A 144,179-nucleotide genomic window follows, 5' to 3' on the forward strand; every position below is an offset into this window, starting at 1 on the left:
CCTGCCATCTCAAGATCAAGTTAGTTTTTCTCATGGGTCCTAATGGTCAACTCATGACATGTGCATTGGTTCACACGAGCGGGTTGATGGCTTCAACTTAGGGTAGGCAGGTGGGTTGATGAAGGTAGATTGATGCGAGTGGGTGGATGGTGGGTGGGTTGATGTGGGTGGGTTGATGCAGGTGGGTTGATGGTGGGTGGGTTGGTGTGGGTGGGTTGATGGTGGGTGGGTTGGTGTGGGTGGGTTGATGTGGGTGGGTTGATGGTGGGTGGGTTGGTATGGGTTGATATGGGTGGGTTGATGCAGGTGGGTTCGTGTGGGTTGATGTGGGTGGGTTGGTGTGGGTGGGTTGATGGTGGGTGGGTTGGACTGGGTGGGTTGATGTGGGTGGGTTGGTGTGAGCCAGTTGATGGGTCAATTCATCACCGTCTGAAGCCTACCGACATGTCTCAGTTTGAAAAACAGAAGAAGTACATGAACATCTTGACTCTTCTGTGGGTCAAGTAATTGGGACAGTCTTGGGGCATCTTGGGTACTCATAAGTGACCAGAAGAGATTTTGATGTGTGCCCTCCAGTCCTTACAGCAGTCCCGCCCATGAGTTAGGCCCTTTATGCAGAAATGCTAGTTTAGGGAAATGACACTGGGACTTGAGCCTTCCTTTGGAAATTCTGCGGTTGTGCTTGGGAAGGCACTCAAGTGTACAAGCAGAAGAAGCCAAAGTCTGTCAGAATAGTTCTCTGGATGACACTGGCCAGAACATAGAAAAAGCCCATTTGCTGTGAAAAATAATGTCAGCCAAATTTTCATCCCAGGGTTTTCAAGGAAATCATTTTTTAACAAAGTCTCATGGTCTGTTAAAAATTTCAAACAAAACTATAATCACTGTAACTCAAATTATTTCTCACAAAGCCGAGAAAGCTCACACAGTGCAAAGACAAAGTCTCCCTGGGCACACCACACGTGTTACCCTGCATGCATAGAGTCCGCAAAAACAGCAATTTCCCCAGGCTCCCAGTGATGGGCATCTTCCTTGTTCACTTCTAGCTGCGTACATACTAACACAGCTAGTCTTGTGTGGTGGGATTTGATATCCAGCCTTTCAGATATTTGGTTTGCTAGAGGAGTCGAGCATTGCTGATGAAAGAGATATATTAGGATGTAGGCTCAGGAAATCAAGTCTGTTTGTTATTCTTGTCTTTGTGATAGGAAAACATTTGGGTAAATGGTTAAAAAATCACTTTATAAAGTAGATTGTGTTTCACAAGACTTGGTATTTTCAGACTTCAGTGCGCATGGGCAGTGCACCTGTTGTAAGAGCCATGCTCTTTCTCTCTCTGGTCACACCCTTGCTGACCAGCATCCAGTTACAGGAATACACACTTCCACAAACAAACTCATCTTTACTGTGTGTTGCTTTTTGTGACTGGCCCTCCTGGTTTCCTGCTAACCCACTACATCTGCGTTTCTTCCTGGAAATGGCTCTCCTCTCTGCTCTGTCCATAGAAGGAAGGCTCTGCTGTGGGACAATGGTCTGTATCCTGTCACTTGTATTTTAAATAAATGCTCATTGGCCAGTAGCCAGGCAGGAAGCATAGGTGGGGTGACCAGTCAGGAAGTAGAGGGGAGGCAATAAGAATTCTGGGAAGAGGGAAGTTTCAGTCTGCAGTCGTCACCCAGACACAGAGGAAGCCAGACGTGACTGCCTCACTGAAAAAGGTACCAAGTCACATGGCTAACACAGACAAGAATTATGGGCTAATATAACTTATAAGAGTTAATAAGAAGCATGAGCTAATAGGCCAATCATAATTAATGTAGACCTCTGTGTGATTTCTTTGGGACTAAATGATGGCAAGAACCAGGCAGGACAAAAACCTCAGTCAACAAGGCTATTCCTTTCCTGGTGACAATTTCTGTTGTTTTTAGACTGCTCTGCCTGCATCTTTTATCAGCAGAACCATGAACAATTGCCGGTGTTTCAGTATACCTAGATTTACAAAGGCAGAAACTGAGCTGAGAAAAAGACACTCTCCAACTCAACAAGAATACAGCTATCTCCTGTTGTAATGGTGCATGTATGTGTGCATATATACATGTGTGTATGTGTGTATAGGGTGTGTGTATGTGTGGTGTGGTGTATGGTGTGTGTGTGTGATGTCATATGTTACAAAATTGCTCCTCAGTGTGGTAATATTAAAACCTGAGTCCTAGTGGGAGGTCAGTAGGTTATTGGAGTTCTGCTTTTGGGCGGAGTTAATATGGTTCTCCTAGAACCATTTTTAATTCTCTTGAGTATTCTTATGGAAGTGCAAGACTGGCTACTTGTTCCCTGGCTTCTTGTGCTCCATGTGATTGCTTCCATCTGTGCTAACTCCTGCAGTAACATCATCTTAATGTAACACCACTGAGGATCCCCTCACCAGAGTAGAGATGATGTCTGCACTATGACCTTGACCCTTCCAAACTGTGATCGAGATACACCTCTTGTCTTTGTTTTCAGCCTCAGTTTATTATATTATAGCAGCATAAAATGGACCAACTGTTTTATCACTAATGCGTCAGGATGACCAAGGGATCTAAGACACCAGACTCAAGCTCAACTTCCTTGTAGTGTGACTATGTTGTCGCCTAACTTAGTGTAACCATTTTGTCACCCAATTATTCCTCAGCGTGATCATTACCTCTTTTAACTGACAGCTACTGCCTGTGATCACCTTTACCACCTGTTTTTAGAATCTCCTAGTCTTCCCACACTCCACTGGGGTTCAGTCAAATTATTAATACAAATATGTCCAGTGTCATTTCTGTGCTCAATACTGTCTGTGGTGTTCATTATCTTTAGGAAGAGTTCCAAGTTTTCCTAGCTTAGTGTCTTAATTACTCTGTGACTTGATATCTGTGTCTGCTAGGTCGTCTCTGTCCTTTTTCACGTCACTGTATGCCCTTTTAAAGTATGGACCCATGTTCCCGTCCCATTGTACATCTGTGTGACCAAACTGTGCCCCTTACCTGTGAGGCTTTGCTTATGTTATTTCTTCCACAGGTGACACAAGCCTGGGGAACCAGACCCTGTTTCCTGGGGTAGAAAGTAATCATATGAAATGATGTTGGCTGTGTACAGAACTGCCAGAAAGGCTGAAGAATTTGAAAAGAGGCTGGGTTCTGAACACAAACCACTTTCAAAACAGGTGGGTTGCAGCCACATTGCAGAGGTTCTTGTCCATTGCAGCCTGCTTTGTCCATTGCAGTCTGCCTTGTCCAGTCTTGGCTCAGGGTCCCAGGCTGCTTTGAAACTAGACTTTTGATGGCTGCGTAAAATGCCAGCGGTGATGTGGTTTCTGCTCCTTGGTGTTCCTGATTGATGATAAAGTATCTGGATGCCCAATCCTAAATCATACACATGCTTGTCAACTTCAGGAGGGATAGAACTCCAGAATCTTCTTCAGTGAGAACCTAACCAAGCTTTAAAAGCTGGAAGATCTCCAAAGGCAGACTAAGAAGCTTAAAGCGTGACAGCTGTCCCTTGTAACCCAGCCCGCTGAGGAGTCTGTGGCTGTCTGACACCCTCTCTGCCTTATTCACAGTCTCCCACCTCACTGTGGTCCACCTACTTAGCAGATGCTCACACACAGGTTGTTTTTTCCTTAAGGAAATCTTTCTTGGCTCCCAGGGACTTGTCTTGATTAATTGGGTATATTTATACCTATTATTTGTAACATTTTGTTGTGCGCCTGTTAGGAACTGGTATCTGCCCTCATTGGTATACTCCCCAGGGTAGGCACAGCATCCCAGGTATCTTTGGCATTCCAGTGTGTGACAGTGTGAGACTTTTCGAATATGCTTGGTCAGTTGATTTATCTTCTCAGCATTAAAGTGAACTGAATCACACAGGATTACATAGGAGTCAGTGAGATGGAGAAACAGCAACTCTTTTTATCTTATGTCTTACAAATAACAGAGGCAGGGACAGCCCTCCTCCTCCTTCTACCTTAACTCTTATTTAGTTCTCCTCAAAGTTCAGTTTCTGCTAGCTGTCACTATTCCCATTCTTTGCCCAACCACCACCGTGACACATGGTCTACAGAACCCTATGGTTTGTAAACTCTGGCCCTGCCAGGCCAAAGGAAAGCACAGGGACACTTGATATCGCATAGACAAATGCAGAGAACTTTTGGAAAATATGCACAGCTGTAATTAAGTTCTATTTCACCACCAATCCAGTTTGGTGTCTTTGGAGCAGAAGGCCTAAGGGATCAATGCTCTGGCCCTTGAGCTCTCTGGCTAAGAAGTGCACACATTTTTAAGATGAGCATAAACACAGCCCACATTGGTCATGCTGCAGTCTGACTGGATGGATTTGTGTTTCCCTGGGTAGAAATGTGGGCCAAGAGCCAGGAGACCCCAGTTTAATTTCCAGTTAAGTCATCTCTGTTTATTTCTTACAAAATACATATTTAAAAAAACTGAAATTAAAACGTCATGCTTAAAACACTCTACAGTAAGCAGAGGCCCGAGAAGAGGGACTACTGCCAGCATCGCTTTCTGAGAAAGCTGCATTCAATTTAAAGTTTATTTTATTCCTGGGTACAGAATGGTGCTCAGAGAGCTGTAGAAGTCACTGCACATCTGGGCAGGACTGATCAGATGTTTCTCAGCCTTCTCCCTGGGCAGGGAATGCTGCAGTGTGGGGAGAGATAGCTTGAGGCCTTGATGGCTGAGGCGCTGGAAGCACAGCCAGGTATCTACAACCCCTCTCCTTCTGCCACGCTTAGCCAGTCCCATGGATTTGTTTGCCTTTGAAGTACCTCTCGGGGCTCTCTCATCTTCTGGTTGCTTTTTCCATTTTCTGCTCGGTAATCTTTGCATCTTCTCTTGATGTTTTTGCAAGTACCCGACAGTGTCCCACCCTCTCCTGGGTTCAGCTCCATGGGTAGCTTCTTTTTACTCTGAGAAAGAAGGTAGAAGCCTAGCACAGCCTTAGCCCCTGTGATGTGATCCCATAGAGTTCTCCACCCTGGGCAGGCAGCCACCTTATGCTGCACTCTGGGTGGGGGTGGGACAGCCACTCTGGACTGTCGGTTACTTTGTCTGCACCATGTGACTTCTAAGGACTCGCTCTGCTTTTCCCTCTGATTGGGAAGCTATTTATAAGATCTCCTTCTGAATAAATTCCATCCCATCCCAGGAGTCTCAGTGCAGAGATCAGGCCCTTTGAGAACTGTTGTATTAAAAGTGGCGGGCTAAGTTTTTAGCATCCGGCCGTCCGTATGGTTTATGTCCCAAAATAATTACACGGAAATTGTATTTTTTTAATCATTGTCTGGCCCATTAGTTTTAGCCTCTTATTGACTAGTTTTTATATATTGATTCAACCCATTTTTAATATTTTGTGTAGTACCATGAGCTGGCTTACCAGGAAAGATCTTAACCTGTGTCTGTCTGGAGTGGGAGAATCATGGCGACTCTTTTACTCGGCTTTTTTTTTTTTTTAGCATTTTGTTTTGTTTATTCCACCCATCTAAGGGCTGGCCTATAAATGGGCCAAGGCAGTTTCTTTATTAAATGAAAGTAACTCCTCCATCAGAGAACTCTTTGTCACCTCAGCCCAGTGAATCTGCTGTTTCGTGTGCTCACAACCCTGCCAGAATGTGCTTCTCCTGCCTTCACATCTATCATCCCTTAACCTCACACATTTATTCTGTGATTATTAGAATAATTTGCTCCCACTAATGACAGTGGGAAACCTGCAGTGAGAACTTATGGCAGACGGGCAATTTCTGAGTTGTGTTACTATATTAACTCTTTCTCTTCTCACAAAGATGAAGGAAGTCCACTTTCTTATTATCCCACAGCCACATACGGCTGAGAGATGAGCTAGGAAGACTGACTTCAGTGTGTATGATGTCATTGTACAGTCTGCTGTTGGGTACAGTTTTTGTTCCCAGTCAAAGCCTCATGTTATTGAAGGCGTGGTCCTTAGGTTAGGATTATTGGGGGACATGGTGGTGTGGAGCTTTAGGAAGTGGTCCCTTGTACTGGGTTCTTAGGTCCCTGAGTGTGAGTCCTCACGATGTTGGGATTCTAGTCAACCCCTAGCCTCCCTCCCTCAGCCCATTGCTCCTGCCTCAAGAAGGAAACATTTGTCGCCAGAGAGCCCTGTCCTTGTCATTTGCCATAAAAGCTTCCCTACCAGCCATACCCATGAAGCTAGCTAGATCTGGACTCTGAAACTCCAAAGTTGTGTTGCAAATTACCTCATGGTTTTCTTAAATATCTCTGCAGGTGTTTCCCTGTAGCAATGAAAAGCTAATATATCCCCCTCCAAGGTCAATGCTTCATCTTTCTCTCTCCGTGTCTCTGTCTCTCTCTCTCTTTGTGATATTTTGCTACTCACTCTTTGAAATTTTACTATCATATATACTGTTGTGATGGGCAGAGTACTGGTTGCCCCAAACACCCTGAAACACACACCCCTGGCAGCCTTGGATACATTATAGTGTAGAAGAGTTGGGGAGAGGTAAGAACATTCTTCTGTCTTAGCATTTATTGCCACTTAATCTCCCTGTAAGCAGGCAGGAAAAGTGAGACAGGCTCCTGCAGAAGGTGGCTTCTAGTCCCAGAAGACTTGGAGTGGACTAATGGCGAGAAGGCCAGGGACAGGTGTCTAAACAGGACCAACACGGGAAAGGAAAGGGCATAGGGACACTCAACCTGTTCCTCTAGTGGCTTAGGGTCTCTCTCATCCTGAAAAGAGCTGTTTCTCTCTCTCTCTCTCTCTCTCTCTCTCTCTCTCTCTCTCTCTCCTCCAGCGTGCTCTTCTGTGTGGCTTAGTCATTCAGTTCTCTTTCCGTCCCACAGAACAGGCTTGGCAATTTCCTGGATGACCACCAGCACCTGTATTATAATATTGCATGGCAAATGGTGAAAGCCATGTGTGGAATTAAGGTTGCTAAAGCACTGACTTAAGGTGAGGAATGGCCCTGGATTACCTGGGTGGGACGGATCCAGTGTACTGGGGTCTCACAACCAATTCGATTCTAAGCCTATGTGTTTGTGTATATACTGTATGCATTTTCATGTCTTATTTATATAAAAAGACTAAAGGTTTCACCATACAAGAACCAAACGCCTCTCCCCTATAGGGAAGCATTGCCTTGTGGGGAATACATGTGCCAGATTCCATGAACAATTCGTTCCTGTACTGGAGGACAGCACTGCCTCTGTCCTATACTATATCACTATACTGCCTTCCGTTTCTGGCATAATGCCTAGCCTATAGAGGGCGCCCAATAAGTAGCTGTTGAATGAATGGCAATGAATTTGAATTAAGGACTATAATCCTATGTACAGAAAATAGAGGGCCTGGAGGATGCCATGTGAGAAAGTGAGTGACTCAACATTTTGGGCAACAGAGACCCCAGCTCTGGAGATGGTGAGGGGCAAATCACCATAGATTCACCGCTTCCAACAGCGACACTTCATCAAACAGATTGGGGTGCATGGAGAAGGGGCATTGGCTGTGCTGGCTCCAGGGTGTTGTAAGTGGTGTTGGTCTCAGGGCTCTAGGCTATGTGGGGTGTAGGTAGTAGCTAGACAAAGGAGCCTCACATTCTATCTGTGTTGTCGGAAGTATCTCGGCTAATCAGCAGTCACACTCGCCATGCTCGTTATCTTTGCAAAACACACGCTGAGCTAATAATACTTCCGTTCCTATTCATGCCAGTGAGAAGCCTCAGACAGGTCAAGCGTCTTGCTCAAAAATCTGTCTTTTTCCTAGGATTTGGAGAGAGATCTCAGATGGCAAAGTGTTTACTACACAAGCATGAGGACTGGAGGTCAACTCGCCAGAGCCTGCATGAGAAGCTGGATGCGGGATTACACACCGTAAACCCAGTCCCGGAAGGCAGAAGCAGGCCACCCTCAGGCTTGCAGACCAGTGAGGTGAGCTCTGTCTCAAAATATGACGTGTAGAATGAGTGAAGAAAACACGGCATCAACCCGTGCTTTCCGCAGTGCTCACACGTGTGCACACGAATATGTACATAGACACTTGCATTTTTTCTGCGTGTTTGAAACCCATAGATGGAACGGCTTTCTATCTATGACTGTTATTCTTTTGGATCTTTGCAAACCTTCAGGATTTGCATTTAACCAAATCATTTTCAAGACTTAGGTAGAGCCAAGCTGTTTCAAAGACAAGCATCTTTTCTTTCATTCTCCAAATGTCTGCTTAGTTTTTCAAGATCCAGGTGCCAGTTGCCCAGTGTTTGCAGGAGAACCTATAACACACGTGCTTTTCTGGCAATCTCCCCAGCTCTTAGGAAGGTGCAGACTCTTCCTGGGGGTCTGCTCTGTGTCTGAGTCATGGTGATGATGGGAGACCTAAGCCCTGTCAGATGACGGACATGCTGGCTTTGTCCTGCCCCAGCACTGGCTAGGAAGCACATTCCTTTCTGACCCTCCTGGAGATCTGGGGCAGTCAGACAGAAGCACCCTGTTGGAGTAAAGGCAGAAAGACAGAGGGTGGAATGTACCAAGCATTCTGTTTCTATGCCAACAGGGATTAGGCGACATGGAGGCTAGGGAAGTAGGGCAAGGGCATTTAGGGATGCGGCCAAGATGGAGGCCAGGGCACAGCATGGTACAGAAGACCTTTGGGGGGGTAAGTTCTCAGGCTCATGTGAGGGATGGTGTCAGAGCCATGCTTGGCAGCGTCCACCCCCTCACTCGATCTTACCACATAGCAGTGCTGATCTCCAGGGCCTATGCATAGCTAACAGGGAACACTTGTCTGGCATTCGTGTTTCCTAATAACTTTCCTGTGTAAGATCTCAGGATGGTGAGTCTTAAGGGGGGGTCTGGCCCAGCATCTCCGTGGTTGCTTTATTTCCATATTTTAGCAGTCGTTCATTCTGGTGCCCACTCCATGCAATGATAACAGCGCATGCAAACATTTGGATTATATTTTCCGTCTGACATATTTGTTTTATTTCTATTATCTAATTTTATCCTCATACCCAAACTCTGAGATGCGCTCCTATGCACTTATTTTTAGAAAGAATTAAGATGCAGTGGTTCATTAAGTGGTCTGAGCCACCATGGTATGCCACTGTCCCGAGTGCTTTTTCTCATTTGATACTCACTCCGTGCATGGAAGGTGGGCACTATTATTACTCTTGTTTTGCTGACGTAGAAACTTAAAACCAAAGCGTCTGCCAATGTTCAGGGAACGTGTAAGAAAAGCTGAAAATTTGAAAACAGGCCGCTCACACTGTATCAACCATCGCTCTATAGTATTGCTCAATACTACTCATTTCTTTCCTTCTCACAGTGTTACAGTTTATGCCACATGATCTTAGAGACACATAGGAAAATAACACTGCTACTGCTCCTAGTCTAGAAGGGGAGGCTCACGGAGTGGTTCCCAGGGTAGAAGGTGAAAGAGGGCAGGAGTCAGGAAGAGCCCCCGAGCACCTCTGAGAAAGGCCTGTGTGGCTTAGCGTCCACGGTAGTCTCCACGCTCAGTCTTGTTCATCTGGCCTATACTGGCCTGTCTAGTCCCACTTTCCCTCAAATGGAGATGCTCTTACAGGTTTCTGGCTTGGCTATTTTTGACCTTATATTTGGGGCTTGAGACCATTATAAACAAAACAAACAAGCAAGCTAACAAGGGTCACAGGCAAGCAAGAGTCCTTGCACAGGATGCTATACTACCGATAGTTAGAGACTCTTTCAGCCTTGGATTTTCCTAGCTCATTTCTCATCCACTTGAAGAGTGCTCCAGTGGATGGCTCCCTACACCCTTGCATGAATGAGAGGTACTAATTGAACATGAAGTTGGGAAGGGGGTGTATGTGTGTGTGTAGCGATGTCCAAGAAGAGTTGGAGTGGTAATCTGTGTGTGGATATGATCCAAACATGTTGTGTTTATGTATGCAATTACAAAGTAAAAATAAAAAAAAATGCAATTCACAATTGGTTTAAAAAGTATTTGTCATTTGAAATGTTTCTTGGACATCTCATTACCATCACTGGCATACGTTTTTCAGAATCTCAGCAGTTTGGCTGGTATTTATCTGGTATATATATCTTTCTTCCTGTGAGTCCCGAAGAACCACTGACTTCCCGCATGTGGATTCTGTCTCCTCTCTTTCCTTGCCACCCAAGTCCACATCTTTCCCATTATGGAGTGAAACTCCTAGATGCCTGGCCAATCAGGACCTAGTGTAGGTATTTAGAGAATAATCATTTATGTAGTATAGGCATTACACTCAGCAAAGAAGTCTTCAAAAATTGTTGGAAAATTGCTTGGCTCTTTGATATGTGCGTGTTTTATTTTCTGTTCTATTGTGCAAAAGGCACCATGGCCAAGGAAACTTATCAAATACAGTATTTAATTGTGAGCATGCTTATTGTTTCCGAGGGTTAGCCCATGGCTGTCATGGTGCATGGCAGGAGGAAGGCAGGTAAGATGGCGCAGCACCTGAGAGCTCACATCCAATCCTCAAGCACGAGGCAGAGAACAAGAGACAATGCTTGGTGTGGGCTTTTGAAATCTCAAAGCTCACCCTAGTGGCACACCTCCTCCAACAAGGCCACACCCCCTAATCTTTCCTAAATAGTCTACCAACTAGGAATCAAACATTCAAATCGATGAGCCTATGGGGGGCATTCTCATTCAAACCACAACACATAATCAATCACATCAGTGATGGTGTCTCGCTGGTGACGATCCTGCAGAGCCTTGTTTGGGGTCTTCCAGCGAGAAGGCAATTATCTGGTGCATGGCTACAGACAGCAATATCTTCCAATGCTTGACCTCTCACCCCACCCTTCTCATCTTCATGGAGCACCTCTGACGCTTGCTTCCTTTCATGCTGTTGCTTCCGTAGGAAACATTTTTTCTCAGGGCCAGGAACCCACATCATTCTGTTACACTGCCTCAGTTATAGTGCCTAGAAAGTTCTGTAGGCCAAGTGAACGCTATGGTATAGAAGAGGCAACTCGGTGTTTCTGATCTCTGTGAAAAAGGACTGGTAATTCCCACCCGTGGAGCCATTACTATGTATTTGTGTTTCCAAGCGTTAAATATTTAGCTTGGCTCCTTTAGTCAAAACTGTAGTTTGTATTTTCTTCTTCTCTGTGGAAATCCCACATTCCTCCCCTCCTCCAAGCACTGGAGAGGGAAACCATGCAGCATGTCCAATGTTCTCTTCTCTTCACCAAACACACACATCACTTGCTGTGTATCAGGCGCTGTCAGAAGACAGTGCCCAGTTCACCGCAGCAGCTCCGTGCACTTTTCTGTTTGCAAAGACCTGGCCTTTCCGAGGCAGAGGGCTGGAGTTTAAACCTGGGGGAAGGAGCCAAAGGCCAGGTGCTCAGAAACCATGTGCTGTGTCCTCATGAAGAACTGTTTGCTGTGTCTTCTGGGAATGACACTTTTACCCCTCAGAAGGAGAGAAGGGTCAGCTTTAGCCTTCAGCTGAGGAATCAGAAGTTCAAGTTTATAGGCTACTTCAAGGTCATGCCACTAGTAAAGTCCCGAGTTTAGAGCAAATGTTCTTTCACCATCTAAACTGGCTGGATGCAAATCAGGTAACTCCAAGCCTTTTAAAAATGCTGACTCCTGGGGGCTGTCTTGGGTTAATGTTCTCCTTGTAGGCCTAAGTCTTGAGAGCGAGGGCTCTGCCGTCCTGTGCACTGCACTTTCTTATGACAACACTGAGTTCTGTGTATTTAAATCAGAAGCCATGATGCAGAAGGAAAGCCTGGCCCAGCTCTGGATGCCTTAGCTTCCCTTCACTGTTGTTAGATGGATGCACATGTGCCAGTATCAAGAAAGCTTAGAGCTCACAGCGCTACTTGCTTATCCTAATTCTACATTTCTGCTTCCTGTGTGCTCTAGAGCACCATCCCATCTCTACCTCAGATGACAGTTCAATGGGTTTGAACGTTGCGGTGTGACTTTTCCTAGGCAGATGTGAACAGATGTACTCATCCAGACAGGGCAGTGAAAACTGACCATGGAAACCTTCTTCCCTAAGTCCATCTTGGTGAACCAATTAGTTTATTGGGGTGACCACGGAAGTTGCACTGCTGGGAGTCCTTGATCAGGTTGTAGGGCATCTTTCCCCCAACCCCTGTTTACTGTTTATATAACGTCCAGAAGTGACCTCTCCTGTCTTGTAATGCTTGTACGAGTTCTTACAACCTTTTCATGAGTTTTGTGAGGTCAGCCTCTTCTCTCCACTGGGGAGAGATTCAGCCTAGAGGTAATAGCCACATAACAAATGCTTCTCTCTCTCCCTTTCTCTCCTTTTCTCTCCCTTTCTCTCCCTTTCTCTCCCTTTCTCTCCCTTTCTCTCCCTTTCTCTCCCTTTCTCTCCCTTTCTCTCCCTTTCTCTCCCTTTCTCTCCCTTTCTCTCCCTTTCTCTCCCTTTCTCTCCCTTTCTCTCCCTCTCTCTCTCTCTCTCTCTCTCTCTCTCTCTCTCTCTCTCTCTCTCTCTCTCTTCCTCCTCCTTCTCCTCCTTCCCCTTTTCCTCTTCTTCTGCAGAAAAACTAGGTTTTACTGAAGCTTTCTTACTTGATTCCAAAGACACGGGGGTATTTATTATAGAGCTAAGTAGTTGTGAACACAGTGTAGTTGCATGCCAGTCATCAGTCAAACCCTACCCAGCTTTTAGAGCAATACACTATTATTGGAAGTGTACATAAATTAATTAAAGGAAACAATAAAAAGAAGGAACACATAGTTCTCTGCCACCAACAAGCCAAATTGGCCCTGTGTAATGACCTTTAAACAATGCTGGCCACGGTTCTTGTCATCAGAGAACTTCAAATGCTTCAAACGCTCATTTGCAGCTCTTACAAGGCACAGGTGGAATAAGGCCAGCCAGAAGTAGAACTGGCTTTTTTTTTCAGGGCCAGAGAACTCGCGGACTGGAAGCTTAACCAGGGCTTTCAGCTTCTGCTTGATCATATCCATCTGCTTACCTGGGCTTGGGCATCTCAGGATTCCATTCCCTTTCTGCTGGTTTTTCTTTTGAAAAATTACATTGTTCTCTCCCAAAGTTAAGGGATAAAACTTGTCTCTGTTTTGGATATATTATGAAACCAGCACTCAATTATTCATCTGGTTTAATTTAAAATGCAAAAATCTTTGAAAAATCAGTATTTTCGGACTAAGTGCTCCGGTCTGATCCTCTGGTTCTCATTAGCTTGGCAGCAGCCCTTGACGGTATGTTGGAGCTGCTGAAACCCCGGCGCACATGCCTGCTCTCAGGTGTTTGTAAACCCGCTGCCGTCCCAGAGGGTCCAGCTGGTGCGGCATCCCAACAGCCCCGCGCTGAAACCTGGTGTTCCCCACACTCAGCCTGTGACTTTCCTGAAAGGAATTTAGTTGTTTAATGGGATGTTTTGGTGACCTCTGCCCACTGTGCTGAAGCGCGGGATAAAGGAATGACAGCCCCTCAACTCCCTCCCCACCCCCAATCAATTCCTCTTCCAGTGTTTCTCTTCAGATACAGGCGAGCCTCCCGTAGATATCAGCCAGTCATGGTTTGTCAAATTGCAGAGAGACTAGGCACCTTCTCTGTATTATTATTAAGGCTGAATGAGGTAATCTGGCATGAAGAATGGTTCTCCCCAAAACAGGCATCAGAGTCTCACAGGAAGACCAAGTTACTGTAACATATGTGCAGAGTGCCTAGGTCAGTCCTATTTGGGCTCCCTGGTTGTTGGTTCAATCTCTGTGAGTCCCTCTGAGCCGAGGTTAGACGGTTCTGTGATGTCCTCGATTCCTCTGGTGCCTACAATCCTTCCTCCTTGAGCTCCACCTAAAGGTTGGCTGTGGGTCTCTGCATCTGTTTCCATCAGTTGCTGGATGAAGCTTCTTTGGTGACAAATGGACGAGGCAGCAAACTATGAGAATAGCAGAATGGCATTAGGAATCATTTCCTTGACTTTTTATTTTCTTTGCCAGTTATGTTTGGTTCTATCTATCCTGGGTCTTTTGAGTCCATTCTGCCTCTGGGTTTTGGCCCCCAGGGTGAGCTCCCTCCCAGGGTGTGGTCTCAGGCTCAGCCAGTCATCATTGGCCACTCCCACAATTTTGGTACCACGTTTATCCCAGTACATTTTGCAGGCAGGACAATTTGTAGGTTGAGGGGGTTTGTGGCTGGATTGGTGTCCTGATTCCTTCACTTAGAGGTCTTGCTGGCTACAGGAAATAGCTGGATCTTGAGGTAATTGATTCCCAGTTTTCTGAGGAACCATCATATTGATTTCCAAAGTGGCTGTACAAAGTTTGCACTCCCATCAGCAATGGAGGAGTGTTATCCTTGCTCTACATCCTTGTCAGCATAAGCTGTCACTTGTGTTTTTTTTTATCTTAACCATCCTGACAGGTGTAAGATCTCAGAGTAATTTTGATTTGCATTTCCCTGATGGCGAAGGACGCTGAACATTACTGTAACTGGTTCTTGGCCACTTGCAATTCCTCTGTTGGTAACTCTCTGTTTAGATACTACATTTAAAAATTGAATTATTTGGTTTGTTGATCTCTAGTTCCTTCTGTACATTGTTTCTGGTAAAGATATCTTACCACAGTAATGAAAGCTAACTAATACATGTAGGATGTCAATTTTCACAACATTAATCCTACTAAGCCATGAGCCTGAGAGGTCTTTCCCTCTTCTGATAAAATTTTCAGCTTCTTTCTTCAGTACCTTTAGGTTTCCATTGTGTAAGTTTTTTAATTCCCTGGTTAGACTGATTTTTGATTTTTTGAGTGGATCATGAATGGGATTCTCTTCTCTCTTGTTGTATTTGTCATGGGCATGTAAGAAGGCTACTACATTTTATGTGTTAATTTTGCATCCTCTTTCTCTGCTGAATGTGTTTATTAGCATGAGGATTCTATGGTGGAGTCTTTGGGGGTCTTTTATACATGGAATCACATCATCTGCAAATAAGGGTACCTTTACTTCTTCTTTTACTGTGTGAATTTCCTTTATCTCCCCTTCTTGTCTTCCTGTTCTAGCTCAGACCTCAAGCTCAGACTTGAACAGAAGTGGAAGAAATGGACATTCTTGTCTTGCTCCTGATTTTGGTGGAAATGCTTTAAGTTTTTCTTTCAATGATGATCTTGGCTGTGGGCTTACTGTATATTGCTTTGGTTATATTGATATATGTTCTAGGTCTTCTTAAATTCCCCAGGATCTTTATAATGGAAAGATATTTTATTTGTCAAAAGGCCTGTCTGCATCTCATGAGATGATCCTGTGGTTTCTCTCCTTGAGGCTATTTCTGTGGTAGATTACATTTATTGATTTATATCTGTTGAACCATCTCTACGTTTGTGGGATAAAGTCTATTTGATCATGATGGGTGATCTTTTTGATGTGCTCTTGAATTTGGTTTGAAAGTATTTTATTAGGAATAGTTACCTCTGTGTTCATCAGGGAGGCTGGCCTAAAATTCTCTTTGTTGTTGGGTCTTTGTCTAATTTTGGTATCAGGATAGATAAATAAATAATGAGGCTTCATAAGCAGAATTTGGAGGTGTTTATTTCTTTTCTTTTTGTGTAATAATTTGAGAAGTATCCTTGTTAGGTCTTCTTTGAAGGCCAACATTCTGTGGCTCTGGGTTCTTATAGTTGGGAGATTTTAAATTACTGCTCCTATTTCATTGGTCGTTGGTATGTTTAAATTATCTCTTCAATCTCGATTTAACTTTGGCAGATCATATACATCTAGAAATTGGTCTCTTTTTTTCTAGAAATTGGTCCTTTTTTCTTTTAGATTTTTCAGTTTAGTGGAATGTAAGTTTTTAAAGTTATGTTCCTACAAGTCTCTGAATTTTCTCAGTATGTTTATGATTTTCCCTCATTCCATCACATGTTTTAACAGTTTGAGTCCTCTTTCCACTTCCTGCTGACTAACCTGGCTAATGGTTTATCCTTCTTGTTAATCTTTTCAAAGAACCAATTCTTCATTTAATTTATTCTTTGAAATCATTTAAAATTTCATTGGCTTTAGCCCTGATTTTGCTGAACCCCGGATATTCTTTTTGGATGTTATTTGTTTTTTGGTTTTCTAAGCTTTTCAGGTATATTAATTGAATTATGGATGAGATGGTCCTGATTTTTTGATGTAGGCATTTCATGCTATGAACTCTTAAGATTCCTTTCATTGTTTTCTGTAAATTTTGTAAATTTTGTCGTGTTTTGTTTCATTTTTATTCATTCATAGGATTTTTAAACTTTCCTTTTTGGGTTCTCCCTTGACCCAGCTGTCATTCGGTAGTGTGTTGTTGGGTTTAAATGGGTTTGTGTGATTTACACGTTGTTGGAAGGGGGAAGTGGAGGTGAATACAGATGGTGAAAAGGCAAGTCTACAGGAACTCAGGATGCCATGCTGGGTGCACTCTTGGAGAAAAGTTCTTGGGTGGTAGCCCTGGTGCAGAAGGCAGTGGCTGGCATCTGGGGACTGGTTCCTGGGTATCGTGTGTGAGCCTACACAGGGGGCTAGAGTTTTCTCCTGGCTCCCGACCACTGTAGGTGAGGCCTAAACAGGAGGCCCTGTATGCTGGGCTCTTGGAGCAAAATCCCAGTTTTTCCCATTAAAAAAAAAAAAAACTTTTCCAAATTTCTCTGCAGGGTGATGGCGTGTTATGACCTCCCAAAGCTCGGTAGCATTTCTGTCTCCAATTAAATGTATCTCTTTAACCTGACCCTGGATATGTTTGAACATGTCTGCCAAAGTTCCTTGGGAGCTTGACCTCTGGTGTAGGTGTTGAGAGATAGTAATCCTTAAAAGGGCCTAGACCATGAGGGCTCTGTCCTCTTAAAACGATGTCTGAATTGTCAGTTATACTCTGGCTGGTGAGGGCTTTGGCAAGGTGGAATATAGTTGATTACCCAAGTCCATCCTGAGATTCCTTTTCTCTTGAGTTTACTGTTCTTTATTTGTACCTCAAGTATTTTTACTTATAGATTTTTATTTTAAGAAATATATATTATCCATGTACACACTGTTTCAGAACCCTTGGACATTTTTACATATGAAGAATAACCATTTATTATCTTATCCAAGGCAGATAGCTAAGCTGTATCAAAGGCAAGATCTGGAGTCAGTATTTTCCCCTGTAATTCTAGTGCATTTAAGAGCTGTTTGTTATGGAAATTTAGAGCAAAGCTCACTACCTAGATTATAACTCTGGCTAGTTTGCTTCCCCTCTCCCTCTGGCCACCACTCTTCCACTTCATGCCAGAGATTTTGAAGCGAATACATCAGTTTGTACTTAGTGAAAGTACATTTTAAAAGGCACAATAAAAGGATCATCACCCCTAAAACAATGACATTTCTGACTGTCATTACAATATTCATTTTATGGAATAATTTTCTTAACTATCTTACAAGTTTTCTTGTAAACTGTTCATTTCCTTGGATCAGAGTACAAACGAGGTTTATATATTATGTAATTTGTTGATTTGATTTCAAGTTTCTTTTAATATAATTACCCCTCCCCTGAAGGCCTGGGGAGAAAAATCTTTGTCTATTATTCTTTGCCTTATTCCCTTAAGACAAGCTCCCTCATTGCACCTGGGGCTCACATTTCCTTGGCTAAGCTGGAAGTTAAAGCCTCATACAATTCTCCAGCCTGCATCCCACATCACTGGAGTTACAGGTGTGGGTGGCCATGCCTGCCCTTTGTCTGGGTGTTAGGATTTGGACTCGTCTCCTCATGCTCAGGGGAAAGTGCTGTACACACTGAGCTATCACCTCAGTCATTCCTCCTTTCAAAAAAAAATTTATTGATTTTATTGCTGTATTATTCAAATTTGAGGTCCCTTTTCCCACGCAGGTTGGGTGACATGTCCCTGGATCCATTGAGCACAACCTTCTAGTGCTGTGTCTGATGTAACTTGTTGATTTGATTGAATCTGGCTGCCATTTCTGTCCTTTAGAAGCAGCGACAATGAGGAAGCTCTTGTCTGTGGGAACATGGCTGTGCCCGCCATCTAAATTCACACAGCCATTAAAGCCTTGCTGCTGGAGCCAGCGTCCCAGACTCTCTTCCTGGCTTGTGGAACAAAATCTTCTTTTCAAACAAGACCATGAGGCAATTTAAAGTTTCCAACGCTCTAGAGTGGGGATCAGGAAATACCAATTTCAAGTCTTTTCTTCCCAGTGTATCAGCTCCAGTACTTCCAGGAAGAGACATGGACCGATTTCCTCACGACAGGGTTCATAGAGCAGAGAAAGCTGGTTATCTGCCACTTCTTTTTCTTCACGCCAGTTTCTAAGGCAACAAGTTCACTTTCTATCACCCTCAAGGAATGCTTGCTTTTTAAAAGAATAATTAAGGTTTTATGAACTTAAACATACCCGAGACATTTTAATTCACTTTTTTTTTTTTTTTTTTTTTTTTTATTTTCGAGACGGTTTCTCCGTAGCTTTTGGTTCCTGTCCTGGAACTAGCTCTTGTAGATCAGGCTGGCCTCGAACTCACAGAGATCCGCCTGCCTCTGCCTCCCGAGTGCTGGGATTAAAGGCGTGCGCCACCACCACCCGGTTTTAATTCACTATTTTTTTATTATTTATTTATTTATTTATTTATTTATTTATTTATTTATTTAGTATGCAATATTCTGTAGGCCAGAAGAGGGCACCAGACCCCATTACAGATGGTTGTGAGCCACCATGTGGTTGCTGGGAATTGAACTCAGGACCTTTGGTAGAACAGGGAATGCTCTTAACCTCTGAGCCATCTCTCCAGCCCCTAATTCACTATTTTTATTACTATTCAAATCACCACATCTTGGGCTGGTAGAAACTGTCCTGCATTTTCAAGCCCATTCACACGACACTGTTTTTAAAATGATGTAAAGTAGTTTTAATAACACACAATGGGTTCAGAAAATATTAAATAAGATGCAGAGTAAAATCTTCAAAGGAAAAAAAAAGAGAAATGTACATTTACTCAGAGCTGGTCGATGGGCTGGTGGTAGGAATGTCCAGGTAAGAGGGTACACCTAACTGCTGAAGACAAGAAGGCACTAACAAGACCATGCTAACTGCTCTGCATACCCCGCCCCTGTACACTCTTGCCGCCTCACTACCTGAGGGACCTCACAGGTCTCCAACTCAGGGACTCCAGCAATCCTTGGCGACTTCCATTGCTTTTTCACCTGGTAAGATATTCCAGGATCTTTAGTTTGTTTGTTTGTTTACTAACCCAGACCTAGAATTACCATGTTTCAAGTACCTGTAAACACTTCTAGCAAAAATTATATATACCAGAGACACAAATTTCTGGAGTTTGTTAGCATTTCTAACACGAAGTTGAGGACATGTGCTGTTTTTGTTTTTGCCTTTTTTTCCAGGGTAAAAAACTACATTATGAGTCCTGCAGATACTTCCAATTCAAATTCAGGGGTCCTAGGTTGTCAGTCAATTTCATTATTATTATATGCGTCTCCATGCTGGAAATTCTGATTCTTAGTTATAACTACATTCTTGTTCTATGGCTTTATCTCGTGGTAGACAACACTGTCGTGAGAAAACCACAGCCATCCCCATGTCATTGTCACCCAGCTCAGTGGTAACGGCCTTACTTTTTATTGATTCTTTAGAGTTTCACATCATGCACCCCAATCCTGCTCATCTCCAAGTCCTTCCATGCCTGCCCTCACTCTTGTAGTGCTCTCCAAAGGAAAACTAAAAATAAATAAAAATAGGATAAAAAACACAATACTTTAAAAAAGAGAAAAAAAAAACCCACTTTGCTCATCTGTCTTGCCTGTTGTTTGCAGCCCTCACCTCTTTTTCAGATCTGTTTCTCTCTCTAGGACATAAGCCTCTTTTTCTATCTCTCTCTCCAGTATCCCACCATTTATTTGCTGCTCTGAGCAGGTGTGTGTGACTTCATCTCTGGCCACTTAGTTTTAAAGGTGCCAGACAGGCCTATGGATTCTCTGTGCAGACTGCTCAGAGCAGACTTCACTGATAATGATAGCACTGTTAGTTGTTGGACATATCCCCTTGGGAATGTGTAGTCAAGCATTCTAGTTTAAAGTAACACACAACAATTTCTCTGTGAGGTTACTGACGAGTCAGGCATATTAGATTCCTTTATTTGTTTCTGATTTTTAAAATTTTCCCTATAAATCTTTCAGTTTTGCTTTTTAAAATTTACACACAGTATGTTCAATTGTAATACTTAAAGAAATAAGATTTCTATCCTGTCATCTTCAATCTACTCCAAGACCAAAGTAATTCATGTATCAACAAATAGAATTTCAAAATTCCTTTAATAAGTAAAGCATTTAGGTATTTCTTTTGGCCCAGGAATGTCAGGAGACAATTATTAGGACACTAAGGGCATGAGGAAGTTTGGAAGTCTGTGTGGAGTGAAGAAAGGTCCTACATTTCCTTTTACAACTATATAGTACCCCTTGGGCAGACACAGTATAACCAATCCCACCAGGTCTATGTTGACAGGCTTTTGGGTTCTTTCCAGTTTTTTACTATTTCAGACTGTGCCGAAGTGAACAGCCTGGTACATATGCCTTTTTGTCTCATTGCCAGTATTTCTGTGGAAGATTCCAGGAAGTGTGATGGCCAGGGCAAAGGGTAAATACCTGTGGCATTTTGCTTGAACCTGCCAAGTTCCCCTTCACAGGAGTTGAAGCATTTTGCATTCCCATCATTCAAATTAGGAGTGTGTCTGTCACTGAGAGTCTTCCTTGCTGAGCATGATGTCAGAGCTTTGGCCCTTTGCCAGCATGATAGGTAAGAAAATGACATTTCCCTGTAGTCTTAATTTGCATTTCTCTTATTACAAAAAAAGTTGAGCACAGTTTGCCTTTTCTTTCTGTGAGTTATCCCTTTGTCTAAAGAAACTTGAAATTTGCAGACAAATGGATGCAACTAGAAAAAAGTTATCCTATAAGGTAACCCAGATGCAGAAAGGCAATTCTGGCATGTAGATATTAACAAGTAGATATTAACTGTTGAGGAAAGGATAACCAAGCTACAATCCACAGACCCAGAGAAGTTAGATAAAGAGGAGGGCTACGGGGGAAGCATGGGTTTCCCTTGGGAAGGGGAAATAGAACAGATTTTGCAGGTGGACTGGGGGTGTTTGGGGATGGAAGCTGGATCAGGTGTGTGTGGGGGAAGGGATGGAGGGAAAGATTGCGGGGAGAGACTGCTGGAATTAGGGTGTGGTATTTCAGGTGTGGTGTGGAAACCTAGTGCAGTGGAAACTTTCTGGAATCTTAGGGTGACCCTAGTGAGGACTCCTAGTAACAGAAGATGTGGAGTCTGAACTGGCTATCTCTTGTAGCCAGGCACGGCTTCCACTCATGAGACTGGGAGGTAGTTGGCTGAGTTGTTGCCTAAGGGGGTTCTGTGGAGATCTCTAAACAACTCAGGTTGGCGTTAGGACAGAGGGTCACTCTTGAAAAGCTGACACTGCAGGTCCTATTGCCAAGGACAACATCCACACAGCTCACTGAACATCAAGAGGTTGCACTGGTGCCTGCCTGGAACCTTCATGCCTGCGTTCTAGTCTTTTTGGCACTGGGTGGTATTCTGCAGGCTACAGAAAGAGAAACCTGGACACCAATCAAGGCAGAAAACCCTCCACCTACATTTTTTCCTGCCTGTAAGATGTATTGGGGCAGTGGTGGCACAGAGCTTGTGGGAGTGGCCAACCAAGGTCTGATTTAACTTGAGACACATACCATGGGAGGGAGCCCATGTCTTATACTGCCTGGATGACCAGAAAACAGAGACTGGATAGCCTGGAGATCTAGAGTAGAACAAACAATGACTGAAAAAAAAATCAATGAAATGATTCTTAATGGTATTCTGCTATACTCATAGATCTAATAATCTATGAGTGGAGATTAGTACCTTGTCCAGCCATCATCAGAGAGGCTTCCTCTGGCCACAGATGGGGGCAGATACAGAGACCCACAGTCAAATGTTATAGGAAGAGAGAGTATAAATTGGAGGTCTCCATCAGGCCTCTCATAGATCAGGGTACCCTGCCGAAGAGGGGGAGGAAAGTCGGAAGGAGTCAGAGAAGATGGAGGACATGAGGAGAACTTGACCCACAGAATCAACTAAGCGGGGCTCACACGGGCTCCCGGAGACTGAAGCAGCAAGCACGGGTCCGCATCAGGCCCTCTACATATACGTTATGATTGTTAGCCTGGTGTTCTTGTGGGACTCCGCACAGTGACAATAGGAGTGCTTCCGACTCTTTTGCCTGCTCTTGGGACTCTCTTCCTCCTATTGGGTTGCCTGCTGCAGCTTTGCTAAGAGGGCTTTCACCTGTTTCCGTGTGTCTCGTCTTGTCCTGTTTGGTTGTTGTCTCTTGGAGTCCCAGTCTTTCCTGAAGAGAAATGGAGGGGGTGGGCCTGGGGAGAGGGGGGTGGGGGAGCTGAGAGGAGCAGAGGGAATGGAACCTGGCTGGGATGTGTTGTATGAGAGAAGAACCTAGTTCTAACTGAAAGAAAAAAGGATGGTTCTGCTGAAATTTGGACCACTTTGGAGTCTGGATCTAGGGCAGAAAAAGGCACCTCCAGGGAAGTAAAATCTCCCCTGAGACTTGAAGCCTGAGTGGACAGGCCAGAGACAACGTCCTGGGGGAGGGCCAATGAGCCAAGTCAGTGGAGACTCGAGTTTCTGAGGAGCTCGGGGCTTCTAGATCAGACAGAGTAAGGTGAGAAATACAGGGGGCAGAGAAGACTGGGAGTGAGGCCAGCAGATGCTGAAGGACTCTAAGATACCTTAGAATTCGAATTTGTTCCCCAGCAATGAGAAACTATTAATTGTGTATTTTAATATGATTGTTTATACTTACATCATTATTTGATACCAACATATAAATGTGGTTTATATATGCGTGTTTATATTGCATACATGGTTTTGAAAGTATGGTCTCTCCTCCTCTCCCCCCCCTCCCCTCAGGTCCCCTCTCCTTCCTTCTTCTCTGCCTTGTCCCTCCTTCTCCCCTCTCTCTCTTACTCACTTGGTTTTTCATATATTGCTCTCTAGGTCTCCCCAAGGAACCCATGAGTTATGAACTAAATTATATCCTCCTCTCCCAATTATAAGTTGTAAATCTGACCCAAAGTATCTTAGAACATATCTGGAGTAGGGTCTGTGGAAAGGTGGTCACAGGAACATGAAGCCAGTAGGTGGAAGCCATAGTCTACTGTCGGCACTGGGGGTGCCGCTGGTAAAGGTCATGTGACCATACAGTGAGATACCAAGATGATGGCATGCTATTCAGATATCTTTTTTGTAGCTATTAGAAAGAATGTTGCAGTCATTATCCTTGTGCATATATTTTTAAATATTGATACCTTTATGCCTGAGGACTGGAGTTACCAAATCAAACCAAATCATTAATAATTAATAATAAAATATCAATAACTAATACTTAATGGATGATTTCCTATTGCTTTCTGAAAATACTAGAAGACCCCCTCTTCCCACTGGCAGTGTATAGGATTCTGCTACCTGTAATCTGCCTGTTAGCTTTGGGGAAGCTGGCGTAGTCTATCCATCCAACAGAGTTGTGATCTTCTTTGTCTTGCCCAATGTTCCTAGTTTTGTTCACCTAATTCTTTAAAATTTTCTGTTCTTGAGTATGCCCTAATTTATTTGTTTTAAATTATTTCTCCCCCTTTTACTAGTTGTTTGTTCCATAATATAATTAGATTATTGATTTAATTTTTTAGATCATATCCATTCTCTTTACAGCTATGTTTTTAATCTGTTTAGAAGTATTTATCCTTTCATTAGCATTAAGAAAAATCACTTCTTTGCATCACCCAAAGGCTGACAGACTCTTTCACTACCCATGCTTGCTTTCTCTTGAAGGAAAATATGTGACCTTTGACTGCTCATTTAAATTTTCCCCTTGTGGAATATTTTAAATTTTCTCCCTTTTTCTCCTCTTGACAGTACATTTTGTCTTCCTTTTCACTACATTTTTCATATCTGTCTGCTGCACTTTGTTGTTCGTTGGTCCCTTTTTTAAAATTTCTATCTGTTCCACCTGAACCAACAGTCCTTACAACAAATCATACCCTACACAAAGAGCCAATGCATATTCATGAGGACTCACATATACGCATATATGCACACATGGTAAAAATCTTTGGCAGTGATGATTTTTATTTTTATGGTCTCTCATGTTGAGATCTCTGTTCTTGTTATCAGTGTGCTAATTGTTCTTCACGAGTTTTCTTCAGCTGCATCATTAGAGTAATATACATTTTAAAATCTTAGGCTATGTTATAGTATATAGTATTTTCCATTCATCTAACAAGGGAATATTTTCCTATCTGGGTGTAGAAGTCTTGGTTCACAGTCTTTCTGTTCAGTTGGCTTTCTTTTCCTACCTTCCTAGGTTGTGGAGGGTAAGGCGTACGTCTCTCTTTCTCTCTTGCTTCTTGCGGTCTCTGTTTCTCTCTCTCTCTCTTTCAGAAAGGGTTACATGATGTGTTCTTGGCTGGCCTGGAGCTCACTATATAGACAAGGCTAGCCTACAACTCACGGAGATCCACCTGCCTCTGTCTTTTGGGTGCTGAGATCAAAGGACTGTTCCACTAGACCAGGCAAGTCAATTTTTACTTATCATGTTAAGTAGTTGCTTGTAAGACTTTTCCCTTAAGAACTTTAACTGCTGTAAGTTCAGTTAATAATTAATATAAGTCCTTATGATCCGATAATTAAAATTTTCTTTTGGATTTTTTTTTTTACTTTGTCTTACATGATTTCTTAGTCTGGTCCTTTATCTCATTTAGGAACACATACCATTTTTATATTAATTCTTCTACTGCTTTCTCTAGTTTCTCGTGTTCCTCTGACATTTTTAATTTATCCTTGTGATCAGTCCTCTGACGTGTTCTCACAGGTGCTCCTGTAGTGCACTAACTAGAATTTTAATGTTGTCTTCTCTTCTCACTGATTAAATTTTTGTCATAGGGACATTTATTTTTATGCAGCTAGAGCTTCCTTAAGCTACTGCCAATTTCTCTGTAAACTTCCTTCTTCCATTGTAAAACTATATCATGAGAACTGGTGGCTGAGACCTCTTAGATTGGATGTTAGTTTTTCCTGCCTGCTACTTATGATAATGTCTGTTTTAGGACATACAATTTATAACAATTGACAAAAGGGATCTCAGGAAATCAAAATGCTTCTGGGCAAAAAGAGAAATTGTTAAATGGGTGAAGAACAGCCTACAGAATTGGATAAAATCCTTGCTAGCCAGCTATCCAACATAAGATTAATATCTAGAATACATATGGAACTCAATAAATGAAATGTTAAGAAGACAATCCACCCAAACAAGAAGTGATCTATGAAATGGAATAGCTGATTCTCCAGAGAAAAAATGTAAATAGCCGATAAATCTTAGTAGCCATTAGGGAGATGAAAATAAAAAAATTAAGATTCCATCTCACCCGAGTCAGAATCTCTATAATTAAGAAAATAAATGACCGCAATTCAGGTTAGGATGCGGGGGAAGGAGAATCCTTATCCACTGTTGGTGGGAATTAAACTAGTGCAGTCTGGATGAAATCAACGTGGATGTGTCTGGAAAAGCTGAAAACAAATGTGCCATCTGACCCAGGTGAGCTGCTCGTGGGCAGGCACCCAAAGGGCTCTGTCTTCCTGCACAGATGCTTGCAGATTCCTGTCCATTGCTATTCTAGTCACAGTAGCCCAGATGTCTACCAACCGATGGATGGACAACGAAACGTGGTAAAGATACACAGCGAAATTTTATTCATCCTTAAAGAAAAATAAATTTAGGACGATGGATGGAACTTGGAAAACACTGCTGAGTGAAGTGGCCCGCATTCAGAAAGATGACTGCCACGTGTCCTTTCTTACGTGACCATTCTCGCATCGCACTTCTAGATTTGCCTTTTCCATCTGGGATGTCTATAGAGGTCGAGAAGCTGGAAAGGGCCGTGAGAAGGGGAGTAAGTCCTTACAGTGAGGCAAGGATAATAGAGCACATATGTTATAAAATTTGGGAGGGTCCTCTGGGGGGTTAAAGGTTTAAACAGAGATGGACCGGGTTAACTAAACTCAGGCTGTATGATAGAGTCTAATGTAAATGTACCGCTTTGCAAATTCATGCATGTTTAAAAATTAGTTTTAGTAGCGGTCCCTGCATAAGGGCAGTGTTTCTCCCAGAAGACACGGGTTATTAAATGAAAATCTCCATGCCATGTTGTTTGGAGAGGCCACAGAGGCCACCAAAGAATACAGGCTCTTACCAGTGTTTATTTTGCCATAACTAGGTGGTAAGACCCTATTGCTGAACACATAGCACAGCTGGTTGTAGAATGTAGAAAAATCAAGCTTGAACCAATCGGGGAACTTCCTCCTGGCTGGACTATATTACTTTCAAGGTAACAGAAGGTGCTAGCACTGAGGGAGAAAAATCATCTATGAACTCAGTTATAGGTCCTGTAAACTGCAAGCAAGATGTAGCTATGGTGTAATAGTGGCATGACTTTTATAGGGCTATTAACAGCTTTCTGGTTGAAACTGTGTCTTGCTTCCATTGGAAAGAACTCATCTTGTATTGTTAACTTGATTGAAAATCCTTGGCTGGGGAGGTCTTCTAGAGGAACCTGCTACGATTGCTTGACTAAATGGATATGCTGTCAACCTGCCTTATAGATATTTATGTTTATTTTCATAGATTAGGGATGCTCTCAGCCTTGGCCAGAGAAGCTTTGCTGTTGGGTAGCAATCAAGGCAGGGTCCCATAACTTCCAGATTGCTGAAAATAAATGACAGTTGAGCAATAAGGTCTACACGGGACATTTACATCATCCCCCACCCCTGCACTGAACTCAGGTATTATGGAAGAGGAGGTGGAAAGAAAGGAAGAGCTGGAGCAGTTCTTTGTAATGTTTCCTTCTTGTCACGGCACAGCTGTGCACTCAGGAATGTGTACCAGCTGTAGTTCCCTGCATAAGATCCGCACAAGATCAGGACAATCAATATTCTGGCACCGATGGGAGAGACTAACCAAGCTCCACCCCTGAGGAGCTATTGGATGAGAGACTAACCAAGCTCCACCCCTGAGGAGCTATTGGATGGGAAACTAACCAAGCTCCACCCCTGAGGAGCTATTGGTGATTGATACCTTGGCCGGGAGGCTGGGGTGTTAGAATCTTTTTTCTTCCCAGGGGTGTGACCACTGTCACTGTTAGGTTGCTCAGGTTCCAGTGGAGGACTCTACGCCTATACAAATGCACACAGAACTAAGCGGATTTATCAGGCTACTTTACAAACAGGCCAAAAAGCCTTTCAGGAGAGAGGGGAAGTGTTAGGTAGAGGTCGGGAGTATGGGTAATGAACTAGGGTTAAATGTTATCCACTATACGTTGTATACATGTATGGAATTGTCAAAGGTAGAGATATTCTAAAAGGTAAAGCAGTTCTTATTGCAGGTTCTTTTAGTTTCCTGCCCAGCTGCTGTGATAAAACACCCTGACAATCAGCCTAAGACTGAGGATAAGGGAGCTTAGGAACATGTCCAGTTTTCCAAAATAATCAGTGAAGTTACTTTTTTGTTTTATATGTTTATTTGATACAATATTATTTTAATTGATCATCTGATTTTAATTGATATATTCTGATTTTAATTGATATATTCTGATTTGGGTTTTCTGATGTGGGATAATCTTTTAGGACACTGTAAAGATTTGTCACTGATTAGTTTACTAGAGAGCTGAATGACCAATAGCTGGGCAGGAGAGAATGGGCAGGACTTCTGGGGAGAGAGAGAAATTTTGGGTTAGAATCGAGCTGTGGGGGAATTGCCAGCTAGACACAGGAAAGTCAGACATGCAGAATGGAGGAGAGGTGAAGAGCTATGTGACAAAATGTAGATTAATAGAAATGGGTTAGTTTAAGTTCTAAGAGATGGCTGCGAACAAGCCTAAGCTAAGGCCAAGCATTCATAATAAATAATAAGTCTCCATGTTGTTACTCAGGGGCTGGAGGTTCAAAGAAAGTTAAACAAGAAAGATCGTCTATAATTTTCCTTCCCCATAGCCCTCCTAGATTCTTCACACTTCCCTATCCACTCAGATCCACACTCTTTCTTCTTTCTCTCATTAGAGCTACAATCGGGCATTAATACTACTACATTACCACCAATAATAAAAACAAGGACAAATCAAAAAAGCAGAAGGAAAAAAAAACAAAGGAAAATCTCAAGAAACACATATAGACACAAAGACAAATATTTCCACACAAAGAAATCCCATAATAACACAAAACTCGAGGCCATAATATATATACAGAGGACCTATAGTGCTTAAAACACCACCAGTAAAGCTTTATGAGACAAAGACCTTTCAAAAATGCCATTGAGTTTGTCTTCTGTTGGCCTCCTACTTCTGGGCATGGGATCTGGGCTTAAGAGTGTTTTATGTACCCAGTGAGACTTTGTTGTAGAAAGTAATTTTTCATTTGTGAATGGTTGTCAGTTGGAGATAGTTTCTGAATTAGAAGTGGGGCCAGTGTCCACTTCTCCTCTCAGTCCTGGGAGCCCATTTGACCCAAACACTTGCTGGTTCTGTGCATGCTGCCACAGTTTCTGTGAGTTCTATGTACATCAATCATGTTATGTTTACAAGGCCTTGTTTCCTTGGTGTCCTCCATCCCTTCTGGCTACAATGTAATTTATAAGGTAATGATAGATATTATGAAGGTGTGGTGTAACTTTTTTGTATTTGTATCTTCTTAACACGGACTTACTTTCTACAGGATAGATGGCTCTGTCTTAGATCTGCAAGAACAAGAGTAGGAGACTCTCCACAGGCTTTCAAATGCAAGCTTACTCTCCAGCCTAGCATACAGAGAAGTAGGCTCTGTGGTATTCCATACTTGCCTTTATGTCCTAAAGCACTGTTATTTCTCATCTGTAACACTGGTCTTTCAGTATGTAGAAGACCTCTCTGGATGCCCAGGACTTCAAATATGCAGATGCATGATTGATTCTTCTTTTTTCTTACTCAACAATGTGTCATCAACCTTCTAAGCATTCTATATTAATGAATCATTTAATTTTCAACAGCCGTCTGATAAAACAGACATTGGCTCTTTACCTCTGTGTTACAGATAAGGGAAGTGGCATAAAGAACAAGCAGGGGAGGAGTTGGGACAGGCAGCACATAGACCAATGCCACCCACGGCAACTGTAGTTCTGATGCTACTACCAGTTTGAGAAAACATTAGTCTCGGGCCAGTGTTGGTGACTGAGCTCAGATGAGGCCAGGATCACTATCTCAAGTGCTGAAGGAGTGATTAGCCTCCTTGTAGGAGGAATCCTCCTTCCCAGACTTCAGGAACTGCATGGTAAGTCCTCTTCTACGGTATTGACATTGTAGAGGAAACCCAGATCAATATTCTACAATTGTCTAAATGTTTTCAAATGTCGTTCTAGAACACTCCATTCCTGAAAGTTGCTAGTAGATAACAGGAAGGCTTGTGACTAGGCGAGCTTTGGGCAGTTCACTTCGTGTGGTTGAAATAGCTCATGGCTACACAAGCTTGGGGAACTTCACTTTGTGTGGTTGAACTGTTTCTTTGTGTTCATGACTTCTCAGAGTTTTTGACATGCTGTTTGTTGTGTAAATTCTCTGAGAAACAGGAGAACATACATCTTAACCTTGAAACCCATCTCTTCCCTGGTCCTGCACACACACACACACACACACACACACACACACACACCTCTTCTATTTGCTTAGCATATCCATGATGGCCAGCCTTGAGTACTCATTTGATTGGACTGAGAGATGTCTAGGAAATTGGTAAAGGACGCTTTTGTGAGTGTCTCTGAAGATGCTAAGACCCATACTGATGGTGGGTGCATACCCCATAGGCAGGGTGTCTGGATGGAATAAAGAAGTCAGCTAGTCCAGGAGTCTGTGTTCCCTCCTCCTGTGTCTCCACAATGTGTGGTGCTCAGACTGAAATCTCTGAAAGAACACACCAAGATACATCAATTTCTCTAGTTGATTCTCTTTAGTGTTTTCACAACAGAAGAAAAGTTTGGCTAACAGGAAAAATGGTTGCTTCTAGATTTAGAACTGAATCCCGAAGAAGGGGGCAAATTCCTGAATACCAGGGACATTTTTTTCTGCCCTGCAAACCTGCCTACTCGACCTCTAAACACGAAGGGCCACTAATACTGTTGTCCAAAACCATTTCACAGGTACCACCCCCTGGAGGGTCCTCATCAGCCGGAGGAGCATGCAGACTTTCTCCGTCCCTTGCAAGATGCTCCTACGTGTTCATGGGGCTAGTTCTTGTCTTACTGCAGTTCCTGCTCAAATCGTTATAGCAACATTACTTCATTTTAACCTATTAGGTAATTTATTTTTGGCCTCAACTCCAATTACTACAAAGGTGTTGAGGCATCTGACCCAAATACTTGTATCTTTAACATTCTGAGAGGAGAAAGTATTGAGTTTTCCTTTTCCTGTGCATAATTGCCGTTCCATAACCACATCTGATTAGAAAGGAGGGGGCGTAAAACGCAGTGACGGAGCTCTGCCGCTATAGAGGTCACGAGATATTTTAGGGAAGACTAAAAGTTGGAGAGATAAAGATAACAATAAAAAATGTGTTTCTAATTTAATGTGTCCACAATCATTTGCACATGGGGTCAGAACATGGCCATGTTGGAAACAGAGTAAGTGGAATAAAAGCCTGAAAAACAATCTCGGTTTGCGGATTTGAAACATTTTAAGGCAACTATTTGCTTTAAATTAATTCCAAGGCCCCACAACGAAATGTGGTTCTCTGCTCCATGTCTAAAGAGTGGAGGGTCTGAGGACAGAGGGAAAATAGATATCAAAAGAACCTGTGATTCAGAGCAGCCCTCTGTGGGAAGGCGGGGTGAGAAGAGTGTGAAAAGTTTCACCACTTGGCAGATTCTCAAAAGCCCTTTTCTTTCATCTCCTCTCCTTTCTTTTTCTCTCCAGGTTCTTAATTCCGAGATAGGAGTGATAAAGGGTCCCGGCAGAGCCTGTTCTTGGAACCAGTTTCTACTAGGGAATTGTTTGAGTCTTTTAGAGAAATCTGATGAGGTAGATAATATTTTAGTGGGTCAGACAGTGAGGAGGGGCCTGGACTGCCATCAGAGAGCAGGGCAGGTGTCCTTTGCACAGGGGGAAGGGCGTGGTCAAGAAGATCGGCTATGGAGGTTTGAGCAGGCTCCAGGGGGCCATCTGAGCCATCTGCTTTCTCCTTGCCCCATACTTGCATGCCCTCCACTCCCTGTTTTCACACAGTGCTTCCCTCTGCCTCCTTTCTCTCTTCCTTCCTCATCTTCCTCTCTCTTGCTGTTGTTCATTTCCTTTTCTCACTGGAAGGGAAGCAACACGTAGTTCTTCATTGAAAATGCCAGAGAGCTCCCTTTTGGAATTCAGAATATTTGAATTTGATAGGGAAACTCAGTAATAGTTTTAATTATTCAGTAATAATATATGGCTATTTTACATTCATTGCTATAAATTATACTGCAGCAACAGAAGAAACAAGCCCTCCACTTACTGGGCCTGTGGACATCGTCACATTGCTAGGACAAAGACAGACAGACTATCTTATTAGCTAGGTTGGGTTTTCTACTTATATAAATCTCTAATTTTCAGAGATTTTGAATTTTGGGATTTTGGTGAAGATGTCAAAATGATATGCAGACTTTTAAAATTCATTTTTGTTTAGTCATATATTTATCCTAATCTCTATGGAGATTTCAAATGCAACACACATATCTGAAGATCTGAAGCTGACATCACAAACAAGAAAAAGCATGTGACATTTGTCTTTTGGATCTGGGTACCTCACTCAGGACGATCACTTCCAGTTCCATCCATTTACAAATTCTAATCATGTTTTGATAGCAGAGCTGTAATATTTGTTGAAAAATTAGTTATGAAACATTAGTCTAAGATTCAGCTATCAATCCAAGGCTTTCGGTCAGATTGGGTGAGCCGAGATATTACCCTCCTTCTTGAGATGGAAAGGGTTATTTACAGTGATGGGAGGCTTCGTGTCAGCGTGCTAGGTGTGGGGATTGCCTTAGACGTTCCCATGGGTTTCTGAACAGATACTCAGGCTGTGTTTGGGGCTAAGCTGGGTTGTAGCATCAGGGATATGGATGCTCCTTTGGGGATGTAGCTGGGTGCAATTATGCAGGGCTAGATGTGGTTAGAAGAGAGAAGAGGAGAGAAGACAAGGAACCGAGTCTAGGATACTACTGCTTCTAGATGTCTGAGGAATAAAGAACTGGCAAGACACCCAGAAATGTATGTGGGAAATTCCAAGTGAGTGGCCGGACAGCCGGTTATGAGTGTCAGGAGGAGCTGCACAGGGGAGGCAGGCAAGGGATGTGTGCAGTGTTTGGGACTCAGCAGATCACATGGAATACTCTCCAGGTAAGAAATACAAGCTAAGTGCCTGGTTTTATCCAAGGATCTTGATTTAGGAATCTTATTAACTTGGGCAATATTTCCTAAAACTCCAAAATCTCTGGCTCTAGCTAGTAAACTTAAAAGCCTGCTTCAGTTCCTGCAATTTGTAATGGGAAAGCCATAATTTTTTCAATCTAAAATTAAATTGTGATATCGAATAACATATGAATCCTGTATGTCTTCAAACTTCCTACATTGGAGTTTCTGTTATACCTCCCAGGGAGGCTTGCCCTGCTCTTGAAGTAGAGACATAGAGGCCTCTAGGCATTCCAGGACACACACACACATACACATACACATATATATGTATATATATATATATTTATATGTATATATGTGTGTGTACATTTATATTTATATATATATACACATATTTAGATCAATGCTTTCCATCAAGATGAGGGAAGGCCATGGCACGTGGGTATTTAAGAGGTTTTAGTAATAGCAAACTGTCTTAATATGTGATCTGAATTTACAAAGAACTTGAGTATGGTTCATGATCTTTTTGGCAAGTTTAAAGCACAGGGAAAGCTCTGAAGGGAAAAATATTGAGAATGTGGTCTTTAGCTGAAAACTGAAGAGTGAGGTCTGGTGAGATGGACCAGTGTATAAAGGATATTGCTGTGCAATCAAACTTGACAGTGTGAGCTCACCTCCCGTTAGCCACGATGGAAGGAGATAAATGACTCCATAAATCTTCCTCTGACCTCCGCTGCATGCTGTCTGTGCATGCACACACATTATACAGACACACATAATAATACATACATTTAAAACAATTTGAAAAATAGTCAGATCACAAACAACAGATCACTAAGTTAGATAAAGGCAAAAATCCTGAGTGGGTAACAGCATGGCCTGATTCCCTGATTTTGAGGTATGGTGCCTGCCTTTTGCAGGCATGCACCACTGCGTTCATTAGGGAGTCTACGGAGAGTGTACGATACTTTAAAAGGTCCATGACTTGTGGTTGTAGGACCTGGATCCTAGTTTTGCACCTGATACATGAGGTCTAGGAAAATGCACTTGATTGGAGAAATTTAGTTTTTGATGATGAAAACAGTAAGAATAATACCCTTATTTTATGTTTCTGTCAAGGTCAAATGATATACAAGGACGAAAGCAATTTGTGTGGCATACAGTACTAAATAAACATGTTACTAGTCCACGTTAGTGAAACGGTGCTCAGGTGATGGCAATCACCAAAAATGCTGATGAGACCTGAGGAGAATCAAGGAAACAAAACAACTCAGAGCAAGAGAGGCAAGAGCCACTGGCCCCTGTCTTTCCGAGAGACTGACACTGGATTCTGTGCTCAGGCCTATACAGTATCAGAAGGGCCTAGGCAAATGGGATCATTCCTAGGCAGTCTCGTCAGAACATTGAGAAGACAGAGTTCCACTTCGACAAAGAATGCTGGAGGCACTGAAAAGACTTGGAGGAAGTGATAGTGGTGATGGTAGAGTGAGGAAAACATCTTCAGAGAGTTGAGGGATGCCAGGTGATGGGGGATTTAGTTTCATCTGTTAGGTCTTAAGGAGTAGTGTGGCAGGGCAGGGCAGACTGTAATTTTGAGGCCTATTGTCCCGGAAAAAGAAAGGATTTCGGGGAGAACCGTATCACGGACATAACAGGAGCAAAGTTGCTTAGGAAATTCCCTGTCAGTCAGAAGAATATTCATGAATGGTATGGGTCACTGGACACAATGGCTTCTTAGTGCTTTCCAGTCTCAAAAGTAGACTGTTCGTGACATTTCCAATCGATTTTTTAATGTCTCCTGATACAATGTGATATTCCTGCATACACTGTTACTTGGTATCGGAAGATCTGGTCGGACTGCATCTCCCTATAATTTAATCCCTTCAGCAGGTCAGTATGCTGTGACGCGATCTTTGCTTGTTTTGTGGCCGCTCTGTGTGACGTTTGTCCTGCCCATTCCCATGAAACACCAGACCGCAGAGAGACTTCCCATTATGTGAAGGAATTTTCCAAGGCTAAGTTAACTGCATTCCATCTTATCCCATAGGAAGGGACTTTGATCTGTCGACTGTGAGAAGTAAACTGGGTGGAACCATCACTCGTCACCCGTCATCTCTCCTAATGACATCTGCGAGCTCTGTTCGATATGAGGTCATGGTCCTTCTTTGTTCTGCAAGGATCTCTTTCACGCGAACGCTGTTTCTATTGATAATGTAAGGAGGGCAAGAAGCCGGGCATATTGGAAGTGAAGTGATCTCAGCAAGTCTCAGATTTTGATGGTAGTTTGTTGTATTTTGTGTTTGTTCATGAGGGGAAAATGCAGAGAGACTAAGTTTAAAGTCAAATACGCATCTAAGGCAGCCAAGTCCCCCTTTGTTGCCCTGGAGACCTCCGCGTTTCTCTGGATCTGTGATGCTGCATTCCGGCTCCTTCATTGCTCTTTTGGGTTTTTCATCCAGAAGGCTCTCAAAAGATGATTATTGCTTCTTAGGACACAGCCCCAGAGAAACTGTCACAGCAAATCAAGCAGCGCCTGCCTTGAAGGAACCCTCTGGGATCCGAAATGTCGCAAGTGCTTTATGCCGTTGGACCTGTTACTTGTTGTGACACTCTCAAACAGCAAAACCAGCTCACAGAGGATAGGCTAATCCAGTTTTTCTCCATAAATATCCTGGAATAAGCCCAACAGAATTGACTTTCTAGCACCAAGAATCCTCAAGCTTTGCAACAGTTTAAACCCTTTCTTTTAAATTCTTATTTAAAGTTTATAACCCAAATTAGTAGTTTATATAGTAGTTACATATAGATAAAAAACGGTAAACAGATTTAAAAAATTTCACATACAGAGACAAAAAAATCACGCATACAGAGGAAAACAAAGTTAACTGGTACTGAAGATATTTGATCAAACTAGTTTGTCAGGTAAGAAAATGTTGCCTATTATAAAGCTAGTATTGGTTCCCTGCTTATCTGCTAGCTCTTGTCCTTGAGCTGTGAGCCGTGCCATCTCCCCGCCCCATCTCACACTGCAAGGCTAAAGGAGGGTGCACATAAGTTCCGTGCTCCCTTCTACTCCTGCATAGACTTATTTAAATGGATAACACACATAGAAGAGAGATTATTACATTTATTTTGAAAATTGGTTTACAGTTTTATTGCTTCATATATATATATATATATATATATATAGACATATATATATAGGTCTGGGCTTATTTTTATGGCTACATTCCTATATACTGAATTAATTAAACTATCAAAGAATTCTACAAAATAAAATTCAGAGTTCTAATCAATTTAATTTCAGCTAGCCATACAATTAAAAATAGATATTTCTATGAAATTGCTTTTGGTATAGTCCTTAAGAGTAAATGATATCTCTTTGAATAAATGTGAATTAAAATATTTCAGATGTATCATTATCATAATTAATACTCTGGAAATAATAATTTTCATGATTGGGGTTAATAACTAGTGGAAGCAACTGGATTTGATACCCTCTTGATTCTTCCCTGCGCGTCCTTGAGAATGACAGCCCTTTTAGGCATTTTGACTTGAAATTAGGCTTGAAAATTGCTACTCTCTTGGGGTGAATTAACATTTAATGTTGGGCAAGTAGAAATGACTGTTGATTTTCATTCTTTATGTTAATTCCACAGGGAAGGTGAGCTAGTAAAACATTTGTGTGAGCTGGTCATTATTTGAAATTTATTTACCAAAGTGGCTTACGTAATAATCACCCCTGTGCTAAACCAGTCAGTCAACAAGTTTTTATTAAGTCCCCCTTGGGTTGGAGTAATGTATAGTAACGATGCATTCAGTGGTGTTGGGTGTATGCACGAAAATTAGCCTTGCGCTCGACCCCCAAGGCCGCACAAGTCATTAGAGGAGACACATGCGCACGTATCATCAGCCACAGTGTAACCAGATGACTTAACTCCTGCGGCATGAAGACATGACGGCTGAGCAGAATTGTTCTGCTGTGCAACACGCTGGGCTATGGGTGGGAAATTTCCATGCTGGCAGTGCCTTGGTTGGACTGAGGAAAGCAAGTGGCTTGGTAGATGAGAAAAGCAGATTGATTTAGGGACTCCAGGATGACTTGGACCAGGATGAAACTGAGGATATTCTGTAGGTATCCAGAGGTTTAGTAAGATGGACAAACTTATAGGGGAGATAGATGGTGGGTGGAGTTACATGAAACCATGAGATGACACTGAGCAAAAATGAGTAGCTTATCCCAGTGATCAGCTCCACCTTTCGTTTGGTCGAGGTGTGACGGCAGTTAGGAACCAGTGGGTCTGTCACAGCAGGGGGCACTGGTCTAAACACGCACACGTTCAATATGTGCATCTTGATGGGCTTGGGCATATGGCTATCAGACTGTTGTACATTCACTATTACTAAAATACTAAACCTAGCTGTCATGTCCGAAGTTTCCTTGTGTCCTTTTTGACACTTCCTTCTTGTTCATGTTTTTGTGGGATAAGAGGACACATCATGCAATCAATCACTCCTCTTAACACGCGTGAAGTTGCACAACACCATAGAGTTAACTATAGGTGCTATCTTGTATAGCAGGTCCCTAGAAGTTTTCATCTCATAACAGGTGTGCTGTTGGAGAACGATTCTCTCTACCCCACCATGTCTTCCACCAGCTTCTTCTAAACCAGTGCTCTCTCCTGAAACAAACTCACTGGGTGCCAACCAGCCTTCTGCATCATATGACAATGAAAATGATGTTTCTTCTTTTTGTTTTGATTGTTACAAACTGTAAATATTCTTACCATATAGGCCTGTGAGGTTAGGTTCTACATTCTCTGATGTTTAAACTTGTATACGTAAATGACACAGAGAGCCTTAGTTAAGATTTTCTAATTTGTTTGATAAGGCAATGAATGAACATGGCTACTCCTCTGAAGAGTCAGACTTCCCAGAACACTTAACGGTAGACTCCGTCCTTTTCTTTAGGCGGAACAACTGTTTCCACGTAAAGCCCTTCAATGGGCTCAGCTGTTCTTGTGGAGTTAGAGGCTTCACTTGTGAGGCAGGTGTTTCATTCCCTCTGCTCTCCTCCATCTCCTTCTGTTTCTGTACTTTGGAGAAACACAGCCCAACAACTATTAGGTGCCAACTGTGTAGAACACAGACACTGCTAGTACTAGATGGAGGCCTGGTCACCATCTGTGGCTCTGCATGGGAGAGCCGTGGACTCACGTGGAGGAAAGCCTTCGAGTTTGTGTGTGAACAGCTCCTTTGGTGCTGACCAGGAACAGAATTCAAACTTGACATTCAGTCTTCCTTTAACCTCAAAGCCCTTCCCTGACCTTATGTCTGCCGGTTAGGTTCCATTTCTGAACGGTTCCACAAGCTCCCTGAAACAGCGCCACCATCTGGAGATCAACTAAGTGTCCAGACACAGGAATGTGTGGAGAATCCCTTGCATTCAAACTACAGTATCCCACTGCTTGGCCTTAGAGGCTCATTGTGGTTATCTCATCTTTCAGTGCATCCTAGTCCACCTTCAAACATCCAAAGTCTCTTCTGATACTCTAGGTAATCTCTTAGCTCTTACCCCAAGATCTCAGACACATCTCATACTTCAAATACAGTGGCATAGAGTAAATATTCCTATTCCAAAAGGAACAAGAGGATAAAAAGGACATATTGAATCAAAGAAAGACTAAAACCAAATAGGAAAGACACACCAAACCCTGTAGCCCCATTTCTAGGATGTGAGACCCACATGATCATAAAATGGTGGTCTGCATGTACCCTTCTTGGGCCAGTTCCACATAGCATCTCCAGATTTCTCCAGAGACCATCCTATATATCTGGCATCTCTTCCCGGACAGTCCACTCCGGGATAGCACACACTCACCCCTCTGGATGGAACTCCTCAGCACTGAAACAGGGATACCTGGTAGTCCAAGGACACCGCAGACAAAAGGGTTTATTTTGGCTCACAGTTTGATGCAGAAGGAGGTGCTCATTTGTTTTCCCACCACCCAGAGCCGAATAATCACACAAAACTATATTAATTACATCACTGCTTGACTAAGGACTCAGGCATATTTCTAGCTATCTCTTACATCTTGAATTAACTCATTGCTATTATTCTGTGTATCATCATGAAGCTGTGGCTTACTGGATTAGGCTCTGGTGATTATCTCCTTCAGCAGCAACATGACATCTCCTTGACTCCACCTATGCTCTCTCTCTCTTTCTCTGTTCTGATTTCCCAACTGGCTTTAATTTGCTGAGTCATTGGTCAAAACAGCTTTATTCATCAACCAATACAAGCACCACATAGCACTGCATATACAGAAGGCTAGTCCACATCATTTTGAGGGTCCATCATGGTGGCTCAAGTATGGTAATAGCTGTGGTGGCGAGAGTATGAGTCACGTAGTCACCTGGTTGCATTGTGTCCTATGGGGCGGAGAGGGGATGTAGGGGGTGCTGTTAAGTTGCTTTGTCCTTATTTTCCTTCTTATTCAGTCCCATGGGGTGAACTGTCTACATTCAGGGTAAGTTTTCCCTTCTCAGGTAAATATCTTTGGAAATATTCCCAAAGGCACACATAAAAGTATATTTCCTAGGTGATTCCACATTACATTAAGTTGACAATTAATATAAAACATCAGGTATCCAAGGAATGCTGATTCCCCAAGCAGTAAGCACTCAAGAGAAGAAACCAAGACAATGTTGTCTGTGGCAAGATAATGAGGGCAGCGGAAGTTCTTTCAAGGGAGAGCCCTTTGCTCTCAGTGTATTTGAAAGTTGTCCTGGATCTTGAAAAATGTAGTGGATGGGAAGGAGTGAAGAAGGGCAGAGCCATCACTGGAGAGAAGGAGAATGCCATTCTTCCCACCCGAGCCCCGAATGCCTCTGTGTGCAGCTGCTATTTGCTACTAGTTATTAACTTTAGGCTAGAGGAAGCCAGCCATATCTCATCCTTTTCCCAGGATGCTTAGAGTTTTCTTTGCATTTCTGTTTCAGAGTGGGGCTCTTCAGTACTCCACCTGACACCCATATCCTTCTTATGCTGCTCCTGTATGCATAACCATACTGATGGGTCGCACAGCGATTGGGACTTCCACCTCTATTCCTCAGATGGAGGCTTGTATAAACACACACATGACTTACTGACCGTAGTGTCAGTGACAACCACTGGTGGTTTCCATATGTGGAACCTTGTCACTCTTTCAATACTCATTTTCTCTCCTTTAGCATTTAACAAGTATCTATTATTTACATGTGCTAGGTGCTAGGAATGTAAGATCTCATAGAATGCTGGCACAAATGTAAGCACTTTTGTTTGTCTCTGCTTAATGTTTTGTATTAGATCAGGTCTCTCACTATTTCCCCCTGTCTTTCTCTATGCATATATTTAAAATTCTAAATACATATATGCAGATAGAGTGTATATTAGATATAAAAACCATGCATATATATATTTATGCATTTGTGAAATTTCCTGTTTCTATACTGATGAGGTTGATTATGGTATGGTGAAAATATTTCATCATGAAAATAAAGTATAGATTATAGTATCAGCACTTGTAGATTCTAGGTAAGAGAAAACTCTCTGTATGTGTGTGTTGGTGAGTGCATAAAGGTTTATGTGGGGCTGGGCAGAAGCCCAAGATCGGTTTGAGGCTTTGGAGTCAACCTGAGACACATTAAAGATAAATGAAGAATACGTAAAGTTATATTAGCAGAAAACTGATTTCTGAGGAAGGAAAAATGGCATGCAATGATGCTAAAATCTATTATAATAATTTAAAGACCCATCTCCAGTACAGTTCAATTGAAATTTGACATGAAATTTTGGGGATTCAGACCATACTGAGTACTATTTTTATTTTACCGTTTTAAAAGCGAAAGATGTTTTGTGATAATCCTTACTGGGAAAGGATTCAATTTGAAAGAGCAAACAGTCACATTAACAGTAAAAACATCTTAAGTCTCTAACATGACTTCTTTGTGCACATTTTGCTCGCCACAATTCAAAGCAGAGTGTGAATTTTGCGTAACAGCTAAGCTAATTAAACAACTTTACTTAACTTGAAGATTATACTCTGTTAATTAAAATGATTTAATTTATTCTTGTGTGCCAATTTGAAGTGCTTTTAAAGCTAGTGTTGGAAACAGTAATTACTGGAGACTAATCGCCTGTCTCATCTTTGACTCAGGTGGTTCCAGTATTTGTCTAATTCTCTTTCAGAGGAAGCCAGGGGAATCTACCATTGATGTAAGTTAAGGATAGTGCCAAGCTTGATTTTGAAGGTACTAGGGATATTATTTATAATTTATTAATAAATTCCAGTGGCCTTTTTGATAATTAGGGAATAAGCAAAGCCCTCAGAAGCATGCCAGTGTGGTGGAGTAATGGCCATTAAAGACGTGAGCTTTGGGACTCTTTGGAAACAAATGGTCATCTCACCAGCAAAGTAAAACAAACCGAGCGGTTTCACTCAGCTCTCATGCTTCGGCTCAGTGCCATATTTATAGGTCAGCTCCAGCCAGTCAGCCCTGGTGAGTTTGTACTTGTCAGCTCGATGAGCTTTCTCTATAGCAGGGCTTAGCTCTATCCACTCTCTGCCTCGAGAGCAGGTACATGTTTATTTCCTTTATTTGAAGAAAGTATTCTACTATTTTTCATATGAGATAAAGTTATAGACCAGTCATGGAGTATTGAAGCCAATCAGCTCCAGCCTCTACTGGATCAAGATCTCAAAGAAATGCACATGATTGTGCTTCTCTCTTTACTCTTTAAGACTTAATAGCATTTGGGGACTTGAGTGGTGACTCAGAAGTTAAGAACACTTGTTGCTCTTTGAAAAGGCCAGGGTTCAATTCCCAGCACCTACATAGTGGTAGACAACTGTCTGTAACTCCAGTTCCAGGACGTCTGATCCCCTCTTTTGGCCACTTTGTGTACTGCACATGTGATACACAGCCATGTATGTGGGCAAAATACCTATATCTATTATCATAGTAATATCAATAGTAATAATAAAATATTTAGTAGAGTGTGGATTGAACATCCATATCTTTGCATTACAAAGAATGTTAAGTAATATAGATTAGTTCCATTACCTAATTCTTTGTATAGATTCCTGACAGCTGTGGAAGATTAGCCAGTGATTCCGTAAGGAAAAAACTCTGCTCACTTTCTGCTTCCTATAGTAACTTCCAAGGAGTTAAATGAAATAAGGAATACTGCTTAGTAAAAATAGCCAGTTCTCATTTGGACAGCTTAGTTAGAACATTTGCTTTCATTTAAAATATGATAAGTAATCTAATAAAGTTTTAACCAAGAAGTTACTGGTATGCAAGGAGGTAGGAGAGATATACGGTAGATGAAACATGTCCATTGGGTTTACATATATACTCGATGACTGTAACTTTCTCTTTTGTGGGCTATCTTGCATTGTTTTGTATTGTATTTAACTCTAGCTATTCCTTGTTCTACAACTGTTCCAGTTAAGTGTTAAGCAGAAAGAACCTGTCACAGTAAGAAAGACTCATGGCAAAAGGATGGGGCATGACTCTGCTTCATAATCTCTCAATGACAGGACTCTAGGTTCTGGCACAAGTATGGGACTATGGCTAAGAAAGCAGTGAAGAAATTGTACTAGGCATGGGTCCTTCAAAAAATTCTCATGGGCTCAGGTTCAGGAATCATCACGAGTAAGGAATTCAGATAATGGTATAGCTTCACTTGGGATCTGGAGAAACTGAGGCTCTACATGGAGACCAGAGGTGTGGTGTGTGGCATGAAGACACTCACCAAGCCAGAGAGAAACTTGTGCTGCATGGGTCTGGGCCCTGCTCCTGCAACGTGGCAGATGATGCTTGTTGTCGTAACTCAGATACTAGTGGGGACCGGATTCCGGCAGAGTTGAGCATACAGATGATTGGGCTAGGCAACAGAAGACCCAGGTCACAGTTGTTTCCTAAGTCTTTGGACAAGTCTGGCGGACTCAGTTTCTTTGCTAGACACAGGCCTGTCTACCTCATCTCCTCAATGGATTGAGTGGAATGTTTATCCTGAAAGTGTTTTGACAACTAAAGGTAATTTACATGTAACACATTCAGGACACTGTTGGCTTTTTCCTCCTAAGAAATTCCAGCAGTCACTCAGGGCTGCCTAGACATCCCAGTTTACCATTGCCCAAAGCAAGACACAAATCTGGCATCTCGAGTGAACCTACGTCCCACCCACAGACTTGTATGAAATCCTTGAGAAATTTGCTTTTAACTCAGCAAGAGGTGAACATTCATTTCATCCATTCATTCATGGACTCATTTATTGGATAAATGAGGCATTTTAAAAAGTAGACACAGTCTTTGCTCCTCCCCGAAGAATGAAACAGACAGAAAAATAACTTGTCTAATGCGGTAAACGAGGCATGTTTAGGACTGGGGAAGACTGAAGGAGGAAAGGAAGGGTTTCAGGGTTGTAAAGAGAGAAGTGGGGTCTTGGGCAGTGAGTGATACCAGGATCTTCCGGGAAGGTGAGGACTTGCTGGGACAATTTCAAGCAGGGAGGAACTTCTGTAGAGTCTCAGGAATGTGGCAGTGGATGGCACATGCCTGGGAAATGTGGGGTTGTCTGGTGAGCCAGGGAGTGGGAAAAATGGGGAAAAACCATTGAGAAATGGATCTCGACAGGCAGAGAGAAGTCAGATATTGAATATCTGTGGTTAGCATGCTAAGGAAATTGGTCTTTAGCCAACAGATGTGGGAAGTCACTAACATTTATCTATAACAAATTGCTTATTTTTTCAGGAAAATCATGAGGCAAGTTAATTCCAAAATAGCTGGTTGGCATCCATCTACAGAAAGTAAACAAACAAACAAGTACACTCATGTCTCTGGAAATGCAATCATTAGCATTAAGTGGTTGCTGTTCTAGAATTTTCTCTGTGCATATAAACAAACAGATCAAAACACGTATATACATTTTAAGAAAATCGGGTAGTTTTCTGGTTTTGGCAGCAGGTATACTGATTTAACAAAATCTCTACCCTCTCTTGACTTCTCCAACCATGAGAACACAGACATACTAGATACAATTTAGAAAAATAAATTTCAAAGATGGAAATTAAGTTTGGAAAAGATCTCGTCTGGCTTGTCAGAAATGAAGACGATCTTAGCTCAGGCAGCAAGTTTATAAACAGGTATGGTGCGGGGTTTGAAGCTGGAAAGGGGTTGAGCTAGAGGCCAGTTTAACGTCTTTGTAAACATGAGAAATGAGGCTGTGGTTGTAAGTGAGAAGGATCCTGGAAAGGGAAGATCTACCAGGAAACGGAAACCAGCAGGAATCTGCTAAGTGGATCAGATAGCGTGTCTAAGGAAATGTTGCCTTTCAGAACTCTGGACCACAAATGCATGGGAAATGGAATTTATATCACTAACTTAGTGCTAGAATGTTCAAGTTGGGAAGCTATCTTTAAATTTTCTTTCAGAATGATGCAAAAATAAAATGATATTATAGCAAGATGGTTTCCTACCTAGCTATGCAGGCGTTTTAAGGATAGGAAGGATAAAAGAGACAATAAAGACTTCTAAATGCCATGATGGAGAGTTAGGAGACTCTAAAGAAAATGCTAAATTCCTATACAGTTGAGGTAATAGAACTGCTAAGAAGGTATCCAGTCCTTCAAGGGTTTTATCCTAAATGTGATAAAACATGCTAAGAACAGAGGAGGTAAATCTGAGGAGCCCAGACATCTAGAAATAAAGTCAGGCCATTGGTATCCCCGTGTATGAGTTAGATATTAGATATATACAGCTGAGGAAAAATTAGTGAGTCAGACAGAGAAACTGAGAAAATTGCCTAGAATGAAGCACCGGATGAAGAGGTTTAAAAAACAAAACCTAAACAAGAGTTTAAGAGACATAGAAGGCAGAATACAAAGACTGTAGAAAGGCTAATATTTGAAGATATAAAACTCACCACCCACTCTTCGGCTTTTAATTTAGTGGATCACGTACTCAGTGTTGCACTGGTAAGTGTTTACAGTCAGCTGGATCATATAAAGACATAGACCTGATTGGCAATGTGTGCTTCTTCTGTGGTGGAAGTATCGCCATTGCAGCTGGTTTCTGCCCACCAGGGAGATTTCACTGAAAGAGCAATGTGAAATGGCGTGAGTGATCAGCTTCTGTGCGCTTTTCTATGCCGGGTCTTAGGCTGGATCCCAGTCACAGTTAAAGAAGCTAAACTGGGATCTCAGGAAGAGAACATGCAAAAGGACAGGTCTTACTTATAGACACAAAAGATAGTTTTTCTCTGAGGAATAATGAGCAAAGACTTCTCAGCGAGTTAAGCCAACCAGAGCTTGCAGATGGCCTTAGGCATTACGCACAGAAGTTATGGAGAAAAGATACTGATGTCTACGTGAAAACCCGTTCTTAGGAAACTGTGAAGGACCAGGGAGACAAACCAGGAACATCCACAATACGGTATTTTATAATCAGCAGATCCAGAATTTTCTTCTTCAGGGAAAGTTTCTTGTAGAATGAGAGATTCTGTCTTCTATGTGCTTACTTGTCTGTATGTCTAAGGGAAGCTGAAAGTGTGACCTTTGCCCTCTTTTTTACCCGTGCATTTACTGTGATTTCCTTTGGACTCCAACATTGTTAGGCTTGGAAAGTAAGTTTAGGTTTTAACTGGATGAGTCTGTCATTTATTTTTCTGTTTTTCTGGCTTCAATTTTCATCCTATTTGCCTTGTTTGGTGAATTAATTCACATTTGTGAAATTATTCTGTAGACCACAGCACTGTCTGGGACCTATCTTCCACAGTGATGTGGAATGACACTGGTTTAGTCTGGTTTCAACCTTTGGATGGGTGTCACTTATTTGCAGAAGTGATGGTGGGGTTGGGGTTGGGAGACACAGGGTGGCAGGATTGGCAAGCCAGTGACCAAATCAAAACAATCAAAGCGTGGGCAGATCTTCATTTTGTCGTTTGTACGTTGTTAGCTGAGCTGTGTTTGAGCAGGTGTGTACCTAGGCCTTGCTTCCCTTCAGCCTCTTCTGCTTAACTGCTTCTGTAGATTCCAACAGAAGAGCCAATCTGCACAGAAAAGAGCGTTGGGTCCCACCCCATTTGCCTCCATAAATTAGATTGGACAGGAGGAAGGAAACGCTTGCCGTGGACTTTCTTGTGCAAGAACAGCCACCTCTCCCATCCTCTTGGACATTTTCTGAATTTGCTTGATGTGCATGGCGGTGGACGTAGCCTTCAGAATAAGGAGTGAAGCCGTCATGACTCTTCTTGGAAGTGTCAGAAAGGCAGTGGGAGCCAGGCTAGTGATGAAAACCTAACAGAGATGCTGTGATTTAAACACGAAATAGACAGTTGGAGCAATGGACCTGGAGCCTCTCGCAATCTGACTGCTACTCTCAACATTTTAGCTCCATCTTTTCCAGCTGCTGGGTTCTACGAGACCCCACTAATTCAAGTTCTTATGTTCCCACAGTCTAGGGACCAGAGAAGAACGTCCTTTCTCTTCAGAACCAATGAGAAAATCTGAAAGAGGATTGTTATTGGCCCCTAATGGTCATGTGGGGTGGGTTTTAGAGAAAGAAAACTGTCAGTTCTTGTGGAAATAGATGTCCCTTAAGACTTCAAGGGAGAAAGCCGTAGTTTGGATATGAACGGAGGAACAACAGCCTCCAAGTGCCCACTGTAGCCAAGCTGCCAGGGGCTACGACCCTTTATTCACGTCCAAATACACCCCTTTGATACCTTTACACTGCCCCCTCCCCCATTTGCCTACACCAGCGAAGCAGCACTTGGGGACTTTGTAACCTCAAGTACAAATGAACTCCAGGATGTTTCCAGGTCCATCGTAATTCCTACCAGTTGTCACTTCCTCAGTCCAGGAGCTGACATGGAAATAGGTGTTACATATCTGCTGCTTTCTGTTCTGGCAAACACACTAGAGATGTTTTTCCAGAACCCAAGAGCCCCGGAAGTGCTGCTGGGGATGGAAAAGGCGCCTAAAAAGTTTTCATTTGGACTACGAGTCGGAGAAGTTTCAGTTACTCCAAAGCTTTTAAAATCAGCTCCGCTCCAGAGCACACGAGTTAGGATTTGCTATCTTGCAGAAAGATTCAGCATTTGAAATGCAAGCAAAATGCTTTTAGTCCACTTTAGAGCAGACGTGGCTGCTTTGGGCCCTGCTGGCAGCAGAGGACTGACTGGGCTGGAAGCCAGATCTCTGGGTATCACGATAGCATGTGTATTTAACATACAGGGAAAGAAAGGTGGAGTGGTTTAGCTTTGGAGCACTGATAGCCATTTACTGAGCCCTTTTCACACAGTCTGACTTCCTCCAATTACTGTATCATAAAACCAGGCATTAAAAAAATGACAAGACAATGTCACTGGTATGTAATGTGTTGGTTTTTCCAGGTTCATGGGTTCAACAATCAACATAGGGGTGAGAAAGCAATGAAACTAAGTAAGGCTCCAAGTAGCAAGACCAAGAAGGACTATTTCAATGAGCTTTTGTGCTTTCTGTGTTGTGTATTGGTTTCATTTTTCTTTCTCTTTTGCATGGCTGGTTAAGCACAATACCTGGCACACATAGGGTCCCTTTTTATTTTCTGAATGAATTGGTAAAGCAACACATAAAATATCAACAAACAAGAATACTAAAAATGAAAGTTTAGCCTAAAATCTAAATACACTCCTCCATGGAAGGACGGCTGATCACAGAAAAGAAAGGTGTTTTGTATTGATTTTTTTTTTTGTGTTGTATTTTTTTTTTTTTTTTTTGGTCTGGAAGCAGGGGACTCCCAGGCTTTTAAAAATTGTCTCTGTAATATTTCTGCTTTCTAGAGGTTGCTGGAAATGCATGAGACCGGCCCCACCTTCCAGTTTTCTGGATCTAGTGTATGGTAAGTTGTTATTTAACTTTTTTTCCTTGGGAAATTTGTTTTTTGATGCATGATATCACATGCAGTTCAGATAGATCTCCCATTCAGTGTATATCCAGGCTGACCACAAACTCAGTCTTTCTGCCTCAGCATTCTTGCTCTGGGATTACACATTTGCACCATCAGGCCTGGCTACAATTTCTAATTTCTTAAGTGTTTTGGGATAGACGACTACTTTAAGTCAACACAAAACCAGCTTCATGTGGAGAGGAACTCAGAAGTCTCAGATCAGCTTTGTTGCTTCTCTCCAGAAGGCCAGTTAGATCATTTGTAGGGTCCGGAACAAAAGAAATATAGAGCCCTTGCTTAAAACTGTTTAAGACTTTCAAGTTGGCGACAGCAAGATATTACACCAAATGCAGGTCCTTTTTCCCACGGGCACCTGTAGGGTTACACAGATGACATCCCTATGAGATCAATCCTAAAGTCACTCTCAAAATATTGGGGGATTCATGTGCACAGAAAAACCAGCGTTAAAACTATTAAAACCAGTGCCTGCTTATTTCAAATGTGGAGATGAGAAGGAAGGAGGTGTAGATCAGCCACAGAGGGAGTAGCATCTAGGGCCCGAGGCCGCAGAGCCCAAGGACTGGTATTCACCATTGGGAGAGGGTGGTCAGAAAGCCCCCACATTTAACGTGCTTCCAAACACGATTAAAACTTTGATAGATTTTTTTATTGTCTCTTTTTCTTTGTAGTTTGCTTTTGTGTAATCTGAGAATTAATAGTTTCTGAACCACTTAGATGTGTCCAGTAAGTCTCACCTGTTCTAAATGGAATTATTGTCCTTGTAATGGTACTGTCATTGAGACATTATTTTCTACTGGATACTTTTATCTTTGCAGACCAGTTCAAATGAAGCTTGAAGTTATTTTTCTTGCACTCAGCTGACCAAAATTTATGGAAACTTATTGGAAAATTCTAAAGTCTGCCCCCCCCCCCCAGTTCAGCTAAAGAATACTTTATAGACCTCTAGTCTAATAAAATTTAAGGAATAGTTCTAGGCCTTGTGGCAGGCAGTTGCTATAGAAACCAACTAAGGACAGCAATACTAAATGAGGCCTCACCTTCAAGCAACTTCTATTTGTGATTAAACCCTTAAGAAAATATATTTTATTCATTTGAAAGCCCATCCAAAAAGCAAATTTTAATAAGCCATATGATGCTGAATTCAATTTGATTAAATCCCAATAAAATTCTATTTCACAAGAGAATATCGGCGCAATTAATTTTGGGTTTGTTGTAACGTTCATTTTTGTTGAGTGGAATGCCATTTACATATCGTGAAATGCTTCATTTTAGGTGTCCAGTTGAATTACCTTTGATAAACCTACAATAGTTATAAAATTGCTGCCACGGTCAAGTTCCAATACTCCTTTTCCATGTTCCAGAGCTTTCTTCCAGGTTGCTCACCTTTTCACCCCAGCTCAAGCAAACGGGTGATACTATGCTTATCTCCCCAGCTTGCGTTTTCTAGAATATCACCACCACGTGAGACAATTTGCGTGGAAAGCTTTTAGTCTCTATCCTTGTGTGTACTGTGCTGTTTCTTGGCTGTCAGTCATTGGTGCCATTGCAGGGCGAGCAAACGGGCACCTGGGAAGATGCTAAGCTTTTAAATACGCTTATTTAATTCCTGTGTTCCTTTCGATAAACTGTCCTGTGCAAACACTTTTAAGTTCGCTTGTTTAATTCCTGTATTTCTTTCGATAAACTGTCCTGTGCAAACACTTTTAAATACGCTTGTTTAATTCCTGTATTCCTTTTGATAAACTGTCCTGTGCAAACACTTTATACTATTTTTCTTATTCTTTTCATGTTTGGATTGTTTGTTTTCTGAATTTTGAGCAACCTCATGCACACTCACTGATGGTACTTGTCAGGCCTCCCTTGTAAGTATCTTCTCCCAGTTTGTGGCTGGCTCTTTCATTTCTTTAACCTTCTATTTTAAGAAGATGTTGTCTTTGACTTTGAGGAAAGCCAGTTTATTCTGGTTGCTGTTTTGTGCCCAGGAGGTCATATGCACATCTTAAGTGAAAAATCTTTTTCTGGAACTTTTATATTTTACACTCATAATCCTTTTTTTTTTTTTTTTGAGTTACTTTTTTGAGTATTGAGAAAGGTATGGGCTAGACTGTTTTTTGTACGCTTTTTTTCAGTTCTTCTCCTGTGTTTGCTGATGAGCTTGTTCACCCACTACAGCACTTGGATGCTGCTGTCGTACATGCAGCTCAATGTCTAGAATCTGCTTTGTTCCACTTGATCTGTAGTCCACGCCCTATTGTCCCAGTTTCCATAACTTTTGAGTGAGTCTTAAATTTGGCTGAGTCTCCCATCCTCCTCTCTGCCTCTCAAATGCCGGAATTACAGGCATGTAAAGCCATCCCCGCCTCAACTTCACTGTTTTCAGTAAGTTTGCTCACAATGTCCTTTGACTTTCCCTATTTTTAAACATTAACTTGTAGATTTTTAAATTCTTCTGAGATTTAAATTAGAATTGCTAGAATTCCCATTGACTAAGGACATTTTCGGTATGCAAGTGACCCGCAAAGACCTTAAAGCTGTAAAAGCGGCTGGGTGACCTTGTAATTGAGATTAGGACCTCAGGACTCAGGATGCCTTAGACACAGTAGACACAGTAGACTCAGTGAGCCTGAAAGCAGCTAGGGTTCAGCTGGGCAGGAGGGGGACCAGCATCTCCTCATCCAGAGGAGGCAGAAGTAGGGTTTCCCTGTTGGCTTGATCTTTCTTCAGACAACAGGCTAGGCTGAAGAAGCATTGTAGCATCCTGCTTCCGTTGATTCTCTCCCTCCCTCCTTGCTGAGACTCTGCTGACTTGCTGTAGCCTCCAAATCTATTCTCTTTGCTTTTCTTCTCTTTAAAAAAAGTAGTATTCAGATATGATATGTGTGGATCAAATCCACCCATATTCTCTGCCTTTCAGTCTCTTTCTTAGTCTTCAAGTTTCCCCTCTCAACTTCATGTCTCCCTCCCCGCCTTTTTATCTTTTTCTTCTTTTGTTCCAAATTCTTCCTCATATGTCCAAAACTCATTGGGAAACAATATTTTCTAAAGGTTAGCTATGTAAATATATTTTGATAGAAGTTTTGAGATGCAAAAAAAATTAGGCATGAAATTAATCAAGGTTATTGGAATGTGTGATTATGATTAATTGCTGGATAAAATGTTCTGACTACCTAGGAATGTTTACCCTGGTCTGACTCCAGTGTTAAGCCCCGACTTCATCTCCACATGGCGATGGGTCTGTAGCGCATCTTTTACAGCCTAGTGGAATTATTGACGTTCACATTTTCTTTCTTCTGCATGTCTGGCAGCCATGGCCCAATTAGTCTGAAAATATGAACGTGGGGAGGTTATTCTTCAGTGACTCAGCACAGCAACAGATGACAACAAGCTGAATGTTTATTTCAAATCCACTGCCTTATTAGACTCACATTCAGAAGTTTTCAAAAATATTTTTATTTGGGTAGAAACTGTCGTTCACCTCAGACAACAGCCTCTGTTAGAAAACGCCACTGTCTGAGTTAGAGCTCTTCTCTCAGAGGTGTGGGGCAGACACTGCAATTTCAGGGATCGCGAGTTTGGCCTTCTTTTCTACCTACCACATACACTGTTCTACTTATCAAGGCTGTTTACAAATGCCGTATTTGTTTTGGCTGTTTCAGGCTTCATTCCCAACATTAGTAATATAAAAGCGAAATATTAATTTGAAATGTTTTGAGAGATCACTCATTCTGAAAATGTTCACAGTTTGGGTTTATTTCATTTCAGTTTTCTAGGGCCCAGTCATTGTTTGGCTTCCTGGGAATTAATTCACAAAGTGTTTAATGAGATCCAGATCATTAGAAAATTGCACAGACAGGCAGGGCGTCTTGGTGAGTTATAGTCAACACATATTGACCACACAGTTGACTAAGACACAGGCTTCCTATTTGAATTTCTTCTGATTTCTAATAGCATTTGTTTCCTCATGGATTAATTCACCAACCAAACACCAACCAAAATGTTAAAGAGCATTTAACAAAGCTCTTGTTGAGTTATTACTTCTATATTAAGATTTAAAAAACAATTTAAAATGCCGATAGACAAAATATACCAATAGTTAGAAACATTAAGTGTGAAGTGAAAATGAGGCTGGGTTTGCTTAGCTGTGGAAGGAAAATGCTCGAAAAGTTACGTTTAATTAGTATTGGTTAGAGGAGACACAAAGATGATCACACACACACACAGTGCAAAAGCACCACTGAGAAGACAGATTTCTCATAAACTAACTGGTAGAAAGGGAAGGTGTGTGACGTTGCTGGGCCTGTGGCTATCATCAAGTAGGGGAGACCAATGGATGTCCCTGTGATGGATGTGGCAGAGAGGCACAGAAAAGGTAGGAAAAGCCACCTGGGTTGTTTAGTTTCATTCTCGTTGCTGTCATAAATATTCTGACAGAAGCCACTCAGGAAGAAAGACTTTGTTTGGCCTACAGGTCCAGGTTGGAGTCTCACTGCGGGAAAGTCGGAGGCGGCTCTATGAAGCAGCTAGACACATCACAGTCAACAGCAGAGAGAATGGATCCATCCTGTGCGCAGCTCACTTTCTCTTATATAACCACTGCTAGGCTGAGACATCCCATATCAATGAACGTGAGCAAGACACACCCTCAGACACACCCACAGGTCAACCTGACAATCCTTCATTGAGGCTCTTTCCTTGAGATTCTAGAAGGTGTCAAGCGGACTGTTAAAAATAATCATGACATGGGTCTCAGGTCTAAAGTTTTTGAAATTGTTAGTGCTTACAGATATGACTCAAAGGAGGCAGACACCCTTGCATCTGCTGAAAGACCAGCTCAAGGGTCTCCAACACATATGGAGATGAATTTAGACCCTGGTCTAATGGGAAACCAGAGGCTGCATTCAAATTATGAAGACTCTGGGATCACATGGGATTTTTTTAAATGAAATATTGGAGTTATCTGGAACAAATTTCATTTTGTCTTTAGCCAATTGCCACTCTTACTGCAGCTGATGGAATTAGGAGGAAAGACAATAAAATATAAAAAAAGCAGACAAGGAAAAGAAAGAAACTCGTAGGGAATTTTCTCAGTCTGTTAACTAGAACAGACACAGCACATGTCTGTGGTAGCTCGAATAGAAATGCTCCCCAGAGACTCATGTGTTTGAATGCTTGGTCCACAGGCATTGGCACTATTGGGAGGTGTGGTAGGTGTGGCTTTGTTGGAGGAAGTGTGCCACTAGTGAGTGGGTGGGTTCTGAGGCTCTTGAAGCTCAAGCCCAGGCTCCTTGGATCATTATCTCTTCCTGCTGCCTGCCAACCCAGATGTTGTAGCAAAAAGGGAATTATTAAGATGAAGAACTTGTTAGCTTTGAGAGAAATATTTAAAGAGTTAGACAGGGATTCAGTCCTAGGTGTCAGAATGAAAAATCATTTCATGAGTGTACTTGAAAAGCTTACTTTTTTCATATATAAAAAATTAAAGTTTTGCATATTTTTAAATTATAACAAGAGGTATTTTATGTAGACAAATCAAGCTCAAATCTTGGTCATTACGTGGCTCAGTATACCACATTCCTCTAATTCAGTGAACTTAGGTAAGTATCTGCTATTTGCAGACACTGGGTAAAATGCTACAGAGAAAGGATTCGAAGAGATGCATCCCTACCATCTGAAGCTCTTGTTGGCTGGGCCAGGGCTGGGACTGTTGTGCACTCAGCTACAGGACCACAAGCAGAGGCACAGTATTTGTGTGACCCTGTTGATTGAAAACAGTTCTCAGCCTGCTTAGCTGTGTACCTGTTTGAGGTATGGACAGAACCTGATGTTCTTCCTAAGTTCTTTCCAGTTCTTTCCTCTAATTGAAACACAAATCCTGTTTCCGCAAGCGTGGCTGTTTCTATCGCTATGGAAACGATGGTGATGTGTATCACAAATTCACATAGTATGACATGACCCCAGGGCTCAGAGGAGGGAAAGATGAACTGTAGCGGGACAGTTTTCCTCCACGCCAAATCCCTTCATAATGAGCAAGCATGTTAACCAAAACCTAGGAAGAGCTTATGAGACGGCACTCGGCCGCGCAAGGCTCTTGCACAGATGTGCCTGGGCCGAGTTCAGTAGATAAATCTTAGCACTGTCCACTGGAACATTTCTTAATCCAAAATGCTGTCTGATGAGCAATTCAAGGAACCTCACTCAGTCTTCTGCCTGCTTTGATGTAGGTGGAGACGGCTGGGTTCCTCCCTGAGAAACGGGCTGCTCTATTCCCTGGGGACGTCTCTCCTCCAGGGGGCAGTTGATGCCTAATTTTGGGAGGAACTCAACTTTCATCATGACAAGTGTTGACATTTTGAGGAAGACCACTTCTCTGAGGCTTTTTCAGATGAACCCCCTTTTGCCCTGGTTGTCGGGCAGGAGGGGGTGGAGTGATCTGGCCCAGGGCCACCGAGAACTCCCCTGTCCTTGCTTGTCCCTGTGAGAATGTTTCGATCTCATTCATGGAACGCTGCCACCCCCGCATTGGCAGAGAGATTCCCCATGTGGCTTAGCTTTCTGTCTGAGATGAGAATAGTGTGTGGGGGGGTTAAGGTCCGAGGTCAGCTGCAGCGAGGTAGCAGGCAGGCTCGGGTTTGAGCAGTTGGCTGTTCGCATTTGTCGTTCCCACCCTCTGGCCTGGCCCCTGAGGATGTCACGGTCAAAGTCAAGAAACTTTGTTTAGTCTGCATCCGGGTCTTGAGGAGGCCATAAAACTCCCCAGGGAGTGATCAGCTGGACTTGGAGCTGCCGCAGGCCAGCCGGCCGTGGCTTGCACACCTTTCTTGTCAGTTTGTATTTTGCGTTGGTCTCTCTATCCCGATGGCCTTTAAACTCTTTCTGGAAATTCCTGTGCTGGTGCTGTGCTCCTCAAGGCATCATGCACAAGCTGATGAAATCGGGGGAATCACTGTACTGTGTTAGAGGTTAGGATTAAACAGGAACCTTTGGAATTCATGAAGGAAAAAAAAAAAGAAACATTTCTTTGGTAAAATTCTCCTCTTGGGAAGTCCACATATTCACTATGGTTTACGACTATGATGAAAACACCTTGATCTTAATAGTTTCTTGAGAGAGAGAGACCCTCAATACCTAAACATAAAAAAATGATGTTTGATTATAAAGGGTTTGAGAGGTTTCCCTATAAGGAAGTTCTTTTGAAACCTAGAGTAGTATTTTAAAATGTATTTATTTTTACTTTCATTTATGAGTGTTTGTATGCTGTCTGTCTGTATGCATAAGCATTATGTGTGTGTCTGATGTCTGCAAAGGCCAAAAGAAGGCATCAGATCCCTGGACTGGAGGTGCAGGTGGTTGGTGCTTGTTAGACTCCTCGGTGTAGGTGCTAGGAATTGAATGGGTTCTCTGCAAGGACAGCAAGTGCTCTTAACTCCAGAGCCACCTCTCCAAGGCCCTAGAGCAGCAGTTTAAAAACTGCTTAGCCCTAGCGAAAGAAAGAAGGGTGAGGAGGACGAGAAGAAGGAAGCAAAGAAGAAAGGTGGGCAAAAACCAAACCAAACCAAGCAACCATTGGCGCTAAGTTGAAAATTCTGCTAGAAAGCCAAGAGCCATTTTGGAGCAGAGTTTTATGGCCAAGTTATAAACTTTGAAAATAGGGCTGTATAATGGAAACGTTGACAGGCTCTTTACTATAACCGTGCTAGCGGATGCCTGCTGTAATGTACTGTGTAATTTATAGGAGTCACCTGTTAAGCCATCTGGGAAAGAAAATTTCCCTTCTTTTAAAATGTTAATAACTTGATTAACCTTTTGAACTTCATCATTATTCCAAACGGAGTTCATACAAGCCAGTTGCTGCCACAAGGCCAATTTGTATTTGCAAATAAAGTTTGAGATGAAAAAGAAAAGCGTATTGAATGGCTTTATTGTTCCCACTCTGTAGAAAAATGGGTTAAAGGAGACGTTGCTCCTTGATAACCTGGGGAAGTGCTTGATTCGTACAAAACTGCTCACAAGCTGGGGGAGCCAGCGGGCTTCTTGGTGTAGAAACTTATGGGCACATCTGTCTTCTCTACCAAGCCTTCTATCTTCAGTAGAACAAAGGTTTCTCTGGCTCAAGGGGAAAACTAATAGTTCTTTAGTGCTAGGAGCCTTGACTCTATAACTGTTAAACTAATTGCTAACTGGCTCCCGGAGATGGTTTTATGGCTTCTGCTCCTGTAGAGCTGAAAGTCTCCATCGATGAACCCCCCATCTTCTAATATTCTTCCTTTCCGAGTTGCTCTGCTTCTTTAGAGTCACCGTTCTCACCATCCCTTCCCCCAAAGACGAGCTCCCTGTGCTGGGCTCCACTGACTTCTCTCTGTAACTGTAGGATCCTCCTCCAAGGCTTCTCGAATCTTACAGAATATATTCCACAGAGGAAATCTGAAAGGACTGGGATTCCTTCCCTGGACGTTGTAAGAAACATTGTTCATTTGGAAAGCTTTCTGAAGATGCTCCCTTGCATTTGCTGAGCTGACAGCAGTATCCAGACGCTAGAGACAGACCTCTCACCCATCTCCTCTTCGGTTTCCCCAAAAGGAAAATCCAATCTGCTAATCTGTGTTGCATGCATTCTGTAGAAGGGGCTCACTGTTGTCTACAAGGTGTAGAGATCTGACACAATTTTCTGATCAATCCAGAAAAAAAGCCTTTGTTGGATTTCCCTAGAATACAAAAGCAGTCATGTGCCACGTAATCCAAATAAAATTATCATATTGAGAATCACGATCCAGGAAAAGTCAATGACACTGAGAGAGACTCGCACTTTGCTGCACTTCCTTGATCTGAGAGGCAATGCTTCCCAAAGGACTTTCTGCCCAAAGGAGTGTATTCGTCTTCTGGGAGAGTATATATCCTTTTGTACCTTCTGGTAAAAATGTCTGTGTGTTTAGTTTTACGATGACCACCATTCCAATTTGCTTGGACGCTTTTGGTTTTAACACTGAAAAGTCTTGTATTCTAGGGAACTCTTCAGTGCCAGCAGACAGTTGTCCCTCCTAGTTTTGCAGCGTAACTTCTGTTCTTTACAGCTCAGGTGGATCGCATAAAGAGAAGAGAGTGGTAGGATATAGTATAAGGAACTGCTTTATCATGACTTGAGTGTTGCAATGACTGGTTGCCCCGTGAAATGTTAGGATTGGTGGCATTAGAGATGACTACCTGCATGGAACTTGCAAGAAAAGATTTGAACGTTTTCGAACAAAGATAAGATTTTATGACCTTTAAGGGTTTTCCCAGCTCTGAGGTTTATTCTTCTGTCTTGAGACTCCTGGAGAATTTGCTCCAAGACAGAAGAAACACAATGGCTACAAACAGACATCTAGGAATCTTCACTTTTGATAACTTCATGTGTCTAGTACAAGCTGTGTAATTTTCTTAGATATGATGTGTGTGTGTGTGTGAGACGCATGTGTATGAGGATGTATGAGCATATGTGTTCATGTGGAAGTCAGAGGTCAATGCCTACTGTCTTACTCTATTCCTCTTCAGCCTGATTTTTGAGACAGAGCCTCTCCTTGAACCTGGATCTCACCATTCACTCCAGACTGGCTGGCCCACTGTGAACTGGCTGTGCCTGACGTCGCCTGCAGTTGTAGGGCTACAGATGCTTCCTATTACATCTGGCTTCGACAAAGGTTCTGGGGAGCCAAGTTTAGGTCCCCATGCTTATTCAGTAAGCACTTTACCCACTGAGCCATCTTTCCAGTTCTGCTTTGAAGTTTTTTTTTTTTAATTTTTTTTAAGCCTGATTTTGTATCTTGCCTAGACCTCTCCTGTACAGTTTATTTAGGATTTTGGAAGACAGTATGGACTTTTTGGCCCTTGATTCCTTCTTGTGGTTTTCAAATACTTCTCAATGGGAGGCACCCTGGGCTCTTCGTCAGAATTGGGGGTTTATTGCTGCCTTCGCCCTTCTCCACTGGAATCGTGATTCCTGCTTGTAGTTTGATGTCATCCAGCCTTTGTCTGCTCCGGTACTTATACACTCTTTACAGATGTGTTGAGAGGGGAGCTTTGCCAGAACTACGATGAGATCATGTGGCACAGCCAAGAAGGAAAAGTCAAAACCCTGGCTCTGTGTCCTGTTCCTAATGACTAGACACCACTCCCTGCTTGGAGCGCATTTGCTCTTAATGTCTTAAAGGGGCATGGATTGCTAGCTGGCTTCCAAACCCAGGAACGCTCTTCTGCGAGTTAACGGCACAGCCTTCCCTGCTGCCACCTTGAGTCCTGATTCTTTCAGCCTCCCTTTCTATCTTCAATTCTCTCTCTCCAGTTCCCTTGGTAAGACCACCCTGAGTTCTGTGGACTGAAGTGTATTGTGATAACAGCTGTTTAAGAGGGATACATCTCCAACAGTGTAAAATGTGTTTAAGTGCCAGGCAGTGGCAGCGCAACCCTTTAATCCCAGCACTCAGAGGCAGAGGCAGGTAGAGTTCTGTGAGTCTGAGGCCAGCCTGATCTGCAGAGTGAGCTCCAGGACAGCCAGAGTTATACAGAGAAACCCTGTCTCAAAAACCAAACCAAATAAAGCCCCAAAATGTATGTAAGTGATAGACTGTATACTGGGATGCTCCCTGAGGTTCATGTCTCCTTGCTACCTGCCTTGAGCTTCCAGAGAAAGGGAACTACAACCAGAGTGTTTTTTTCTTTCTGTGTCTAAGCCAGTTTGTCTTCCCTTCTCTTGATTTTTCAGCCTAACCCTTCTTGAGTTCAACCCTCTGCTTATCTAACCCTTGCTTTTCTCACTCCAGACGGGCATGCCAGGGTAACAACTTACTTCTTAAGCATTCAAGGAGTACCTATTACACTCTATGGATTGTGCTGGTGTGAGAAAGTAAATGAGTTATGAACAAATTAGATTTTTTCCCAAAGAGCTAATTTTGCATATGTTTTTGGAGAGAAGGATAGAGATAGATAGATAGATAGATAGATGATAGATACATAGATAGACAGATAGATAGATGATTGATAGATAGATGATAGATAGATACATAGATGATAGATACATAGATGATAGATACATAGATGATAGATACATAGATGATAGATAGATAGATGATAGATAGATGATAGATAGATAGATGATAGATAGATAGATAGATAAATAGGTAGATAGATAGGTAGATAGAGATTCTCTCCAAAGAACTGACAATGATATAACTCGGTACACATTCGAAGGTTAAAAACGTAGTCTTTTTCAGGACAAGCAGACAGAAAGGTGTTGACCACTCCGTCTCCGAGCTCCTGGACCTTTGACACATTTCCCCTTGGGGAACAGTATCTAACTCTAGGAGTGAAACCACTCCAAACTCTGACTTTCCAGTCTCAGGAATCCATTGCTTATATAGAGAACTGATTTCCTTTTAGCAACGGGGCAGCAGGACCTTGTATCTTTGTGACTGTGTTTTCCTTTCTTCTCTGAGTCCCGGTAGTTACATAGTTCAGGGCTGGGGAGATGGCTTAATAGTTAAGAGCATTGGCTGCTCTTCCAGAGGATCTGGATTCAGTTCCCAGGACGTGCACGGTGGCTCACAACTGTCTGTAATTCCAGTTACATGGAATCTAATGCCTCCTTCTTGCAGACAGTGCATCCGTGTGATACACATGCACACATGCGGAGAAAAAACCCACACAATAAAAATAAGAAAACGAAACAAGTCACATAGTTCAATCTGCTCCATGCAGTCATTATGTTCCCTCAGTTGGATGCTGAAAACAATGTGTGTGTGTGCTTGCGCGTGCGTGGGTGTGCGCATTTAACTCTGTAGGGTACGGCCCATAATAAAAACACTTTTATCTTAAGAGTTTGTTTTCACTTTGTAACCTTATGACACCTAAAATATAATTTCACAAACCAATTCTTTCTAGTGCAGTTCTTTCTACTATTTTATTCACTGCTATTTCATTTCACTCTGTTTCTGTTCCACTTTAAAAAGTAGTGTTTATAAGCCACGGGATAGGTTTCAGATCTTTCCTAGAGTTCTCCTACCGGCTTGAGAAATGTGGATCCAATCTTTTCCTCGAATATTTCCAAATACAGACAACTCAGGCTTCCCAAGGAGGGGCCGTGCCGTCACTGGGGAAATCGAGGTTCTCTTTCACGTGAGCTCCATCCTGCCCCTTGGCACATTCTACTGTCTGTGGCTCTAGCTGCTATCATTAGTCTTATTCTCGATGTCTTATTTGAAGAGAAATATCCCTTGGAAAACGCCTTACCCACCTATGGTTGGTTATGCCCTACCCCCGGAGTCTTGTGTCCAGACGTGAATAGCTGAAATGAAGTTAGGTTACAGCAATCAGAAACGTACCCTGAAGCATTGATTCATTTTAAGGAAAGAGTTGCCTTTCTGAAATGTGCTTGACTGGACTGAATGAATACCCCAGTTCCCCACTTCACTCCAGCAATGGAAAATCCGGCCAAGATCCTGCCCCGTATTGATTTTGCTCTAAGGTGGCAAGTGACAACCCAGTCATTACATAGATGACACGAGAAAGCAGCTGACTGTCCCTGCGGTATTTAGCACACTCCACAGGTGGCAACGACCTAATTCAGTCCAAAGAAGAAACAAGTGAAATCATTCACTCAATTACTTTCCTTGGGGCAGAGGCAACGGGGCTCTCTCCATACCCCTAGGAGAGAAAACCTACTTCCTGGACCTGCCGTGCATGGGTAATTTCCTTACAACAGAGTTCCAGTCACCTCTTGTTTTCTTAAACGAGGATTATTGAAAGATTAGCCTTCTGTTTGTGGTTATATTGCCAAGTATCCAAGGCAGAACTCTCTTCTTCATTCAGAGTTAATCGAACTGAAGTCGACCTGGCATTGCCAAGGCTCTGGCCCTATGAGGTCACAAGTATTACCCCACCTGCACCACTTAGGATCCGGTTTTTGAGAGAAGTTAGGATAGATTGACAAAGATTGCTTGCTGCAGGATGTGGTGGTTGAGATCCGGTTCAGAAAGACTTTATTATAACTGCATTCTATAATGACAAAGATTAATTGTTGTGTGGTAGACATGGGACACCCTGGCAGTGTTGAGGACTGGTCCAGGACATTCATGTTCCCTATGTAAATTTAAACTAAAGTGCCGGTCCTGGAAGGGAAGTCTCGGTCAGGCTATCAACAGTGCGGGTGAATTCCTTAAAATATGTTGATATGGAATGGCCCCATCTTGTACACTTCTGAAGTTGGATTCTGTGGAACTTTAGGAGAAAACCCGAATGTGTAAGCAGACTCATAAAGATGAGCCAAGTTGAGAATTGGTCAATAAATCTCTGTTCACATATTTTGATTTTGACTGAGCCCTTCGGTCATTGAAAGTGATTTATCTTTAAGACAGTTTCACTTAGAAAACAGGGAGAAAAGAAGTGACGTCCCCTGAGCAACATTTTTTTTTCTTCTGCTTTTCTATCCCATCCAGTTTGTACCTGGAATTCATCTTCTGTTTTCATTTTTTTTTTGTTATTCAGTGTTTGCCTGTGATATCTTATATTTAATTCCTTCCACTTAGAATTCAGGCAGGCACACTTAGAGCCCCTCCTTATCTCTTTGCTAAGGTTTAAGTCCTTTGACCACAGAAAGACAAGGACGAGTGTGCAACCCACTGGGCTTTGTTAGCTGTGGTTGTTTACATGTGCACAGCTGGGAGGTTATTTACAGGAACAGGACAGTTTATCATGTTTGAGGCTACACCGTTGAAGAGCGTGAATGCCTTTCCCCAGCAATCAGTGACTGTCAATAGTTCCTAGGGAAGGGACAGGAGCTCACGAGCCCTTCCTCCCGATCCTTTATAAAATGTGGTTGGGCCTAATCTTGCACAGGTTTTGCAGTCGTTACTTTGAGATCATAAGAGCAAGGGCCATGCCACGCAGAGAAAACATATTTTTGTAGGTCACCTCCCCATCTTCTTACATTCTTGCCAGCCCCTCTTCGTGTGTCCCCTGATCATTGGAGAGATGATGTGTCTCAGTTAGGAGAGAGAGAACGTCACTGTCACATATTCTTAACACACCAACCAGTTATGAGTCTGTTTTAACTGCCACCCACTGCAGTGACAAAGACTGAGTGGAACGCTTGCCTATAGATATAAACAGGAGTATTTAGAAGGCAGTTTGACCACATGTCAGCTTAGCAACAGAAGTCATTCCCTCCAGGGCCCGTGACCTTCCTAGGCACTAACTGCCTCCAGGTTTACAGTACAGGTTTAAGTTCCCTCCTGTGAAGTGGGTTTCACATTCAATCAGAAAGCATTGATTACCCACCCACAGCTGTCAGGTATTCCCAGATCAATTAACCTAATGAAGATAGTTTGTCCTGTATTTGCCCAGAGATAAGCTAATTTAGAGGAGTTCTTATAGGCTTGCAAGTGGTCTGTCTCATGCAATTCTAGAGTTCATCAAGTTCACAATTCTAACCAATACAACTACAATCCTTATTTAAAGGTAACGTGATTGTTTATGCAGAATTTAAAGGACTCCACCTAGCAGCTCCTAGAGCTAAGTTAACAGTGTCACCAGATATAAGGTTGACACATGCACATTAATTATATGTTAACATAGCAATTGCTACATAGCAATGAAATTAATAGTACAATGCCCTTTCTAATCGCTAGAAAGAATACTTAGGTATAAATCTACCAGAATGAGAACAGGATTTATAGACTGAAAAGTATAAATTTATGGGGAAATAAATGAAACATCTAAGTAAGTGGTTCATTTTACAACAACCCTGGGAAACAGATGGCAGCGTTTAAGGATCTTTCCATGCAGGGGCCAGGGAGATGGCTCAGCGGGTTAAGGTGCCCGCTGCAAAGCCTAATGAACTGAGTTCAATTCCTGGAACAACATGATAGATGGAGAGAACTCCCTTGCATAAGCTGTCCTCCTATGTCTATATGTGTGCTCTAGCAGCTCTTTCTCCTGTAAAACAGATACAATCTCTAGGCCATCTCCCATAGGCAATGCGGACTGTAGGTTGAAGGTGATGCAGCTGGGTTGGTGTTCTAATCTCTCCACTCTTACCTGGTCACAGGAGATGGCCAGTTCAGGCAATGTGTCTGCTGTTACTAGGAGCCTTAGCTGCGGTCATCCTTGTAGATTTCTGGGAGGTTCCCTTGTGCCAGTTTTCTACTGTCCCTGAAATGCACCCCCTTTCCATTAGTGCTTTTCAGTACCCTCCCCCTCCACCCCCCAAACTTGTGTTATGAGCTGGGCTTTTGTCTTTCTATTCTTGACTTATTTCATGTAGCATACAGGTTTCCAGTCGCATCCCTCTGGTCAGAAATGACATCCTCTAATTCTTTGTCTGGATGCGTAGTATTCAGTTTTGTCTATGGACCACATTTACTGAATCTTTTACCCACTGAGGGTCACTTGGCTTGTTTTTCATTTCTGGGCTGTTGTGAGCAGTTCTATGATGATTATGCAAATGAACCTGTCTTTGATAAACTCATTTCCTTTGGGCATGCATTTTACAGTTAATACTTCTGTTATTTACAACTTTGTAGGAGAACTTTCTGGGAACTCCGACCTTGCTATTGTAAGCTATTGGGGGGATTTTGGTCTCTGTCCCAGGCCTTCTCTCAGACACTGGTACGGAGTGATGTCAAATCAGAAACTCATACTCTTTCCCAGAAACAGAAAAGAAGGCATTAGAATGCCTGGGCTGTTGGCAGGGATGCTCAGGGTACCGAGACAGATAGTGAGCTAGAAAGGCATGTGAGAGTGGGCAGAAGCAGCAGCTGTAAGGATAAAGTGGTGTTGCCCGTGGTGTTGCCTGGCATTGTCAAGGCTGAGGCTGCTCAGCACAGCCAGCCCTGCTGGAAAATCACCTATCAGACTCTGCAGGAAGCCCAGATAGTAGGAGCTAAAGCCGAGCTCCAAGAAATGCCCCGCTTCAAATGTTGTTTACTTTTGTCCTTAGGAGTTTAAGAGAAGGAAGCACAGGCAGGAGAGCAGTGACCTAATATCTCTGCAGAAAGAGAGGCTTTGCAAAGCTGGCCTTGCTTCCTAATCCTTGGGGGAAATGAGGTTTATTTATGGTGTCAGAAGAGAGCAGACATTAATGTAAAAGATTTTATATGACTCTGTGTTTTTAAGGAAGTCATTTGTTTACAAATGTGACCCAATCAAGCCCGAAGTTATTTAATGCAGTCCAGATCTGAATATCACCCGATTTTTCACCCAGTTTTCAGATTAGAGGAAGTAATTATGATGGGGCACACACACTGATGTAGAACGATGGAGACTGAGTATTTCCTTACCAGATACAAAACGTAGAGTTAGTCCATCCTTCGTCCAAGGACAGAACGCGACAGTCCGTGCCATTTCCTGCATCTGCCGCTTGCTTGTCCGAGACTGCACAGTAATGACGCTGGTCAGAGCTACCTGGCTGTTTGCTTGCTAATTCAGAGTAAGTCTTCAGACCAACTGATGATTAGGGAAGTTGAACTAAGTTACATTTCCGTGGAAAGGGTTATGGTTGGTTTCTTTTTTTTTTTTTTTTCTGAAATGATATCTCACATGTGGACCCAAAAATGTTCTATTTTTTGTTTTGCTTTGGTTTTAGACAGGGTCTCGCCATGTAGCTCATGCTGGCTGCGTACCTGTGGCCATTCTTCTGCCTCAGATTCACACCTGGCTAACTTGATGCTTTTCAAAATGTTTGCAAGTTCATTATATTTGATTGATTCTAGTTAAAATAATTTTGTGGTTCATGTGGAGATTATTATTATTTATATTTATGATTTTAAAATTTATTTTTTAAAACAATCTTTTCTCATTTTACATACCATTCCCAGTTCCCTCTCTTTCCCCTCCTCCTGCTTCCCCCACCTTTCACCCTCCATCCCCCCCATACAATCCTCAAAGAGGGTAAAGCGTCCCATAGGGAGTCAACAAAGTCTGAAACATCACTTTGAGGCAGGACCAAGACTGTTTCCCCTATATCTAGGCTGAGCAAGAAGTCCCTCCAGAGGGAATAGACTCCAGAAAGTCAGTTCGAGCACTAGGGACAAATCCTGGTCCCACAGCCAGTGGTCCCACAGACTGCCGCAGTCACGTAACTGTCACCCACATTTAGAGGGCCTATGGCAGGTTCCCCAGCTATCAGTCCTGAGCTTCCACTAGCTCAGGTGAGCTGATTCTGTGGGTGTCCTCAACCCCAACATGGTTTTGACCCCTTTGCTCATGTCCTCTTTTCACTGTATAAAATGATAGGCTTTATTAGGAACTCTCTGCACATTATCATAAACTTTGCTCATATTTATTCCTAATTGGCAGCATCTGCCTCCTTCCAGCTTGCTGGTTCCTCTCTTCTTAAATAGTTCCCCCTTCTAATACACACTCCCACCTCCCAATTTCAAGCAACATCTATCTACAAATCCAGCACTACAGAAGATACTTGAAAGAAAACTCCAACCTAAGGAGGTTAACTACACCCACAAAAACATAGGAAATTTTTGTAGGCAGGGACCACTTGTTCGTTTCCCAGTCACCAAGGCCCGAATAATAACACAGAAACTATATTAATTACAATACTGTTTGGCCAATAGCTTAGACTTCTTGTTAATTAACTCTTACATCTTAAATTAACCACTTTCTATTAATCTGTATATTGCCATGAGGTTGTGGCCCACTGATAGGGTTCTGGCTGGCAGTTGGCATCTTTCTCCTTCGGCAGCTACATGACATCTCCCTGACTCTGCCTACTCTCTCTATATCTCTTCTAGTCTGGCTATATTCTGCCCTGTTATAGGCTGAAGCAGTTATTAACTAATGGTAATAGGACATATTTCCTGATGAGGGGAAATCCCACATCAGGAAATAAATAATATCATACCAGCAAAACCAAAAGAAGGTATACAAACATGCACCCCACACCCCCCACACCCCCACTCACACATTATTATTATCACCACTACCAACAAAATAACAGGAATTGACAATCATTGCTCATTAATATTTCTCAATTGTCCAATAAAAAGAAGCACACTAAGAGAAAACAGGATCCATCCTTCTGTTGCATACAAGAAACACCTCAAAATCAAAGATAGACATTACCTCAGAGTAAAGGGTTGTAAATTACCTCTAAGCAAATGGACCTAATAAGCAAGCTGGTGCAACCATTCTAATATTTAACAAAATAGACTTAAAACCAAAATTAATCAAAAGAAACAGGGATGGACACTTCATATTCATCAAAGGGAAAATCCATAAGATGACATTTCAATTCTTAACATCTATGCCCCAAATGCAAGGGTACCTATGTTTGTAAAAGAAATATTACTAAAGCTTAAATCACATGTTAATAGTGGGAGACTTCAACAACCTTCTCTCATCAATGTACTGATCATCCAGACAAAAAGTAACAGATAAATACTGGAGATAACAGACATTATTTTCTCAAATGGACCAAACAGATACCACAGAACATTTCACCCAAATGCAAAAGAACATACCTTCCTCTCAGAACCTTATGAAACATTCTCCGAAATTGAGTACATATCCATAAAGCATGTTTCAATAGATCAAGAAAATTAAAGTAACTCCCTGAGTCCTCTCAGACATTATGAATTAAAGCTGAATGTCAACAGCTGAAACAACGGAAAGCCAATTGACTCATGAAAAACTGATCAGCTATCTACTGGATTACCACTGGGTCAAGGAAGAAATAAAAAATTAAAGACTTTCTAGAATTCCATGAAAATGAATGCACAACATATCCAAACTTATGGGACACAGTGAAAGGGATTCTGTGAAGAAAATTCACAGCACTAATTGCCTACATAAAAAAAAATTGGGGAGATCTCATACTAGCAATGTAATATCACACCTGAAAACTCTAGAACAAAAAGAAGCAAGCTCACTCAAGAGGAGTAGATGGCAGGAAACAATGAAAGGAAGATCCGAAATCAATAAAATAGAAACAGAACAATATAAAGAATCAATAAAATGAAGAGTTGGTTCTTTGAGAAAATCAACAAGATAGACAAAGCCTTGTCCAAGCTAACTAAAAGATGGAGAGAGACTATCTAAATTAACGAAATCAGAAATGAGAAGGGGGACAAAACAACAGACACAAAGGAAATCTAAAGAGTCACTAGGTCATACTTTGAAAACCTGTACTCCACACAATTGGAAAAATCTAAAAGAAATGAACAATTTTCTGGATAGACATCACTTAACAAAGTTAAATCAAGACCAGATAAACAATTTAAATAGACTTGTAACCCCTAAGGAAATAGAAGCAGTCCATTAAAAGTCTCCTAACCAATAGAAGTCCAGGGCCATATGGTTTTACCTCAGAATTCTACCAGGCTTTCAAAGAAGAGCTAATGTTAATACTCCTCAAATGATTCCACAAAATAGAAATAGAAGGAACATTGCCAAATTCATTTTATGAGGCCACAGTCACCCTGATACCCCAATCACACAAAGATACAACAAAGAAAGAGTATTACAGACCAATTTACCTCATGAACATTCATGAAAAAATACACAATAAAATACAAACCAAATCCAAGAACTCATCAATAAGATCATCCATCATGATTAACTAGGCTTCATCAAAGAGATACAGGGATTATTCAACATACAAAAATCAGTCAGTGTAATCCACCATAAAAAAAATGAAGAAAAAAAAACCCAAAACCACACGATCATCTCACTAGACGCTAAAAAAGCCTTTTACAAAATCCAACATCCCTTCAAGATAAAAGTCTTGGAGAGATAAGGGATAAAAGAGACATACCTCAATATAATAAAATCACTTTATAGCAAGCCTATAGCCAACATCAAGTTAAATGGAGAGAAACGCAAAAAAAATTCCACTAAAATCAGGAACAAGACAAGGCTGTCCATTCTCTCCATATCAATTCAAAATAGTACTTGAAGTTCTGGCTAGGGCAAGAAGACAACTGAAGGAGATCAAGGAGATACAAATTGGAAAGGAAGAAATCAAAGTATAACTATTTGCAGAAGATATTATTGTATATATGAGTGACCACAAAATTCTACGAGGGAACTTCTATATCTGAGAAAAACCTCCAGTGAAGTGACTGGACATAAGATGAATTAAAAAAAAATTAGTAGCCCTCTTGTACACAAATGACAAATCAGGAAACAACCAAACAACACATTTCATACTAGTCACAAATAATATAGAATATCTTGGGGTAGCTCAGGTTAAACAAGTGAAAGACTATGACAAAACTTCAAGTCTTTGAAGAAAGAAGCTGAAGAAGAAAGATCTCACAAGATGGAAAGATCTCCTATGCTCATGGATCGATATGATTAGCATAGTAAAAATGACCATCTTACCAAAAGCAGTCTACAGATTCAGCTCAGTCTGTACCAAAATTCCAACACAATTCTTTACAGAGTTTGGAAGGACAATAGTCAACTTCATCTGGAAAACAACAATAACAATAAAAAATCAAGAAGCTAAAACAATCCTGTATAATAAAAGAACTTCTGAAGTATCATTATCCCAGAATTCAAGATATACTACAGAACAATAGTAAGAAAACCCACATAGTAGTGGCATAAACACAGACACATTGATCAATGTAATCTAATTGAAGACACAGATGTAAACCCACACACCTATGGACACATGATTTTTGGTAAGGAAGTCAGAAATATACAGTGGAAAAAAGAAAGCATCCTCAACAAATGGCTCTGGTTTAACTGGATATCTAGAGGCAGAAGAATGCAAATAGATCCATAAATATCACCGTGCAAAAAAACCCCTCACGTCCAAGTGGATCAAAGAAACTGAGGAAGAGAAAGTGGGTAATAGTCTTGAATGTACTGGCACAGAAGACAGATTCCTGAATAGAACACCAATAGCACAGCCACAAAGATCAACAATTAATGAATGCCATCCCATGAAACCAAAAAGCTTCTGTAAGGCAAAGGACACCATCAGTAGGACAAAACAACAGCCTACAGAATGAGAGATTTTCATGGACTCCGCATCTGACAGAGGACTAATATCCAAAATATATAAAAAACTCAAGAAACTAGACATCAACAAATTAAAATGGGGTACAGATGTAAACAGAGAATTCTCAAATGGCAGAGAAACACTTGACTATATTAAATCATTAGTCATCAAGAAAATACAAATCAAAATACATTGAGAGTTCATCAAGTGAGAATAGCTAAGATCAAAAGCACAAGCGACAGCTCATGCTGGAGAGGATGTGGAGCAAGAGGAACACTCTTCCATTGCTGGTGGGAGTGCAAACTTGTACAGCCACTCTGGAAATCAACATGGTCGTTCCTTAGAGGACTGGGAATCAATCTATCCCAAGACCCAGCTATGCCACTCTTGGACATGTGGCCTAAGGATACTGCATCCTACGACAAGGATACTTGCTCTGGTAACTTTAATCATATTAAACCAGAACCTGGAAACAACGTAGATGTCCCTCAACTGAAGAATGGATAAAAAAATGTGGTACATTTACACAATGGAGTATTTATTATTCAGCTGTTAAAAACAATGACATCATGAAATTTACATGCAAATGGATAGAACTAGAAAAAAAAATCATCCTGAGTGAGGCAGCCCAGACCCAGAAAGATAAATGTGGTATGCATTCACTTATAAGTGGATATTATCTGTTAAGTAAAGGATAATCATGTCATAATCCATAGACCCAGAGAGGCTAGGTAACAAGGAGGGCCCAAGGGGGGATGCATGGATCTCCCATGGAAGAGAAAACAGAACAAACTTTTTGTGGGTAGACTGCGGGCTGGTGGGGATAATAGGAGGGACCTGACAGGGTGAGATAACTTGAATTGGGACCATATGGAGACAATATGGAAACTTAGTGCAGTGGAATCTATGAGGATGGCCAATGGGGGATGTGGAGCCTGAACTGGCCATCTTATATGACCAGGCAAGGCTTCCAGTGGTGGGACTGGGACACCAACCCAGCTTCTTGGTTAGGGATGGGGCTTTGTGTCCACTTCCCCTTTTGCATGCTGGGATTTTGTCTGGTTTGAAGCTGTGCAGGTCTTGTTCTTGTCAATGCTATTGCAGGCTTTTGAGTTCATGTGTGTCTTCACCCTGTCATGTCTGGAAGATACTGCTTTCTTTGAGTTGTCTGCCACTCCCCCTTTTATCCCCCGGGTTACAATCCTCTTACCCACCCTTTCTCAGAGGTCCCTGAGCCTTAGAGAAAGGATGCGATGAAGACATCCTTTAGTGTTGACCATGCCAAAGTCCTTCATTCTGCACACTGTCTAGTTGTGGGTCTCTGTGTTAATTATCGTCTACTGCAAGAAGAAGATTTGATGAGAGAAGAATGATCTTCAAACTTCATGATTTGTGGCAATAGATTAGAGTGCCCGAGTCTCTATACCCCCTCAGCCTTAGAAGTTCTTCACTTTCTTCATTTGGAATACTAGAACCTCATCGTTCTTTTGATTTATATTTACTTAACTGCTAGAGCTTAAGAAGCTTTCTATGGCTTTAATGAGCTTTCATTTCCTAAAGAAAAAATGACTTTGTCCATTTTTCTCTTTCATTGTACATTCATCATTGGATCAATTTATGGTCACTCTGTACATAATAAGCACATTAACTTTTTATCATATCTGCTGAATGGTTTCCCTCTTATGTTGCCTTTGACTTGTTCTTGATGTCACTAAAGGATTTTGAGCAAAGCAGATTGTATTAAAACCAGGTTATATTAATATGTTAATATTTTTGAAAATGTATTCTGCATCATATGGTGGATCAATTCAAAGAAACAGGATTTTCTTTCTGGGCTGTTACTGCAAGTCTATTAGAGGTTATTTTGCCAGTAAAGAAACGTAAAAGGGTTGGTATTAAGTTTATAGCAGTGAAGGGGGAGAAGCTAAAAACAGATCTTAGAGCTGGGGATGCAAATCTGTGTGATGTTCTGACTGAGTGATGTTGCAAGGGGACTTGATGTGGACTTTCAGGTACTGAGTCAGGTAAACAGGAGGACGTTGGTGGCACTTTCAGAGAAGATGCAGGGGCATGGGCACTAGCATAGCAAAGAACTATCCGCGCTGAGGTGCAGGTGAATGGATTTTGTGACACAGATGGGGACCAATGTCAAATGCGCAGCTGATGGAAGGCCTCTGAGGAGCGTGGAGGTCTGAGCAGGCAGCCATGGGCACCTGTGTTTAAGGGTCCACCTAGAAGAGGCACTGATAGCAGAGGTTCCGTTTTTCTTTCTTTTTTTTTTTTTTATACCCTCTTTGCTCTCTTTCAAATTCATGGCTTCACTTTCATTAGATGTTACTATATACATCTATGTGTATATTCACATATGTTCCTAAAGACAGCCTTCCAGTCTGTATGTTACTTGTGTGGATGTTTTCAGGGATGACCATTGGGGACACGATCTCACAGCACAGTCCCTGATGTTCTGGCTCTTACAGTCTTTCCTCCCCAAAGACACATGAGAGTCCAGTGCTATTGCTCTCCAGGGACAGAGGGGGCCGTTCCTTGCCTTGGGTTGCGGTGGCCAATCTGAGGAAAGAAATATGATGGACATCCACACCCGTAGACTGACAGGTCCTCTCTCCTGCAGACAGTGTTTCTCTTACCTTCTTCCTTTCACTGGAGCCTTGGCTGGATCTCAGGATTCCCCCCACTTCTCCCACTGCACATTATAGGCCTACAGTCTCACTGTGACTACCCCTTTGCCGCCCATTCCCAGATTCCAGCCAGGAAACCAACACCCCCTCCCCCATTTGCTTTCCTCTTCTCTCCCATTTTCCATGGGACTCGGGCCTCTTCCTAACCCCTGTTGCAGGGCAACATCTCAGCGAAGGTGACAGGCTCTCACACTAATTCCCCCGCTAATGTATGCCAAGGCAGTGAAATGGATTCTCCTTCATGAAGTTCCAGCGAATGAGCTCACCCACATTTGGTTTTCAATTTAAAAGACCACTCCAAGATCTGGCCTGTCTTCCAAATCCAGAAAACTGGCTCTTGACCATATGGAAATATTTGTTGTATAAACTAGATTGATATGCAGCAATTTTAAAAAACTACTTCTTCTCAGCTGTTTGCCCAATGGGATGAAAGATGTTCCAGGTAGCAAGAAGACAGCACACCAGAGTTTGTCTCAACAGATGCCGCCACAGTTTTACAGAAGGAATTGTGACCGTAGACATGATCTAAGACCCCAACATTTATGGAAGAACAACACACACTATGTAAAACACCTGGTCCCTTAAACAGGAACCTGATACTTTCTCATTTATCCCAATGTGCCTTGGTGATTAACTCATAGGGTTTGGCTCAGGGGCTGTTTGTCTCTTTACTCCGATGCGATGTAAACTTGGCACAAGACTGGGGCCATCCGTAGTTTAGGCTGCCATGGTCAGTGAGTCATAACCGTTGAATGCTATGCTTGGGAGGCGCTTGGAAATGCTCTAGCCCCACCTCTCACCTTTCAGATGAGAAAACTGAGAATAAAAACATGCCTGCAATCATAGGATTAACTGTCATAATTGTTTTAAAAATGCTTTATATTATCATACAAATATTATTTCATTATGGCAGCTTTCAAACAAAATTTGTCTTTGTTTCCCTTCATTTCTTTTTGATCTCATTTCCCCCACCTTTTTATATTCTCCTGTTTATATTGTGTGTATTTTCCCTATTTCTTGACACCTTTTAGCTCCATGGGACTAAATTATTTCCTGTTAGAATGGGTTGCCATGGTGGACCTGGGCACCTCTCATGAATACCACTCTGGCATGGGTTGTTTGCCACCCTTGCATGTTCTATCCTTGTGGCGCCCCCTGTACTGAGTCCATCACCAGAATGTATCAGATGCTTGAACCATGCTCTTAAACTTCCAGAACTGTAATAAAGATGCATTTCTTTTTTAAAATAAAGGATCCAACCTTAGACATTTCATTCTAAAAATAGTGAGAAAAATATGAAGGATGGATAAGGAGTGAAGAGAAGTGTTTTTGAAAGTTGAGAAATCATTATAATAATATCCAAAACATTAGATAAAAATGGTGGTCAGACAAAGACATAGCCGCAGATCATCTCCACTTTTCTCAGCTACTTTTTATCCTTGGATGGGGTAATATCTGCAACATATTTCATACAAATAGAGATTGCTTACAAATATTTCCTCTATATACTGACTCCACTGATAAGCTGAAGAGTATTAATGGCCGGAAATGAAACAGTGGAATTTGGTTTGTTAAAATGTAATATTTCCTGTTAGTAAAATAAATAATGTATTACAGAAAAGGAAAAAGTGATGAGTTAATATCTTTGACACACAAATGTATCTTTCACGTGAATCCCCTTTTATCCACATTAGTCAGATATTGTCGTGACTAGAGAAGATAGAGTTTCAGTAACAAGCTTGATCTTCTCTGCTCATGCACATATATAGGCTGTGTAACTAGATCTGTCAATCTGGCTTCACCTGTAATTGTTAAAGAAACTTTTTTATTAATTTGAATTTGAATTTCTTAATGTGAAGCAGCAGATACCCAAACACTAAGAAGTTTCACAGATAAGGTCAAGTTTGGTTGAGACCACGAACGTCTCTGATCCAGGCACCTCAATACTGTCTACTTCTCTGGCCCCTCAGGGACATTTCAGAAATCTCTCAGTAGAGACATTTCCATCCAAAGACACTGACAGCTATTATTCTGGAGTTTCCAAAGCTTTGGGTCTATAATACCTTATAGAGACGGTTAAATGGGAGAGAAGCCTAGGATTTTATTCATGCCTGTCTTGAAAATACACGCTCTGGCCTTGTGAAATAATCAGAGAATTAAAATGCTACTTTTTTTAAATTGACTTTGAAAATCTAACACTGAAATTGATGTGACTTCTTCTGGCAGACTCCAAAATTTTATTTCCAATTCTTAGGGAATACGTTTTTCTTATATTTATATCTGTATGGCCAACGGCTTTGTACATGGTATATAGGAGCTGTCTACAGCTCCCACGCAAAGCTGAAGTTGTGTGTTATTTCACCAAGGGTCTGGTTCCCTTTCCTCACACTAGTGAGCGTGCAAAGACTGAGCTTTTAGCAAAAGTTACTTTTTCTGTTATGTCTAAAGAACCATAAGATTTTGGTCACAAATATCCAGTGCTTTGGAGGCGAACATTCTACTACTGCACCCTGGACATCTCCATCCTGGAGGAGGTTCCTCTTTGGAGCTGGGATCTGGTTGCTAAGGTCCCTCTTCAGAAACTCCTGTCAGCAGCACATAGTCGCAGAGCTCAGAGTGAAAACAGCTTCTCCTTCCATCTTCAGTGTTGCCTGGCAGATGGGACTCACAATCAAGTAAATAAAACTGTGCTCAGCAAAAAGAATTTCTGAATGAGAATAGAGGTCCTTTGCTCACTTCCAAAAACTGAGCTCTCAGTTTCTGCAAAGAAGAGTGTAAGTATTAGAGTTTATGAGCCTTGAAAACCCTCAACTTTTATCTACCACTCAAAGTGAAATTAGTCACATTTCTGCCCTGGCAGAGCTCTATCAAGTATTAGTATCATACTTTAGAATTTGAAATCTGGTCTTCAGATTTTGGCTTCTGTGGAAACACAGAGAAAGAATGGCAACACCAGGGCTTGGCTGGGCCTGTGGAAGGATGCCAGGGACCCCAACAAAGGGGAAGCTTTTATGCTAAGGAAAACTCAGGTAGACTAGAAACTTTAAGACATCTTTAGGTTTAGTGTAGGAGACATCTCTGTGGTCTTCCACCCAAAGAGGTAGCTTAAGCTTTGAAGGTTCCACAGTATGTAAAGAAGCAGGGTGAGAAGACCTGTCTGTTCCTGGATTAGTATGTAATTTGCACCCAAGTTCTGAGCAAATTCTTAGTGACCCTAAGTGGACCAATTGAACAACGATGCACAGGCAGTTTCTGGGAACTGGGTTCCTTCAGTCTTGCTGCTGCTGGCTTGAAGCATTTCTAATCTTCACAGATGCTGCTGCATCTCAATTGTCACAGCACCCCACAGGATACAAGTTAAATTGTTCTAAGATGGAAAAGTAAATTGGGGTTGGGCATCCGGCCAAGGTATCTCTTGGGTGAGCTCTTCTGCTGTGGAACAGGAACCTGAAGGCCATGTCGAATGAAGCAGCTACAAAAATTAAGCAGAGAGATGGTCCCATGTGTTCTCTTCCTGCACAAGGTTTGCAATTATCACATTTTACTGCAAAACCGATCACACTTTGCAAAACGATGAAAAAAGTATTGTGTTGCCTCCGGGCTTAGCCACTGCACTGTTGCTGAAAATGGGAGGGTGTGTGTGTGTGTGGTTTTTATAGGACAATGCATTGTCTCAAGAGAAAAGGAAATCTGTTGTTTTCTGCCCCTTGCCGTGGGTAGGAAGCGATCTCCACCACGGGGTGGTACTTGCAGGCCGTAGAGAGCAAGCCAGAAGCAGCATTCTGAGACCACACGATAGGAATTTTCAGGCATGAGTAGTATGTCTCAAAGAGTGAGGACGGTTAGTCTCTGCTCTGAGTTCATGCTGCTAGCTTTATAGATGTCCTTGCCATTTAGTTTGTATTGTTTGAGCATCTTCATTGCTACTTGGAACTTTTTCTGCAATTAGAGGGTTCCAACACCAGATGGCGCCTTTGCTATGATCATGAGGTCTGTAGAATTGGACTTCTCACCCACCATGAGAATGTGTTATGTGATATGTATATAAATGAGTAAATATCCTTATATATGCTAAATGTCTGCATGTTTATATATACATATGCACATATGTACATACTTTATGATTTTTGAGCAAGTTATATGCCTATCTATGACTTAGTTTCCCTAGTTAGGAAATGAGATTAGTAATAGTATCCATTTCATAGATTTTTTAAGGAATTAAATGAGTTAATATATTTAGGCACTTAGTTCATAGTATATGTCAATCTTGTATACATTTTAACTCTTGTTATAGTTTGTTATTCAATAGTTGATCTCCAGTTTCCTTCCTCAGAGCCCTTATACTTCTCTCTAGTGTGAGGTTACTGTGTGTGTGGATAAGGATTTCATTCAATCAGAAATACAGCCAAGGACCCCAACTTGTGTGCCCCATTTGGCATAATCTCTCTCAGCCTATGAATCCATATAATCCAGATGCCAATGAGCATATGCCATTTTCCTAAAAACTGAAGTTTGTGCAGATGAATGAGGAATATTGACCCTGGTTGAACCACAAGAATGCAATGAAGTGTTCCCAGAGCTTTGGTAAGCAAGGTCCCTTGTGATGGATGGATGTGAACTGAAGCTCTGCTCTGATGGCTAGCTCCAAACCCATAGTCACACAGACAGCCCTGGTTAAAGTCAGCTGGTCGCTGAACAAAATGAGTAGACTTGGAAGTGAGAGCAGTTTGTGGAGGGAGGGAGGGATGGGCAAGGGATGGAAGGGGCCACCGTCACTGGGCGTGTGTGTGAAACTACCCATGAACAAATTTTAGCCATGAGAAAACTTCATGAAGGTTTTAATCCATTGTTAGACGAATAGTCAAGGAGATTTTTGTCCCACTTTAGGTATGCTTCCTGGTTGATTGTTTCTCTGTGCGAGAAATCTTGTAGATCACTGTGGTTCTATTTATCTAATATTATCTTGCCTCTCGGGAGTGTGGAGTCTTGTCCTCCGAATCTTCCCTCTTCCCAGTTTCCCGAAGTGTTTCTCCTGTTTCTTCTTTTTCTTATTGTTTCACAATTGTGTCTAGGTTTAAGTCTTCAGTTAATACTCACCATGTTTCATTCTTCTGTGCATGGGTATCCCAGCACCATTTCTGTGAGCGCCTGTTCTTCTTTCTGTATTTGATCTCATTTAAGCATGGGAGCTAAAACAGTCCATCTCATAGAAAATGTGGAATAATAGTCACCACAGTTAGGTAGAATAATATTTACCAGAGTTAGGAAAGAGTAGGGAGAAAGAGGAGGGTTCAATAAAAGGTTTAAGTATACACTTAGACAGGAGGAACGGATTATGTGTTCTACATCACTATTTGAGAGCTGTAGTAAATGAGATATTAGATATTCAAAAATAAATAGAAACTCTCCCATCAGTTCTGGGAATTGATCCAGGATCTTATACATCTAGACAACTGCTGGACGTTGACTGACTTATACTCGCAGTCTTAGAAAGAAGGATTCATATGTTCCATTACAACAAATAATAAACCATTGAGGTAGTGGATATAATAAGTATGCTAATTTGATCAAGGCACATTGTGCACTTCTGTCAAATATCACACTGCACCCCATGAACATGTAGTTATTGGGTGTCAGCTAAAGTAAATTCTTCACCCTATGACAGAAATGCCAACACCTTCACATATTATTTTGTTGTTTTCTATTTGTGCTCTATAGCATGGGGCAGCACAAGACCGGAGAATGAACTATGTGTGGCGGAGTTTCAAATGTCAGCCATAGACCTTGAGGACAAATTGAGGAGGGATGGTATTACTAGCATGATCAAGACATGACACTTGACTGTCTCCCTCCCATGCCCACATATGAGCAAATGGTGCCCTAGCTGTGTTCTCAGGAAGACACAGCAGGTCCTAGCTTGGCCTTGTACTATTCCTCTTCACAGACTGCTTTTATTACAGGACACCAGGATTTTCTTGTTGGGCGAGTTTATGAGATGCCACTTCCCATTACACCGAATACAAGACTTTAACAAGTTTAATTTCCTTACCTGTTTCACTCTGCTCTGGCCTCAAGCCTAATTTGTCAAAGTACAGAAGTACTCTCAGAGTATCGCTGGGCGGGAAAATACGACCCCACGTTTACTCTTCTCTTTCCACTCTAGATTGCTGCCTGTATTTGTATCTTGTTATTTGGGATGTGACGGGAAATGAGATGTTTCACACATCTAATGAGTGTCTTACTGGAGCTCTTGTTAGCAAGAAAAACAAGTATTCTTGTGAATAAAATGTGTAAAGTCGAGCGTTTACTGACTGAGTAGAGGAAACGATTGTCAGAAACGCCTCTTCCCAGAAGTCTGTATTTCCTAACTTGTACTAGAAACTTAGTCAAGAAAAACTAATGAGTAGTCATAGTTTGTGCATAAATATTAGGAAATCAATATTATGAAAGCTTTTTTTTAAGGAAAATGTCTTAATTTTGTGGTTGATATAGATGCATATTCTGTAGAGTGAAAGAGATTATTTACATCTATATGTTTTGATGTTATATATTTATTTGAAAGACATTTAAAGAGATCAAATTTGATATAACTTATTCATGATAAAGATATTTGGCTTTTAAAAAACTATCCTATCTTTCATTGTTTTACCTTGGAAAGCTCAATGGCCATGATAAATGACCATCAATAGGGTTGTTTCAACATGTGCACCTTCCTCCTTGCAACTGAACAAGAGCTACTCAGACTGAGTGTGATGGTTCACATCATTGAAAAATTCTTCTCTCCTACAATACATCTTGACTGCAGCCTCCTCTCCTGTCACTCCTCCCAGTCCCTCCACCTCCCTTCTCCCTCAGATCCACTGTGCCTCCATTTCCCTTCAGAAAAGAGCAGGCTTCCCAGGACTGAACACAGCATAACAAGTTACAATAAGATTAGGCACAGACCCTCATATCTAAACTGGATGAGGCAACCCAATAGGAGGAAATGGGTCCCAAGTGCAGGCAAAGAAGTCAGACACATATGGACATACACTGTGAGGAGTCCCACAAGAAGACTAAGCTATACAACCACAACATATATGCAGAGGACCTAGCTCAGACCCATGCAGGCTTCTCTGTGAGCCCCTATGAGCCCTGCTTAGTTGATTCTGCAGGCTGTTCTCAAGTGTTCTTGATCCCTCTGTCTCCTACCAACCTCCTCCATCCTGTTCTTTGAGGTTCCCTGAGCTCTTTTGTAATGTTTGGCTCTGGGTATCTGCACCTGCTCCCATCAGTTGCAAGATGATGCCCCTCTGATGATGACTGGACTAGGCTACAATTTAGGAATATAGCAGAATATCACTAGGAATAATTTTATTGACTTTTCTTTTCCTCTCTCTCTCTCTCTCTCTCTCTCTCTCTCTCTCTCTCTCTCTCTCTCTCTCTCTCTCTCTCTCTCTCTCTCTCTCTCTCTCTGTCTCTCCCAGTAATGTTTGGTTGTATCCTAGGTCTCTGGAGATCCAGCCTCTAGATTCTGGTCATTGAGGCAGTATCAAGTGTGGGCTTCCTTCCAAGGTGTATGCTTCAGGTTAGAACAGTCACAAGGAAAAAGAAATCGAAACTACTTTGAGATTCTTTCTTACACCTGTCAGAATGGTTACGATCAAAGCTACAAGTGACAGCTCATATTGGAGAGGATGTAGAGCAAGGGGAACACTCCTCCTTTGCTGATGGGGGTGCAAACTTATACAGCCACTTTGGAAATCAATATGATGGTTCCTCTGAAAACTGGGAATTGACTACCTTAAGATCCTGCTATAACACTCTTGGGCATATACCCAAAGGATGCTCACTAGTACCCCAAGGACACTATCTCAACTATGTTCACTGTGGCTTTATTCATAATATCCAGAACCTGGAAACCACCCAGATATCCCTCAACCAAAGAATGGATTTAAAAAACTGGAATATTACCCATCTGTTAAAAACAATGACATAATGAAATTCGCAGGCAAATGGATGGAACTAGAAAAAAAATCATCCTGAGTTGAAGTAACCCAGACATAGAAAGACAAACATGATATGTATCCACTTTTAAGTGGATATCAGCTATTAAGTAAAGCATAATCATGGTATAAACTACAGTCCCAGAGAGACTAAGTAGCAAAGAGGGCCCAAGGTGAGAACACATAGATCTCCCTGGGAACGGGAAATAAAATAGACTTTGCAGGTAGACTGGCGGAGGGTGGGCATGGGAACATATAGGATTAGGAGGGGTGGGGATGGGGTGGGGGATGGAGGGAGAGAGTACTGTGGCGGCGTAAATGAAAGCAGAAAGATTATAAAAATATATACAGCTTTAATAAGGAAATAGACTTACAGGACCACAGGTTCCCGCGGAGGACAGGAAAAGCAGAGAAAAAGGGGCTGCTGGGATCACGCCCAGCAGATTTGCAATAAACATTAGCCCAAGGCGAACACGCCCCCAATGGGTGGGGCTATATCCCTGCAGAGTACTGGGAGAGGCAAGTGGAACTGGGGGGCTCCCAGGAATCTGCAAGGGTGACGCTAGTGAGGACTCCTAGTAACGGGGGATTCTGTAACCAGGCGAGAGGTTCAGTGGTGCAGCTAGGGCATTAATCTAGCCACAAATCCTGTGATCTACAATTTATCCTGCCTACAAGATGTGTTGGGGAAACGGTGGTGCGGATGGCTCATGTCTTTACCTCAGCACTCAGGAGGCTGAGAGTTTCAGGATATAGATGTGAGACCCTGACTCGGCACCTCCCTCCCCAAACAGAGAGCTATTTACTGATGCACTGGTGCCCTTGCAAGCTAGTCATGTCCTCGATCATTGATTTAGACCTTCAAGCCCCTACTATTTATTTTTAAATGGAAAGCTGTATTTTGGTTAAGATTACAAATTAAAATAAGCATTTTCTGTTTAATTCATGGACAATGGAAGCATGTGATGGAAAGGTAGCCATGTTGAAATGTGGAATCTCCACAGCAAACCCCCTACACTGCTTGGGTATCCAGGAGGAAACGGAAAGTGTGCCCTTTTTGTTGATGAATCTCTGATATTGTGTGAATCTCCATCTTTATGTTTTCAGTGAATACTCAGATTCGTCTGGAAACCAGGGGTGGTAATTATGGAAAATTCACCATATTTTTGAAAACACAGTAAAGGTGTAAAGCTCTTTGTGAATAATATAATTTATGAAGAAATAACAAAACCAGCTCCTTAAAATTGCCTCCCAGTTTCCTGCCTGGGTACCGCTCTTTGTGCAGATGTGTGTGTGTGTGTGTGTGTGTGTGTGTATGGCGACCTTGGTGTCTCTGGAATCTTGACCTTATCCTTCCTTTCCTCTGCTCCAGAGAATTTGTGCAGGACATCTATAACTCATGTTCATGAGAGTTAGATTTTCCTACCATAGTTTGTTTATTTTTTAAAGAGGCAAAGGCATCAGAAACTCTGTGAACCCTACCCAAGCGTGTTTGTTCAGTTGGCCCACACTTTTCTGCTTCCCTTGGACTCGTCCGGATCTTGGTGAGAGGAAGGTGAGAGTGAGAAACACTATCCAACACAGAGAAGCCCAACTCCGCTGACGGCCGCACAACACTCATGAAAACAGTCCGTGTGTTTTATGGCAGGATTCTGGATGGTGCCCTGATTTCCTGACGGACCCTGACAAGACTGTTAAACTTGTGAGACAACACCGTGTGATGGTGGCATTGAATGAAAGGACCAGCTAAGCGACGCTGCTCTTGGGTGTCACTCGCTGGTTAAACCAGAGTCACAGGGAAAATCATTTCAGGGCCATGTATTCATCTTCTTATCTCTATTTCCTTGTTTCTCTGCCATGATTGCTTAAGCTTGGTAGCTAAGGGTCTCTACTGTGCCCTGGGTCTTTGGATAAACACTCAACCAAAGTGGCAAAGAATCTCTTCTTTTTACCATATCAGACTTTTAATAACAACAGCAATAATATTTTTATTTTAAAACACATGCCTTTATTAATATGCTAGGACTTATGTTGTCCTAAGACTGTTTCAAGACACCAAAAATTGGTGCAGTTCCCATTTTTCTTTTGTGTTTTGATCTGTATCTTTAACAAGCTACATGTATGTCTATTTCTGTAAAGTCAGGATCTTATGCAAAATCCATTTCAACTCTGATCATCTCATTTAGTTTTGTCAGTCTTAAAACTCTTTGAGCTTCAGTTTTTCTCAACTGTATTATTTTCATGGTGATATCTTGCACATTTACCACGGAGCAGCAAACACATGAAAACCTGTCATTAGTCCTGGCAGAGAACGTAAGCTGTGACGAATACCTCTCTATTAATATCAATTATCACTCTAACAAGGGAAAACATAGATGTTACTGTCATCTGTGCTCAGATAATGAGGAACTCGCAAGACAGAAACAAATGGAATTCTCTAATGGAAGTGTGGCGCACTATGCACTGGCTTAACCAAGCTTCAGGCATTTACAAGAATTACGAAGCCTCTTTTAGGGATCATTTTGATAGGACTTTGTAATTTGACTTTAGAGGACATTTGAATACTGTTTCAAGGGAGAGCTGACAGACGTTTTTCAGGCATTCGTGAAATAGGGTAAGTCTCTGGAAACAGTTTTAACCAAGATAAGTCATAATATAATAAGGAGGATAAGTCACAGACGACATGGTGTAGGGCACAGGTAAAGCATCGCACATGCTTTCTAATAAAATATTCAAATTCCAAATGAGGAACAGAGAGGAGCTCCAAGTCCTTCTTTTCTGATACTTGATGGCTGCAGCCAAGAGTCTGATTGGCAGGTGGCAGGGTTCTTTAAAGGTGTGCTGTTTGAACCCTCAGTTCCATCATATTTGCCATTCTGAAAGAAAACATAAAATTCAGGAAATTCTCCATGCAGAAAACATTTATAACATTATAAACATTTATAACATTTATAACATTAATCATAACAGGGAAAAGTTAAAAAATTCAAAGTTAGTACAACAAGACTTTTATGGTAGGTACCATATTATTTATTAGGATCCAAATGGAGATGCGTTTCCGTAAAGATAAAATTACAGATGACCACATATAGGCAAATCACCATCAACTGCCACCAGTAACAGGCAATTAGGAAATGCATAGCTGTGTTCTGAAGTTCTTGATTTTCTTCATTGCTTGGTCTAATATTGACATTCTCAGTAACAGTCTGAGAAATTTTATAATTTCCATTTTTCTAGAAACCTATCAACTTTTCATAATTATAAAACTATTTTAATAGAAATTAAGATACTATTTTGAAAAAGAACAGCTATAATTTTGCGAAAAACAGTAAGAATTTTTTTATTGAGTAGTATCACAAATTCGATACTTTAAAATGTTTTTACTGATGAATAATCCAAGCTCCTACACGAAGTGTGTATCGGTCATATGCATGCATGTGCAGGCATCAGTGTTGTGTGCCCATGCATGTTGTGTCTGTCACTATCAGCCCCTGAGACAAGGTGGCTCACTCAACTAGAGGCTCGTTTTTATGGCTATGCTGACTGAAGTCCCAGGAATTCTCCTGTCTCAATCACTCCCCAGTCTAGGGCTGGGGTTGGAGGTGTGGCTATGCCTGGATTTTATATTAAAATGCATTTTAAAATTCCTCAAGAATTCCCTACAGTTTATTACTACCCACTCCTCCAACACTTCCCAGACCCACCTCCACTCTCCACCTAGTGTGCCTTCTCTTTTAGTTTTCTTCTTCTTAAATAACACATCCAGTCTACTTTGTGCTGTCACAAACTCCTGGGTATGGAACCATTTGCTGGAGTATGGTCCATCTACCAGGAGACACATCCTACGAAAACTGACCCCCATAGAAGCCATCAGCTGCTTTGGGGTCCATAGCTCCTCAGTGAGGGATGGAGGTGTGTGGACCCTTCCCTGTCCATATTAGAATGCTACCTGGCTTGGTCTTATGCAGTCTTGTGCAGGCAGGCAGTGCGTGATCCTCTCATGTCCAGAAGACCTCCCTGAAACTTTGTCCCTTCTTTTGTTAAAGTCCTCGACCCTTTTGTGTGCACGTGTGTGAGGGAGAGTGTCGGAGCCCATGTGGGCTTGAGCAGTCCGACGATGCTTACTCTCTGTGTTTTATCAGTTGTGGGTGTTTGTATTCACTACCATCTTCTGAGCAGAGAGACTTCTCAGAGGAGGTTTGAGAGCTGCTCTAATCGATGGGTACAGAGATGAGCTTTTAGCAGGAAGGTTTTTGCTGTGTCTATTCAGGATTGTTCATATTGGTGCTGGAGATGTGAGCTCAAGTCTTTACGCTTGCACAGCAAGCCCTGTTCGTCACTGAACCACCTCCCCAGCTCCAGAAATCCTTTCAATGTCTGACCTAGCTGGCAATTAGGCAAATCCCCAGGAGTCAAATATAAAGCAAAAGTCCAAAGCCTTTGATGGCTCTCAGGTCATTTGCAAATTTGTGGGGATCCAGGGATTAGATTTTAATGGTCTCACAGGAATAGAAAGCAGATCTTAGTGTGGGTGCAGCATGGGGAGTCAGATCAAAGATCTCCCGTGGAAGCCAAGGCCTTTCCCAACCAGAAAGCCCCAGTTACAAAGAAGAGAGAAATTCTGCTTCACAAAAAAAAAAAAAAAATGTATCCTTTTTCTCTTCAGCTACAAGTAGAGGGCAAAAGAAACTTACTGAAGAAAAAAGTGTTAATGTTGGCAAATGGGGAAGTGTGAATCTTCTCTGGTTAGAGAACCTTTACCGTTAGAACTCCCCCAAACACCTTCACATGAAATTGTACCAATGGTAGACTAATTAGTGAAACATCTTAGAAGAACTGTAAGAGCAAGAATCGAGGCCGAGAATTAGCCTACATATTCCAAAGCTGAACAAAACATCCAGAGACTTAGCTATCCTGATTAAGAAATAAAAAAATAGGAAATGAACACTACGCTACTTTTTTAAGTTTAAAGACAACTTGAGCACTCATTTCAATGTCACCACAGGCTACACAGAAAGACCTTGTTTTCAATGTCACCGTAGGCGACACAGAAAGACCTTGTTTCAATGTCACCATAGGCGACACAGAAAGACCTTGTTTCAAAACCGAAATGGAGGCAGAGGAGATGGCTCCGTTGGCAAAGTGCTCACTGTGCAATCAAGAGACCTAGAGTCCCCGGCATGCATATAAAAAGTGGGCGTGGCACCATGCACCTGTGAAATCTGAGGCTGTGGAGGCAGAGATGGGAGGGTGCCTGCAGGGCCCCCGCTAGCCAGTCTTTCTGAACCTTTGAGTTCCGGGTGCAGAGAGACACCCTGACTCAATAAATAATGTGGAGAACTGGAGGGGAGCACAATCAACGTTGACCTCTGACCTGAGCAGGTACATGTACACATGTGTATGCACATACATATACACATACAAAGGTGTATGCATGCATATAGCACATAATTAAATTAAATAAAAACAGAAGTATGAGAGGCTATGGAAAATGTGAGTATGGCCAAGAGACTCTTGGTGATGACCAGCCAAATTTGAAAAAAAATTATAGGCTTCAAGAAATTGAAATAAATAAAAACAAAGAACACTGGACCTTAAAGTACTTTTACTGGTAGCTTTTCAAGACCTTGCACAAAATAAACTAAAAAGATAAGAAAAGTATTCAATTTATGACAATAAATTGGAGTTTCAGCTGGGTCTTGGGGTTCATGCCTTAGTCCCAGCACTGGGAAGGTGGGCAGAAGGAACTGTGGTCAGGGTCAACCTTGGCTACAAAGTGAGTCCCAGGCTAACCTGGGCTACAGAAATCTGTGTGTGAAACAAATACTTGGATAAAATGCATAAATCCCCACAGGAAGGTAATGAATTGAAACAAACTTACAGAGCAAAGAAAAATATGATAATTTCATATGGAAGTTTCACCAAATACTTTAAAATTATGTAACAGATAAGTCCTCAGAATTTTCTAGCTCATTGCAAAGGAGACAGGGCTCTCCAACTTACCTTAGGCCGCCGCTAGCCCATATCATCAAAGCCCAGCAATAGTGACATGAACTAGAGCAGCTGTAGACTAGTCTCAGGTACTGACGCTGGCAACAAAATTTCTAAAATAGAAAAGAGTAAAACCATATATATATACATACATATATATATATGTGTGTGTGTGTATTCTGATTCCTAGTTATGGCATGTGTTCAGTACTAGGAAATCATCATGCTAGCAGATTAACTCAAAAAATAGTCATATTACCAAATATCATATAAAACGAACAATTAAGACCCAATTCCACTCATTTAAAAAAACTTAGGAAACTAGGACATAAAACAACAATTTTAATTTGATAAATGGTGTCAACCAAAAAAGTATAAAGGGTATTTATTGAAACATGGAATTTCAAAATATTCCTAAAAATGAGAATCAAAACAACATTGTGTGCACCATTCCTGGCTGGCCTTGAATCTATGGTCCTCTTGCCTCCAACCCCTCAGCATATCCTGCTGGAGTGGGCCACTGTGACCACAAGGCACCATCCCTATGCCCGACTGCAACCAGATGAGTACTCTCCCTATGCCACGTCATTGCTCATCTTGCCTGCCCAGTAAAATAAGGAAATAAAAGAAAAGTGTATACGAGATAGAACGATCTACCTGGAAGAGAAATGGAAATGTCTTTGACTTGTGAGAGAGTTTAGAACATGTGCTGGAAAAAATTCAGGATACAAGCATAGCTGCAAAAAGCAGAGAATGCATGAATTTGAAAGTTACTATTTACATCGGCCACAAAAAATAAGATTTTAGCAATAATGTAATAAGAAATATGGGCAATCTTTAGCAAGAAAATAGGAGCAACCAGAACTTACATTGTATTTTGTGGTACTATGGAACATTCTGCCCCAATCCAGACTGAAGGAAAGATGTTTCAGTGCGTGCGTGCGCGTGCACACACACACACACACACACACACACACACAAATACAAAACAGAAAATCTTTGCTAAATTTAACCAAATTTAAATGGAAGTTTTCTGTTCATTAAAGAGAGAAAACACATTCAGAGTTTGGGAAAGTATTTGCAACAAAACAAAGTCACAGAGGTTTAATAGTTGTAATAATAAAGAACTCCTAGAATTAAGGAGAAAATTGAATAAAAGGCTTACATTTACAAAATATAAATGGCCAATAAGTTAGTTATGATCTAGTAAATCCCAATAATGAGGAAAATGCAGATAAAACCAAAGTGAAGCCAGTAAGTGTGGCTCAGCATGCATTTCCAGTACTCAGGAGGCTGAGACAGGAAGATGCTGGTGAACTCAAGGCTAGCCTGGACTACAGTCCAGGGTAGCTTGGGCTACAGTGTGAAACTGTGTCTCAAAGACCAATCACACAAACAGAAAAATGTATGAGAAGCTTTTTTTTTCTATACCATAAAAATACTAAGTAAGTATTTATCAGCAATTGACAATTGGTATCGGTTGCAATGAAGTCAGTGGAGCATCTGCTTGGTCACCCCTTCTTCTGCCTTTGGTTCCCATACCTGCTTTGGTATCCCTTAACTGTGCCCCATAGAAATGTAGCATATTAAGTTTTGGGCTATGCCCTTTCCTTCCCCTCCTGGTGACTTTCTGTACATTTTGGAGGCACGCCACTATTTTTACCCTTCTCTTTCAGAGTTCCTGGTCACTAAATGTTCCACAATTTTCAGGCGGGCACTTCCCTTACTGTTTAGCTCAGACTCTTTTGTTCAGTGGATCACACACATTTTCTCAGATTTTGGCTTCACTGAAGTTTAACTCTCCCTCCCCATTTTTTTTGGGGGGGGGACTCTTCTTGGGCTCCATAAGAAAAACTAAAACAGCAGCTTTAAAGACTCATTTAGGCCCATGTGGTGCCATGGTCACCCTGACGTATCAGCAGCAGGTATGCAGGGACATTCTAGAGGCCACATTTGACATCTTTCTTTTGTAAACAACACTCAGACAACGGTTGCCCCACGCACTTCTGCAGAGCCTCTTTGGGGATGCTTGCTTCTCGTTGTCTAATGTGGGATCCTCTGGTGCCCAGCCTGTCCCTTCCCCCTCTGCTCCACACACCTGCTACTCCCTCCACTCACATCCGCTACACTGCAGCCTTATTTGAGAAACCCTCTGTGTGCAGCCAGCGGGTGGAGAAATTGCAGGTGACTCCATTTCAGCAGTTTTGGTGGCCAGAGAAGAATTATTGCTTCCTTCACTTGGTGGCTCTGGTAAGTGCCCAAGAGGTGTAGTCAAAAAATCAACACATTAGTAATCCAGCAGGCCGGGCTCCAGCTGTTTAACATGGCCTCACTCAAATGTCACATCCGTGGTGATGCCGTCGCTGACCTCCTGCTTGTCCTGTTACAGCTTCACCGAGCCCTCTGTGCTCCCAGAGGCCTTTGTTTAAGCTGCTGGGAGGGTCCTGACCACTTACGGTGCCTTCACTGCTCGCAAATGCATGGTGGAGGCCAGGGATATAGACTTTCGAGGAGGCCGAATCTGCAGTACTCAGGATTGAGACTTGGGGTGACTAAATACCCCTTCTGCACCTTAGTTTTCTTCTATGTAAGAGAGACTGCATGGGTTACATAAAGCAGTGATGGAGGTGGGTCTTGTATCTTATCTGTTGCTTTCATTAGTTAACTAATAAAGAAAACTGCTTGGCCTGATAGGACAGAAAATTAGGTAGGCCCAGTAGACAGAACAGAATGCTGGGAGAAAGAAGCCGAGTCAGGAAGTCGCCATGATTCTCCCACTCCAGACAGACGCAGGTTAAGATCTTTCCTGGTAAGCCAGCTCGTGGTGCTACACAGAATATTAGAAATGGGTTAGATCAATATGTAAGAGCTAGACAATAAGAGGTTAAAACTAATGGGCCAAGCAGTGTTTAAAAGAATACAGTTTCCATGTAATTATTCAGGGTAAAGCTAGCCGTGCTGGCAGCCGGGTGCCAGGAACATAGCCCACGGCTCCTAATACAACAAAACAGAGTAGAAAATGCATATAACGCAGAATTGTGTTTCCAGAAAATACTTAACAAATGTCAGTTTCCTTTCTTTCATCTTCCTGTTGAGACATGGACCTGTCTCTCCCACGATTCTATGAAGTACTTCTCAAGCTTCCTAGCTCCCATCCCTAGGACAGTGGCCAATACAGGAAGGTGGCCAATGCAGGCATGCTGGATGCTGGGTGAAAGGATAGAGTCTTGGAAGACTTAGTCCAACGTACTGGAGCACACATGCCTCCATTTTGGGTTTCACTGTTCTTTTGTGCAAGCCTCTGATTGGAACATGGTGCAGTGGGGTAGGGTAATTTAATGTGGGCACCAGTTCAAACTCATGGCAGGTCAATCAGATTCCTAGGAGATTTCCTAGTCTTTGGAAAATTCTAAGTTCTGAATTTGAGGACTATACTTTCTTGTTAAAAACAAAACAAAACAAAACAAAAAAACAAAAAACTAAACGAGAACTAAGAGATACTGGGGGCATTTGGGAAGGTTTTGACTACAACTGAAGTGTTCCCAAGGGTTGGCCCTGTGCTACTAATATAGACTCAATGTCAAGGTTTCTTGGTCTTCTGTGGGAAAGCACATGCCTTTGACTGAAGAGAGAAAGTAACTTGGCAAGCACTGCACTTTAAAGTGTTTTCAGTATGTGTCTTAATTCCAAGTGACCCCATCAGGTTCAAGTTCATATTTTATGTGAATATAATATTTCCTAAGTAAACAAGAAGTACATGGTAAGCAACTTCTAAAACTTTAGAATTGACAGATATATTTCGCTGCCTGGACAGTCATCCAAAGTTCTTTTGTAACATTGGGGCACCCACAATCAGCCTACAGCCCATAGTATCTGGCACACTTTTCCATGAAGCAGGAAATTTGAAATGCTGTTTCACCTATATTGGCAGTTTTCTAGTACTTTCTTCTGTGTCCTGCAGAATGTCTGGAAGACTCTTTCATGAAGTAGGAACCCTGAAGGATTGTCTCACCTTTAGGCAAGTTCAGCAGTCATTTCTCTGTGGGTCCTGGTCCAGCTCTTACAACATAACATCAAGCAGTCCAGGGAAGAGCAGTTTCTTGCCCAAATGGCTAGCACTCTTCATAAGGAGAGTCTTTGATGCCCATCTTCCTCTTGAAGTAATTGGTGCTGCCAGAAGCAAATGTGTCTCACTGTTGAGAAAAGCCTAAGTTCTTAAAACATTTTCAATGCCATATTCTGTTGGTCTTTGAAGTGTTGAAGATAATCTAACTAAAATATATCTTTGTATATCTAGAAAACCTAATTAATGTGACTTTAAGTTGGACTATTATAAATGACTATCTATAATTTGCAATTTTAAATTATACATTACATTTTTAAAGGAGCTACAGAAACACAATACTCTAAACAAAAGAGCAAAAATGCATATAACAAAATTAACCTTAAATTTGTATCAATAGCCCAAGATCCATACCAGTGCAAAGTATTCATCTTTATATCATTTCTCCCTTTAAATAAAAATAAACTTTTATAAGCAATCATTTTGGAAATTTTGTCATAAGTTTTCTCCAAACTGATTCATGCTATTTGTTGGACAATATGCTTTTTGGGTTCATGAAAACCTTTTGGGGGATCTTGTTTCATCAAACCACATTAGCCTGGAATCCACAGGTTCCCATCCTCTGTGGAAACAGAAGCAGAACCTCTTTTCCAGAGTAACATAGTCTTAGACTCAAATTTTGAAGTCAAGATACCTTTAAAATATATATGTTGGTTTAGCTTAGCATCCCCCAGAATCAAATGTCTCTCTGCACTTAAAAAATCTGAAGAAAGCACAATACTATGCATAATCTAGATTCTGTGTACTTTCCATCTTTATGTGACTTTTTAACTCTATTTTTAATATTTATTTTATTATTTTTTCTGACTGTACTCCTTTATAGTCTTTTTCTCTCTCTCTCACGCCTATGTACATTTTAAAAACACACTATGACCTGTTCAGATGTTCATTTCTGTCTGAATCTGTCTTTATTGTGTATCTGTAATCCTTTTCTGACCATGAGTACCTTTTTAAAAAATGCTAAGTGTGTCCGTTGAGGACCAATTCTATGGCTCTGAGTGTTGGACCCACCCCATCCAACATGGCGGAGGCATGTTCACTGCCTCTGAAAGCCATACTCACTGCCCCAGTTCTAGGAATGCAGTGGGTCTATGTTGCCTTTAGGAACTAGTAGCACACTGCTCATAAACCCGATAGGACCTTCCAAAAGAACCAGAGCCACATGAACCAGGAAGCAGTCTTTTAAAGAAACCATGCAGTTTTTGCTGCTAATGCTGAGTCAGGAAACCTTCTCTTAAAGGAATTGTGCTTCTGTTTGCCACCAGCAAACAGAGCCTATCTGAAAAATATAAAGCTACCAAAATGCTCCAATTGACTTCTTTTTTTTTTTTTTTTTGGATCTAAAAGCCATCTTTCTTTCTTCCTTCCTTTTTTTTTTTTTTTTTTTTTTTTTTTTTTTTTTTGGTCTTATGTGGATCCATGCCCCAGATGGTTGCACCATTTTGTTAACAGAGACTGCTTTTTCATTCCTGGCCATCCAGACCTGAATAGTCAAGCAGAAACTATACTAATTACAACAGTTTGGTCAATGACTCACATATATTTCTAGTCTTACATCTTAAATGAACCATTTCTATTAATCTGTGTATTACCATGAGGCTGTGGCCTACCAGTAAGTTCTAGCATCTGCCTCCTTCAGCAGCTACATGGTGTCTCCTTGACTCTGCCTACTCTCTCTCTCTCTTTCTCTCTCTCTCTCTCTCTCTCTCTCTCTCTCTCTCTCTCTCTTTCAGCCTGGCTATATTCTGCCCTACCATAGGCCAAAGCAGCTTCATTCATTAACCAATAAGAGGAACACATAGACAGAATTACATGCCACATCACATATGATTCTCTTCTTTAGTAAACATGAAAAACCAATGGTTTAGAGGGCAAATGTTATTTTCTGCAATTATTTTTCCTACTTTTTTTGGATAATATCATTTTTATGTTGCATTTTCTTTTTTGTATCATTAAAAACATTATTCTTCTGTTCTATTCTGGTTATCCTATTGAAAATCTTTCTGTTGTCATATTTTAGTCTGACCTACTATTTAAGGTGTATGGTACATTCGCATAGTTTCTTTATTAATATGGATACATATATCCTTTTCATCCCTACTTTCAAAAGTCTAGCACATGTTTCAACCCCTCCTTTCATCATCATAGATCTCACACAGTCATACTTTGCCCAGCTAAGTTGTTACAGCTCTGCTCTGCTAAGGGAAGTTTCCCTAGTTGAAAGCATTACAGCTCTGCTCTAATAAAAGTTATTACAGCTGGGCTCCACTCTGGCAAAAATGTCACATGGCACAACAAACCTCACTTAACAGATCTTTTAGAAAGGAAGAATTCGGGGGGCGGGGGCTGCCTCTAGGGTGAGAAGCCACAGCAAACTGAAAAGTGAACAGAGTTTATATAGGGTTGCCTGTGAGGGGGCAGAGCTTTCCAGGGTGGCATGGGATTGGTGGATTTTTGTAGCATGATTTTGGAGCAAGCTCAGGGATTGGTGAAATTCTGTGCTCAAGGAGTTCGGGGATTAGTGGAATTCTTTGCTCAAAGATTGACGAAAACTATAGCCTGACTCTGGGAAAACCTCAGGGATTAGTGGGATTTTATGTTCAGAGACCTCAGGGATCAGTGGAATTCTGTGCTCAGAGTTTAGTGGGATTTCAAGCCCTGGTCCTGGGGTCAAGTCAGGGTCAGTGTGTTTTTCCTTGACCCTTTTCACCCTATTCTATGATTTGAAGCAGATTGTCAACCATCTCATTGATTCTCAAATGAATGGCTTTTGAAAATCATGCATGAAAATGAGCTATCTTTGACATGTTTGTCATGTACTGTCAGATAATGGTGCAATAATTACCATGCCTTCTCAGATTCTAGAGCAGTGGTTCTCAACCTTCCTAATGCTGTGACCCTTTAATACAGTTCCTCATGTTGTGGTGACCCCCAACCATAAAATTATTTTTGTTGCTATCTCATAACTATAATTTTGCTATGGTTGTGAATCATAATATAAATATCTGTGTTTTCTGATGGCTTTAGACAACCCTGATGAAAGAGTTGATTCCCATTGTGGTCACGAATCATGGACCCATTAAATCTATATTCATTATACATATCTCAGTCCCAGGTGGTTTGTTAAAACAATAGGAAGCAGATTCAAACAGCAAGTTGAGGGCTCACAGCTGCTGAGCCATATCATTATATCACTCCCAGGGGTTCTCCTCTTCCCCATGGGTGCAATTTCTGTAAACAAATTCTTCTCTCTCAGTTTCTTTGGGAATCAGCACCAACTCCTAAAAGCACATGGTTTGAATTCCTACACGTATGAAATGTTGGTATGAAATGTTAGCAGGAACACACAAGTTCCAAGTAATCCATTGCATATGACTGTACCAGAGAAAGCTTTACAGGAATAACGGGAGAGAAAAGGATTAGAACTTATTTCAGTAAAGAAATTCTGTAGCAATGTATACATGTCATTTGTCTACACTGTGTTGCAAATAGTGTGAAAGAGAACCAAGTGCCACACTTTCAAAGATGTCTAAGATGTCACACTTCTAGTGTGTATCTTTTCTCTAGACCCATACCTGCCAAAGCCACGCCTACCAAAACCCATGCTTAGCATGACATTAAAATTTTAACTAGTCCTTTCTTTGCTTTTTGTTATTAAACATGTGAATATGTAACTTGAGATCTTAAAGAATAAAACAACTTGAGGCTATGACACCTGAATCTAACATCTGTATATGAACGAATTGTAGAGAGGAAAGCAATATCCCTTGTCTAAGCAGCCTAGACATGGCTATGCTGTGTCCTGTAGACACCCAAGCCTGAATTTGCACGGTCATTGCCTGAAAAGCATACCAACACCCACATGTCAAAACAAACATGATATCCAGGGGAGGAAAATCAAGGTTTCCATTTTCTCTTTTCTTCACTCTCCAAATCCAAGGGATCCAGTGAGTTTAATAACACTTCTAAAATGTTGAGAGAAAAGAAACTTACGTCAGAAAGTTTGAAACAACCAAGGGGGTCTTTTGTGGGATCCAGTTTCACACTGGGGTCCTTGGGGATGCTAAGAGTGCAGGTGTGCCTTGCTTTAAGAAAATGAAAAAAAAAAACCTTAAAAACCAAAACCCAAGCACTAAGTACAGACACCAGGAAGTGATTATTCACATTCTGAGCTTTACATTTTAGCCCAGTCATGAATTTTCATTGGGACAATGGTTTGGGAAGTTCTTCTGTATATGTGTTGCTTTTATTGGTTAATGAACAGAGCTCCTTTCTTATTTGATATCTGTTTTGTTATATGTAATTTTACTATGTTAAAACTAAAACCTTCCTTTTTATTTAGACAGAAAAGGGGAGATGATGTGGGAAGTCCTTCTGTATATGTGTTGCTTTTATTTATTAATGAATAAAGAAGCTGCTTGGACCTTTGATATTGTAGAATAGAGCTAGGGGGGAAAACTAAATTGATTGCTGGGAGAAAGAAGACAGAGTCAGAGAGACACCATGTTGCCACTGAAGGAGACAGATGCCTGGGAACTTTACTGGTAAATCACGAGTCTCATGGTAAAATATAAAATAATTGAAATGGCTTAATTTAAGATATAAGAGCTAACTAGCAGTATGAGTAAACTATTGGCCAATTGGTGTTTTAAATAATATAGTGTCTATGTAATTATTTCAGATCTGGACAGTTGGGAACAAACAAACGGCCTCTGACTACAGGACAGAAGTCCTCACCAGTGAAATAGTGTTCATTTTCAGATTGCTAATTTGGTAGAATGGGAAGACATTGTGAAAAAATTAAGCATTGAAGGATCAAATACATGTTACTCTTGGGGAAAATATTAAGTATTTATTGTGGTGTACTGCAGGACTCCAGAATTGACCTGACTGGGCAATGAAGGAACGAAGGATGGACAGACACAGAAACATATATATGGAAAGGCTGCCTCTGTCCCTTTATTTTCCTTCATGCATATTTCTTTCTTTATGCTTTTTTCTTCTTTTCCTTATATTTCTTCCTTTACCTTTCTTAGTACACTTCCTATAGTAGAGTTCCCTTATCTGACCAAGGTGAGTTCTTCATTGTCAGGTGCCCACTGTTCAGGTCTCTGTTCAGGCACCACATTGCCACACTCTGAAAAGCTTCAGGGATTGAGATAATTGAGGTGGTAAGAAAATAAATAACAAGTACTCAAACAAAGAAGAGCTGAAATCACATGGTTGTGGTCTGAGCTCTCTGATGGAAAAGTCTTATCATCCTGGAACCTCAGTATATTTATTATATGTGGTGCGCACCAGAGCAGCCTGGGTGCCAAGACTGGCAGGGGTGGGGGGTGGGGATGGGGTGAGGGGTGGAGGAGTGGGGGTGCTGGGATTGAGACATGGAGGCTTCTTTTAAGGTGGAAGAACAGCAACCTTTATTTTGTCCTGACCTAAAGCCTTTTATACCTCTACTGCTTCTGTGGCAAACCACTGGCTAGAAAGAACATAAACATCCTTGTCAATTACAGACCACAAGGAAGTTCCCCTGTTGGTCAGGGGGAGTGAGGGCAGCTGGATCACAACAATAAGTACTTGAACAGGGAGGCAGGGCTATTGTAGACAGCTGAACAGAGAGGTGGGAGCTGAACAAGAAAGCAGGGTTTTAATGGATAAACAAGGAGGCAGAGTTATTATGTACACATGAACAGGAGACAGGTTTAGCTACTATCAGGAGGGGCAGCCTCTGTAGGAAAGCTGCCTCTCTCAGGACTTCACTGGCTCCCTGAAATTTGTCATGCGCAACACAATTGACTTGTTTACAGGCCAATCTGAAGTGACGTTTTCTCAGCTTAAGTTCCCTCTTCCAAGGTGAGTTTAGCTTGTATCAAGTTGAAAAACAAGGCAACACACACACACACACACACACACACACAAAAAAACCTATGCTAACCAGGACAATGTTTTAGCAGCTTGTTTTTTTTTTTTTTTTGTCCTACAAATGCCCTAGATCATCTTAGATTTGCTTAATTTTATGAATACATACATTTTCTCTATGTTCCTCTTAGTCGTCTTTTTGAATACTTGTATTCAGCTTTTGTCAAGAACAATTCTGTTTAACTCCACAAACTTAATTCACTTGTATCCATATTTGTTCAACATGTTCCTTGGCAGGTAAATAGTTGCTTTTTTTAAAAATATGTCATCTTTGGCTACTTACTGGAGCTTTAGTGCAAGGGTTGCTGTAAGCAATGAAATGCAGTAGGACTAGGCATATGCTTCTTAATAAGAAGGAGCAGATAGATCTGTAATATGTAGCAATATTGTGTTATCTTAGAAAAATAGGTATAGTATTTAAAACTAATTGTTAGGGATGGTAAAGATGAGATAGACACCACTGCTTTCATTACATAAAATATAATATGGTTAGGTGTGCTTAAAGAATTGATTTAATTTGTGTTGTTAGAGGTCGCTTTTTGGTTCCCGGCTGCTCAGACCTAAAATAATTACACAGAAACTATATTATTTAAAATGCTGCTTGGCCCATTAGCTCTAGATTCTTATTGGCTAACTCTTACATATTAATTTAACCCATCTCCATTAATCTGTGTATTGCCACGTGGCTGTGGTTTACCGGGTAAAGTTCTAGCTTCTTTCTCCAGCGGGGCTACATAGCTTCTCTCTGACTCTGCCTTCTTTCTCCCAGCATTCAGTTTAGTTTTCCCCACTTAGCTCTACTCTTTTGCCCTATCACAGGCCAAGACAGTTCTTTATTAACCAATGGTATTCACAACATACAGAGGGGAATCCCACATCAAATTTGTAAAATATTTCTCTGAGAATGTTCCATCCAACAGATGTGATACACACATTTTATCAGCTGTCTATGTAGTCTCCTCCAAACAATATCACATTCTAGGTCACAAAGCGAGTCTTAAAAATACAAAGTAATTTAAAATAATTTTTAAAATCTTGCCTAGGCATAATGGAATAAAAGTAGAAATCACTAGCAAAAGAAGCTGCACAAATACTTGGGAACAGGACAATACATTTTAAACAACTCGTCAGTCACTGAAGAGCCTGGAAGAGAAAAATTTGAAAGTCCTAGAATCAAGTGAAAATGAAGGACCTCTGGATGAAGGTAAGAGAGTTTAAGAGTTAGCATATAGCTGTGCATACTTCAGCTAAAATACCAGGGAGCTAGCAAATGATTAATCTAATGACAAACATCAAGGTCTTAGAAAAATAAGAATAAGCCAAACTCCAAAGCAGAAAATGACAAAGATTAATAAAGTTTGGGGAAGAAATTACTTCAATGGAGATTAGAAGAACAGGTCTCAGACTCAGTCAAAGAATTAATTCTTTGAGACAATAAGCATGATTGATAACCCCCTGGTCAGATAACCAAATGAAATAGAAAAATGACAAATTAGTAAAATTAGAGTTGAAAAATGGAATTGTATAACAGCTTCCAATATATTCTAGAGACTCATTAGGGAATACTGTGAAAACATATATTTAAAAAATCTGAAAAATCCAGAAGAATCTGATAAATTTCTATGCAATATGATGACTAAAATTAAATCCAAAGGATGTAAACAGTTTAAGTAAGTCCACCACAGCAATGAGATCAAAGCAGAAGAATGGTCCCAGGACCAGTTGGATTCACGGCCAAGTTCTAGTAACTCTTTAAGGGAGAGTCATCACTGTATTCCATTAACTGTTCTCCCAACCAGAAATGGAATGCTACCAAATTCACACTACGAAGCCAAAATGACTCCCACATCCAAACCAGGGAAGGACATAAAAAACAATAATAGAATCTCATAATTTCATTGATGAATGTAGAGGCAGAAATTCTCATTAAGGATCCAACATACCAGTACTGAATGTGCTGAGAAATAAATCAGTGGGAAATCTCTCACTTCAGTCAATAAATAAATAAAATATTTGGGAATAAAGCTAATTAAAAAGGTGAGAGACCTCTACAGCAGAAACTTCAGGCACTGAAGAAATGAATGGATGAAGACACTAGAAGGTGGGAAGACCTTTATGTTCTTGGGTCGGAAGAATTAATCTTGTGAAGATGACTGCATTACAAAAAGTGATCTGCAGATTCAATACAATCCCTATGCAATTCCTGTGACTCTCCTCAAAGAAATAGAAAACCCAGTCCTTAAATTCATATGGAAACGTAGAAGACCTGCATAGCCAAATATATTCTAAGCAGAGAGCAATGCTGGATAACAGTATCTGACAACAAATTATATTACAGAGTCCTGGTAACAAGCCAGCATGGTACTGGCATAGAACCAGGCATGTGGATCAATACAAAAGAAAAATCAGAATAATTCTGTACAACTACAGCCACCTAATTTATATTTATTTACTCATTGCATTTATTTGTGTGTGTGTGTGTGTGTGTGTGTGTAGGGGGGATCTGTCTGTCTGTCTGTGGGGATGAAATACCATGACCAAAGCCACTAGAAAGGGTTTATTTGGTTTACACTTCAATCTCACTTTCCGTCATCAAAGGAAGTCAGGACAAGATGGGAACCTGGAGGCAGGGGCTGATAAAGAATCCATGAGAGGTGTTACTTATTGGCTTGCTCAGACTTGCTCATCCTGCTTTCTTATTGAAGCCAGAACCACCAGCTCTACTACTCCACCCACACTGGGAAGGGAATGTGGGTCAGGTGTATCTAGCTTTTAAAGGCTGCCTAGCCATGTGCACAGGGGCTTACGCAGTTGCCATGTGTAGATCACATGATCATGCTGCACATATATCATATAGGGCTTGAGGACCCCGGGTGGCTATGTATGTTGCCTGAATGCTTGTGAGGCCCTGGAACCCGGAAGTGCTAGCACTTGGGGTGGCTAGACGTTTTGCCAAAGTGCTGGGTGACAGAAATGATAAAAGGAATATTTTTAAAAAAACTGGTGCAGGGAAAATTGTATACACACAGAAGATTAAAACTAGTACACATCTCTCATTTAGTAGAAAAAAAATCAACCCAAAATGCATCAGTGATTTTAATGTGAGACCAGAAGTTGGAGATACGAGCGAAGAACATACAGGCTTGGACAATGATTCTTTTTAAAGGATTTTTATCAGCAATAGAAACAAATCCAAATGTGAACAAATGGTGTTGCATGAAATCTAAAAGCTGCAGCACAACAAAGCAATAGAATGAAAAGCCAGCCCTCTGTCTTTTAGCCTGCTCTGGCGCAGCTAGCTATATACTCCGAGATTTCTCAGTCAGCTCACTGCAGAGACACTTACATATCACGTTTATTGCTGCACTATTAACCTTTGTCAAGCAGTCCAAGGGTCCACAGTGTATGACTGGGTAAAGAACACAAAGCTCACACACACACGGACTTTTGCTGTTCTCCAGTGAAGAATGCAGGGCTTACTTGGTTCCCAGCTGCAGGGCGCAGTGCCTTATGTCAGAGACGTCATGTGGCAGGAGCTCCAGACAGCTGGTCACATCGCAGATACAGGTTCAGCAGTCTTTCTTACTTCTTCTGGGGTTTCAGATTAGATAATTATGCCACCCACAGTCACAGGGTTGTCTTAGTCAGTGTTCTATTGCTATGAAGAGACACCATGACCAATTCTTACAAAATAAAGCATTTAATTGTAGCTTGCTCAGAGGTTTAGTCCATTCTTGTCATGGCAGGGAGCATGGCAGCACACAGGCAGACTTGGGATTAGAGAAGTAGTTGAGAGCCCTAGATTTGGATCTGCAGGGGTCAGGAAGAGAGAGTCATTGGGCCTGGCTTGGGCTTTTGTAAACTTCACAGCCTATCTTCAGTGATGTGCTTCCTCCAACAAGGCCACACCTCCTAATCTTCTCAAACACTGCCACTCCCTGGGGATGAAGCATTCAAATTGATGAGCCTCTGGGGGCCACTCTCATTCACACCTCTGTAGTGGGGTTGTCAGCAGCATCAATGAACTCTGAGTAGGAAATCCCTCACAGACATGCTTAACACCTCATCTCCTTGGTGATTCTAGATCCTGTTAATATTAATATTTTCAAAATTAGCCATCACAGTGGCACATGATAACAAAATATCATTGTATAAATAAACACACACTTACAAGGACGAAACCAATTACTTTGCGTGAAAACTGGAAATTAATAATAAAAGTAACAAACTAGTTCTATGAATATATATTTAAAACAAAAAGAGATGCATAGAGTCTTGTAAAGTTTTGGCATAAAAATGAATATGGAATAAATATAGAAGAAGATAAGTTACATGTGAGTCCCTTCTCCTTGCCTATCAATAAGCTCTTCCAAGATGGAGTTGCTGGAAGGCGATAGGAAGCAAGAGAAGAGTTAGAATCTGGTGGGCACCCCCAGTAATGCAGCTTGCCTTACACCTAACCTGGTGTAAACATCAGTGTGTGGCCCAGACAGTTTGGAGATCCAAATACAGAGGATTCCTTTACCCTACTTGTTGGTGGGTGACTTGGGAAGCAGCAAATAACCAGAGTTCTTTATGCCATTGTAAGTTAGAGCCATGGAAACGGCAGTGCCAGCATTTAGTGCCAAAGAAGACATGCCTAAGGTAAATTTATAGGCATTCCGTGTGATTAGCCTTGTCCGTAATCAAAGATGGTAGAAGGCTTGAGTGATGGAGATGCTCTAGCAGCTCCTAGGTGATGCATAAGACCAGAGGTCAGATGAGTAGGAGTGTATCTCACAAGGAGGGGTTAATGACCAACGATAAAACAGCATGTACCTCAGCAGATATGTATGGAACAAGTCATCACCTACGTTAGGAACTGCCATGGAGCTCCACGGATTCTGATTGTGTCTTTCCACTTCCCTCTCAGAGGGATTTCAGGAGTAAATGAAAGAACTTGTCAGTACTTGGTTATGAACAAGAAACCTACTCTAACACCTGCAGAGAAGAAGAGGAGAATCAAGGAGCTTAGAGAAAGGGCGGGGCTCCCTTCAGCCAAAGCCACAGCACAGGAAGCATCTGGTTAGATGCCAGTGACACCGCTATTGGCACCACTTCAGTCAGAAGTAGACAGAGGACACCAATGCGGTCAACTTCCACCATTCCCAGAATAGTGCTTTGGATGTGACCACCACTGCCGCTGCCAGAGTAAATTCCCCAGGGCTCCTCGCTTCCTACTCATGATGGACTGGGTCTTGTGGGCAAGTGTTCTTGCCCAACACTATAGCACGCGTCCTCCCCTGCTTTTTTTTTTCTATTTGAAAACAAGTAAGAAACTTACATTTGGCTTTATTTTTTAGGTCCAGACCTTTCTAGTTTTAACTGTGACATCCATCAACATCCAAAGAAGGATAAGTCTCACTCATATAGTCATAAGAAACAGTGTCCAGCACTCTTGACTGAGAATTTCTTGAAGCCATCTGATCTACCTGGAACAGAGTATTATTAAATTCTGCCATTGTAAGGAATAAATAGGAGTTTGAGGTGTCATCTGGATGTAGTCACAAAGGATAAACTTAATTTTCACACACTTTGTCCAGAGAAGAATTCATAAGTGCTTCATTCATTAGAATAAATAACACCTTACCCATAGGTATAAATGTCAAAGTTCACCATCATAGCCACCCCGGAATGCAGTACATCTCCAAGATAGGAAGCTCACAACTGAGGAAGATATAATTATTACACAGCTATTTAGCAAGGATTAAACCATGAAGCTTTGTTCCCAAATTCTGAACACTATTGCATTGTGATTTATTCTTAAGGTACTAGGGCCAGATGGCTATGAAATCAGTCTGATTTCTGGGTCTGATTTGAGAACCAACTCTTAAGTTGGTGCTATTCCCCTCTCCTCTCATGAGAAGGGGCCATGGACAGGTTTGGAAAGCTGCATCCCTTTTCCAAACACAGTGACGACATTTAATGAACCCAGAAGAACTCATCTTAGGTCCTAGTCCATCAGAGAAACTGAATGAGCCAGAATAAAGGTGCCCTTTGCCTAACGGCCACATTTTATTTATTTATTTTATTTTTTTATTTATTTTTTATTTTTTTTATTTTTATTTTTTTTTTTTAGTTTTTCGAGACAGGGTTTCTCTGTAGCTTTGGAGCCTGTCCTGGCACTAGCTCTTATAGACCAGGCTGGCCTCGAACTCCCAGAGATCCGCCTGCCTCTGCCTCCCGAGTGCTGGGATTAAAGGCGTGTGCCACCACCGCCCGGCACGGCCACATTTTATTATACTAACTACCCAAGCTCCTTATTTCCCTGTGAACCCCCTGAAAATCACAGTAAGGATGAGAAGAGAAAGGCTTTTCCTAGGTAGTATTGTCTGCTGTGTTCCCCCTGAGTTTTTTTTTTTTTTTTTTTTTTTTTTTTTTTTTTAATTTGAGACAGGGTTTCTCTGTAGCTTTGAAGGCTGTCCTGGAACTTGCTCTATAGACCAGGCTGGTCTCCAACTCACAGAGATCTGCCTGCCTCTGCCTCCTGAGTGCTGGGATTAAAGGCATGCACCACCATTGCCTGGCTGTTCCCCTTGACTTTACTCTGCAACATCATGAGCCTTCATCTCCTTAGCTGAGCAAGGAACATGGGAGACTGGAAATGTTAAGATCAGAACGGTAGTAGACGTAAGGACAAAACATATCTGTTTTCCATTAAGTAGATTAACTTCTTTGCTGGGGTTGCTGTTATAGGACGAGGTCAAGGGGCTGCTTGGGGCTGACTGGCTCATTTCTGATGGGGCTTGTCTTGCCCTTCCCATCTCCTCTCTTGAAGCAGGTGTTCTTTCTTTGCAAAGCTCTTTCCCTGATGGAGCCAGATTGGCCAGATTGGCCAGATGCTTTCAATGGAGATACAATGGGGAATTAACGGCGAGTCCTTGTTCTAAGAACATCAGAAAGTAAAAAGGAGTGTTGTGGCCATGCATTTTGCAGATGTTCATAGAGGTCTGTCCCATGCGAAATTACACACCGAATACATCGTATGGTAAAAAGTATAATGCTAAATGTTTTTTTATGCATAACATGCTTATTTCTTACTTAGGTTAGTCCAACTCTATAGAGTTCCACATCACATGGGGTGACCATGAGGTAAACACTTGATGATGTAATGTGTGAAAATTCTGAAGACAAAATAGATGCAAATCCGATAAGATGGAGTTACAGTAGACAATAAGAATGCAGTGAAGACTTCGGACAGAGTCTTCAGACAAAGGCAGCCATTCTGACCGCTAAGCCCCTCCCTCCTTCCATCTTTCCCTCTCGTGTTTGTATAAGCAAACAGAAGCACATGGAAATTCCTGTGAACACCATGCATCTATTACCTATGTTCAGTAACTACCCACTTTCTCACTGCACACCCGTGCATCTATTACCTATCTGCAGTAACCACCCTCTTTCTTACTGCACACCCGTGCATCTATTACCTATCTGCAGTAACCACCCTCTTTCTTACTGCACACCCGTGCATCTATTACCTATCTGCAGTAACCATCCACTTTCTCACTGCACACCCGTGCATCTATTACCTATCTGCAGTAACCACCCACTTTCTTACTCATCATTCTTAACTCTCATTTCTTACACATTTTAAAGGCATCTTTACTTCATTTGTTACTACTGTATATTAATTGCATATAAACATAGGTTTCATTGCGAGATTTCTATTCATGCCTATACTGTGCTTAAACTCTACTCCCTTAATCTGCTCTTATTTACCCTCCCTCTCCTACTGATCCATTTTCTCCTCTCAAATGGGCTGATGGAATTTAAAGAAAAATCTAGACATTGTATAATTATACCCGTGATTATTTTAGTATATATCATAACTAGAAGAGTACTCTAAAAATGCCTATATGAATGAAAACATTTTCACTTCTTGCACACTATCAATCCAGAAACCAGTGCTCGACATGGTTTGGCTTTTATATCTTCCAAGCCTCTTGTAAGATTTTGTTTTGCATAAATATGAGTTTGTGACTCGGGATTCACACTTTCCTACTCTGTTAGAGATGCTATCTCCAGTACTCTCCCCTCCGAAGCCCAGATGTTAAGTGGATAATTTACACTCCATGAAGACACTGAACAGCAGTTACCGAGAACTTTAAGTATAGTTAGTGACAGAGACTATGAGGAAGACAAACATTTCTTTTGGATTTAGCCATCTGACTGCTCCAAGGCGCTCATGGCGGTCGTGGGTGTTCCTTCAACACTGCACATCCAGCAGGATAAAATCAGTTTCATTGTCCTGCTTCCTACTCCCCTAATGACCTACTCATATTGCATGGTTAGGTCTCCAGTCTTCATGTTTCCAGGGTTTCATACTTTTGATTATTTTTTTCATCTTCTGTATCCCATCAGTTCCAAATCTGGCTGATTTTCTCCTGAATTTTTTCCTGTAACCATCTGTTTTTCTCCAGGAAGGCAACCTTCAGGAATGAAGTACTAACAACCTATGCTAAAATTTATAAGGGTCAGGCTTTTTCTGGTGCAAACTGAGGTGATGTTAGCAGTGCTGGAGGGTTGGGATCCAGGATTTTTTATCAGGAAAGGCTTTCTTTCCATGAGTGAATCCAGGGATGGATACACGTGAATATGTGACTGAACCCAAGACATGAGTAGAAAATGTCATGCTCACATTGGGTGTGGCAAGTAGGAAATGGGCTGAGGAGGGGAGGGTGGGGCTAGAAATGGAGAAAGACAAAGAACCAGGTAAGGAGTGGCAGTAATAATCCACGTGGAATACCAGTTGGAAGCAAGGAATCAATATTTGGTCACCAACTTTGCCTAGTAAATTTCTTGCTGTGTAACAAAGGGCTGCACATTCATCACTTTCAAATAAAATCCGTTTATTTCTTTAAATCCTATAGGTCAAAAAACCCAGGCAACTTGGGAAGTTTCTCCACTCAGGTTCTCCAAAAGCTAATAGTGTGTCTTTGTAAGCCAGGGCTCATGATCAGATGATATGCAGTCAGTCCTCATTCCCAGTACTTCTTTAGGTCGCCAAATACAGAAAAAGACTCTCAAATGGGGATGGTTTCTATTCCCTCTGTGGATTGTCCCACCGTGACTCCACATGAACAAAAAACATGACCTTTCTATCTGTTTCATAAGGCTATTGTCCCCTTCCTTAATATAACTACCCATACACCATGCTCATTAAAATAATAAACACACATAGAATCTTTCTTAGGTTTGCAAAGGTTAATGCTTTGTAAGTATGTTTTTATTTAAATTAAATTCCTGTGACTTCATGACCTCACCCTATTGAAAATTGAGATGCTAAAGCCTGTTGCCTTTTCTCATTGACCTCAGGGCCATCTGGAATATTTAATAGACTTAACACATGATCACTTCAACCATTAACCTTCTAGATGATTATTCAGAACGTTTTGCTTACATTATAAAATTATTGAAAGCAAATCTTACTTTTTGAGTTATGATACACATCTTTCTTCCTCTCTCCTGTTTCCTAAAAATATTCATGATTTTGCTAATTGGAGGTCAACATTTAAAGATGACTTTAGGCTTAACAAGCCAAGTGATTAGACTAGAAATGTGGTCAGATATTCAAAATATACTGATGAGAAGAAAATAGCCTGCGATTTTCTTTCAAACTAGTGAAGACATTGCTTTATTTTCTTAATATAGAACTGCAATCAACATTGATTTCTTTCTTAAATTTTCAGTATAAATCTTCCCTCAGCTTCATTTAGGGGATCCAAAGTTTTGCTAATATGAATGGTATTTTAAAAACTATATATATACTAGAAACTAAAATCTAATCCATATACCTTAAAAAAATCCATGTCAATCTTAAATAAGTATAGGTCTTAGAAAAGCAAAGCAGTTTTACAGGAATTTTCTTGAGATAGGGTTTTACTATGCAGCCCAGACTAGTCTCAGACTCAGTAATCCTCCTGCCTCAGCCTCGCAGGTACTAGGATTACAGGTATGTACTGTTATTACTAGCCCTTTCTGAAGAACTTTGTGGGTATTCACAGAAACAAATATTAATTAAATGTTTATTTTTATTGTGATTCTGGAATTGGAGCTCCAATGAACTGAACAGATGAGGTTGGCTGTGTAGTCAGAAGAGGATTAAGGAGATTCAGAGTGCAGAACTTTCAGGTTGCAGTAGTGCCTTTTCCTTGTAGAAGCTAAAACAGGGCCACTCCACTATCTTGCTGGCTAAAGTCCACCCCATTTCATTTCTTAGTCAGATATGCAGTTTAGCTTGGGGTTGTTTGTATAGAATTTCGGTGTGGGCAGTTCCTCTTAGTTTTGACTTGTTGGGCTTCATTTAGGATCATAGTCCACACTGGGAGGCTTTGTCTTAGTTAGGGTTTCTATGGCTGTGAAGAGACCATGACCACAGCAAGCCTTATAAATGAAAACATTTAACTGAAGGTAGCTCACATACAGTTTCAGATGTTAAGTTCATTATGATCATGAAGAGGAAGGAACATGGCAGCGTGCAGACAGATGTACTGCTGGAGCAGAGAATGCTGTATCTTACAGGCAACAGGAAGTTGACTGGCTGACACACCAGGGAAGCTTGAGCAAAAGAGACCCCAAAGACAGCCCCCACAGTGACACACTTCCTCCAACAAGGCCACACCTTCTGATAGTCTCACTCCCACTATATGGAGCCAATTTCTTTCAAACCACCATAGGCTTTTGAGCATTTTATTTAGTAATATTCTTTTTAAAATTTTATTCTACTTATGCACATGTCAGTGGGTGGATATGAGCCCATGAGTGCAGGTCCTCATAGACACCAGAAAATGGCACTGGGTACTCTGAAGCTGGAGCTGCAGGAGGCTGTCGGCTGCCTGACATGGGTTACTGGAAGTGAACTCAGGTCCTCTGGAAGAGCAGCAAGTGCGGGTAACTACCCAGCCATCTCTCCAGCCAGGCGGTATTCTAATCCAACTAAAGTGAGACAAGATGGTGAAAGTCCATAGTTTCTGGTTAGCCTTCCCAGTTAGAAACATTAAAGAAAATTATCCACTCCCAAAGTTATTCCAAAAACAATACAAAACAAAACAAACAAACAAACAACACCTTAGACATTTTAAAATTCAGGATCCGATTTACCTAGTAATTGAATTGTCTGCAAAAGGGTTTGGGATTGCCTTGTGGATGGGTTTCCACGATTCCTCTTTTCTCCTTCCCCTGAGTGCCTCCAGGTAGAATGAGGGAGTGGGTGTCGGAATGCTTGGCCTGTACGGGTGGGCGCGTGCAATGCTTGGCCTGTACGGGTGGGCGCGTGCGCTCTGCAAGCGAATGAAGAGCGCGTGGGCGAGCACACAGGCAGGGAGGCTGGATGGTTCGGGAGAGCTTGGCATGCGGTTGCTCTGAAGCAGCAGGTGACTTTCAGTAACAGGGAGGAGAGAGTAGAGCAGCTGCTTCCTGTCACCTTCCTCCAAACCCCAGCGGTGCCTGTGGCTGTGACCTCAGTCCTGCTGGCACTGGGTACACAGGAAGGACGTGCAGGTTCAGAAATCTAGCGAAATTAAGTCAAGGAAATTTACAGGATGCTTGCAGAGCAGGGGGTACCAAAAAAGACCAAATGAGAGTTTATATAGTGACTGTACCAGCAAAAACGTCCCCTGGTGACTGGCCATGAAGTCCCGAATTTGGCGCCCAGTGTCATCAGGAGTGAAACATATTATTGATGGCACCGCTTCTTGGAATCAAGTTGAAGCTTGCTGCCCTTCTTCTCCCCGTTCTCTCCCATCCTCTCCTTCCTTCCCTGGAGGTGGAATACAGGTATGAAGAACACAACTCCATTAGGGTCTGAGCCTCAGTGCAGGGGAAGCTCCGCTGGTGACAGGCACGTTGATGAACTTGGACTTGTATTCCAAGAACATCTAAAGGTGACTCAGCGTCAGCGGGAGGCGCTTTGAGTGTTTTTGGAATTTTCTGAGCTACCAGGGAGGGGAACAGAAAGGTGGAAATGAATCACTTCAAGCAAATACAGCTTCAATAGAACTTTTCTGGAAAAAACAGAAAAAGTGCATCATAGAAATGACCGTCTCCTTGCCAAGAAGGAAGTGAGCAGGGGGTTGAACACCTGGTCACCTCCGGGAGCATCTGATCTTGCCCAGGGTGGAAAATAAGAGATTACCCAGGCAAGGAAAGTAAGAGAACCTCGTATGTAGGCAACTGAGAACCTGATCAAGGTTTGTTAGAAGGAACCATAAAGCTCCCTGGCAAGAGACTTTAGGAGTTGCTTCCTCTTAGAACTTTAAGAGGAGGCTCAGGAATTATTGCTGCTATTACAATTGTTATTGCTGTTATCTTTAGAAGAACCTTGCAATTGTTTGGATTTCTTTTCGCCTTTATTTCACTGTGTTGAATCTTAATTAGTTCATTTCCATAACCCGAGCTGTATTTGAATGAATAATTTAAGGACTATTTTGACATGTTTAGATATAACAAGACACTAGAGGCCTAGCGGGGAGACCACGGTCCTCATAACTATGCCCCTCACCCAGTGGCAATGTGGCTGCTCAACTATTCCCTGTGTGAGCTCAGTCAGCTGTCCACAGCACAGTCTCCAAACCGCTGGGCTTTATTTCCCTGTGAATCTATGAAATTCAAGTAAGTCAAGCACATCTCCCCACGGCGCTGGAGGGTACCCCACCCTGTGACCCTACAAAGCCTGCCTTCACAGCCCCAGCTCTTTAGTCTGTTGTCAAGGGCAGTTCCTGTGTGGCCACACACGACATGTGCTGTCTTCTCAGGATATTAGGACCATAGGAAATCGATAAATTGATGCCACTTTCCCCTGTGCCCTGTCATGTCCATGCTCTGCCATCTGGCAATTTTGAGAATGGTGGCTTCTTCCCCACGAACAGAGTGAGCAGGAAGTTATTGGCAATGCGAGTGTACCCATAACGGCAAAGGTCAGAGCTTGGCTTCCCTAATGGCCAAACACATCTTTAAGTTTCTGGGAACACCCCCTGTCGGCATAGGTGAAGAGCCAGTACATGAAAAAGGCACCAAAAGATGCAAAACTGACCCCCCCCCCCATGTTAGGAGCACATGTCATGACCCAGGCCCAGGCAAGCATCACCCTATCTGACAGAAATCTAGCTCCATGTGAGTCTGTCTCACACCTCAGCAAAGCAAAGTATGATATTTTCTGATCAGCCGGCTAGTCTATGAAACATGTCTGGTCTTGTGACTGCAATGCTTAAGACACATTTGACGTAGAAACACAAGCCTGGAAAAGGGCGAAAAAACGTTAGCAAAGCTAAATGAATTCAGAAGCCAGGCATTAGCTGAGTGTTTCAGTGCAACTGCAACATCTGTGTCACCAAGCAGGGGCTAAGGCTTGACTTTGCTGTGCTCAATGTCAAAGAATGCTGATTTTCTCTTCGTCGTCCTCAGCTTCAAGAACATCATCATGGAATATTTTTTTAAAACAACAAATTTGGTAGAATAATCTACTTGATGTAAGGAAGGGGGAGGGAGGGAGACTTTTTTATCTTGAAAAATTAGACATACAAGTTGGATTGTGGAACCATGAAGTCACTGAAAAATAATTCCCCAGCAAAACTGCTATTTTTGGCTTTTGGTGTCTGCCAGTTTGCCAACTTGTTGCAAATGATACGTATCAGGGGTCCATACACTTTCCCCGTCTTGTTTCATCCTGAACCCTCAAATGCTAGCAGAGATCATGCATAGTATATGATTTAATTAGGTAGTGGGGTTGTTGCTTGCTCTCTCTACCAACCTGAAAGGTCCCTAAAAATAAGCTTCCCTTGGTTCCAGCTTTTAAGTGACCGAAATTGTATTCACAGGAGAGAAAAGCATTACTTAAGTTATCTGCAATAATCTGTTTATATCTCTAACTGAAATGAATTATCACACAGTCTCAAGTTTATGTTATGAAGGGAGGACTCTCTAATAAGTGAGCAGGAGCCGTAGCATTCCTTTGAGATGCCTCTTAATGGGAATCGTCAGGAGCATTTAAAATTTACAAAAATGATTTTTCACAGAAAGTGATTTTAGTTTACACACTCCCTGTGAAATCGGAGGCGCTGAAGTCAACCATCTGTAATAAGGCACGCAGGTGCCATTGCTCCTTGCCTTTAAACAGGAGGTATTTAGTGAATATTAGCTTAGCCATGGAAATTAAACAATCTCAACCCATTGTATACAAAGACGGACTCCTTCCAAACAAAGGGTAGATTGATGTAAAGATAGTTGCTTAATAGTTAAGAGTCTTTATCAGTCAGAATTCAAAGTCTACAGTTGCTGAATTTATATACAGAGTTCCATGGAACATGTGGTAGATGGAATTTCAAGAAGGCCTCAAGTGCTCCCCATTGCCTGACTGGTGTTGTGGGTACATGGTGTGTGGCTATGTAATTGTTGGGTCTGTGCACTTGGTGGGTTTCACTCTGACTGAGTTGTGCTCCATGGCAAAACTGATGCTAAGGTAGGGAGAGAAGGCCAATGTGCCTACTCCCAAAGGCTCTTTCTGGTCAGTCATAGCAGAGAAAGTCGGGGTATGTAGCAGGAGAAACACTCTACACTCTTTTATAACTTTAGAGACCAAGGGGCAAGTAGGGAAGAATGCAAACTGTGAACAGTGTCCAGGAGCTGGAGAAGATGCTGGCTGTAAGGAAGTGGGGCTCTTATCGCAAGGAACTAAATTCTGTTAGCAACTAGGAGCATGAGGCCAGACTTTCCCCTAGAGTCTCCAGTTAAAAACTCAGTCCAGGTAGTATCTTGATGATCCTGCTCACATAATGTCCCCAGCAAAGAGCTCAGCTACACCACACAGTCTTCTGGCCAATACATCGATAAACTAATAAATCCATAAATGTCTTAGTCTGCTAACCATGTGATGATTTGTTACAGAGGAATACAAGACGGACATAAAACATACACTTATGTTTTATAAGAAACACACCAAAGGGGGGACTTGCGGTTCTAATTCCGCAGCATTCTTCACATGGCAGTAAGAAGGAAGGCATGGGAAGACTTAGACTGTGATAAATAATCTTGAACTTTCTGTGGAGAAGCATTGACTCTGCTCATTTTCAATCTATCACCGACTGATAGCTTTTTCAAAGTCTGTTGAAACAAACCAGCATGAGAGCAAAGTTCCAAGATATAAGCATTCAGCATCACCTCCAAACTCATTGTTAGTGGGCACAGGGGTGGGCTACTTTGTCAGATTGCAGTAATGCTAAGAAGGGCTAACTCTCCACATGGTAATGCTAAGAAGGGCTAACTCTCCACATGGTAATGCTAAGAAGGGCTAACTCTCCACATGGTAATACTAAGAAGGGCTAACTCTCCACATGGTAATACTAAGAAGGGCTAACTCTCCACATCGTAATGCTAAGAAGGGCTAACTCTCCACATCGTATTTTCACACTTCCCTAGCAGCCATGGGCCAGCTCCACTCCACACACGGTAGTGCTGATTTCAACAGCAATGAAATGGAAGGTTCTTCAGAATGAAAGGTGTAACCTGTTCTGACTCTGAAAAGCTAAATGTTGAGGCATTTCTGATATCAGAACCCTGAGAAAACTGATGTTTGGGCCTCTCAGCTACTTTGCTCTTGAAGCACTAAATTCTGGAAGTAATGTGTTTTTATACAAGATGCAGAAATGGAGTAAAAAGGTTGTCAGGAGTTGGGGATGTCTTAAGAACCCAGGGTTAGCACTGTTTTGCCAAGCCTTCTAAACAAGTGAACAGCCTGCCTGTTGGCCACTTCATAGAGCGTCACTGTCCAGAGCTATTGCTTAATTAACTTTTTTTTTTTTTACATTTTAAAGATCATGTATATGTAAGGTACACAGTTTAATGATCTTACATGTTTATACCTGTGAGTGATCACTCTAATCAATGCATTTGACATAAATGTATCAACACATATGGTTACCTTTTTTGTTTTTCTGGATGTGAGCCAGACAAACTGTCTTAATGTATTTCCAGTAAACCTTGCAACATGTGGCCTGCACTCTTCATGTTGTGTGTCTTCACCATTTTCAACTGGACCACTGCATCCCCTATCAACATGTCTTCACTTGCCCTCACCTCTATACCCAGACATCACCATTTTGTTTACTGTTTGTTGGAGTTAATTATTTAAGATTCCAAATACATCACCATCATACAGGTAATTGTCTTTCTGTACCTGCCATACTTGCTTAGCGTAATGTCCTCTAGATCTATCCTTCTGTCACAGGTGGTAGAATTTTCCTTTTCAAGATGGGATAAAATTCTAGGGCATCTAAATGTCGTAATTTCTTTGGTTCCATCCATTTACTGGCATTCCTTTGGATAATGTGAAAAATGCTGCCAATAAAAAGTGTAAACATCTCTCACAGACTTTAATCAGTCCCGTAGACTACTTGTGAAAAATTGGGATTGCTAGATTCCTTGTATTTCTTTCTTTTCCCTTTTCCCCTCTTTTTTGGTTTGTCAAGACAGGGTTTCTCTGTGTAGCTTTGGTGCCTGTCCTGGAACTCTCTCTGTAGACCAGGCTGGCCTCAAACTCACAGAGATCCACCTGCCTCTGCCTCCCGAGTGCTGAGATTAAAGGCGTGCACCCCACCACCCAGCTGATTCATTGTAGTTCTAATTTTAAGTTCTTGAAAAACTTCTACTGCCTTCCATAATTGATGTATCCATTTCCAATCCCAGCAATGATGTGCCAAGTGTCCCATTGTATCCTGGCCAAGACTTGCTAACTTGTTTTGACTTCATTTTTCCCAGACAATTTCTAGTATTAAGTGCCATCTGAAGAACTTACTGGCTATTTGTAAATCTTCTTTGGAAAACTATCTGGAGAGATTTTTGCTTATTTTGAAATCAATGTTTTCGTTGCTACTGCAGTGTATGAATTCCTTATATTTTATTCGTCAATTCCTTGAGTCAGTTGGGTGAAAACTGTTTTTCTTGTTCTGACAGGTCCGTCCTTTTTCATATGATTCCTCCTCCTCCTCCTCCTCCTTCTTCTTGGTCATCCAGGGCCTTGCTCATGCTAGGCAAGCGCTCTACCACTGACCTACATCCTTAATCTGGTTTCTATGCAGCAGAAATGCCTATCTTAAAATGTTTTAAAGATATTATGTTGGATCAGCTACATGCCAGAACCCCCTGCCCTTTTTGGTTAAGGCTAAGAATGGCTGGATAAATTCACTCAGAGTTTCTTTAATTGAATTTAGATAAACAAATGCAAAGATAGTGCACAATTGATTAAAACTAAAAGACAGGGGAAATCAAGTATAAGCCGATTCCGGTCAGTCCTTGGCTCCCTCCCTCACGTTTTTAGAGTTTATTCATAGATAAGTGAGATCAGGTAGCCTATTCTCATTAAACGTGTAGATGACTGAGTTGGCTAGAACCTTCTGTACCAGTGGTAGCAATACAAACACGCTCACTGTTCTGTCTCAAGTACAAACAAAGTCTAGGGAACAATAGAATGAAGGGCTCGCTGCAAATGTGTTGAAGCTGCAGGCAACACATTTTTGCCAAATACTCAGAAAGTACACAGCAACATTAGGTAATTGTCTATAGACTGAAGGCTTCTTTAAAATGAGTTCAGCTCAGTGTGTTAGGACTGACATTACCTTTCTGGACACGTGTTCAGAGTATGTGCTGTGTATCCAGACTTCCTAACAGAGATGCTTTAATGATGCATGCCTTTAAAAACATGCTTAGAATTAAACTTGAGACAAAATGTCTGGATGGAAACCTCATCTGGTCTTGAATGAAACAAGAAGTCAATCTATTCATTAGCTGCCCAGGTCAGGGATCCAGTGGCTTCTGAGCACTGTGTAAAAACCAGGGAAGCAAGGGAGACAGCATGGATACACTCCAGAAAGGTTTTACGGCATAGGCTGTGTGACCTGCTGATTCAAACTGTTTGCAATTTCAGCGAGGCTTTAAGATGAATGAGAGGTGATTCCTGAAATGGTGGGCGGGTGAGTGTTGTGGATCCTTTCCTCAGTCAGACAACTTATCTGCAGAGACTTGCGAAAAATAAACATTAGCGTCTTTGGAAATGCGCTTGAAGAATAACCATTTAATTGTGTCTCAGTAAGAACAGCAGAAATCAGTGACAGTAGAGATACCACCTTCCCTGCTTTCTGGTGTCAGTTTAGCAGGATGAAATCCCTACTCCAAGATGTGCAACCAAGACTCCCTCTGTCTCTACTCCTCAACTGAGGCTACAGCTCTCCCTAGCAGATGTAGGGCATTCACCAACACTCATTTAGATCCAGCAGTACCAATTGGAAATATGCCAGAGAGATATGAGGTATCGAAGAACACAAAATTGGTATGGTAATGTTCATAACAGTGCTATTCATAATAACAACTAAAATACTAACCAACTGATTCAACAGAAAATTAAAATAATCACTAACAGATGAGAAGGTAAAAATGTCTGTACAAAGAAATATAATTTGGCTATAAACCAAATGACACAAGATAGGCAATACTTTTAAAATTTTGGTGAGTTAAAGAAGCCAGTTATGAAGGGCATACATTTTTACTGTTTCACCTATGGACTATCCAAGATAAGCAAATTTATTGACACTGAATGTAGAGGAGGGATATCTTAGAACGGGGGTTTGGGAGGAAGAACAGGATAATTTAGTGGTATGGTTAGTCTTCAGTGTCTGCCTGACTAGGCTTAGACTCACCATGGGAGTACCCTTTGGTCGTGTCTATGAGGATGTTTGGAGCGTTCACCCTAAGTGGAGGCAGCACTGTCATCCCATGGATTCGGTTCCTGACTGAACAAAGAAGTTGAAAACAAGTGAAGCCCCCAGCATCCACTGCTGTGGTAGGGATGGTATGCAAGCTCTAACATGGTGATAATGGTTTCACTCTGTGGCTAAATTAAAAACCATTGAGTTGTAAACGTCCAAAAGGTGAATGGAATAATATGTAAGTCCATATCAAGGTTTTTCAAAAGTAGATAAAAATCTTTATTTTAGGTCATCTTGCAATTTTGGTGGTGAGCCTAGTTAACCTTTAACAGCTTAGCTACCTCTCTCACCATTAACTGAATTCTCAGTGGAAGCATTATTCTGGGGAAAGATAAAGGCATGTGCCAGTTGCAAAGGCAGATGGATGTCCACAAGTTGGCCTGGCCACACTTCAACAATGTTAAGTTAAAGAGAAACGTTCATTCATTGATTCAATCTCTTAATATTTATTTATTACTCAGCTGGTACCTAGTATTTGTTAAGAGTCTGCCATGTCCTAAAACAAATCATTAGGTCAGGAGGCTGTACCCAATGCAACCCTCCCCAACACTTTCAGACCGGGACTAACCGAATTGTAGAATTTAGCTTCTGGAAGCACTTTTAGGCTTAATTGCTACCAAATACCTCAATTCACAGCTGGTTAAATCCTACAAATGGATACTTAAGGGCCGTTGTGATGGAGCAAAGTTGCTTTCTACTTCGCCTTGAGGAGTAACACATTTCATTTTGCCCTCTTATGTGTGCATATACACCATGGTTACATTTGTGTACATGGAAACACACACCTATAGTGCATACCAGACAGAGCGGGCTCGGGTGTCTTCCTCTAGTGCTTTCTACAATGTTGAGACAAGGGCTCTCACTGAACTAAGAACTACCATTTTTTCCACCACACTGGTGGCCAGCAAGCCACAGAGAGCCCCCTGCCCACCTCCACTCTAGCAGGAAGGTTGCAGGTGCATGGATTATGCCTGGCTTTCTAACGTGGTTGGTACTAATTCGAGCTTGGGTGTTCCTGTTTGTCCAGCAAGTGCCCTACATGATGAGCCATCTCCTCAGCCTGAAATAAAACACTTTGATTTAACACTGACATACGACCTGCACTTTGGGCAAACGGAGTCATAGGGAAGACACCAGGTGAGGGGACAAATGGGCTTGTTACTCTGGGGCCACCTCTGTTCATGACAATTAGTCACTCCACCTGAATGCAGGGATGGAAATGCTACCCCTGACATTTGTGTAAGTGTGCACGTGTGTGTGTGTGTGTGTAGCGAAAGAGAGGGTATTAGTTACAGTCAACAGTAAAGGAAGCAGATGAAAATTAGTATAAAGTTCACAACTGCGTCTCACTTTCCAAATAGTAGCTATGGTTAAACACGCAGGGACGAACAAAACTATGGGTATTTGTTGCTATAGTCGATTGAAGCCACATGTCTCCTGCACTTATGTATTGAATTGCTACGCTGAAAATAGATACTTCTCATTTATTTTGGCTCTTCATTCTCTCCAGTTCAGTGTTTAAATCCTTAGTTAAAGGTCAAGGGAATATTTAGTTCTCCATCCTCCGTGTGCTGGAGAGAACAAAGGCTGTCTTTACTGTAGAAGCTGGAAATGCCAGTGCTTTGCTTTTCCAACTTTCTTTACAGCCACACAACATATCAGCCACAAGCACCTACATCCAAATTTGATTCATGAGCCAGAACTGAAGAAATAAAAAATAGTATCTTTCTTTTTGTAACTGGAGAGCTAGTCATTTGAACTTATTTCTTCAACAGGTTGAATTCTAGATGAGGGAATTTGCATAGCTCTCAGTCTGCTGTCGATTGTGAAGTTCTTGACAATATCTTAATTTCTTCTTACTGCTTAGCCAGAATTTGTCCCTGTTGTTTGCAGCTACCGGCTCTGACTGACAGAAACTCAACTCCTATCTAGTTAGTCCAGGGCTTTATCACTCAATAGAGTTGCTGCAAGTTGAAGATGACTGCGTTAAGGTATGAACAGGGAACAGGATGAAAATGATCATATTTTGTTGTGGAATATTTGCACACTGTGTGAAGGTGTGTTGCTGTGATTGGTGTAATAAAAAGCTGAGTGGCCAATAGGTAGGCAGGAGAGACAGGCAGGACTTCTGGGGAAAAGAGAGAAACTCAGGATGATTCTAGGCTCTTGAGAGAGATCCCAACAAGGCATGGAGGGAGTTAAATACAAAGTTTAAAAAAGCTAAAAAGCCGTGAGGAGAAATGTAGATTAGTGTGAAATGGTTGATGTAAGCTATAAGAGCTAGTGGCACAAGCCTAAGGTAAGGCTGAGCATTCATAATTCATAAGTCTCCATGATATCATTTGTGAACTGGCCACCCAAAGAAGAATCTGTCTACAATATTTGACAATAGAAATTCTTTCAATAAACTAACTTGAAATTAAATAATTTAAATGAATTGTACACACAAACCTGCATCAGTTTGTCTCTCAGTGGGAAGATTAAAAAGTTACAGCAAAATGAAGCTCTTTAAATGAATAGGGAAAAGAATTTTGGGGCCAGGTTAAAAACGCGGTGCAAGAGAATCTTCCAGGAATCTACAAGGGTGACCCCAGCTAAGAGTCCTAGCAAGAGAGAAGGTAAAAAGCATGTTTGAAAGAGAGGATGGAGATTTTCTATGAGGAATATGGATGGAATGTATGTTAGAAAGTTGAATATATCCAGACCTCATGCATCCACACACCCTGTGAAGTCAACTGAGAGATTCCTTTGTTCATCATAACTCAAATCTCTCAAGGCTGGGACAGCCACTGCAACCCCAACACACAGAGGGCCAGGAAGTTCCCTCATGTCGTGTGCTTAGAGCATGAAGAGCCATAACATTTGTTTAGAAACATGAGCAGGCAACACCAAGAGCATGGGGAAAAAGATAGTAGGTGTTTCAGAACTGTTTAGATTTATATAAAAATGAAGGGAGGCTTTACTTCCTCTGAGGAGTGGATGGATGGAGGGTGGGATGGGGGGAGGTGGGAGAAGGCGGGAGAAGGGGAGAAAGGGAACTGGGGTTGGTATGTAAAATGAAAAAAAATTAAATAAAAATTCTAATTATAGCATGGCAATACGCTTTTAAATGTGTGCCTATGACTAGTCTTAGGAGACATTAGGGGAAAAAAAGGACCATCTTGTCTAAATCCTGTGTTTGCTTTCGGTGGTTTTATGCTGCTGCTTCCTGCCAAGCCATGTTTCAAATAGCGGAAGTTAATCCCGGACTCTCTTTGATAATCCGAAGCTCTGCCAATAACTGCTTATCCCACCCTGAAAAAAATGGGAAGAAAAATGATATTACAAGCTTACACTGGTCAGAGGCTAAGTAAACTCTGACCATTCAGAGTGACAGCTTCTGTGGCTGCAGAATCCAGAGAACTGACTTAATTCCCGGAAGTCGATGGGAGAGCTATTGCAGCAAATCATAGATCGGTCGGTCTGGAGGAACCATGGGGACCCAACGGTGCGAGCCTCACGCAACGTGGGGAAGACACGGTTGTGTTAGAAAGAGTGACTCGATAAGCGTGATTTACACTAGCTGGCATGATCACATTTTACTATAAAAATGTATCTTTGTGGGGCAGGAAGGACGGCCCAGTCAGTTCCTGTCTATGACGAGCTGGGTTTGATTCCAGGGCCCATATAAAAGGAGCTGGTCATGGTGGGCCATACTTGGAAACTTAATGCTGGGGAGGTGGGGCCAGGAGACACCTGGGGCTGACAGGACAACCAAGCTAGCCTAGCCGTTGGGTGAGTGCCAGGCCAATGAGACACTTGGTCTCAAAAAAACAAAGAAATAAAACAAAGAGATGTGGTTAACTGGGGAAACGACAGGCAAAGATTTTCCGAGTGCTTCTCCGTCCTTTAGAGAACAAAAACCTGCTTCTATTTAGTAGGCGTGTTCGAATGCTGCTTCTGCCATCTGTCCAAGCCTGTGTAATGAAAATGAGTACCGGCAGTCTGGCAGGGCAGACGAGGGGTAAATCAAGGATTTAATAATTTATTTTCTGTCATTAGAAGGTCATGATCAGACCGAAGGCAAATCACACAGTTGGTTCCAAAAGTCTGACGATCGCAGAGTGGAAAAGTGGAAAACAGGACAAAGTCTGCAATTCAGAATCCAGACGGCAAAGGTACACAGACACGCAGAGATCGGCAGCCACACTACCGAGGTTGGAGTAGACTAGCGTGATACAATGGAGCATCCCGTCAGCAAACACGGCAACGGAGTATGCGCACTAACTCATTTCATGCTCTCCAACATGCTCTACTTGCCAAAATGCCATGCAATTAACTGGAATTGGATCACTGAAGTAACTAGGTCATTAGGATGAGCATATAATTTATCATTTGAATAACAGGGTACTTTTGATAGCAGGCCACAGTATGCCATGCCCACCTAAGTCAGAGGTGGGTGGAGTCCCACCCTGGTTATCATACATCTGCAGTCATACAGTTCTCTTGTGTCCAAAGGCCTGAATACTTTCCTAGTTATGATATTTTTCCAGTTGGTCAGGGTGTCTGTGGAGCCTACTAGGCATAAAAAATGTCTCTAGAACCAATGTGATCTTAATTTTAAATTTTCTTTTTCATCGGTCCCAGATATTTATCTTTTATTGTTCTTTCATATGATCCAGCTTCAGCCAGGGTCATTCTGGGGAATGTTAAGTTTTTGTTGTGTGTGTGTATGTATGTAGTATAGTATGTGTTGTATGTCCGTGTGTTATATGAATGTGTGCTTATTGTGTATATGCTTGCACAAGAGCAGAGATCTTTGTGTAGAGAATGGAACAGGCCACCAGGGGGCTTTTGCCACTCTCTGTCTTAATTCCTTGAAGCAGAATATCTCACTAAACAGATGTTTGACATTTTGGTCTCGTAGGTCAATGAACTCTTTATATATCTCCACTCCCCAATGTTGGGGTTAGGGTTACAAGTGCTTGCTTGCAGCCATACCGGACTTTTATATGGATGCTTAGAATATAAGCTCAGGTCTTTGTGCTTGCACAGTTAAGTGTTCTTACCCATGGAACAGTCTTCCCAGCCCCGACATATATTTTTGAGTTGCACTTAAAATCTTAAGAGCTTGAACCTTTACTAATTATTGATGAGAAGTACTTTATACCACCATTAGCCTTATGTTTTCCTTTAGTATTTAGGAATTCACTAGGAAAAAATGGAATTTTACTTAAAATTTTATTTCTTGAAATTAGATTTTGGATCAGTGCTTCAGGAAACAAAAAAATCTGAGCTAAAACATTTTTGAAAATTAGAATCCCTGAGGCATTTTATTTATGCTTTGGAGATAAGAAATCATTTTTCTTTGGATAAACAGAAGTTCCAGCTTGAAGTTTTATCGTTAATATTGATTAGATTCTTATTTATTATTGAATTTTGAAAATTTGTATGGTCAGTCTACTGAACTGCATGGTAACCAGAAGGGGTTCCCTAATTCCAGCTTCCGATATCCTTGTGACCTTGTACCGCATCCCCCACCCCCGACTTTCCTTTCTGCTCTTCCTCTTTGTATTGTCACAGAATTTAGTGCCATTCATTTAGAGAGCCACTTTGGGGGTGTGCTGCAATCGTAACATTAAAATTCCAGTAGTCCCAGGCACAGTGTTGACTTGAAGAGCCAGCAGAGATTTTTTAAAGATGAGCAGGTTAAGTTGTGAGCTTTCCCTGAGTGACGGTCTCTGGTAGCCCATGCTGGAAAGCATCTCCCTTTCCTGTGAGACTGCTGTGCTTTGCAGATTCCCTCCCGGTCTGTACTCACCAGTAGACTTTCCCACAGGGCTGCGGGGCTCTGGAAGCAGAAAGAGGAGCTAAAGGGAAGAATCCTTCAGTATGTCACAGGATGTGGGGTCACATAAGAACGCTCTTGGGGTGAGGGTCAGGATGACAAGGGAGGGAGTTAAGAAAAACCTGACCATTTTAGAAATTGTTATATAAAATTTCATATTTATCATTGACCCTGAGTTTTTAATTTTTCTCTGGAGTATAGTGACCAATATCAGGGATGATAGACATGGAACCTTGGGAAAGGTGACGTCAACCTGTATTTGGGAAAGCCTACAACACAAACACAGAAAATCTGGGCCCTGGGGTCCTCTGGAGAGGGAGGAGTGCATACTTTGCCAAGGCTTGCAAACCGAGACTGAATTTCAGCTGGCTTTCCAGGATATTAGAGCCAAGTCATGAAGAGACCTGGACCGTGGGTCAGGTAGGAGGCATGAAAAGATATTTTAATACAAGATTAGCCAATTGATCCAAAACTGTGAAAACTGGGCAGCCTAGAACATATGAATTCATGGGAAACCCTCCCAAACAAACTCTTCTGGTACCTGTTTGCTGAAGGAGGTGGTTGTGGGGTATTCTGTCATCTGCACTGCCCTGTGCTTCTTTCATGTAGAGACAAGTTTCACCAACAATATAAAGAAAAGTTGTATACTTTTCTTGTAATGTTTGCTAGCAAAGAAGAATTAACTTTATCATTGAAATAGCTGCTAGGAAGTGAAGATGAGACGGAAGTCCTTTCTAGGTAGCTTTCTGAAAAAGAGAACTCTCTAATTCCCTGTTTTCTGCAAACTGAGGAGTGAATAAATAGTCGCCATTGGGAAGAAACTTTAGTTTTTTTATTCTTAGAAAATTATACTTATGTTTTGCTAAGTCATTAAAACTTCGTATTTATTTAAATGCTTTACAAATATGTTTGTGTGTGTTTTGTGTACATGCTTATGCAGGTGTGTTTGTGTGTGCACGGAGGGCAGAGGCCAACCTCAGAAATTATTACTTAGGCTCCATTTAAAAGACAAGGTCTTTTCTTCTTCTTTTGAGACAAGGTCTTTCATTGGTCTGGAACTTACCAAGCATTCTAAGTTGTCTGGTATCACCAGGCTTCAATAACACACTTGTCTCCACCTCCCAGCACTGGGATTATAAGCACATGCTAATGTGTCTTCTTTTAAAAATTCTTAGTTCTTTGATACACATTGCATTTTGATCATGTCCTTCCCCATGTCATACTTTGTGTCTTTAGGTTTTCAAGGCCCACTAAGCCCTATTAGTGCTGCTTCTGCACTTCTAGGTAGGTGGTCATCCACTGGAGCATGTTAGACCTACCGGATACCATATCCTTAAAGAAAGTAAGCTAACTCTCCCTCTACCATCACCTGTCAATTACAACTATCTCCTCAGCTGTGGGTGGGGCATAAAGATCCCTAATCTGCCCCCTCAATGCAGAGCATTTTGAATGGATTGAGCTTACACAGGTCTTGGGTGTTTTGTCATCACACTGTGGGCTCACGCTTTCAATTGCCCTGTTGTATCCAGGAAACATTGTCTCTTGTAGTTCCTTACCACCTCTGGGCTTTCACCGTCTGCATCTTGGAAGGGGTGCTCCTACTTCCCCACATTCCGTGCACCACTAGAAGGGAATGTGTTTCATTCAAGGAGTTGTGAAAACCCTGCATATACACGAGAATTCTAATGAAGTATAAAGCACAGAAATGCAAAGCAATAACAGCCAATGAAAAAAATCCAAAAAGAGTTAATATCAAAATATTCACTGAATCTTGCATTATTTTATTTAATTATTCAGTTGGTTCATTTGTCTGAGCATTACCCAAATTCAAATCTTTTCCCTGTTAAATTGGCATTCTTCATAAACTCATATTTTCCAAATATTATAAATGAATCTTTTATTCCACAGCATGAGTTACATGAATTATTTTCTTGTGCATGCCCAAAATTCTGGGTGCATCACTGATATTAATGCTCTCTCAAAAATACTTGCAAATAACTATTTATACCAAATTATGCTACTTAGAAGTTAGGGATCTGGACTATTATTTAAAATTGCATGCTATCAGTTCCTCTCCATCCCCCCTTCTTTCCCTCCCTCTCCTTTTCCCTTCCTTCCTTCCTTCCTTCCTTCCTTTCTTCCTTCCTTCCTTCCTTCCTTCCACCTCCCTCCCTAGGATATTTATTCAGCATTTACAACATCAGGGGAAGTTCCAGAGGTCAGAACTACCGTGCTGAGCAGAAACAAGGAACCTGACCTCATAGAGTCAAGCGCCCTGCCGTGAGGAAAGGTGTTAAGTACACAAATACCATAAAACGGATCAGTGTTTTAAGTGGGAGACATGAACAGTTCAACTTTTCAGGGGGATATTGCAATTCTTGATTTTCAGAAACAACAGCCACAAAGTGAAGTTTAGCAGAATGCCTGGAAGTAACACACTGGATGGTTCGCATTTTCTCCTCCTGTTTTTGACCTTAGATACCATTATTACGGTCCGTGTGATCTTTGTTATCCTCCCTCTTTTCTCCTTTCCTTCAGCACGGTCCTGTGCTGTCACTTGGCTTCACTGAAGTCACTTTATTTTCTCTTCAGCATTTCTGGTTGCTTACTAGCATTTCATTGCATAGAGTGTTGCTGAATTTTTTGTTTGTGTGTGTGCGTGTGTTTTAATAAAAAGTAGTTATTAATTTAGTTAAGGGAGGATATTTGCATCTCAAAAATAAATCAGAACACATATACTAACAGTTTGGTTTTGTTCTCCATCACGTTACTAATTTGTGTGAACTAACCTAAGTCCTTCTAGAGGAAGAGATGTTGCAAGCTTTACCCCCACACACTAGCGCATGAGCGGTGTGTTTTACCTCAGCAAACGCTGTTTGCAGGGCTATGTCATTTCTGCTCCCGTTTGGTACCTAAAAATGTTGTTTCTACAGGTGATTGGATTCTTGGGTGTTAATTTATGTTTCTTTACAAGAGCAGTGGGTTCTGAACTAGATCCACAGAAAGTCATTAGCAAAACAAAAAACCACTCAGTTGAAATCATCTGGTATCGGACATCTTAGTGTTCTGTTGCCAGGGCTCCTCCACTTGGGAGTCCTGTCTTCCTATGAACATTCTCTAGGTCTCCTCACATGCATGTCCTTTGTAGGACTAGCAAGTTTCCGTTTACCTGTGCCCTGGCATGTCCTGTTGACTAGCTTTGCCTATCTGTCCCTGTGTAAAAAGCACTTCTTTTGGCTCTGTTCCTCTCCTGCTGCATTTGAGCATTGGCAGTTTCACTTCTCTTAATTCCATCTTTACCTGATTAAGAGTCTCAAAAACATCCACTCCAGGCTGTATCTCAAGGGGAAGGTGGAGTTTACATTGAATAGGTGTTGAAAAGCAAACTTAAGTTTGGTTGTTATTGCCGGGCGGTGGTGGCGCACGCCTTTAATCCCAGCACTTGGGAGGCAGAGGCAAGCGGATCTCTGTGAGTTCAAGACCAGCCTGGTCTACAAGAGCTAGTTCCAGGACAGGCTCCAAAACCACAGAGAAACCCTGTCTCGAAAAAAGCAAAAAAAAAAAAAAAAAAAAAAAAAAAAAAAAAAAAAAAAGTTTGGTCGTTATTTAGAGTCTTCTGATTCTGAGTTCTTCTATTTCTGTTTCCTTTGCTCTCTGGCTAGTTCAAGGCTCATTGAAAAAATATGTATACATAGTTATTACTTTATCATTTGGCAGTGTGTGTAGGCTAAAGATGAAGCCAGGCAGGGCACCAAGGAAGAAAGAAATACCATTCTTCTGCACAAGAACGTTAAGTAAATAATTGTCCTGATTCTTATATTCAGTTCCTGCTCGATCGTCCTGGAAAGTATTTTCTTCCGTGTGTCTCAGTAAATCTGAATGGTGCTGATGAGTCACCGTTTCCAATTCTGCAAGACTTAAGAAGAATCAATGCCCTCGCCCCTGGCACTTACAAACAGCAAGCAAGAGGTACTTAGGTCCGGCTGGTCTTTCTAAATGTTTCCTTGTAAAGAGGGCCATGCACATTCAACTTCAAGGTCAGAGTCTCATCCCTAGGTTTACTGAGCAAACTAATTTAACATTGCTCTTGAATTTTTTGGTCAATCAATAAGTAGCTGCCAAAGAGAACCTGACTTAGAACTAATCCTAATCACTGATCCTAGGAGTTTTTATAAAGAAAGAGAGGCATCTTCTTTTCCTGCATCTGAATCACAGAAGGCAGATTAGCTCCTCTGGGCTTTGGTTGGGTGTGTCTTGTGACCAAGTGACAGTAGGACAAGTGACAACCACTTTGCTTGAATCTATGTTGCATTGTGGCCAGCCCTTCTATTGACTGTCCCCACGAATTCAGTGTTCCTCACAGCTGGGCTGTGTCACAGGTACTACAGGCGATTGGAAAGAACTGGTGGGTGACTGGAATTAAAGAAAACACTATGAAAGTGAATTTGGGTGCTAAAAATCAGACGACTGCACAGTGGACAGTGGTTTGGGTCTTCAGGTTGAGTTTGGAATATGGAATTGGAATCGTATCCTGAGATACTTGCCCAATGATGGTCCCTAAATATAGCCTAGGGAAACGGGGCGCTTTCTGTTAAGTGATATTCAGTAAACTACTGACCTTACAAGGCAAGGTCAGAACCATGCATTGAGGAGAACCAGGCACACCATGTTTCTTCAGCCTTTCTCCCATAATAGCCCCTATAGATTATTGTGAAGACCTAGCAGTATCCTGAAAGAACTTCCCTGAGAAGACATCCGGGTTTCTTCTCTACTATGAGGAGACTCTCCTAAAGTCATCAGGTCAAAAGATTTCTTATTTCAAGTCAAGAGTGTCCCAAGTTTCATAGTTGACAGAGAATGCAACTTAGGACTTGTGGCCTAACTTTCCCCTTTCTTCCTTTTCCCCCTGTGAACAGAAATCCTGCACACATGAGTGAGTAAAATTGCAGTATTACAATATTACAAGTACATCCTAAATCTTACTGGTAGATTTTCTCTCAATTAAAATGGACAGCAGCATAATAGCTATAGGATACCCGAGTATCCTACAGTTTAGTTTTTATGGAATGAATTGTGTTACAAACGCCTGTATTCTACAAGTATATAAAATAAAATACTACTTTTTCTAATAATAATGATTCTATGTAAAGTTTGCCATTACTAACACATGGAGATATTGTATGCATGTGTGATCTGGACTCTCTCAGCCAAGGACTGGGAAATATCATTAGTGATTAAGTGAAAATGGATCTCACCTTGGGAATGAAAGAAGTAAGTGTGTTTGGGAAAAGATTCAACATTTATACATGGTTTTGGGCAAGACAGCCTTCATTTTGTAATCCTCTAAAAAGGCTCCAACTGAAGTAGATAATTCATTCGTTTCACAAAAGCCTTCTTGAGTTACTCTCTTTGTGTGAAAGATAGTTCCAAACCTCTCTAGAGCTTCAACATGCTCATCACCCAAGTAGGGCTGAGTTAAATGGGATGGGGGCTGAGGCTAAATGGAAGAGATTTGTGTTTGGGGGCAGCTTCTGTTTCTAGGAGAGTTAATTAGGAAGAGAAAACTGAAGCAGTTGACCATGTTCATTGTTGGCTACTGGAGCATGGTGACAAATAGCCCTGAAAGGTCTTCACTTTCTTTTATAAACAGAAAGGTAAGGAATTTGCACAAAAATGCACCAGTGAAGATCTGCTTTCCATCAGGGGCTAACCACACAGTAAACAACAGAAATAAGTTGTTTTAATAAAGCATGGTGTTGAAACACTTATCAGCAGGTTCTTCCTATAGGCTTCAGGAGGTGTATTTGGATAAGAGAAACCTTTGCCCAAAACAACATGGTTTGAAATTTTCTTCATGTCAAGGTCAAGAGACTTGAAGGAAAAGTGGATATATATAATCACACATTTATCTCTCATTAGACTGAGCAAGTACAACTAAGTATTTTCTCTTCTTACTTGGAGGTAGATGTGGTTGGGGGAGATAATTCTGGAAAATGTCTTATCTGGAATAGTTGGAAACATTTTGTTGTTGCTACTTCTTCTGGGCAAGACTGTACTGGTTCCGTAGAAATTCCTTCAAACTGCAAAAAATGTATGGTATGCTGAGACATGGTGACAAGAACAAGCTGGTAGTAGGTCTATGTAAAGCCCAACTTGGAGGTTTGAGAGAATGGGAAGGAAAGCTTAAGAAACAAGACTGGGCGGCATATGTGAACAAATTTGAAATGGAAGAGGAGAGAAGCCTAGCGTTGGAGTGCTGGCTTGGTGAGTAAAGTGCTTGCCGCACAAAGGTGATGGCCAGAGATCAGGTCCCCTTACTTAGGCTTTACTTCTTTTGACTATTTGCCATGATCAAGGGATGGGATAGGTAAGAAGGAAATGAGAGTTCTGAAAAACAACTGAGACATTTTCTAAAGAAGGACAAGTCTCTTGAATTTTTTGTATATTGTATTGACATTTTAAATGGAATGGGGAAGTATCACAGAAAAGGGTAGGTACTTGAGAATCATTCCTCTTCGAAGTTTCATGTCCTCACGCCAAAGTTGACTTCTTAATGGACCCCTTCTCCCTAACCCCCAAACCTTGCCTGTATGTTTGTTACCTTGAGATGACTCCTGTTGCATCATATTTGAGAAGGAAGGGCAAGACTAACTCTAAATCTGTGACTTTATTGCATGTCTCAAAGTTTGTTCACTCTCTTTGTATGACAATTAGTATGAGAAACCCACCCTTCCCTGCATGGGCTCAAGGAAGAGACAGAAGGACATCACAGAAGAGAATCGAGAGCGCAAGATTTTTTTTTTTTAAAAAATGAAATTAGACTCACTGAGTCTTTTAAAAAAATTTTTTGACCTTTCAATGACTGTTGAATTTCACAACGGATAGACTTTGAAATCAAGAAACAACATGTCTGTCTATCTATATATTTACATACCTATCATCTATCTTCACTGTAAAAATTCCTTGTCAATTTGTTATGATGAGTTATTATGGTTGATTTTCACTGTGAATTTACTTTTGTTACATCAACAATATGTTCATTCTTTGGTTCTGGAGCAACCTAAGAAGCATACTATTTCTATAATATAAGTATATTCATTAGTTGATATGACTAGGTTGTTAATAAAGAGGTTATATGTGTAAAGGGATTCGAGGGGACAAGGTGAAAATAAGGCTGGCTCTAAAGCCTTTGGATAGGTATTGTGTAATATCTAGGTGTGCTTAGTTTGCAAATATTGTATGATGAGAGAAGAGTAGTTACGTTGCATTTAGAATGGAACCCAGCAAACACTGAGCTATCACGAGGGAGGGATCTTTAGGATATTAGGTACTCAAAGGTTTTTCCTGCCACCATCATAGCTCACTATGACTTTAACAAGATTTAGCTACTATTAAAAGCAATTGACTATCTATCTTTCCACCTTCTGTTTTCCCTTTCAACAATGATGAATATATAAGAAATCAAAGGATCATAGTATAGGAGCAGTGATAAAATTGTGGTTTTCATTTTGACAATATGATTCATTTCTTCAGAGCCAAATACACAATTTTATTTCTTTGAATGATACACTTCAAACCCACAACTTTAACTTATTGTTTGTTTACGAAAGAGAAATGTCATTGGAAATAGAATAAGTTGAATCTAATGTAATATTATGGACTCTAATCTCTACTTGGAGTTCTTCATATTTATGTTTCTCTTATTCAGTGTCTCATCTCTATGGCTGAAAAAATAAGATTCCTGAAAGATTTTATTAAGCATTGTTTTACAATGTATAAGTACCTTCCTGATTTCCTATATGCTTTCTCTGAATATGTTTTGCTATTTAATAGCATAATTGACTCACACTAATTTCTGAATGTATCTACTTATAGATTTTATATTTTATATAAATTTTGAATGAATCATGATTCAGTATTTTATTTAATCATCCTGAACACCTAGGATTCTGAAAATGGTTCTTCAAATTATGTCTCTGCTATAATTTTTATAAAAATTATATGTGTGCATATATATAGAAATATCACACATTGAGCTAACCCTTTCCTCTGCGACCCAAGCTGCCTAACACTCTGTATTTTTTTCTAACTTCCATCAGACTTTAGGGGCCAAAAGAAGGGGAACAAATCTAATTTGCTTTGTTAACCAGCCAATTAACTATCAGTCTGCCAACAGGCCTTGGGTTTCTCACCCATGCAAATGACAGTTGAAGAGATTCGATGATGGAGAACACAGGTCAAGCCACTGCGGAAGTGTAAATCCCCTGCTTCTCTTTCAACTCATCTATATAGCTTAACAACAAACGTGAGATCTACATTCTGGAGAGAATAGAACTTTTTTTTTTTCCAATTTTAATGAATTCCAAAATATCTAGGGAATTTCATAGAGTTAGTGAATTTGAACTTTGAGGCCAGCCGGGTCTACAATAGCCTGATCTACATCTGTAATTGGCATTGTTTTAAAGTGAGGGAAAGAAGCTTTTCCTGCTTCAAAAACGATGGCAAACGCCCTGAAGTGGCATGTGGACCATCTGTGTGCTTCAGCACTAGAAAATAAAGAGTTCCTCTTAAAGAATCAGGTATGTATCTGTCTCTTTAAATGTCTATGTGAAACAGTGCATGTACTGCATATGAAAAGTGGGCAGTTTAAGTATCTGTGGCTATTTACTTCAAAGCCCCATCTTTGTGTCAACATGAGCAAACTGTATTAACTCAGGTAGTTATACAGTCAGACTGTTTCTTACAATAAAGAGGGCAAATAGATCACACCCTGGAAAATTCTTTCTGCTCTCATTTGCTTTTCTGCTGAATTTTCTGTGGGATACTCGTCATTGTGGGGAGGAAAGTGCCCGCCGCTACAGAATCTCTTTTCCTCCTGATGGTTATAGGGTTCGCATCTCAGGAAAGAACAAGTCCCCCTGAGTTGCTTTTCTGATGCTCTGATAAAATACCCTGACCAAAGAAACTCATGGGAGAAAAGATTTATTTCAGCTCACAATTCACAGGTGTCATCCTTTACGGCAGGGAGTCAAGGCAGGGGCTTGAAGCAGTTGGTCATGTCGCATCTGCACCCAGAAAGCAGGAGTGACACCCTTGGACTTCTTACACAGCACAGGACCACCTGGTCAGGAAGTGATGCCATCCACTGAGGGCAGATCTTCCTACCTTAAGACCCTTAATGGGGATAATTCTCCAAAGGTGTGACTAAAGTCTGTCTCCTCAGCTTGATAACTGAGATCAGACAGCACACCAAATCCCTGTCATGTTTGGTCCTCCAGCTTTGCTCCTTTGGCCACCCTGAATGTTAGCCTGGCCTTTTGGCAAAGGAGGTTGCCTTTCAGTTCCTGGGATGAGTCCAGATTTTTCCCCACCTTGAATGTCCCCTTTGCTGTTCTCAATTTTTGACACACTCTTTGCTAGGCTAGTCTTTGGTTTGTCTAAAATCCAGTGTATTTTTACTCAAAGAGCTTCCAACAGATGGACTTTTGAAGTCTGACAAAAGTAGAATTATTTCCAAATATGATTGATCAAATCCAACCAATAGCTGTCATATTGTTGGTTTGAGAAAACAACTTTTTGTTTTGTAATGGTATTGAACACACTATTGCTTTTTTTCCTTAAATAATAGTTCCTTATTTCCTGTGTTGAATTTCTTATCTTACGTTATGCTGACTTCTATTTAACTTTTCTATAGTCATTATAGTTTTTTTTTGTTTTAAAATACATTCTCAATTTCATTTTTGTCTTGTTTATTTTCATGTGTGTGCATGCCTGCATGTGTCAGGGTGTACATATGGGGTCACAGGACAACTTGTAGGAGCCCTTTCTCTTCTTTGACTGTGTGGGTCTCAGGGTGAGGTACCTTTACCTGTGGAACCATTCCACTGGTCCTGTATTATTATTATTTAACAATTTCCTCACTGTTTTATTACATACTTAAAAAATATAATTTAAATAACTTACATATAAATTTAAATTTTTATTATATACTTATATATAATATTATTACTTAATTATAATTTAACTATATACTAAGATATATATGAAATATGCAGTTGCAGTTTACCAGCTCATTTTTGAACAAGCATCTATGTACCCACAAGCCACTTTTTAGGTAACCATTATCCAGGTATAGTAAAGAAAAGGTGCTTTTTTGCTATCTGTTTAATCTGTTTATACATACATAAATTATATAGTTTAGCTTTACTTATTCTTAAATTTTATGTGTGCAACTAAAACTGCATATTTTTATGTGACTTCTTTCTTCATTCAATATTATGCTTATTGGCATAATAGATTTTGGGTAGAGTTGTAAATCATTTGCAAATTTATTTACTCATTCTATATTAATTCAATAAAAATGAGTAACCAGCAAGCGCATAGCTTGAGGTATATATTCTTCTGTATTGCTTATGGTTCTTGTTGGCTACAACGACCTTAGTTTTATTGAATCCTGTATTATTCATATCTCCTTGTTTAGTGGCTAATGACAAACTCTTTATAAAATACTTCCTCTGACAATATAGTGTAAATTTTCACTTCATTTTGCTAGTGTTTGGTGCTGTTAGACTTTCACCTTTTGCCTATCCATAGATGTGAAGTGTGGCTTTGACTTGCATCCCTTTGATTGCCAAAGGCTTTATGACTTTTATATGTTTGATCATGCATATATGTTCTCTTGGGCTATTTGCTTGATCTCTATGGTATCTCAACACTATAAGTGTTGTGTATCATCATTCAGAATCCTGGTCTCTTCACAACCACCAGACCCTTCATCTCCCAGGGTCTTGGGTCTTTCATCTGATGGAAGCTGATGTGAGCAGCTGATGACTGAAGAAAGATGAAATGAAAGACTGGGAGGGTCAAGGGGAAAGCGTGAGTCTGGCCTGCACTGATACCTGTCAGTCATTTCCACATGCTTTTCATGGCCAGATGTCCCTGAAATGTGTCCCAATGCACCTAAAGTGAAAAGGCTGTTGGAGTCAGCAAACATAAGGCCACACATGCCATAGTCATGATTATATTCTCTGCTATTATTGTGTTAAAGCATAGACTCTCATTTTATATTTAAACATTTAAATCAATTTGCAGTTAGTTTTGTGTAGGTTTCAAGTAGGCACCCAATTTCTAGAAATATTATTTGCTTAAAAATTTGTACTTTTCTTCACCTACCTAGTTCTTGTCATAGGCCCACAGTGAGTGAGTCTATTTCTGGGTGCTCACTTTTTTTCAGTGTCTGTCTGTTGGCGGAGACTGCTCATTCGTTCCTGGCTGCCCTGACTTGAAATAACCACACAGAAACTGTATCAATTACAATACTGTTTGGCCAATAGCTTAAGCGCATTTCTGTCTAACTCTCATATCTTAAATTAACCTGTTTCTATTAATCTGTGTATTGTCATGTGGCTGTGGCTTACCGGACAAAGTTCCAGCACCTGACTGCTCCTGTGGCTACATGGCATCTCTGACTCTGCCTTTTTTCTCCCAGCATTCAGTTTAGTTTTTCTGCCTGGCTCTACTCTGCCCTATCACAGGCCAAAGAAGCTTCCTTATTCATTAACCAATAGAAGAAACACATATACGGAAGGACTTCCCACATCACTCTGTGTTTCCCAGAAGGTCAGTACCACATGCCATGATATCCAAATATACATGTTCCTTAAGGACAAAATGTTTGTAACCACCTCACCTGGTCCTGGGTTAAAACATTTTAACCACTGCTTAGCTCATCATCTATGATAGGCAGAATAATAGACTAATAAGAAGCCTGATGGGCTGGCATTAGTTTAGTTAAGTACTGTTTTGAAATTTTTTCTTGCATTATTTATTTATTTATTTATTTATTTATTTATTTATTTATCTATCTATCATTCATTCATTCATTCATTCATTCATATGTGTGCATGTGTGTGTGTGTGTGTGTGTGTGTGTGTGTACAAAGGCATGCCAGGGGACAACTTTCTGGAGTCAGTTCTTGATTTCTACCTTGTGGATCAGGGTTTGAATTCAGAGTTCAGCTTAGCAAGCACCTTTACCAACTGGGCCATCTCACAAACACCTTTCAGTGTAAAAGTAGCATTGTATCAAATAAAGTTCACATAGAGAGTATCTTATGTTAAGTGATTATTTACATTTTTTCTTTTGAATCGTAAAGAACTTTACCATTTTACTATGTAACGGTTTTAGAATGTCAGACATGCGGTAATTACTTCTTCATCTCTTTCTGCTACCCTAGTGATAGAATTCTGTTGGACAAATCATTTAATGTTTAAAAAAGAACAATTTAACTTGTAAATGTTTAATAAAAGTTCTTTCATGGGAAGGTTCCCTTTTCTTATTTTCCTATTTGCCTTAAGTCTTTTACTGTTGTCTGATTTCTGACAGTCTTAATTTCTCCTAAGACTTTGGGCAGCTTCCATATATACAGTCCGTCTTTTGCGCTGTTCCCTGAAAGCCCCGTCCTGTTTGGTGTTCAACCGTTTTCTCTGTTGGTTTCCTTTCCTTTCTCCACTTAACGGAGAAGGGGAGGGTGTCTTTTTCCTTCCACAGCTTTGAGCAGTCCCCTGTGGATCCAAAGGATCTGTTTCTTAGTGTTTCAATTTTCCCTTCTTTCTTGACCCTGTAGTGTAATTCGACTTCTTGCAGCTCCAGCTCTCCACGACACTCATGCGTTTCACTGATTTTATTGCTTCCTCTCCCTCCTCCTGACCCCCTACCTGTCCTATCATGAGCCATGAGTGGCTCACAAAGCTATTTCAGGTGGCCTATAAGCTGCCTGTCATCTCAGTGCTGCTCCCTCACACAGAGTGTGGGTCACCAACTAGGCTTTCCTGGGCGTCTTAACTACTGGTAGGGCCAATGCCCTCTTGCTTCAAAGTTTTTCAGCCTGTCATGAAAGTATGTCTTCTTCCACGTTCCTGTCTCATGTGAGTGGGAACCTCAGAGAAATTTGACTTCTGCTTGAATTTAGGGCGTAAAGTAGACAGTAGGTCCACTCAATTTGGTATACAGATGTTACCGTCACAATTTTTCTTTCTTCATAGAAAGCATTTGAAAATCACTTAGTAAGATTTCTCTCCCCCTTTCTCTTTATCCTTCTTTCCCCTCATGTCTTCTCTCTCTCTTCCTTCTTCCCTTCCCTTCTCTTTCCCTCCTATTTGTCATTCTCTGTGGTGGTTATCCTACTGTAAAAAGCTTGTGACTTGTAAGTAAACCAGAATATGAAACCATTACAATCAGCCTTTGAAATGGAGCTATAATATTTATACACATCTAAGATACTTGAAAGCATCATCTCACTCATGATTTTAATTATTATAGTACAGGGATTTTAGTGGAGGAGATGTTCATGGACCATCTTGTCATTAGGTAAATATTTAAATCTTGGGTCTGGATATAGCTGTGTAACCCTACATAACTTCATGAAACCTACTGAGGTTTTGTTTCCCCTTCTGTAACACTGGAACAACATGTTTTCAGTGCAGTCCGGAGAAATGCTATGTAAGAAGAACACAATTAAAAAAAAATTTCATCAGCAGAAGATACTATGTGGTCAAGAGAAAGGACCACTTCATTAATGTGAGTACTACACTAATTCCCACAGCCTCTATTCACCTAATTTTGTTTCTGAGTATGTAGGAAAGGAATACTACATAGGTATTCTCAACCCAAGCAACAGAAACATCATCAAAATAGAAAAGACATGTACAGGAGGAAGGGCAACAGATTCCTAGAAATGCCAGGGAGCCTAGAGAGCAGGTTTGAGGAAAGGGAAGAAGCAAAGGGAGCTGGGAGACTCCAGGACCACATGTGTGGACCAGTCATCTAGGAAGCACAGCTCCCCTGTGTCCCTTGGGGTGGAGTGTTCCTGCACTCCTGCCTCGGCTGGTAGATGCTCAGGGGTACCTCTTTAGAGGTCTCTTCTGCATCCCAGTGTTGGGGCTCCGTAAGCCCGTTTTTATTGTTATGGCTCTTTGTTTTTTATTTTTCTCCTTCTCCTTCCTTGTCTCATTAGTTCCTAATCTATCATCTGGAGATCTGTAGGACAATGGGTCTTCAATCCTCACACCCTGTCGTGCGTGGGTAGAACTGATACTGTGAAAATGACGGTCATATCAAAAGTGCTTTGTAGATTCAGCACAATCCCAAGAAAATCCCATAATATAATCACAGAAATAGGAAAACAAAACCCAAAAATTCAAATGGAAGCACAAAAGACCCTGGAAAAACAAAGCAGTCCTTAGCAAAAGAACAGTGCTGGAAGCATGACGGTACCTGATTTCAAGCTCTACTACATGCTTATAGTAATAAAAACAGCAAGATACGTGTCCCAAAACAGACAGGTACATGAATGGGCCAATAGAGAAGACTCAAACATGAGCACACAGTGTGGTTAGTTCTCGGAACAAATGTAGTACCACAGAGAGTGACATCCTCCACGTTGGGGAAAGGGTCCCTTGCTCTGGTTGCTTGCCAGCATTGTTTCCTAGCCCTAGCCTTTCCTTATCAATTGCATTTCTCTCCTCGGACTCCCACACTATTCTCAGAACTTGCCATTTCCTATTGAGGGTTGAGAATCAAGTCTCAGCTATCTGAGTGGTTCTCACACTTTCCCATGTCTGCCACTTACAAAAGTCACCTTGATTAGTGACCACCTTCCCTTGATTAGTGCCTTCTCTTCTCCCAACCGCCTTTGGTTTATCTTTCCCTTTCAGCCGTTGTTAATTAGAACTGATCTGAGTTACTTATGTTACCTTCACATTGCGTAGCATCCGACTCCTATCTCAACATATACAATAACAGAAACACGGGAATACAGTTTGGCAAAGTAGCTCTTAAGTTCGTGGGTAGGGCCAACTCTGAGACGTAACTGGAGGGCGCTTCTCTCCTTAGACTCTCTCTCCAGAGGACCCATCATCAAAGCCCACTTTCAGTCACAACATTATCAGTTCATTCGGTCCTCAACAGGTATTTAAAAGTCTCCAGATTACACAGGCCATCTCTGACTATCCCTGTAGGAAGTGAATGCATTCATTAAAAGCATGCAAGTAAATTCAGTTCCTGGGCTTTGGCATAAAATACTGGGAGAGGCTGGCTTTTGACTTGATATCCAAGTGTTCATTTGAATTTTGCTTACACTGTGGGGGGGTTTTAAGTGCAGTTTTAAGAGAAGGAATGGGCAGTAAGGATCATGTTATTTCTGTTATAGACTATGGACATGCTTCATGGAATATATCCATCAGGCTTGGTCTTGAACCATCTGGTTTCCAAGTCCTCGGTGAAAACCCTCTAGGAATGAAGGGTAGGTAAAGTTTAATCAGTATTATAATTACTGCAGTCCTTGCAGAAATTATTTAACTTGATATTGCAGCTGCTTCCACATGAGGCCCGGAGGTCTCATTAGGCTTTTTATTGCCACTTTCAAGGAGTAGTGTGAGGATCATTACGGCGCTTTAGGCGTGGATGCCACTGCTTCTGCGTTAGGCTTTGGCCTTGGGTCATCGTGAGATCACACGAGGATGGGAAAAGGTCAAAGGGATTTTTTTCCCCAAGTGGATCTGTCAAGTATAAAAATTAACCATGCTTTGAGCGGGGTTTTAGGTATTGGTTGTGTTTGTTTATGTTAGCGTTTCTGTCAAAACAGGGATTAAAGATAAATGTATCTAATTAAAAGAACATTTTCTTAGCACTCCTGGTAATAGATACCTCTTTGTGAGGTATGGGGCTATGGCTTTCTTTAAGAGAGGGTGCAGCTATGTGATTGAATCTGAAGAGGAGAAATGGCTTCAGTGGCAGAACTATCCAGTGTGAGATGTAAGGAAATAACCCCAGCCATGGTTAGATAAAGTTTGCTTACGTTGGGAGCTATATGGATTGTACATGTCTAACCCATGGCTGACCTTGCCTGTCACCCAGTAGTGTTTTCCCACAGTGTATTTGAAGCAATTCACTCTTTCAGAAAGTGATGCCTCTCAGCTGTGACTGGGGGACCCATAGTCTTCAAATAGAGCCTGCTCAAAAAGGAGAAAGAAGGCTCCCAGAGTACAGTCAGGCGATTGTCAGCTTCCTCGCTGACTGCCTTCTAGAGGAAGCTGGTGTTCTCGGCATTGGTGTTTTCTTGTTTTCCGGCAGTGTGAGGCTGGATAAATGTCAAAACCAACAGGTGATTGTTCTTGATTCATCAATGACAGAAGCTAATTTGACTTATTGTCCAAAAGACAGATTTCTAGGAAATGGAAGAGGCTTGCCATGTACTTTAGTAAACCATTGCATCTTATAAGATACATGCTTAAATTGAGTGTTGCAAGAAAACAGTTTACCTTACAACAAAGAGATTTAGATGCTGGCTGCAGAGTGTGGGAGCCACTTTCCCAAATAAGCTACAGTACTTGAAGAACATGTTTGAGGGGGGCAACTTCTGTTAGAGTAGTTCTAACCCGAGGTTCAGCTTGACGTGACAGAGGACATGCTATGGTATGGACAGATATTTATTAGCTTCAAAACTCTTACCGGGACATCTTGCTCCCATCGCATCCTAGAATGACATAAAGTAAACACTTAACAATCATTTTAAAGAAAGACCCATTTGAAGATTAAAAGTCGCCAAGCTTCTGGAAACGACATGTGTGGGGTTTTGTTCCTCATCAGCAAGACTTATGTTGTGGAATTTAATTGTGAGTGTAGTAATTCTACCACCAGAGGGCTCCAGGACTTTTCTGTTTGTTTGTTTGTCTTCATTTGTTTGTTTTTTTTTTCTTTTTTTCTTGAAGGCAGTCAGGACATTTTTATTCTTTTCTTATTCTTTATGCCCAAACCATACAAACATAGCTTATAGGCAAAAACACAGCTGCCAATTAACACATTCCCAATTCAAAAATTCCCAGTTCATATAGGAAAATTTCTGCTTGTTTTGTACTTTATTTCCTTTGTAAAAATAAACAAACAAGCAAACAACAAACATTTTGCTAGGTTTCTACCATCTTGTGCATATCAAGTTAGGATTCTTATTTCTTTGAAAATCTCGAGGTCTCCCTGGAATAGTGAGGAATGAGGAGACTGAAGAAGCTATTTTGGGTTAAGTTGGCCACCGTCTAGGGTGTAGGTACCGTAAAAGTAAGCAGCTGAGCTGACTGTGTGGCCACTGTCTGTGGAGGGAAAACTTTGGGGCTCTCAAGAACTTATTGGGGGCATTGTGCTCATCCGGAGGCTGAGAGGGGGGCATGGAGGGCAACCACCCATGCTTTTTGTGAGTTTTCATCCTGAACCAGGAGATGGAATTCCTGTACACATAGCAAGGATGATCATGGAGTCAGGAAATAGACGGCATTGACAATAAAGGGACTGCCATCCATTCATGTTTGCGTATGAGTAGCAATGACATGTCAGTTCTAAAACAAGGTAGAGTTGTAGTTTTACTTTTATGCAGTTCAAAATATTTTCTAAATATACTTGATTTTTCTCTTTGATCCAAGAATTATTATGAGTAGTCTTATTTAATTTTCCTTAATTTGGGGGTTTCCAACTTTGCTTTTGTAGATTATTCATAATTTGTTATGGAAAAACCTGTTTTGAATGATTTCAAACATTTAAGTTAATTAAGACTGAATTTACTCCCTAGCATATGAGCTGCACTTTTACAAATACATGTAGTTTTCTATCATTGGGTTGAGCAAAAATTCTATAAAAATTATATAATACCCTATATACATAAAATCAAATAGTAATTTCTATATTATTATTGAAATAGCTATATCAAAATTGCAAATCAGAATTTTTGAATTTTTCCTTTTAAACTTTTTAAAATTATTACCTCAAAATTATACCTGAATATACATCTTTAATATTTCTTCAGAGTGCATGAAATATTTTTTTTAAATATCTCTCAGGTTTTAGAACCATTTCATACTATGGACCAGCTTTCTTACATTGTTGTTTTCATGGTATATATTTTTCAATCTATTTGTTCCTTTCAATAAAAGGGGGTCACAATTCTCATCTTAATTCATCATATGCTACTTCTTACTAATATTGACTTAATTTCCCCAAACTACAGTATTTGCTCTCCAATTGCTGCTGTTAGTTATTCTCTTCCATTTTAGCTCATATCATGAATATCGTAGCTATAGACCAAGAACATTTGTAATATACTTATTACTTTATTCAATCTGACCTAAAACACAAGAGCAGAAAGAACCATAGTCTTTTACACTTACCACACCCTTCAGATGTTTTAGAGGTACCTTACAGTGTTTCCCTGCAGACAGAATATCTAGTAGTCCTTCAGATGGGCCTCCAAAAATATTGCTCTAGGTTTTATTTTCTATGATAAATCTTAATCTTATAAATTTCGGTGGACTCAGAACTTGGACAGTTGTCGTTTTGTTGCTTTGGCTATGTCCTGACTGCCTTTGTTTCTGACTGAAGACTTCTGACTCATCACGCTGCTTCCCCACACTTGATGAATCCTCTCTCTGGATGTTTTCAAGATTGTTTTCCTTGTCTTCCTGTAGAATAGTGGTTCGATTATAATGTGTGTGTGTGTGTAACTTTTTGAGTTTGCCTGCCTTGTGTTCATTGAACTTGTTTCTTCTCAAAATCAAAAGGGTTGGGAGCCATTATTTCTCCAAATATTTTAATGCACCCCTGTTCTGGAACTCCCATTATACATGGATTTGTACATTGGACCCCATCCACAGGTCTCTAAAGTCTATTAATTTTTCTTTGATCTTTTTTTCTCCCTGTCTTCAGACTGTGTCAGGAGGAATTTTTTCTGCCATCTCCTATCTGTTGTTAAGATCATCTAATGAAAATATTCTTTCTTTCTTTCTTTCTTTCTTTCTTTCTTTCTTTCTTTCTTTCTTTCTTTCTTTCTAGTTCTTATCTTTGAAACCATAGACTTTTCATTTGGTTTTGAAATAGTCTCTGTTTTTCTATTATGATGACTTATTTGTAGAGTAATTATCATCATGTTTTTCTTTCATTCTTTAAGCATAGTTTTCCTTTAATTTTTTGAACATAATTTTAATAGCTACTTTGAAGTCTTTGTTAAATCTAACATCTGGGCCCAATCAAAGTCTGTTTCTATTGACTGATTTTTTCCCCTCTTAGAATGGGTCATGTTTTCCTGGTGTTCTCTCTCTCTCTCTCTCTCTCTCTCTCTCTCTCTCTCTCTCTCTCTCTCTCTCTCTCTCTCTCTGCTGTTGTTGAAAATCTGACATTTTGTGTATTTAGTTCAGAGATTATGGACTCTGACTTTCTATTCTTAATATTATTACCGTTTCTGAGAAACTCTCCTGGGCTTGATTGCAGGACCTGTCTCTTTCACAATATACAGGCACAGATGCTTCTGTTGTTTCAAAATCCTTTTTCTGGGCTCAGTGTTTAAGAGTGCTTCTGCCCTTTTAGAGGACCCATGTTTAGTTTAGAGCACTCACACTGGCTGACTCACAGCTGTCTGGGACTCCAGCTCCAGAGGATCCTATCCTCTCTTTTGGCCTCCACAGACACTTGCACAAATGTGGCAAATACTAACACAGATGCACATTTGCCTGCCACACACACAGACACACACAGACATACACACAGACACACAGATATACAGACATACACACAGACAGACATACTGACACACACAGACATACAGACACACACACAGACACACATAGAGATACACACAGACAGACACATATACACACAGACATACTGACACACAGATATGCACACACAGACACACACACAGACAGACATACACACAGACATACAGACACACACAGAGAGACATACACACACACAGAGATATATTGACACACAGACGTACAGACACACACACAGACTGACACACACACATAGACACACAGACAGACATACACACACACAGACAGACTGACACACACACAGACATACACACACAGATATATTGACACACAGACATACAGACACATACACAGACATACTGACACACAGACAGACATATAGACACACACACAGACAGACTGACACACAAACACACACAGATACTGACACACACACAGACACACACAGACACACACAGACACACACACAGACACACACACAGACACACACAGACACACACAGACACACACACAAACAGACTGACACACAGACAACACAGATACTGACATACACACAGACACACACAGAGACACACAGACACACACACAGAGATATATTGACACAGACATACAGACACACACACGGACATACACACACAGAGATATATTGACACAGACTTACAGACACACACAGACAGACTGACACACAGACACACACAGATACTGACACACACACAGAGACACACAGAGACACACACATAGAGATGTTGACACACAGACATACAGACGCACACAGAGACAGACATCCACACACAGAGAGATATATTGACACACAGACTTACAGACACACACACAGACAGACTGACACACAGACACACACAGAGACACACAGACAGACATACAGACACACACACAGACAGACTGACACACACACAGACACACAGAGACACACAGACAGATACTGACACACACACAGACACACACAGAGACACACACAGAGACACACACAGATACTGACACACACACAGAGACACACACAGACACACACAGAGACACACACACAAACACACACACACACTTACGAGGTGCCCCTATATGTGTGCTGTAGCTTATTGGTCAGGTGATCAAAGGGCAGGGGCTTCCCTCAAGCTGCTCTCCGGAAACTGAGAGTGGAGACACATTGCTGAGAAGAATACCCATATAAGCCGGGCGGTGGTGGCCCATGCCTTTAATCCCAGCACTCAGGAGGCAGAGGCAGGCGGATCTCTGTGAGGTCGAGACCAGCCTGGTCTACAAGAGCTAGTTCCAGGACAGGCTCCAAAACCACAGAGAAACCCTGTCTCGAAAAACAAAACAAAACAAAACAACAACAACAAAAAAAGAATACCCATATAACTCACGGAAAATGGAGAAGTCCAGCTAGTGCCTACACGAAGCCTTCCCCTCTATGTTTTAATGTCTTTGGACAGGAAAGGTCCTCTGCAGGCTACCGAAAATGAAATGTAAATACTAACTCAGGCATAAAACATTTGACCTACAATTTGTACTATTTGTAAGATGCTATGGCAATGAAGGCACAGAACTTATAGGATGTCTAATTTGACACTACACAAGATGGAACTGATACCCAACACTGCTTGGGTGACTAAGAACTAGAGACTAGAAACCCAAAGGCCTAGGATAAAACCAAACACTTTTGTTCAAAAACAAAACAACAACGAAAACCTACCAATAAAATGACTCCAAATGATGTTCTGCTATACTCATAGATAAGTGCCTTATCCAGTCGTCATCAGAGAAGAGTTCACTAGGAGTAAAGGGAAGCAGATGCAGAAAGGAGTTCTTGGATCACACAGCTTTAAGTGGGAGGTCTCCTCTCAGAGTTCAGGGAAACCTGCGGAAGATGAAGCAGAAAGAGTGTTAAGAGCCAGAAAGGATGGAGGACACCAGGAAAACAAGGCCCACTGGATCAGCTAAGCAAGGTGTATATGAATCCCAGAGACTGGAGTAGCAAGAATAGGGTTGACACAGATCTGCACCAGGTCCTCAGTGTATATAGTATGTCTCAGTACTTTTATGACGCTCCTGGGTATGATTTGAGTGACTGTTTGACTCTTGTGCTTACTCTTGGGACTCTTCTCCTCCTGTTAGATTGCCTTGTTCAAATTTGATATGTCAGTTTTTGCATAGTCTCATTATATTTTATTCTGTCATGTTTGGTTGTTATCTCTTAGAAGCTGTTCTTTTATAATGAGAAACAGAAAGGGTATGGGCCCAGAGGGAAAAGGAGATGGGAGGAGCTGGGAGAAGAGGAAAGAGGAGCTATAGTCAGGATATATTTTGTGAGAAATAAAATCTATTTTCAATAAAAGGAAAAAAAAAGAAATCAGATTGAAGGAGACAAGGCAGCTTCCAAGGCAAAGCAATTATTATTCAGGTGATGGAGTTTAAAAAAAAAATACATGTTAAAGATACCTCCTCCTGGCCCCTCTATACCTGAGGCAGGTGGAAAAGCTGGCTTTGAGGTCAACAAGAGCAGAAGAGCTGCTCCTGCCCCTCACCAGCTGCAGCACTCGGGAGAGCAGGCCCTGCACCTAGCCTGGGCAGCACAATAGAGCCAACCCCATTGGCAGAGGTGCTGGTGAGCCAGCCCTGCAGCTGTGAGCATGGGAGAGCTGTCTGTCATACAGCGGTGTGGGCAGGGTAGAGATAGATGCCTCCCCCTTCTTACTCCTTGCCTCTGTGACAGGTGAGGGAGCTAACCCTCCCCTTTCCAGCTGCAGCACTCAGGAAATCGGCCCCTCCTTTTTGCCTGGGCAGCACAGTAGAGCTTACTCTGAAGGTGCAGGTGTGGAAGAGGCAACCCTGAGGATGTTAAAGCAGAAGAACCAGTCTCTCCCTTTGCTCTCAGCTGCAAGGGGTGAACCAGTCAGGTCAATACAGGAGAGTTCATCCTGGTAGTGAAGATGGGGAAGAGCCAGAAGGCTGACCAACCATGCAACTACCCAGGCCCAGAACCAGGATTGTGAATGGCCCCACCCCAACATCCACCCCATCTACGATATGCCAGAGTATGTGAAGAGGCCAGTCTTGCAGACACAAAACTGCAGGATCTCCACGTTGCAGGGCAAGAGCAGGATAACTGAGGGGAGTTCCAGTGAGGGCCCAGCATCCATAGTGTAGTAGAAACCAGAGGCCTTGCTAGGCGGTGGTGCACATCTTTAATCCCAGCATTCAGGAGGAAGAGGCAGGAAGATCTCTGTGAGTTTGAGGTCAACTGGGGTCTACAAAGCTAGTTTAGAACAGGCTCCAAAGCTACAGAGAAACCCTGTTGTGGAAAATCAAAAAAAAAAAAAAAAAAAAAAGAAAAGAAAACAAACAAACAAACCCCCCAAAACCCAGAGGCCTCAATTCAGATGAATGAACTTTTACAATGGACACTTGCACATAAAGATATATGGATAAAAGGGTTAACTGTGTGACTCACTATGTTACACTACACCTTCCATGGTGACATTTTTTTCCCCTTTCTTTCTCTTAAATTTATTTTATCTTATTTTATTGGAGGGGTGGAGGTTGCAAGGGCCGAAAGCAGATACAAAAGGATGGGAAATGAATGGGATTCAGATGTATGATGTGAAAGACACAAAGAATAAATAAAAAATGTAATAAAAATAAAACACACATGTACATTCACACACACATATACAGACATAGGCATGTGCTCATGGATGCACAAACACAGACGCATGTACATACACATAAATATACACATACACACACAAGCACATACATACACATATACACACAGATGCATACACACATACAAAACATCAATACATGAATATGCACAAACATACACAGTAAGCACATACACAGGCAAGTATACACACACACACACCCCAAACACTTTAACTTCAGATACATGCCCACCTGTGTATTCAACAGGAGTATTGAAGCACTCTACTGAGACCAGGTTTGTTTGCTTTCTTCATCACTGAAGTTCTATGTGGCCTATCATCTTTGTGTCCCTTCCCTAGGGCGTGAACAGTCCAGGGAGCTTTTGGCACTCTGTCTGCACATTGTCTGCAAACAGGGAAAGGCCTTCTTAGCACTTACTTTTTGCTGGGAAGCCATCTACTACTTGAGAATCTATTGAACTAGGAATGAATTCTCGGTGTTAGACCGTCACAAATGTCTGCTGGTGGTGAGCACGTGTGCTTTTCTATGGGATTTATTTATTTATTTATTTATTTATTTATTTTTTTGGGGGGTTTTTCGAGACAGGGTTTCTCTGTGGTTTTGGAGCCTGTCCTGGAACTAGCTCTTGTAGACCAGGCTGGTCTCGAACTCACAGAGATCCGCCTGCCTCTGCCTCCCGAGTGCTGGGATTAAAGGCGTGCGCCACCACCGCCCGGCTTCTATGGGATTTATAATAAAAGATAAGATACAATGATTTATTCTTATTGAGAGATGATGTGCGTGCTTGTATGTTTGTCTCTGTGCATATGTGTATATGTGTGTGCATATTTATCCCGACATGTCTGTATGTGTGGGGTACGTCTGGGGCTATGTTGGGGGGATACATGCATATGTATGGATGCCAGAGGACAACCTTAGGTGTCATCCTCAGGAACACCATCTACTTCCTTGACATAGTGTCTCTCCTCGGCTTGAAGCTCACCAACTGAGTTAGCCTGACTGGTCAGCGGACACCAAGGATCCCGCTGTCTCTGTCTCTCCAGCGTTTGGATTCAAA

This window comes from Chionomys nivalis, chromosome 16, assembly GCF_950005125.1.
Source record: "Chionomys nivalis chromosome 16, mChiNiv1.1, whole genome shotgun sequence".
NCBI classification, from domain to species: domain Eukaryota; kingdom Metazoa; phylum Chordata; class Mammalia; order Rodentia; family Cricetidae; genus Chionomys; species Chionomys nivalis.